The 137,017-nt window shown below is 28.5% G+C and overlaps 10 protein-coding genes and 1 long non-coding RNA gene across 42 annotated transcripts in view; 3 read left to right on the forward strand and 8 right to left on the reverse strand.

The window, feature by feature from the left end:
• Positions 1 to 8,534, reverse strand: part of LOC145191665 (sortilin-related receptor-like) — a 26,767-nt gene extending 18,233 nt beyond the window's left edge. Inside the window, exons 1-10 of the mRNA XM_090074100.1 lie at positions 7,239 to 8,534; positions 6,558 to 6,959; positions 3,668 to 3,735; positions 2,720 to 2,781; positions 2,333 to 2,448; positions 2,006 to 2,092; positions 1,581 to 1,735; positions 1,177 to 1,360; positions 847 to 955; positions 272 to 345 (exon numbers count right to left, since the gene is read on the reverse strand). Of these exons, the coding sequence (XP_089930226.1) occupies positions 272 to 345; positions 847 to 955; positions 1,177 to 1,360; positions 1,581 to 1,735; positions 2,006 to 2,092; positions 2,333 to 2,448; positions 2,720 to 2,781; positions 3,668 to 3,735; positions 6,558 to 6,959; positions 7,239 to 7,523 (1,542 nt within the window). The 5' untranslated portion in view covers positions 7,524 to 8,534. The remainder of the gene's footprint in view (positions 1 to 271; positions 346 to 846; positions 956 to 1,176; positions 1,361 to 1,580; positions 1,736 to 2,005; positions 2,093 to 2,332; positions 2,449 to 2,719; positions 2,782 to 3,667; positions 3,736 to 6,557; positions 6,960 to 7,238) is intronic.
• Positions 8,535 to 13,735: 5,201 nt separating this feature from the next.
• LOC145191498 (DNA-directed RNA polymerase II subunit RPB1-like) lies at positions 13,736 to 25,261 on the reverse strand. The gene is made up of 23 exons (XM_090074094.1): positions 24,981 to 25,261; positions 24,308 to 24,577; positions 23,895 to 24,065; positions 23,531 to 23,812; positions 23,049 to 23,210; positions 22,705 to 22,925; positions 22,295 to 22,427; positions 21,984 to 22,108; positions 21,664 to 21,874; positions 21,249 to 21,458; positions 20,708 to 20,888; positions 20,212 to 20,498; positions 19,875 to 20,097; positions 19,570 to 19,780; positions 19,204 to 19,348; positions 18,666 to 18,977; positions 17,130 to 17,354; positions 16,693 to 17,043; positions 16,407 to 16,581; positions 16,146 to 16,258; positions 15,833 to 16,036; positions 15,530 to 15,719; positions 13,736 to 15,404 (listed from the first exon to the last, which is right to left on the reverse strand). The coding sequence occupies exons 1-23, from the start codon at positions 25,068 to 25,070 to the stop codon at positions 13,915 to 13,917; spliced, it is 5,982 nt and encodes a 1,993-aa protein (XP_089930220.1). The 5' UTR covers positions 25,071 to 25,261; the 3' UTR covers positions 13,736 to 13,914.
• Positions 25,262 to 26,935: 1,674 nt separating this feature from the next.
• On the reverse strand, positions 26,936 to 33,089 carry LOC145194765 (dnaJ homolog subfamily C member 3-like). Of its 2 annotated transcripts, none has more exons than XM_090074127.1 (16): positions 32,877 to 33,089; positions 32,125 to 32,235; positions 31,897 to 32,021; positions 31,611 to 31,685; positions 31,483 to 31,521; positions 31,234 to 31,338; positions 30,804 to 30,892; positions 30,452 to 30,544; positions 30,291 to 30,351; positions 29,910 to 29,968; positions 29,311 to 29,416; positions 28,875 to 28,995; positions 28,628 to 28,677; positions 27,835 to 27,917; positions 27,525 to 27,670; positions 26,936 to 27,402 (listed from the first exon to the last, which is right to left on the reverse strand). In XM_090074127.1, the coding sequence occupies exons 1-16, from the start codon at positions 32,959 to 32,961 to the stop codon at positions 27,266 to 27,268; spliced, it is 1,485 nt and encodes a 494-aa protein (XP_089930253.1). In that variant the 5' UTR covers positions 32,962 to 33,089; the 3' UTR covers positions 26,936 to 27,265. The 2 variants fall into 2 exon arrangements, with proteins under 2 accessions (XP_089930253.1, XP_089930254.1); XM_090074128.1 differs by having other exon boundaries at positions 27,835 to 27,912; positions 28,623 to 28,677.
• Positions 33,090 to 36,526: 3,437 nt separating this feature from the next.
• On the forward strand, positions 36,527 to 38,834 carry LOC149877980 (uncharacterized). Its single transcript, XM_090074137.1, has 3 exons — positions 36,527 to 36,900; positions 37,432 to 37,701; positions 38,473 to 38,834. Exons 1-3 carry the CDS (start codon positions 36,777 to 36,779, stop codon positions 38,778 to 38,780), a joined length of 702 nt encoding a protein of 233 aa, XP_089930263.1. The 5' UTR covers positions 36,527 to 36,776; the 3' UTR covers positions 38,781 to 38,834.
• Positions 38,835 to 39,755: 921 nt separating this feature from the next.
• Positions 39,756 to 43,501, forward strand: LOC149877981 (U6 snRNA-associated Sm-like protein LSm1). Its single transcript, XM_090074144.1, has 4 exons — positions 39,756 to 39,913; positions 40,017 to 40,085; positions 42,853 to 42,968; positions 43,279 to 43,501. Exons 1-4 carry the CDS (start codon positions 39,793 to 39,795, stop codon positions 43,453 to 43,455), a joined length of 483 nt encoding a protein of 160 aa, XP_089930270.1. The 5' UTR covers positions 39,756 to 39,792; the 3' UTR covers positions 43,456 to 43,501.
• A 7,404-nt stretch (positions 43,502 to 50,905) lies between these two features.
• LOC145191114 (transcriptional regulator Erg-like) lies at positions 50,906 to 58,521 on the reverse strand. 4 transcript variants are annotated; one of them, XM_080068074.2, is made up of 7 exons: positions 58,391 to 58,521; positions 53,408 to 53,513; positions 52,874 to 53,114; positions 52,559 to 52,759; positions 52,227 to 52,304; positions 51,902 to 52,141; positions 50,906 to 51,803 (listed from the first exon to the last, which is right to left on the reverse strand). In XM_080068074.2, the coding sequence occupies exons 2-7, from the start codon at positions 53,465 to 53,467 to the stop codon at positions 51,214 to 51,216; spliced, it is 1,410 nt and encodes a 469-aa protein (XP_079924200.2). In that variant the 5' UTR covers positions 53,468 to 53,513; positions 58,391 to 58,521; the 3' UTR covers positions 50,906 to 51,213. The 4 variants fall into 4 exon arrangements, with proteins under 4 accessions (XP_079924200.2, XP_089930255.1, XP_079924201.2 ...); XM_090074129.1 differs by lacking the exon at positions 58,391 to 58,521 and adding an exon at positions 56,121 to 56,140; XM_080068075.2 differs by lacking the exon at positions 58,391 to 58,521 and adding an exon at positions 54,406 to 54,633.
• Positions 58,522 to 58,658: 137 nt separating this feature from the next.
• LOC145191163 (uncharacterized) lies at positions 58,659 to 61,376 on the reverse strand. 2 transcript variants are annotated; one of them, XR_016448012.1, is made up of 3 exons: positions 61,305 to 61,376; positions 60,118 to 60,205; positions 58,659 to 58,941 (listed from the first exon to the last, which is right to left on the reverse strand). It is a non-coding gene; the product is annotated as an uncharacterized LOC145191163 (long non-coding RNA). The 2 variants fall into 2 exon arrangements; XR_016448013.1 differs by lacking the exon at positions 61,305 to 61,376 and adding an exon at positions 60,896 to 61,235.
• Positions 61,377 to 63,275: 1,899 nt separating this feature from the next.
• LOC149877982 (C2 domain-containing protein 5-like) lies at positions 63,276 to 81,597 on the reverse strand. Of its 21 annotated transcripts, none has more exons than XR_016447980.1 (36): positions 81,430 to 81,597; positions 81,208 to 81,290; positions 80,101 to 80,187; positions 79,786 to 79,826; positions 79,074 to 79,119; positions 78,570 to 78,654; positions 77,606 to 77,701; positions 75,746 to 75,831; positions 75,265 to 75,334; positions 74,178 to 74,238; positions 73,932 to 74,069; positions 73,492 to 73,568; positions 73,001 to 73,059; positions 72,743 to 72,848; positions 72,553 to 72,667; positions 72,232 to 72,302; positions 72,097 to 72,154; positions 69,932 to 70,078; positions 69,732 to 69,821; positions 69,486 to 69,543; positions 69,190 to 69,227; positions 67,677 to 67,751; positions 67,507 to 67,572; positions 67,233 to 67,313; positions 66,943 to 67,047; positions 66,689 to 66,749; positions 66,488 to 66,549; positions 66,238 to 66,333; positions 65,879 to 65,968; positions 65,706 to 65,790; positions 65,553 to 65,600; positions 65,418 to 65,444; positions 65,114 to 65,203; positions 64,457 to 64,564; positions 64,025 to 64,171; positions 63,276 to 63,612 (listed from the first exon to the last, which is right to left on the reverse strand). XR_016447980.1 is itself a non-coding variant. In XM_090074109.1 (36 exons), the coding sequence occupies exons 1-36, from the start codon at positions 81,434 to 81,436 to the stop codon at positions 63,421 to 63,423; spliced, it is 2,952 nt and encodes a 983-aa protein (XP_089930235.1). In that variant the 5' UTR covers positions 81,437 to 81,597; the 3' UTR covers positions 63,276 to 63,420. The 21 variants fall into 21 exon arrangements, 11 of the variants coding, with proteins under 11 accessions (XP_089930235.1, XP_089930234.1, XP_089930237.1 ...); XR_016447977.1 differs by having other exon boundaries at positions 64,457 to 64,579; positions 65,413 to 65,444; XR_016447973.1 differs by having other exon boundaries at positions 64,457 to 64,579; positions 69,190 to 69,243.
• Positions 81,598 to 84,700: 3,103 nt separating this feature from the next.
• Positions 84,701 to 101,707, reverse strand: LOC145191418 (multidrug resistance-associated protein 1-like). Its single transcript, XM_090074101.1, has 20 exons — positions 101,597 to 101,707; positions 96,808 to 97,076; positions 96,645 to 96,729; positions 95,140 to 95,201; positions 94,761 to 94,892; positions 94,252 to 94,473; positions 93,445 to 93,622; positions 92,079 to 93,302; positions 91,885 to 91,968; positions 91,640 to 91,781; positions 90,632 to 90,915; positions 88,012 to 88,524; positions 87,636 to 87,835; positions 87,188 to 87,314; positions 86,932 to 87,033; positions 86,379 to 86,525; positions 85,930 to 86,088; positions 85,679 to 85,845; positions 85,404 to 85,598; positions 84,701 to 85,133 (listed from the first exon to the last, which is right to left on the reverse strand). Exons 2-20 carry the CDS (start codon positions 97,074 to 97,076, stop codon positions 85,013 to 85,015), a joined length of 4,413 nt encoding a protein of 1,470 aa, XP_089930227.1. The 5' UTR covers positions 101,597 to 101,707; the 3' UTR covers positions 84,701 to 85,012.
• A 4,056-nt stretch (positions 101,708 to 105,763) lies between these two features.
• LOC145191649 (neuropeptide Y receptor type 6-like) lies at positions 105,764 to 119,759 on the reverse strand. Of its 7 annotated transcripts, XM_090074132.1 has the most exons (3): positions 114,637 to 115,026; positions 113,775 to 114,565; positions 105,764 to 107,092 (listed from the first exon to the last, which is right to left on the reverse strand). In XM_090074132.1, exon 3 carries the CDS (start codon positions 107,052 to 107,054, stop codon positions 105,867 to 105,869), a length of 1,188 nt encoding a protein of 395 aa, XP_089930258.1. In that variant the 5' UTR covers positions 107,055 to 107,092; positions 113,775 to 114,565; positions 114,637 to 115,026; the 3' UTR covers positions 105,764 to 105,866. The 7 variants fall into 7 exon arrangements, with proteins under 7 accessions (XP_089930258.1, XP_089930261.1, XP_089930257.1 ...); XM_090074135.1 differs by lacking the exons at positions 113,775 to 114,565; positions 114,637 to 115,026 and adding an exon at positions 119,700 to 119,759; XM_090074131.1 differs by lacking the exon at positions 114,637 to 115,026 and having other exon boundaries at positions 113,669 to 113,794.
• A 4,636-nt stretch (positions 119,760 to 124,395) lies between these two features.
• The window catches only part of LOC145191495 (laminin subunit alpha-like), a 25,785-nt gene continuing 13,163 nt past the window's right edge, over positions 124,396 to 137,017 (forward strand). The window contains exons 1-22 of the mRNA XM_090074090.1: positions 124,396 to 124,968; positions 126,134 to 126,370; positions 126,576 to 126,641; positions 126,904 to 127,008; positions 127,199 to 127,406; positions 127,545 to 127,754; positions 128,338 to 128,472; positions 128,680 to 128,820; positions 128,933 to 129,073; positions 129,181 to 129,318; positions 129,619 to 129,968; positions 130,156 to 130,255; positions 131,211 to 131,366; positions 131,505 to 131,601; positions 132,745 to 132,901; positions 133,031 to 133,142; positions 133,372 to 133,541; positions 133,723 to 134,497; positions 135,284 to 135,534; positions 135,798 to 136,131; positions 136,447 to 136,787; positions 136,906 to 137,017. The exon at positions 136,906 to 137,017 is cut by the window's right edge and continues 25 nt beyond it. Of these exons, the coding sequence (XP_089930216.1) occupies positions 124,603 to 124,968; positions 126,134 to 126,370; positions 126,576 to 126,641; positions 126,904 to 127,008; positions 127,199 to 127,406; positions 127,545 to 127,754; positions 128,338 to 128,472; positions 128,680 to 128,820; positions 128,933 to 129,073; positions 129,181 to 129,318; positions 129,619 to 129,968; positions 130,156 to 130,255; positions 131,211 to 131,366; positions 131,505 to 131,601; positions 132,745 to 132,901; positions 133,031 to 133,142; positions 133,372 to 133,541; positions 133,723 to 134,497; positions 135,284 to 135,534; positions 135,798 to 136,131; positions 136,447 to 136,787; positions 136,906 to 137,017 (4,702 nt within the window). The 5' untranslated portion in view covers positions 124,396 to 124,602. The remainder of the gene's footprint in view (positions 124,969 to 126,133; positions 126,371 to 126,575; positions 126,642 to 126,903; positions 127,009 to 127,198; positions 127,407 to 127,544; positions 127,755 to 128,337; positions 128,473 to 128,679; positions 128,821 to 128,932; positions 129,074 to 129,180; positions 129,319 to 129,618; positions 129,969 to 130,155; positions 130,256 to 131,210; positions 131,367 to 131,504; positions 131,602 to 132,744; positions 132,902 to 133,030; positions 133,143 to 133,371; positions 133,542 to 133,722; positions 134,498 to 135,283; positions 135,535 to 135,797; positions 136,132 to 136,446; positions 136,788 to 136,905) is intronic.

Here is a 137,017-nt window from a genome sequence, read left to right on the forward strand (position 1 = left end):
TTGGACTTTTTAAAATTAGGGAAATATTTAATAGCTTAAAAATAAAGATTTTTTATTAAATGTAAACTAAGTTTCTATTTTTGTGTTTAGGGTTGTCAAATAATCTGACATTTAAAAATATCAGAGAAGCAAAGCGACATGAAATTATTTTTTTTACTTTAAAAAATGACAGTAATACTTTTTGGTCTTTCTAATTATTTATCAAACTTTTAACAAATTAATCAATTTTAAACAAATCTACTTCAAATGTCTTCAAGAAAAATATATTTACCTTCTTCCAACTGATTCCAGCATTACTTGAAAAGTAAACAGAGGGGGATGAGGTTAGACTGCTACCAACACTTCCTAAAATTATAATGCTTTAAAGTGAAGTGAATTGTGAAAAAATATGAAAGCAAATTCAATTTGCGTGATTTATTAAAAAAGATGATTTATTCAGTTCTTTTTCAATCTCTTAACAATCTTTTAATTCTTCAATCTTACAATTCTTCAATAACTCAATCTTTCAATAATCTTTTAATTCTGGCAAATTATCAAATACGCATGACGTTTTTCATAATAAAACATTACACGTTTTTCTTTTAATTGATTATGACATCTTCAAGTGATGGCAACATGAAAAAACAAAACTTGTTGATAAGCAACTGGATATATGTAGGTTAAAAATATTGAATTAAGGGATATTAGGTGTCTTTATACCAATTTCTCTAAATTTATTTACACCTTGTTTGTACTTATTGTTAAACTAAACCTTATTGCAAAAGAAACCAAATGGCATTGTAGTGTGTCTAAAAATCATTACTCAAGTACTTATCAAGTCTTATAAAGCAGCTAAAAAAATTATACCAGTAGCAATTATGAAACCAGGAGCAGATTTCTTTGAAAAAGCAGGTGTGAATCGAGTGTATGGATTATGATAACCAAACTCTAATGAGATATGCAGTGAGCATCTACTCTGTAAAAAATTAAACTTTAAAAATTATTCAATGCAAAACAAAAACTAATTTTTTAAAATCAAAAAAAAAATTTTTTTAATTCTCTTTGAAGTTTAATCATGTTACTAACCCATAAACATAATTATAATGAAATATTTATAAAAATATAAATATTTATATTTTGTAAATACTTATATTATAATATTTAAATATTTATATTTTGAAAAAAAAAAACACACACTTCTATGCTGCAATTTTCAGAATCCACAGGAGCCCTGATAAGTGACCACTCTCCTCCTTTATCAAAGGTTATATATGATTGAAGATTCCTCCGACCCACTTCTTCACTAGATAATTGTGTAGCAATGTAAATACCAGAGATTCCTTCAACTTTGTATAACTCCACAAAATCATGTTCAAAAAACCTGTAAAAAACAACCACATGTCACAAATAAGCAAAATAAAATTTCATTAATAAAACGTCGTGCCTATCTAATTTATAATAATATATGCTAATTTATGAAATTGGAAAAAAGATTTTAGAAATTTCTTTCAATTCAAATTAAGATGTGAGCAAAAAAATGAAGAAAAGAATAAAGAAGTAATTTGAAGAGAAAAACCTTTAAATAAAAAAAAGCACGCTACCTTTTCCTGCCATCATTTTCATTATAATACAAGATGTTTGTCAACGACAAACTAAACTTAGTTCCATCTCTCCCAGAGATATACAAATTGGCAACTTTTTCATGTGCAACTGCCACCATTACCTCATCTTCAGTTGCATCTGCAATAATGTAGCTCTAGAAAATTTTTTCAAAATAAATGAGGACAAAATCACCAAAACACAAAGCAAAAAGTTAAAAATGCTTCACTCTCTTTTTAAAAAATGCTAGCCCCTAATTTTCTTTTCTTTTTTTCATAAATAGACTAATTCTTACACAATATCTTATTTTTGTCTCATTTTAATTCCTGCAAAATTTTACTTTCTGTTTCGAGTAAAAAAAAAAAAGAAATGTTGAGTTTTTAACAGGTAGAAATTCAAGAAGTACAAAAAAAATAAACTTGTGTACCAATGCATTTTGAATAGGAAATGTAGTATTTTGAAACTCGCCTCTGTTTACAGAAACTTGCAATGTTTTATATGTTGGGTCTGTTCCCTAAATTGAAACAAAAATCAAATTTTTAAGGATTAAAAAAAAACATCTTCAACATAATTAATTTAGGATCAACTGTCACTTTGGATCTCCGTCTCAATGATTTAAAATTAGTTGATCTTCTCCATCTCAATGATTAGAGTATTAGAAGGTGATAAAGCATCTCTCAGATGAAAAAGATTTTACATAGAAAAGATTTATCTTAGTTTTGTTTTTTTAAAGCTACAGTAAACAACAGCTTACATTTTTCACAACAAACATGTATTCCTCAACAAGCTTGAAATCAACAACATCATATGCAATAACACTTGAAGAAAAGAAACCCCACGGAGATGCTTTATGGACCATTCCGCCATAATCTAAACATCAGAATGTTTTCTTATCTTAGCACTAAATTATTATTAATTTATTAATTATTATTAATTATTATTAATTGATAAATTATATATCTATATAATAATTATTATTAATCTATAAAAAACTTTTTTTGATTTGTATTTAAAAGCTCTTAATTTTGAGTGTAAGACTGCTCAAGTTTTTTCAAATTTTTTTTATCTTAATACTGACTTTATGACAAACTTATTAGGACTGATTTATAATAATTTTTGAGTTCACTACAATGAAACTCACCATAATACTTTTCTCTTTGAAAGTAAAGATCAATTCCTAAGTCATAGGGTGGCGCATACCCCCTGTAAAAAAGGTAGATAGATTTTAAAATAAAAAATATTGCCACAACAAAAAAATTTCTTTTACACTTTCAATTTCATTTTATCTTTTCTTTGAGCTGAAACTTAACAGAAGATATGAAACTTTTAATCAAGATTAAAAATAGAGACCAAGAAAAACTTTATAGTAAGATACTTTATAAGATCATAAGATGTTTCAAAAGACACTTTGCTTAAAACATTAAGACACAAAATTATGAAGGTATTTTAAGTTTTCAAAGCCTATTTATTTATTTTATCTTATAACAACGCATAAAATTACTTGCATCAACTTATACAAATTGTTTTTGTTAATGTACACAACTTATTTTTATCAATTTTATTTTAGGTTAGTTAATTTTTCCCATTTGCAAAAATTTATTAAACATTAAAAACCAACATTATAAACTAAAATGATTATTAATAAACTAAGAAAGTTATATTTTTCCCCCTCAAAACTTGCCCCTGGATTCATGAAAAATTAGTTAGATAAGCTATTGCACATAATAGCAGACCAAATTAAGCTACAGCATGTCATATGTGATAAAATATTATGAGTTTTCGAAGATTAACATTTAGTTATTACTTTTATTAAAAAGACTAAGAAAATAAAAGAATGAGATTTCCAGTTCCTTTCTTTTCCAGTCCCCTTTTCAAAACTTCTCAAACTTCAAGGATCACATTTAGTGAAAATCTGCTGTTTTCTGTAAAGTGTTTTTAAATAAATTTTTTGTTATTCCAGAAACAGTATTATTATTATTTATTTATTTTTTTTTTTTGGGGGGGGGGGGGAGGGGGAGGGGCATCTCTGTATAGCATAAAATAAAATTTAGAAAATAATTCAAAAGAATACAACAATTATATTCCTGACCAGAAATAATTGACAACTCTAGAAGCTTTATATTGCCATGATTTGCCATTCCTGGTTGACACATATAACTAAAGTAATTATGAAAATATGTAGTTAACACTATAAATACTATAAATATATAAATATTACACAAAAAAATTATACCTATTAAAAGAGTATGGTTAAAAATACAATTTTGTTAATATTACCATCTTTGTTAATTTTGGCATTACTAACAAAATTGTATTTTAGTATATTCTTAAAGAGGAAATAATGAAGATAATTATGTTAAATAATTACATTACGAATTAACAAAAAAATAATAATAAAAAAATAAAGCAAAAAAAAGTAGAGATGAAAAGAAGAAATGCAACAAAAAAAAATACAAAAATACTATTTATAGAATTTAAAATGGCTCCTAAGTGTTTTAGGCCTGAACTTATGAAATTTAAAGCTAGGTTTAAACTATTTAACAGAAAATGTAAGAATATGCATCAAGAAAGCTTTATAAAAAACCCAGAATCTTTGTAAGAACTTCAATTAAATTTTCAACTGTGTAAGTTCTAAAGGCAGAATTCCTTCTTATTGGAACTGCTACTATTCATTTCAATCAATAAGTATGTCTACTGATAGAATCACATACTTTTTTAATGCCTCTTTGTAGGAGTGTTGCTTGATTTAACCTTCATATATGCTACACAAATCTAGTACATTAAAATTGAAGCCGCCCTAAATACCTTCCAACTTTTCATAAAAAATGTTTTTCATGAAAAATAGAGCTGCTTTTCTTATTTTATACTTTGAAGTTGCTTTCATCGCTAAAATTTACTTGCTTCCCACAGACCAAGCAATTTTCTCCTTGTAATATCTTACTTTTTTTTTGAATCAGCAGCAGTTTTCTGACAGATGTATATACTATAATTGGGAACTAGTAATTTACTTAGTAATTACCAGTTTTTACTGTCTGAAAAATTAAACAAAAGATGTGAAAATTATATTAACTTTTAACAAGAATATATATATATATATTTTCATCTTCTTATTTATTTATATTTAAGAAATAACCTTTAAGAAAGGAAAGACTATCAAGGAATTTAGCACTCGTTATGACCTTCTCTTAGTAGCAAAGCAATCTGCAGGACTAAATGCTCCTTCACTTTCAACAGAATTTAGAAGAATTGTTTCAAGTGCCGACAGTAAAGTCTTTGGACAATGATTTAAACTCTTCACTGTTATCCTTTTCAGTAAGAGACTGAATAATAATCTAATCTAATTCTTCTTCAAGTGACTTTAAAATGACTTCAATCGGTGGGAACTAGGTAATCCTTTCAAGTTTGATCACTGTTTCAAACCACTTGTTCCCAATCTAGACTAAATTTGTCTGGCTTTCTTGAAAGTAACTTTTTAGCCTCTTTAGATGGAAGGCTACTATCTAAATTGTAAAATTTTTCTTCCCAATGGCCATTAACATTTAGTAGCCTTTGAATATTCACACTTGTATTTCAACAGCAGTCAAGCTAAATTTTTTTTCATGTAAATTGTGAGTTTTTTTTCTTTTCTTTTCCACTGTGAAATCACCAATATATTTTGAATTTTTTTTTATGATCATTTGGTGAATTAAGGTGCAGATTGATGAATGATTTTCAAATGAATTGAGAGTTTGCATGATTGCATGAAAACTGAAGCCATCAACTGAAGCCATCAACTGAAGCTATCCTGGCATAGATTGATGCCAGAGTTTCTCTTTCCACAAATTCTGTCATCTCTCTTTGCCTTTTTACAAGTAATAATGTAATTTTTTCTTCAATCCTTTTTCATTTTGTTACGTTGAGATTTTAAGCGAGCACTGAGCCCAGAAGTTCATCCTCCAGCACATTTAACAACTTTTTTACATAAATTACACATGGCAGATTCTTGACCACATTTTGTAAAGTCATCCCAAACTGAGGACTTTTTGGTCTACATATTTCTTTGTTATTAAGTTAAAGATTAATCAGTCAAAAATATTTTAACATACAAGACTGTTAATAAATGTGCAATACTCATATTTCAAATAAATATAATTGTTATAAAAGTTTTAAATTTAGTAATTACTTATTCATTAGTTAAAAATTTAACAATTAATCTTTTAATTATGTAAAATTATGTACATTAGCAATCAAAAAAATGTTGATGATTAAGTTTTTTTGACAAAAATATATTTCTTTTAAGCATATTTCTTTTGATAAACTAAAGCAAATATAACAACCAAAAATATTTGAATAAGGCTAGCCAAAAATATTTCACTTTTCCTGTTAAACAAGTTCATACTGTAACTCCAAGAAAGACCTGAAGTGAAATTGGAAAAATATTTAGTGCCAAAAAGCATTTTCTTTTCTACTGGACTTATTCATGGACCAAAGAAGTCTGGAAGACAAAAAAAAAAAAAAAAATGAAAGAAAGAAAGAGAAAACAAATTGCTTATTCATTTACCAAAAGTTGATCTGCAATTGAACCTAGTCTATTTAACTGCTGATTTTAAGACCAATAATGGTGTAAACTATAGTATTTCAACTAAAAAACATTGTTCGAATACTACAAATCTATTTGGAGGTCCAGCAACATGATTGTCAACTTTTTTTTTTTAGCACTACTGTATTTAAAAAAATATGCCATTGTTTAAGACTTTTCTTAAAATCTATAAAGTATTTTTTATCTTGGCTCTTACATCATAACAAATAAATATATTTGTGCATTTAGTAGTTTTTTGGATCTTTTGAACTCAAATGATGCCATCTGACTTAAATTATTTATCAGAATATTTGTAATGCAATTCTTAGAAAGTGTGAAGTTTTCATAAATGAAAAAAAAAATACTTTTTTTTAAAATAACAACAGAAAAAAAACTTAATTAAACAAAAAGTCACACTGACCATTTTGTTTCCTTCATCTTTTTCATAAGCCATAACATAATAAGCATTTCTTGGATGATATTTTATTTCTATGGGTTTAAAAGGAACAGCAACTCGTTGAAAGGAATTCCACTCATCGTCTGACTGAAAAATATATTGGTGAAATTTTGCTACCAATATATATTTATTATTATCAGCACTACTTGAAAAAAAATCTGTAACTACAGCATGTGTTCTGTTAGGAAGAATTAGGTCATCGGTATAGTTTTTAAAAGTTTTACCATAATCTCGTGATATGTAAAAATAACTTGGCCTTAAACTGCTAAGCATAAAGTCAGGATCAGTCATAAGGATGAGAATTGTTGAGCTGTTGCTTCCTGACCAATGAACTTTAGCAATATAATGAGAATCATTGAACGAAAACTAGATAACAAAATTTAAAAATTTAAAAATTTGCAATTTTTAGATAAATAACATACACATATTTATAATGTAATATAAATAAATATAACAAACAAAATCATATAGTAACTCCAACAACACATATATAATTAGTAACCAAATAAATTGTCACAACATATCAATCTTAATGGACTTGTCATTCGTTTCATTCTTATTCTATATTTCATTATCACCCTAGTCATGTTATTAAAAATAGTTATAGATATATAGAATTGCTTAACATCAAGAAAAGTAACATACTGGTGTACTTTGAGGCAGTTCTGTGGCAGCACTTCGAATGTATCGACGAAAGCTGTTTGCAATGTGATTTTTTGGTATTGAGTTAAATTCCTCATTCACGTTTATTTTTATGTGAAATTTCTCCCGATTACCATCACGCGTTCTTGGTAAGAATGATGGGTTAACAGAAAGGGAACTAGCATTTGATACATTAACAGTTACAAACTGGAATACAGCAATAAAAAGTAAGAAAAAAAGAGAATTATTATGCGAAACTTTATGGATGCGCACGTACGCCATTTTCATGTTTATGTATGAAATAATAATAGTTCACTTTTGCCTTAGTTTCAAATACGTCATTGTTATCTGGGACTCGTGATTTAAATCTCCACCGTTAAGTTGAAAAGCGTGATCTTACATTAAAGTAGTAGATAATTAAGTAAAGCTAAATAATTGTGAAGTGTAGTGATATCTAAGGTAAAAGATACTTTATTGCTTCAAACATTTGCAGACAGAAGAAGGGCATTTGATTTTTAGTAACGGTGAAGTTGAGAATTTTTAAATTATTAATGTGACACTTCTATTTTACTGTTAAATATCTTTTTCGCTACTCAAGCATTTAAAATAGTTAAAATCTTTCAACTTCGGGTTTTTATTTCAAAACGACCAATTGTAGATATCGTAAAAAACGAAACAAAATAAAGTTGTTTGTGCGAATCAACGAGTTGAAAACTTTGTTCATACCAGAGTTTAAAAATGATTCAGACGTCATAAGTTTGAGAATTCGGGAATTTTTCGGCGGTTTCTAAAACAGAATACGAGTTTTTTAAACGAATTTTTAACAATAGAATTTGCATTCTATTTTTAAAAAACCGCCTTAAAATGTTTCACTCGATGTTATTCGTATTTTAACGAGCTTCATTTTTAAGTTTTGTAAAATCATTTTTAAAGTTTTAACACATTTTTATAAAACCAACTGGTTTTATTGAAGTTGAAAGAAAACGATACAAAAAAAAGAAGTCACCTGGTTTATTAACCAGATGACTAATCTTATCGTTTCATTTCAACTTTTTATATTTTGTTTTGTTTTAAGTTTGAAACTGAATTCCAGGGCTCTGATCATTTTACTTGATGTATCATTATTTAATGCGTAACTGTTTTTTTGGACGCCGCAGAGATGTTAAAACTCGATTTTAGATTTTAGTTTAAACCACCCTTTTTGAAAGAAATAAATCCGCCTTCAAAATATCAAAAATTTTAATCCTCTTTGAAATGAAAATTTAGTAAAGACGTATAATAATTAATAGAAACAAGAAAAAAAAGACACGTGGCATGCATGCGGTTAAAAACGATGAAGTCAGCTTTTTATGTTTGAGGAAAATGGAATTTTTTTGTTTGAATATTTCAATAGTCTTTAACATTAAGCATTTTTTATTTGAATATTTCAATAGTCTTTAACATTAAGCATTTTTAAACAACTCGAGATTTTTAAACAGCCTGTTAACGGAGATCGTTTTCTTCGTCAGAAATAATAAATAAGCACTAGTATATCGTCACGATAACAGCACAATCGCCTAAGTCGTTTTTTCTTGTTTTGAGAAAACGAAAAAAAACCGAATAACTTCGGTATTTCTTTTGCTACGTCACATTGGTTTATTTTGTGGCATCTCATAACTTAGATGCTTTCATATATTACGTTAAAAGTGATTTGTGTATTAGGCGGTATGAGTAGTCATGTTGAAGAACACAAGTCGCCTAAGTCGAAATGCGGATCTAGGCAGAAACGAAAAAATTAAAAATAAACTGCTTTCTGATTGGTTTAAGACGTAGGCGATTTGCCACATAATAGAAGACTGTATAAGCTATATATTTCAACTCTTAACATAAAACCCCCAAAAAATGACTTAGGGGAGTGTGATATGATCGTGACGATATGATGAAAAATACGAAAATTTGTAAAATTGGACATCCCGTCTTCTCTTCATTTATTATAAAGACTACAGAAGAGAAAGACTATAGAAGAAAAACTCAAGGTTTTATTTACGGCAGTATATTTTAGTGAAAATTATATTATAACAATAATAATAAAAGTATTAATAATAATAATAATAATAATAATAATAATAATAATAATAATAATAATAATAATAATAATAATAATAATAATAGTAATAATAATAATAATAATAATAATAATAATAATAATAATAATAATAAAGTTTTTATTTTTACATATATACTTTTTTACATATAATTATTTTTCGCCATTTTTTTTAGTTGTTGCTACCTGTTGATGACGAGAAATTTATACGCGAGATTTACCGAGGATTCCGAAATTCTAATTCAAAAGAATAAGAATTTGCAGGTTTCACATTTTAACATCAAAACTGAAAAAAGTATTTTCACACCTGAATTATTATTTTAAAAGAAATTATCGTATAAAATATATTTTGACAGAAGCAATCAAATAAATCATATTCTAACAGAAACGATCACATCACATGTGAATTTTGGCGACAAAACCAGACAACTTGCTTCATTTTATGAAATAGTTGAGTCTAAAGTTTTAATTTTCTTTTTAAGGTCAAAATTAAATCTAAAGTTTTAATTTTGAGAAAAGTTGACTTTTTTAATCTCTCAATTTCGACAGTTTTGCAGAACTCGCTTCTGTTTGCAATTTTGATTTCTTATGGACCTTGCGGAACATCATTAAAAAAATTAACGGGATGAGGGGAACTTTGTTCGGGACACTATCAAAAATTATTCAGTGTTATTGGCTATTAAAAATTAACAAAAATTAAGTTAGTTTAAAAAAATTTAATATACATATAAAGAATTAAAAGATTGTTTTTGACACCCGTATTTTTAAGATTGCTCTGATGATGCGCTCTGACGTCATTAAGCTAGTTTTTTTCTTAAACCATTAAAAAGTAAAAACTGAAAAAGGCGCAAAGAATAGTTTACATAATTTTTTTTTTTTATAAAAAATAGTTAAATTATTTTTCACATAAGTTTTACATTCTTCAATATTGCATATTAGGGTCGTTTTTTAAAGAAAGTTATTTTACTTTAATTATGCAACTCTATTTTTGCCTTAATTATGCAATTCCGTTTTTACCCTAATTATGTAACTCCGTTTACATTTTTAAAACCTTTGCAATTATACATTATATTGAACTATATTGCTTTAAATTGCACTGCCCTGCGTTATGTTACATTACATTTGTTTCACCACTGTCAAGTCTTGCTGGAATATGTATGGTTTGTTCCCACATACACTATTAACCAGGGCAGGTTTTTTTCTAAAACCTTCATGTAAGCGGCAGCATTACCGCAAAGCCCCTGAGATATATTTAGTCTTAATGGAATGTATTTGTTTTGTTTGGTTATGTTAGGGTTTAATTATGTTTGGTTATGTTTTGGGTGTTTGGGTGCTTATGATTGGGTTATTGGGTTGCTCTCAGTGTTGTATGGGGGTGTGTGGTTTGTGTATGGTTTGTGTAATGGTAGACCACACTTTAGACCTAAGTAAAGCAACAAAAGCTTAATACAATCAAGATTGCGATAAAATAATTGCTCAATCGAAATATAAATAAAATGATAATGATACTTGCTAGTGGTCCTTCTCGTTTTATTTAATAAATACTCTCAAATAATTGACTCAACTTTATTTTTTAACATTTACAAATACAGATAACAATATGCAATCAAACTCATGGCCAAGATGGTTTTTTTTTTATATTAGAACTATTGTCATTTTAAAAATCTTTTCTTTTACTTTGAAAATATCTCTTTACTTCTTTTTTTTATTTATCTATGGCCGAAGTGTTTTTCAAAACTTCTTTTCTCTCCTTCCCAAAGCTCTCTTTTTAAAAACCTCCCAAAAATTCTCCTGGGATTTCTCAATCGATCTTTTTCTATGTGTTCGCAGATGTTTCATAAATAGGACTTTGTTCTTGCATAGACAATGGATTTTATCTTCAAATTTGTTTAGTGTTTATGTTTCGACCTCTGAGTCATGGTTCCCTAAAACAGGGAATATATATATATATATATATATATATATATATATATCCTCTCTTTCTGTCTTTCTCTCACACTCTCTCTATTTCTCTCGCGCTCTCTTTCTTTCAAACTCTCTCTTTCTCCCAAACTCAATTATATAACAATTATACGAACAATTGTCACGAACTAACTAAACTATAATCATTTTATCGGTGAAGATGCAAACGAGTAACTACTCTTTATTACTAAAACCATTTTAAAGTTAAAATATGCGACTTTTAAAACGTCAAAGTCTCAAGAGTACATATCCTATTAAGTATATAGACAGTCTTTCATCCAGACATGTATAATGAAAAAAAGCCATACTTTCCCAACCAGACAGACTATCTGGTTAGGAACCTGGATCTAACTAAGTTTAATGTGGAGCTTCTGACATCTAGACTCAAACAGTAGAACTAATTCGATGAAACTGTCCAAATCACAGTTCAGAGAAAGCGTCACCGAAACTTCTCAAATTTAATAAAATGGACTTTTGCAATAGCGTAACTGGTCTATTCAAGGCTATAGGAATCTAGTCCAATCAAAACCAAGGTGGTTTCTATGAATAACATTGATTTGAAGATAACTTTTATTTTAAAAAGCTTCTTTGAGCTGTTGCGGTTGTAAAAACCATGCAAAAAACGGCTTTAACAAAATCAAATCTTATGATTTTGTTTGCTTTGCGCATCTAGCAAAATTATTATTGAGCGTCTTTTAACAAAATAAAAACGTATAAATTTTTATGATTGCTTGAAAATATGCGATGAATTTCCGTCAATTGACCAATCTTATCAAGTTATTAAACTGTGCGATCCGATGGTGATCAAAAAATATTTGAAGATTTTACCGTTCACACTTACACTTTGTTGATTCATATTTTATATTAACAAGCAACTCTGTTTATGCTAAGTTTGTAAAGATAATAAAATTAAGATTTCTTAGGACGATGAAGTCGTTCTTTAAACAAGTGCACTTTGTCATTTCAAAAGTTGTTGCGACGTCAGTAATTGTGATGCTTTCAGCGCGCACATACCGCAAGTGACATCCATAATTGTGATGCGTTCAGCGCGAATCACTATTTGGAAATAAAAATGGGTGTTTCTAGTTTTATTGCTCATAGCGGAGTTGCATATAAAATAATTTGTTCTATTTTAGACAACATAATTTTTTTTTATGGGCTCAAATTTTACAGAAACGGAGATGACTTTTTGCCATACTTTTCCTTAACGTGAGAGAATGTTCGTCAGAATTAATCTTAAGTCAGTATATTGGCTACCAATTCTACATATGCAATTAAAAGGGTCAACGAGACAAAAATAATTGCTCATCAAATTTCTATACATAGAGAATGAAAAGTAAAAGACCGGATTTCAATCCTAAGTTTACAAACGATTTCATTTGTAAAAAAACTTTTAAATGGTTCTAAATGTACACCAATATTAATTATGCAATATAGTGTTAATTCATGTCAATCGCTGGAAGTCTGTAAATTAAAAAACGCACTAAAAAATTGTTAGGAAAAGTACAAAGATTATTGAAGGTGTTCATGCAAGATAGGCTTCCATGTCATATCGTTAAGTTCATACTTTTTTTTGAGTCGGCAGTTACTTTATCTCATCTCATTTCAACGGAGAATGCAGGAATCGCTTTAAAAAAAATCACCAGGAGTTGATAGAAAAAATTAGTTAAGTATTCAAAACCACCAAATATGTGAAAAAAATAAACATTTACATTCTTATTTGAGTTGTACTCCCAAACGACCACTACAGCGAGTGGTCACTTGGGAGTACAACATATATATGTTAATGTTTACTTTTTTCAACTCTTATATTGTTAAGAAATTACTTCTCCATTTTTTATGTTCTTTACAAGGATTTTATGACCGTTGTTGATATCGGCCGGAGTGTTAATATATAAACGCTTATAAAGTCTTTGTTCACGAAATGTAAATAGAAAATCGAAATTTAAACGTTCTACATAATTTGCATTTTTAGTCTAAATATTTTTGGTCCAGTCCTCGTTCACTTGTGAAGCAGTAACTGGCTGTCATCAAGTTTTCTTTAAAGCCAGGGAAGTGTGTGTGGGGGGGGGGGGGAGGGGGGAGGGGGGGGAGAGATGTTTTATTGAAGAGAAGTTTAAGATCTTAAACCAAAATTATTTTGTTGCACAAATTTTTTTTATCTCCAACTTATAGGTATCGCTTTGTATATAAACATAGAACGTGAAACTTTTTTTTCAGCTCCAACGATAAAATTTAAGGAGGGAGATTTTAGTCAAAATCTTTATAAAAAAATATAAAAGTTTGGCAAGAGGTATTATCAAACTTAAAGTCAACAAAAAAATGCTATCAATAAAAAGATTTTGGAGAAGTTTATTATTACCTTTATTAAATCTTCTGTTTTTTATATTAACTACTCAGCAGATTATGTAGTGTGAGATAAGCGAATTAAAAAAAAATTATAACGTCTCTTAAGTAAGGTTTTTTCAAAAACTATATTTTAAATGAAACGAAGTTTAAAAAAAATGCAGTAAATAACCGCCTCATATAAGTTTTTATATTATTTTACAAAGAAAGCATATTTTAAAAATAATTTTTAAAATAATTTTTTTTCCTCCTGCTTCTATAGTTTAAACAAGAAAAAAAATGTTTACTTTATCTCTTCTTAAACTTTGATGGTTCTTGAGGACTACCGGGACCTGATGGAGAGCTTGGCGAATAATCCAAAGGTTTATTTTTAGGTGCCGAATAGCCGCGACCCTCAAGAGAATAAGTTGGAGTCCCATCCGGTGAGTAAGTAGGTGTACCAGGACTGTAATCAGGTTCTAGAGGGCTGTAGTTTATAGAACCAAGTGACTTATCTGTAGGCGTACTAGGAGAATAAGTTGGTGACGCAGGGCTGTATTTTGGACTTGTAGGAGAATATTGGGGAGATGTAGGACTGTATTTTGGACTTGTAGGAGAATACTCAGGTGATGTTGGACTGTATCTTGGTGAAGTTGGAGAATATGCTGGACTTGTTGGTGAATAAATGGGTGATGTTGGGCTATATTTAGGAGATGTTGGGCTGTAGGCTGGACTTGTTGGTGAGTACGTTGGACTTGTAGGTGAATAGTTCGGAGATGATGGAGAGTATGATGGCGATGAGGGGCTATAAATTGGTGAGGTTGGACTATATTTGGGAGAGGTAGGAGAATACTTAGGAGATGTAGGACTATACTTAGGTGAAGTAGGCGAGTAACTTGGAGAGGAGGGTGAATAAGAAGGTGATTGAGGCGAATATGATGGACTGGTCGGAGAATATTGAGGAGAAGAAGGGCTGTAGGAAGGAGATGTTGGACTGTAACTGGGTGACGTAGGAGAGTACTTTGGACTGGTCGGAGAATACGATGGACTTGTTGGAGAATAAGAAGGTGAGGTCGGTGAATAACTTGGAGACGTAGGACTATAACTAGGTGAGGTCGGGCTATAACTTGGACTGGTTGGACTGTAACTTGGTGACGTAGGACTATAACTTGGGCTTGTTGGACTATACGAGGGTGAAGTTGGCGAATATGAGGGAGATGTAGGTGAATAACTTGGTGACGTGGGACTATAGCTCGGAGAAGTAGGCGAATAGCTCGGACTCGTTGGACTATAGCTTGGTGATGTTGGTGAATAGGATGGAGAAGTAGGGGAATAACTCGGTGAAGTTGGGCTATAACCAGGAGAAGTAGGACTGTAGCTCGGACTTGTTGGGCTATATCCTGGAGAAGTCGGACTATAAGAAGGAGATGTAGGTGAATACCCTGGCGATGCAGGTGACATTGCTGGTGATGTTGGATTAAACGCGGGAGAATTCGGAGAATAACTTGGACTCATAGAATTTCTTGCTGGGCTTGGGATATACGGCGACGAGTCAGGAGATCCTAAAGACATAGGATCTTGTGGGCTCCAAGCAGGGCTAAACCCACCAGCAGGACTGAATCCACTTGCGTCTGAAAGTGCAGAAGGTGAGAAAGCAGCAGCTCCAGGTGTCATTCCAGAGCCTAGGGCTGGAGACCATACATCTCCATAGCCAGGTGTATGACCTTGATTCCAAGGAGTCATCAGGGGTGACATAGCATTTGATGGAGATGCGGATGAGCCAAAAAAAACACCACCACCTATTTAAAAAAATGATTTTGACTTTTTTTTAGATGCTTTTTAATTCTACTTATAAACTTTAAACATCTGCATGTAAAAATTATAATACAACCCCTTTTTTTAAAGCATCATTTAAAATAGATACCTGGCATCATTCCGTGTCCTTCCCCTATATTTAAAGGTATTTCCATTCCCTCTTTACATTTTTCAGCATCAAGCATCAAATTAAAGCAACCAGTACCAACTGGTGGAAGCTGTCCAAGAATAATATTCTCACTGACGCCACGTAAATGATCAGCTTCTGCATGGAATGCTGCTTCAACCAAGACATCGACCTTAAGACAAATGTAAATTTATAAAGTCAGCACGCAATCCGTAATCAAATAAGTTAATGTGAAGTATGTAGAAAAAAAGAACTCATTTTAAAAAGTATTTCAATAAGACTTACAGTTTCTTCAAACGAGCATCTCATGAGACAACCAACTTCTTGCCTATTAATACCATGACGTGTAATAGCCATCAAATGACCTTTTGATGTCATTATATCACACAATAATGACAAATGCCTGTAGTTGACATAAGAACCATCAAATGAAATAACATGATCCATTTCTTTTTCAACAGATTTTCTTACAGCTTCAATGCCCAAGATCTACGCCATTAAAAAAAATAAAGGTAGACAATTAATCCAAAGGAATAAAAGTCCTAATATAGTAAAAGTAAACAAATTTCTCAGAAAAAAATCAATGTAAAATTCTTACCGTGAAGACCTCGCATATATCATTGGAGGTTGTTCTTACTGGATCAATATCTTTCTGACTAAGGACTTTCATTAATCCATTACCATCTGTCTCCAAAATCCATTCTTGCAAATCTGAAAAAAAAAAACATTAAAACACTATATTTTTCAGAAACATTTTTTTTTTTTTTCATATTGTGATATAGATTTTTTTTTTTTTCATATTGTGATATAGATCCACAATTTTTGCATGAAAAATTAAAAATAAAACAAAAACACTAACGCTTGAACTCTCCATCAGCATTAAATACAACACGCTTTTTTGATTCTTCACTTGGTAAATGCATGTACACTTTAGCAATAGATTCTATTCCTTGTAAGGTCATGTCTGTCAACATATTGGCTTCAATGCATCTTAGAAATACATCATCTTCCATCTTGTCTAACTGCTCTTCTTCCTAATAAAAAAAATATTAGAAAAATGTTATTTTAACTTCATTTTTACTTCATCTTTTTAACTCAAAAAAAAGTTGGAAAAGATGATTTTTTTAATTAACAATTTTAATCACCTCCATATTTTTGCTATCATCACCACTACTCATAATTCGGATTCTGAGCACTAGTTTCTCAGCATTATCATCATTAAAAATGCAGTTCAAATCATCTCCAAATCCCTGATTAATTTTATCAGCAATTTGTTCCATGCTTAACTTGCTGTCTGTCATTCTTTTACGATCTAGTTCTATACGCAATAACCATGGAGACATGCGTGCTGGATCAAAATCAGGCATTTCATAGTAAACATTAACAAAGTCTTGATCTTCTGAGATAACTGTATTTTGTGGATCAGGATCGTAGTATATAGCTGTATTAGCTGTGACTTTTCGAAGAGTCGTATGCTCCAAGCGACAGAGAACATCCTATAAAATAAAACTTAAAAACTTCTAAAAACCAAATAAAACAAAACAGGATTAGTAAAAGTAAATAAAATGGGTAAATAAACTACCTTAGCATGTTCAGCATCTCTAGCAGCTTGACCAAGTAAGAAAACTGTCAGGGAAGGAGTTTTTGGTTTCTTAGAAACATTTATAATTTCTTTTAACCTTGGGACACCGAGAGTTACATTTTTTGCAGATACACCAGCATAATGAAATGTATTCAATGTCATCTGTGTTGCAGGTTCACCAAGTGATTGAGCAGCTAAGGCACCAACCATTTCACCAGGCTGTGCCTAAGAAACAAATATTTTATTTCATTTTTCAAAAAAAAGACCATTTATTACATATGAGAAACCTTTGAATGACTGAAGGTGACACTTGACAAAAGAAAGTTAAAAATAACAGATTTAAATCAGAACTTAATTCTACTGATGTCATTAGTTACAAGCAATCAGAGAGATGATCATTATCACATTCAATCCGATAACACGAGTTGTTACTATGAAATAACAACTGTTACAATCCAATATAACACAAATGTTACTATGAAGTAACAATCTATTGGATGGAGATTGTACACAACTTGTTAGTAGCTAGTCTTAAATTTATTTTATGAATAGATAGATGCTAAAGGAGAGGACTGGAGCTAGTTGAAACATCTTTAGTTTTAGAAAAATTGAGCCTAAAGTGAAAATAGTCAACAAGCATAAAGAAAGAGTGAAATACTCACAAAGAGAGACAAAAGAAAATCTATAAAAAATTTTAATAAATGACACATCCTTAACAAATGAAAGTTTTTCTCTTTAAAAAAGAATTAAGAAAAGGATCTGTTGTTACATTTCTTTAAAACAAGACCAAATCAGAAACTAAATATAATATAAATTAAATATAATATAATACTAATATAATGTATAAAAAATGTAAGTATTACCCAAATTTAAACAGCCTTGACTTGAATTTTTTTTTAAGTAAAAAAAAATTATTATGCCAAAAGCCAGATATGATTTACATTAGGCAATAACAATACTTAACAAGTTAAGTTGATATACAAAAGCCAGATATGATTTACATTAGGCAATAACAATACTTAACAAGTTAAGTTGATATACAAAAGCCAGATATGATTTACATTAGGCAATAATAATACTTAACAAGTTGATATACAAAAATATTGGTTAATCTTCTTTTTAAACTTATGAAAATATAAAAAATGTTCAACTCTTCAACACAAAGTGTCCCACTCATTTGTTTCAATTACAAATAAACTTTAAAATAGAAATCAGTATCCTACTGGTTTTCATTTCAAAACACCATTGTACTTGAAATAAGTGTAAACAAGATAAAAATGATATAATTATAAAACTTTTCCAAATCAAAGTGAAATAATCAAAGTAAAACCACATTTATGGGTTTAAACTAATAAAAAAAATTAGGAAATATGCAACATAAGCAATACCAAAACTTATATTAGAACTTGCTTAACATTAACTAATGAACTTGAAGCATGTCCAAAGTTGCCAGAGAATATTAAACTCATGGTTTAAACCCTACTATTCCTTGTGGATTTGTAAACTTTTTAGTGAAAAAAAAAACTAAAAAAATACCTGTGCAAGATTAAAGCGTGCTTCTACTTCACCTAACAGCCAATCAAAAGCCTCTGAAGTTAATCTAAATTCTTCAATAACACGTTTTGAACACAATGTTGAACGAAGGTGAATTTGGAACAACATGGTTGCATTTAGCTGTGCTTCTTTACTTAATTTATCGTCACCTTTAACAACTAGCAAACGCTTGGTTAAATCTTTCACCTCACTGATCACTTTTAGCGGTGAAAGATCAGTTGGTGCTCTGAGGTTAACTTTAAACATTTTTTGTGAATTCCATATCAATCTGGAAAGTTTGACTGGCAAGTTGACCTATAAAAAAAAGATTAACATAAAATAAGGACATTGAAACTCCTTGAACAAAAAATGGTCTTGAAAAGCTTTTTTATAAAATGGTCTTGCAAATGAAAAATTTTTTTAAAAAATATAATCCATTAACTAGCCAATTAGTAACACTCAAAAGTGCAATGAAACTAATTATAATCAGTTACACACTTATGAGTTATGCACAAAAGTGAAACTATAACTAACACATTACCTTTTTATTACCATTTGGGAAGATTCGCCTAAGCATTTCTCGATCATCTTTCAGTTGGCGAAATTCTTCTTCTATTGCATGAGCAGTTGTGGAATCTGAGTGCATATTTCTCACAACATCTTCATTTAAAATATTCTTTAGTCGTCTAAAAAAATTTTTTTTTTAAAATATAAAATTTCACTTTAAACTTTTAAAGAAAACTTTATTAATTTATACAACAATAACAAAAAACAGACAAACTTAGACTATTAAGTCAAAAAAAAACAAAAAAAAACAAGCAAGTCAAAATAATCCAAGAGCATGTTATCAATAGAAACAAGAAATGAACAAATTATAGGCATGGTATTAATCTTCAAAGTATTTCACCTCTCATTGCTGATATCAAAGTAAAACATTCGATTAAACATTGCATTTGATGGCTTAATTGATGCCAGTTCTTGACCTTCAATGTGCTCACCTGCCATTCCATCTTCACCGTAACAGAGTTGAATGACATATCGATTTGAATTTCGAACTGTGCCATCGTAAGCTACCATAACACTCTCCATAGCTTTAATCAACCTTCTCTGGATGTATCCTTAATAAAACATAAAACAATAAAAAATAAGTTCCATAGAAAAAATCAAACTTAGTAACAAAAAAAAAATAATATAAAAGCTGTATCAGTTTACCTGTTTCAGAGGTTTTTACAGCTGTATCAATTAATCCTTCTCTACCTCCCATGGCATGGAAGAAAAACTCAGTTGGAGTAAGACCAGCAAGATAGGAATTTTCAACAAAACCACGTGATTCAGGACCATAATCATCTTTGTTAAAATGAGGGAGCGTTCTATGTCTAAATCCAAATGGTATTCGCTTGCCTTCAACATTTTGTTGACCAACAACTGCAATGATCTAAAGAGCAACTTAAGGTTTATTTTTACTTAATTTATTCTTCATCAAAATAATCTATAATATAACAAGCCCAGACAATCAGAAATATTAAAAAACACAAAAAATATAAAATACCTGTGAAATATTAATCTTTGAACCTTTGGAACCAGCAACCACCATGGACTTGAAGTTATTAAACTCAGATAAACTTTTTTGAGCACTTGCTCCAGTTTTATCACGACACTCGTTCAAGATTCTGTTTACTTTATTTTCAAAAGTTTGACGAAGGGAGTTACCAGGTGTAGGTTCAAGTTGATTAGTATGTGCCTGTTCTATAACTTCATTTACCTCTTGCTTTGACTTTTTGATAGTATTTTGAATGTCTGAATATGTTTCTTGGTCAGCAATGCAATCTCCAATACCTAGAGAAGTTATAAAAACATCAAATGTAATATAAAAGTGTACAACACTATTAAGAGGAAGTAATAAAGAGTAGCACTAAGACAAAATAAGGAACACAACACAAAACAATTCCAGAGAATTGATCAATATTCTTGATCTCTTTTTAAATAAGAAACTCTAATATAATAATAAAAGATTGAAAGTAAAAATAAAAATATTCTCCTAATACCTATACTATGTCCTTCAACAAGGAACCAATTATTTGTAACTTTTTGTATATCTCCATAGAACTCCTTCGCTATCTCAGGTCCTTCTTCAGCCATAATAATATGAACTAAAGAGTTTCCTGAAGTCCCAACAGTCTTTTTACATACAATTCCTGATATTAACTCACCATCTTCAATCAATACCTGAAAAAGAATTTATAAATAGTTTTTAATGGAATAATTTGGACTATTATTTCTTTTTTTAAATCCAATCCAATCCAATCCAATCCAATCCAATCCAATCCAATCCAATCCAATCCAATCCAAACCAAAACAACAACATTCTATAAAAATATTCTAAATACTCTACAAAAAAATATATTTCCTTTCAGCTATTATTTCTTACAAACAAATCAATATTAACTTGACTAGAACATAATTTTTAAGTTAAAAACAAATTAAATCATAATTGAATTTTTTTTCCTCCATATCCACCTCTAAAAAGATTACATCTAAAAGATAAATATAAAAAAAACAAGTATTTAAAATGACTTAAAGTAACACCTTTGTATCTCCAGGAGATATGTGACTATAAGGACCACTTGATTCATCATCAGGATGTGTGCTGTGCTCACCAGAATGATTAATTCCTGGTGGAATCAATAAAGAAAATATCTGTTTTCCAGTCCATAATGGCTTAGGTTTTAGTATAGCCGGAATTGGCAACTTTCCATCCCATTTTCTAATCCACAATAGGAGATTCATTACAACATCCTAAATAATAAGTTACTAATTATTGCTAATACTTATACACTTAATAAGTTGGTTACTCATTATTACTAATACTTATACACTTGAGAACTTCAAGTTGTTACAAAATTGTAACAACTTCTACTTAGAAACTAGAAGTAAAGTAAATAAAATTTTAAAAAGCATGAAGCATCCCAAACTTAAGACACTGCATTATAGAATTATTTACCTTCTCTAAGAAAACATCTCTTTTAGTGAACTTGTGAACAGCACACAAAGAATCCTGCACAATACCCATACATGGCTTGTTTGATTGTGGTGTTATAATTTGGCGAGGTACCATCAAAATTTCAGTTATCTCTGCTCGTGTTTCCATTGATTGAGGAACATGCATGTTCATCTCATCTCCATCAAAATCAGCATTATAAGGAGTAGTCACACTAAATTATAAACGAGCTGTTCAATATCTTTATTTTTGTTTAATGCGAGTATATTAAAGATTGATAAATATACAATGAAAAGCTAAAGAACTTTAATGATGTTATTTACCTTAAATTTAATCGAAAAGTAGACCATGGTAGTACTTTAACTCTATGACCCATCATGCTCATCTTGTGGAGAGTAGGTTGTCGATTAAATACAACTACATCATTATCAATAATATGCCTTTCAACCTTAAGATTTGAAATATAAGAATTACAAAAGTATAGATATAAGAGTTACAAAATTTAAAGGTATTATAGTTAATGCAAAATGTAAAAATATGGTATAAACATAACAGGATGTCATTCAAACAATCTAAAAGCCAAATTTCTTACCATATACAATCATGAAAAGATGCAGAGCAGAAATTTATTCACCTTATATCCAAACTGCAAATGAAGATCACTTGTTTTTGGGTGAAAACGTAAGTCTATTCTTTCACCATTATCACGAATGATGTATTTAGCTCCAGGATAATGAGTTGGACCACGTCGTACAAGCTCTTGTAATCTTTAGATAAAATAACAAATATCAAACTATTTTTTTGATATTTTTTATTTTATTATTGTTATTTTTAACATAAAGTTTGATATTTAATAGAAGTTTAACAAAAACCAATTTACATAACAAAATATTATAATGATAACTGACTTATTTTTCTTTATTCAACTATCCAATAATTAATCAAACTACAATTCCAGATGGTTGAAAATCCTGTTTTAAGCTCATGTGTTAAGAACATTAAGAAACAATAAATATATTTGAATTGAAATTAGAATAAATTTACCTGTCAATATTAAAGGGTGTCACAATTTCAGGATATGTAAGATTCATTGCAATTGTTTTTGGTGTTCCAACCTGATCTATATCTAAGTTAGGATCTGGAGTAATAACAGCACGAGCTGAAAAATCAACACGCTTTCCCATCAAATTACCTCTTAGACGACCTTCCTTACTCTTCAATCTTTGTTTGATTGATTTCAAAGGTCTCCCTGATTTTTGCTGAGCCTACAAAAGTAATTTATAGACAATTCCCCATAACCAACTCTTAGTTATAGTTACTTATAGCAATAAATCTCAAAAAAAAAAAATTAACAATTTTGATTAAATTAACTCATAAACTATAGTTACCCTTGGAAGTCCAGGAAGCTCATTATCAGTAAGTGTTGCAACATGGAACTGCAACATCATCATGTCTTGTGCAATAACATGAGCGGCTGCCCCATTCATTTCATTGCGTTTTAACTGGTTGTTTGCTTTAATAATGTCTGCAAGTTTGTGAGTCAGATCATCCTAAAATCAAAAAATGAAAGTTCTGTTCTTTATTCAAATATATCAACTATGAGTAACTTCTTGAAAAAAAAATTACCATCTAAAGAAGACTAGTATTGAAAATTGGGATTGTAAAATAAATATGCAACAAAAAACTAAACTTTATGCCAAGATGGTTATGCCTAATCTTCTTGGCATAATGTTTAATGCCTTACAGTAAGGAAATCTTTGGCAGGTTAGTCATATGCTTATAACTTAATGAAAAGGTTTACAACTAAACATCAGTAATCTAGTGCTTAGTCACAAATTATGTCAGCTAATAAATACCCATTTCGACTCACCTGGTTCCTTGCACTTCCATTCATCACAACAGCTGGTCTTACAGATAAAGGAGGTACTGGAAGAACAGTTACTATAAGCCAGTCAGGCCTACAAAATTTTGCATCCATGCCCAAAATATCACATTCATCATCGGAAATACGTTTAAAAATTTCATACACTCGCTCAGCAGTTAAAGAAATTTTTTTCTCTTGAGAATCCTCATTAACATTTTTCCATTCAGCAGTTAAATCCAAACCTTGTCTTCGAATTTGGGGTTGATATCGCCCGCAACCACCATGACCCTTAAAGAAAATTTCTTGTCATTTTTATTTTCATTTAAAATTCACTGCAAAAGAAATCAACATATGTTTAAGTTATCATTACTTTTTTCTCAGCTTGTTCTTCGTTGTTAACCAGATTTGCATCAAATTGTTGATCCATTACATCACCACCTTCACAAATGCTTTTACCTTTACACAAATCATAAACATGCTGAAATCTTTTCTTTGGTTGTGACTTGGTTTTAGATAGGATTTCTAAAAGCTTTGGGTGATTCTAAACCAAAAAAAACAACTAATTTTAAAAAATATGGTAAAATACCAAATTGTTTTTAAAAGTTAATTTTTTTTTACTCTTTAATGGAACCATTTTTAATTATTATCAAAATCTCTATAAAGTGTTAAGTAATCATTTTTACAAACTAATAAACTAAAAAAAGCCTTTTTATGCTTTTGTTGTTTAACAGTGTGACTTAAAAACACATACAATTAAAACAATATCAAAATATATATACATACTTTATCGACCAATAACTTTGAGCAGTAGAAACAAAAGCATCTCATTATCTTAATTGTCATTGTCAAGAAACCTATATGAAACACAGGCTTTGAGAGTTCAATATGCCCAAAGTGACCAGGACATTCAGTCATGTTTCCAGCACATGTTTGACATCGAGTCATCCGGTCAGTTGTACCTTGACGAGGGTCCATTAAACCACATAACTTTGGTTTACCAGCTTCCATAGTTTCTGCATAACGAATTCCACCATCAGTAACAGACATGCGTCTCTTTATAGAAAGATAAAATACAGATGTCTCTTTATGAAAGATAAATTGTCATCATGATCACAACAGATTTTGGTGTGAGGATAACCAAAATCTATTGTGGTCAGGATTCAATAAGGCTTTCAATAAACTATTCACATATTAATTAAAGACTCCCTTTCATTAGGTATAGATCCCACTTGTAAAGTACTTTTGTAGTTGTTTTTAATTTTTCTTTGCTAAGAGTATGAATAACTTGTATATCAGAGATCTGACATAGCATCCATGAATTTTTATCAGCCCTTAGTGTGAAAGGTTATTTTAAAATAAGGAACAAAGGTTTTTCAGATATTGGATTCTTAAAATTTATTACTGCTATAAATGGCTACAACCTTTTTTATGGAGAAGTATTTTATTATTTACTCACAATTTCATCAGGACTGAGTACACCGAATTGAACTTTTTTCACCAATCTCAGTGGTGCACTTGAATGTAGTTGGGTTGTGGGACCTGGCATTTTTACTTTTAATATCTAAATAGGGGTATTGTTATAAGGTACACTGCAGCAAGTTTATTGTATACTTTCAACCACGTGGTGGTTTTCACACACTGCGCAACTGAATAATAATACAATAAGTATCTAACAAAGTTAACTCTAGACAGCTACTCCTACAGATCAGCATTGCGCTTTACTGAAAGCGCGTTACAGAGAACGTTTTTTACAGAATTTATAGAAAATTTCTCTTTGCGGGAGGTCTATGGCCGATTTTACAGGTAATAAGTGGCCAGTCAAACTATTGTATAATTTTTTTAGTGCGCCGATATCATGATTTATGTGATTTGAAACAAAAGCAAAGTAAAATGTTGTTTTCGTACTGTTTCAAAATTTTAAAGTAAACTATGAAACTTGAATCTCCAAATTATAGAGTTTAGATGGCTTCTCTTTTATTTTAGATCAAATTGCTTGCATACATGATATTTTACAAAAGCTTCTCGATTATCTTTCTTTTAAATATAAAAAACATTTTTCGTCAAATCATTTTTCGTCAAATGAAGCGGATAATTTTTTAATGTAATAAACATTTTTAATTAAAACATTAGATGTCCTCTAGCTTAAATCAATATGTCATTTGCAATTTCTTAGTTAAAGTTTTGTGTTAAAGTTTAATAAATTGATTTGTGAAATTCGGCCGATCAGTAGATATAAGACGTAGAAAAAAAGGTACGTTAAACCATAGTTTCTACTATTTAAAATTGCACGGGTCGTTCTAGATGACACGGCGTTAACATTCTTTCAGTGGAAATATCAAACTTATTTTGAATTTTACATTTTCCTATTAAGCTATTCGAAGTTTCCACCTTTAAAACTATTCTACTTGTGCACTCGAACTTGCTCCGCATTTCACCCCTAACTGTTAAGTCATTTGTTGATCCGCTTAATACTGAATGCAGCCTCGTAGAATTGTAAAAACTGTTTTGATAATTAGCAGCACAATCATGCGACTGACAAGCAAAGATTAAAACGACCATGTAAAGATCAAACTCTTACAGGCGAGACAATCCTTAAGTGATTTCTTGAACAAATCAAATCAGTTTGTTAAAAAGTTTTTATATCTAGAAAGAGCCGATCTTTAAGTACCTCCATGTACACTATTTAAAAAAATATTTTAAGTGTTTTTAATCCCAAAGAGGTCGCTGTAGCGCTAGTGTGTGCTGATCACTTATTTTTAACTGAAGACTTAAATTTTCCAAAGTTTACTCTTGGAATTGTTATGGCAACCCAACTCATAAGTCATGCTCTAGACGAGCACTTATGCTCACCTTACACAGATCCCGAAAAAAGGAGACAGCTGAACATTTTTTATGTTGACATAGAACTGATCTTGATCTTTTTTAAATAACCTAATACAACCTACGTACAACTATTGTGTAAAATAAAATACAACTTAAACGTTAACTTTAATTTAAACGGAAGTTTGTTAAAGGGAAGGGTGGTTGGAGATTTTTTACGTACTTTAAAGAAGTGGGAGGGCTGGGGAAAAGCATTATGATTTACTTCAAGGGGGAGGAGAGAGAGCAAATATGATCAAAATAACGTGACATAATGCAAGGAAGGCCCCTAACTAAGATACTTATTCGTCCAACCATATTGTTTTTCATATTCCTTGTTAGTACAGTCATTGGATTCAGAAGCATTTTAAAATTTTCTGCCCATACCAATATCTTGAGATGAATATATTTCACATTTTATCCTTAAGATTTATTACTTATAACAGCAAAACGTCGGATTGTAAAATTCCAAAATTCCCTTTCATTCTAAATTATGTTTAGTAGTTTAAAGAATTCTTTTAAAAACGTTCGTTGGCTGCATAAAACAAACCATTTTGTTTGCGTAAATTTCACTTTTGGCAGTTTCTATTAAACATTTTATAAATTAATGCATTCTCGTTTTAGATCAAACCCACACAACAAAGCATAAAAAAAAGTAACAAGTAAACAGAAAAGTTTGTAAGTCTTTATCTGTATGCCTATAAACATAAATATAATGTTTTGAAGGTATAAACGATGTCACATGCACATTGTATATTTTTCAAGTCGTCAAGCTTCCTACAATCTACCAGCTGTCAGTAGAAAGTACTCTGAAGACAACTTAAAAATCAGGAAAAGGTCTTTGAAATCAACTTTCTGAGACCAAAACACTGTTCGTGTCCATTAGTTAAAGTGAAACTTGAAGTTAAATCCTTCACCAAACCCGCCATGAAATCCACTGAAGGGGTTATGTCCGCCACCACCTTGTTGGGCTTCTGGGTCAAGAGGATCTTCACCTTGATCGTATTTTGCGCGTTTTTCTAAACAAAAGATTTATTGAAGCGTAATGGTGTAGCATGAAAAACACATCTGAAGCTTTTGTTTCTTGTCACTAAAAAATTAAGTACAAATTTGCAATCTTAATCTTAAGTAAAGTATGAACCTGGGTCGGATAAAACTTCTTTAGCATGAGCTAAATCTATAAATTTTTTGGCAGCCTTTTCTTTGTCAGGGCCGTCATACTTGTCTGGGTGCCATTTCGATGCTAATTTACGGAATTTTTTAAGAACTTCTGCTTTACTTGCAGACCTACAAAAGACAAAAGAGAAAAAAAAAATGTAAAGGCCGATTTGTATTGAAAAACTGATCAATCAAAATAATCAGATCAATCATTTGAAAATTTATTTCACGCCATTGATGAGCTATTTGGTACAAACTTGCTAATTATGAAAGCTTATTCAATAGAAATTTACCTGCTAACGCCTAAAATTTTATAGTAATCTCTTTTCTTTGACTGTTTTATGAGTTTGTTAACTTTATCGATACCTTCTCTAGCCTAAAGGGGGTAGCAAATATATAATGAGTATGTTGAATGAGCAATTCATTTTAATAATGTTGTACATTTAACTGAGTTTTTTAACCTGTCTAATATTTTTACTTATATTTTTGTCTTATTTAATGCAGTTTTAATTTATCTTTTAAAAAAATGCAATTAATGCAAAGGTGGAAACAGTAACACTGAAACTACTAATGAAGTGTAAAAGCTACTTAAAGTCTTTTTAATAATAAAGTCTGAAAATTGAAGTGCTACTTAAAGCCTGAAGTTTGAAGTACAAAACTACTTTACACTTCATTAATAGCTAACAAATCTGTTATAAACACTTCAGCTTAGTTGCTTAGTTACTTGAGATTAGTTGCTTAACTAAACCCTGTGAAGAGCAGACCAAACTTGACATTATCTTTTCCACTGTGAGATCTGATTGTTAAAAGAGCAGTGGAGTTTATTAAACAGTAAACTCATCATAATCAATGTTATGAGCATGACACGTAGAGTTTAGAAATCATCTGAGAATAAGTTTTTATAACTACTTCAGTCATTTTATTATGACTTCAAGCAAACACTCATGTGTAAATGATCGATATCAAAAGACAGGTTCCGTATCTTTTAATTAGGATTGGATGCCTGTTTAACATTGTAAATGTCTAACAGAATTATTATAACATTACATTTAGAAAAAAAGAAACTATATTCAAAGAAAACCTTACTCTATTTAGATCATTATTTATTTCTTTTGCATTTTGGAAATCTTTCAATGCTATGAAATAATAAATTCAATATTTAGTTACTAATTATCTACTATTCAAAATATTTAAAATATTTAAAATACTTAAATATTTTATTAAATACACAAAAATTTTGTTAAAATCAATTAAAATAAAATTTGAAAAAATTCAGAAAAAAAATATTAACAAATTTATAATTGATGAAAGGAAACAATTCAGATTAAATTACCATCTTCCAGTTTGTCTTCCAGTAAATAAGCTTCAGCTCTATCACACATAGCATTTGCATTTTGCGGTTCAATTTCTAATGTTTCAGTACAAACTCTAATTGCATCTTTGGCATTTTTAATCTATCCAGTTAAAGAAACATAAATTAAGACATACAAAAAAAAAAATAAAGATTTATATAAACATATAAACCATTCTTATTTTTAACATCTGAATCATTCCTATTTTTAAACACAATATAAAGGATACGTTTTTGTAAATTTAAATAATCGTTAATTTAAATTGAAACGCAACATGATTTAGAAATGAGTAAAAACTAATAAACATGATTTATTAAAAACAAACAAAATAAACTCATAGAACTGCAAGTGATTTAGTATCAAGACTTAATCTTTTACATAATTTACAAAAACATTTGGATAACAATAACTTTCTACCTTAACATATGAATGACACATTTTTTCTTTTGCATTAACAATGAATTTACTATTTGAACTTTCCATTTTGAGAGCAGCCATCAACTTTAGTAGAGCATCATTATAACTAAAAAAAAAAAAAATCTTTCTAAATGCTTTTAAATTGTTTTGTGACTCAACCATTCAAATCAGAATTTGTACATGGAATTAACTATCCAAAAAATTTATTTTTTGTTTCCTTTTGAATCAAATTTATAAAACTAAAAAATATATATATAAATAAAATACGAGAACAAAATACAAAAATAAAATACAAAAATAAAATTACAAAAATATAAAAATAAAATGTAAACAATTTAAGGTCTCAATGATCAGTAAAAAAAAATTTTAATTTTTCTAACTCTTATTGAAGCCCAAAATTTAAGAAAATTTAATATTCAAGAAAATTTAATATTTAAGAAAAATTAATATTTGAGAAAATTTAATATTTAAGAAAAAGTAACTTAACAAAGTAGATAAATCTTTTTCTGAAAAAAAAAAAAAAAAAAAAAAAAAAAAAAAAAAAAAAAAAAAAAAAAAAAAAGAAAATTAATAAAAGACCCCCCCTCCCTGTAACTTACTTTCCTTCATCCATATATTTTTGAGCATCTTGAAAAAACTTCACCAGTTTCTTAACTTTCTACAAATAACAGAAAATTAAAATTAATAACAGAAACTAAGTGATTGACTTAAACCTTCAAAAGTATTGGAAGTTTTTTAAAAGAAATTCTCAGTTGTGAACATTTTTTTTTTTTCTTTTTCATTTTACATTTTCTTTTTATTAAAATTATCAAACAACCAAACTTTGATGGATTGAGTTACAAAACTTTTTTCATTTAAATTTAAAGATCTTTGCTGCACTGTTGGTGCTTGTACAACTTTATAATCGACAAAATGGCTGACAAAAGAGTTAATAACAGGAGATTCTTTTCACAAAAATCTTCCTTACAATCAAAATTTACCTTATAATGTTGGTGACATTTTTTATGGTCTTGATCAAGTTTAAGGCATTCTCTGCTTTCTCTAAAATGATTTTTTTAAAAACAAATTTTGATAAGAATTTCATAAAGAAGTTTTTTTTTGTTAAAACTTTCAAAAAAAAAAAAACATTTTTAAAACTTACTTTAAAGAATCTTCACCTTCTCCAATTAAATAGTACAGCTCTGCAACTTTTAGATGTCCATCAGTGTGGTCACTCTTTAATTTTGTTGTAATACTAAAACAAAACGATAAATTAAATACATAAAAATTAAAAAAAAAAGTGAACATTAATTAAATACAAAAAATTTCAACAGAAGGTATGATATATTTTTAAAATATTCTTAAAACCCCTTTAAAAACTCTGATAGGAACATCAAAATCAAGCAGTATGGTAAGTGTGACCAAGGTTAAACTTTGTTACAAATTATTTAACTTTTAATATTATTTAAAAAAAAGAAAGAAGAAATTTAGAAAGTTACTGATGTAAGTTTTACCGATAATCTTGGATGGCTTTTAAATAATCTCCTATATGTTCATTGCTTATGGCTCGCATTTCTCTTAAATGAAAATCCCAAGGACATACCTAACTCATAAAAGCAATAATAATAAAAACTTTTAAAAACTTACCAAACAACATAAATTTTTATTTTTTTAACAAAACTAAAGTTGTTGCAAAAAGTAGATTCTGGTTGCTATTATTTCAACTACTGCCACTTTCTCTCAAGCCAATCACTGCCAGTTTGGTATTGCTAACAATTCAATCACAGTCTAATAAATTACTTGAACAACTATCACTGCCACAGTGATTAAGTGTTTGTATAAATTTGACAGTGGTTAAATTAGTACGAATTGCTAAAGCAGCTTAATTGGTTTTAAGATAATTGCAACAAACAATTAAAAGTTTCAAAGTAAAAATGCCTATACCTCTATAGGATTTTCAAGATAGCTTAAAACACTATGCCATTGATGGTGTTTGAATAACTCCTCTGCCATCTTTACTTTCTCATGAACTGGCTCAATAACTGATAACTAAAAAACAACAGCAGAAAATTTGAAAAAATCTTTTTTCTCTCTCTCTATAAAAATTTTTTTTTTTTTTTTTTTTTTTTTTAAGATATTAATTTTTTTTAAAAAATACAAAACAAAAACAAACAAAAAAACAGTTTTACTTACACCTTGTGTAGCTTCTGTATTTGAAGGGTCTTGTCCTACCTAAGAAATTTTAAAAGGTATATAAGCTTGTACATAGCATTAACAACATAATATATAAAAGTAAAATTAAGGGTAAACTAAGAACTAACCACATATAGGTAGTCATTCTTTGCTTCATCAAACTTGCCATGCTTTAAAAGAATACTTGCTCTTTGTAATCGAGCCTTGGTAAAAATAATAAAGCAAAAATTAACATTTTATAATACTTCAATGAGATAGTTAGATAGCACCTCTTTCAAATATTTTCACTGAGAAAACCATGCAGCTTAAAAAAGCATACTTAAAATTAAACTAAATCACTATGATATATTATATATAACAACAGTCAAATTTCAAGTTTATTAAACAAGCAAAGAAGATAAGTGGAATATATACACTAAGAAAATCTGGTCTAAGTTCAATTGTTTTATCCAAATCAGGAAGAGCAGATTTTGATCTTCCTAAAGCCAAAAGAACTGCAGCACGTTTAAAGTAAGTCATGTAGTTTGATGGATCACCCTCTAAAGTAATGTAATAGTTTAATCTTAATGTTGAAAAAATAATATTTAAGTCTGAAAAAAAAACTCCATTAATATTGTTAAAATGTAAAAGCATTTTTCATACCTATTGCTGAATGATAATGTGACAAAGCTTCAGTTAATTGACCTGCTGCTAACAATTTTTTACCCATTTCAAGATGATGGTCAACACTTGCTGAAGCATCACCCTTAGCACCTAATAAAGGTTGTAACAAATGTTAAATCAAATATAGCTTTATAGAAACACACACAAATAGTAGAAACACACACAAATACATACATACATACATACATACATACATACATACATACATACATACATACATACATACATACATACATACATACATACATACATACATACATACATACATACATACATACATACATACATACATACATACATGTATACATACATACATGTATACATACATTCATACATGTATACATACATTCATACATGCATGCATGCATGCATACAAACACACACACACAAACACAATAGCAAAATGGTTAACTTTTTCTACACTTTTTACCATGTTATAAAGTGTATGAAAGGTTGATCCATTCAATTTTTTTATATATATTTCTCGTAAATGTAAAAGAATTTCTGTAATTAACTGTTACAAGATAATTAAACTGGCAAATGAATTCCTTATCAAAACCAATGTGTGTGAAAGAAATTGCAAAAGGCTTTTTTCTTTATTTTTGTACAACTACAGAGTTAATGATTAACAAAATCAAGGATTTATAAAGCTACGACGGTATTGCAATAGAACTACAAAAAGGTAGGCAAGACTACAATTGCAGAACTAAAACCTTACAACATTTCATTACCTTGCAAGCCATCTGTATCTAAAGTCATGAAAAGGACAGAAAGACATGAGAATATTCTATAAAAACTTGAATTTTCAGTCCACATTACTGGAACCTTTTATAAATAATATTCTCTTAGGATCAGTTTAGCTAAAAGGGAAATGAGATTTCTCCCCCAACAACATGTAGTATATTCTAGATGCTTGTGTGGATTTCAATACATGGCAAAAAGTGAAACTTTGTTTTGGTAAATTTTTTAACCAATAAAAATGTTTTAAAAATGCCTACTCAGCTAAATAGTTAGCTCTAAAAATTGCAAATTTTCGTGGTCTACGCTGATTGGACAATGCCTCGGCATTCAGTTCAAACTTTCAAATCAAACTTACAATAAAAAAGGAAAGGGACGCAGTGCAAACCCCATTTATCTATGCAATAATGAAGTTCTAAGGTTTAGAAATCAATAGTCACTATTTATGGAGCAGTTTAATTGAAACTCCTCGGTCATTTGGTTTGCTATATCTATTCTAGTTACAATTAAGCGAAAAGGTTTGGTCGTTCCGTCCGTTTACAAACCATCCGTTCATAGTTTTAACCGGATTTCCAGTAAATTATTTTATTGCTTCCTAAAAATTAAGATTGAAGCTTTTCTGAGGTAAAAAGATGTCTTATCCACTTCTTGGTAAAATTTAAGTTGGCAAAAATGGTAATTTTCTTGGATATCTGAAATTGATTGTCTGACTTGAACCCTTTCGAGCAACCTTATTAACGATCCATTTTAACTTCGACCAATGACGTTGCCGGAGTTGAAGTCCCACCATCCTAGTCGTTCCTAACTGATGCCCCAAAACATTTTTTATTATTCATATTTTTTTTTTTTAAGTGTAAGTAATAATATCTATAATGTGCCGTAAGTACACCTAAGCGTCTGATCAATATTATTCGATTCTGCTTAAGAAGTTGTGAAGTTATACAAAACTGATTAAATCTTTTTTTATAGCAGAACAAGAAGGCTCAGTAGATATCATGATTACAAAGCTATTATCGAATTGGATCGTTTTTACTCCCCTGAGACAACCTGAAAAATAACACCTTGATATCAAAGCTTTATATCAAATTTGAATATCGGTTTTTCAGAAAAAATAAATTTTCTGAAAATTTGGTCAATTTGCAACGTACATTTTTTGAATTTTTATTTTAGTAATTTAAAAAATGTACGCCGTTCCAATCAATAACTTACAGACCAACATACTTAACATAGTTACAGTAACTGACCTTCCTAATTACGATTCGAGCAATTACTGTAATAACCTGTAAATAATAACTATTAGAGTTTATAACTATTTTTGCTTAAATCGTTTTTTTTTTGTAGAATAATCATTAATCAATGAGGCGTTAAAACTTGTTAAATAGTGCGGCAGATTATTTTGCTTTGTTACGTTTTGGTGAAAATGTTTCGTTTTAATTTTGTTTTCACGTTACATTTTACACATAAATACAATATAACTAATATCTGTACAAATGAAATGATCAACGAAAAATAAATAATGAATTAATAATAGTTTGAATAATGAATGGGTATTTGAATAGTTCAAATTTATAAGTCTATAATAATTTACAAAAAGGTCTGTGAGTATTTATTAAATGGATTGTAAGAATGCTATGAGCTTGGACAAACCAGCTATTTACTGCAACTTTAAAGTCCTCCAGGTTTAACCAATGTAAGATGACCATTTTTTAAATAGTAGACAAAAAGTGCTGTTATTTTAAGTAAGTCAGATGAGAGAATTTTCATATGAAATGATAGATCTCCAAGCAATCTCAAAAGGACGTCTCAGGACAAATCAGAAGAGCTGGCCACACCCTAGCCTGATCATGGTGGTTGTGCTGGTAACATATAATGAAGCAAAAACGTCTTTTACGCTTAAGCAAGTTTTGTCAATATCTTGGAAACCAAAGCTCTCGCTTAATTCAAGGCTAATTATTTTTCCAAAATTGTTTTTAGTCAACATGAAGCTCCTTGCCATTGTTTAAAGAAGATCTTTACATGGCTGAAAGTAATCTTTCTAACTCCTTGCTTCACAGACCTTAACTCACTAGATTTCTCAGAGTGAGCTAAAGTTGATTGAGAAGACCACATTCAAGTCTGATTTCCATAAAAAAGACAGTTTCCAAGGTCTGGACTGAACTCTCTGAGGACTATACCCTCAAAACCTGTTCTAGGTTAAGACAAATAGTAGAAGCTGTTTAAAAACAAACTTTATTTCCAGCAATACTGGTGAAATTATGGTCTTTAGTTGAAATCTTTCCAAAATTCCGCGCTTACATGACATATCTGGTGGATTCGATGCAGCAGACACTAATTAGATTTATTTATATATGCAATGTAATTAATAATTTTCTTCTTAAGCTATGATTTTTATTAGTACTGAGGATTTTATGGACTGCACAGCAGCAGTTTTTGCTCAATATTGAGTTGCAGGTTTCATTTCAGTCTCACAACTAAAAGATCCACAGTGAATCATTTTACAGGGAAAAATGATTCACTGTGCTTACAACCACCAATTTTCGTACAAGTAAGCAAGACAAAAGTATTTTCGTACAAGTAAGCAAGACAAAAGTATTTTCATAACTTTTTTGTTTTTTTTTTGGAGTTTTTTGGGGCTGATAATCAAAACATGTTGTTAATAAACACTTTTCAACATTTTACTTCCTAATTTTCAAAAAGTTTTACCTTTTTGCTGATTTAAAAGAAATGATATTATCTTGAAAATGATTACAGCAAGAATCATGACTCCAAAGATTAAAATCTTGATAATAATTTGAACTTTATAACAAAAAAATAAAAAAATAAAAAAAACTGAATTTGTTTCAGCGGGTGATCCATATAAAATGAATTAAAAAATATTTTTTTAAGTTTATTCATTTTTATTATGCAATTTTTTGGTATGTTTGTTTAAACAATGCTTCTATAAATAGAAATTGTAAATTTAATCAAAACTTAATAGGAATAGGTAAATTAACTGCAGGTAACAAAAAATCTCATTAATATAATTATGTTATCCTTATTTAATTATATTATCATAATTAATATAACTATATAGTTCATGTAATTGAATAATACAAAAACATGCTTAACACTTGTATAGCATAAGTAATGAATTACTTAAAAGCAAACAGGAGAAAAATTTTTAAAAAGAATCTTAGAATTTCGATATATTAAAAAAGTGAATATTAAAAAAGAAGGACCAAAAATTTTCAATTCGTAGTTTTTTCAAATGGCGCAAATTGGCGCCGGATTATGCTTCGGAATTTGTTTGTATAGACACCCTAAACATGACTTAAAAGCTAAAATTTAAAAAAGGAATTGCGAGTAAAAAAAGTTGCTGATCAACAAAGTGGAGATTTTTTATGTCCGTTTTCAAATTTGACATCCAGTACCTCAGAAAGTACACATGCTAAAGTTTTTTGGATATCATCTAAGAGAAATGTTTACTATTGATGCAAAATCATAAAATAAGGATAGTCGGTTTTTCGATTTCTCTACGCCTAATCGTCCAATTCAACCTTCTCGGCTCTTCAAAAATATATATTCTTACTATTAAACCCTAATCCCCCCCCCCCCCCCCCTTCCCCTGGGATTTCTTAATCAACCATTTGTAATTTTCTACTTAGTTGGTTTTAAGTTTCTGTTTCAAAGCATAATTTTTAGATTTGTTGCATGATTACATATTTATGTTTTTTTATGTGATATAATGGTTAGATAGAGTTTATTTTATGAATTTTTTAATTACACAAGCAGTGAACAAAGAGTAGAATGTAATTTTACATAGATTTAACAGCGTGGCTCTCTCAGTGATCTGTCGGTCTTTGATAAATTTGTATATCAAGAAAGAGGGCACGAAAGAGATTACTTATCAAACAATGAGTAAATTAGGATCTTCTAAAAGAAAATCAAAAAATTTACAAAGTGATGTAAATCTTGAGAAACAAAACTCATCAGGAACAAAAAAACAGAAAAAAGAAGAAGTTAGTCGAAATAAGAATGGTACGTTCACATACTTTAAAAAAAAATCAAATCATAAAAAGATAATTTATCTAATACAAATGATTTCAGTTGTAAGAATGTGTGTGTGTGTGTGTGTGTGTGTGTGTGTGTGTGTGTGTGTGTGTGTGTGTGTGTGTGTGTGTGTGTGTGTGTGTGTGTGTGTGTGTGTGTGTGTGTGTGTGTGTGTGTGTGTGTGTGTGTGTGTGTAATAAAGAACATGCTTTTTTTTCAGAAAAAGTTACTAATATTTGTTGTTTTATTTCAACAATAAAAGAGGCTAACATTTTATTGTTATAACAAATATAAGAAAGAACTTTTTGTTGTAAAAAGAAGAGAATCTATTTATTCCAGTTTCTAAACTGCAAACGATGATACAGATTTTTTAGATAGAAAAAGTTAAAATTTGTTCTTTGTCAAATTAGATTTTCATTTTCTTTCCCAAAGTACTAAAATTTTTTCTAGAATTTTAAAAACTTATACTCAAACATGATGTTGCTAAATGATTGACATAAACTGTTAAAATTTCTTTAGGTGAATTGTGTTTTCCTGATCATGAAGATTTCTTACCTAATTGTACTCCAAAAGAGGTTTTACAAGCAGGTGCTTTTGGTGGTGGATATTTTCGACCAATAAGGTCTGGTGTTACAAATCAATCCTATACAGATGTGTGGAAAGAATTTCCAGAAGACTGGTTTGAAGGTTTGAAACCAAGTTTGCATGTTGCAAACCCTACTTATGACAAAATAGCAAATAAATATAAAGTTAAATGTGGTTTATCTCTTGAAGAGTGGGAGGCTTCAGGTTTATTTTATAATATTATGTTATATTATATTATATATTTGTTTTAAAGTTATATAGTTTCAGTTATAGGTACATAAGCGTGGAAGTACATGTAAAGGATATAAAGACATTATCAATTTTTAATAAGTGACTGTATAAGACATTATCGATTACATAGAAGGTTTTGATTACATGTAAAAATTACATGTAAAAATCGATCACATGTAAAAATTGATAATTTCTTATACAGTCACTTATTTAATCCTATTGCGATCCCTTATACTTTAAAAGTTTAGCAGCATAGCTGCACCATATTGCCCCTGAGTCATAATTCACTATATGTAGATATAGCTGTTAAAATTTGGTGCTTAAACATTTTAAAGCTTTGGCAACTTGTTAAAACATCAAAAAGCTCACCTTTTGATACTAATAACAATGATGAAGTCATTCATGCCTCATCAACACATAAAATGGTACCCGTACTTTTATTTCTTAGCCTATTGGTTTGCCTATTGGTTCACTGGTTATCCATTCTTGATCATGGATTTTTATTTGTAGTTATCTGAAAAAAACAATTTTTAAAATGATCCTATTTAATTCAAATGGAAAGTCAAATGTTGTATTACATTTAAATACAAATATATAGTCAGAAATTCTTTAAACTGTATGAAAATTGTTATGTTTCTTTTACAATATCAGCATATATAATAAAGATAATATATGACTTCATCAAAGTTATTTTAAAGTTTGAGTTGTATCACACTATATTCTTTTTTTTGGTTTTCTTGGTAGGCTGGATAAAAAGTCAAGATCCTTATGGGTGGTTCCAATGGTATTGTAGGTTCTATCTTGGTCGTAGAACAGATGATGATCTGCGCCAAATTGGTCGTTGGAAACGATTTTTGGCAAGATTTAAAGTTAACCTGGTTAATAAAATAAATCGTAATAACACAGTTTTTAATGATTATACAATATCTCCAGTAATTAGGCAAGCATTGCTACACTGGGGTTATGAAGTTACTCAAAAAGATGTTGAACAAGGAAAGAATTCAAAGTTGTCAGCTGAAGCAAAGAAAAAACTTGATGTACCTTTAATATAGTTTTAATATAGTGACCAATAAAGCAATATCCTAAATAGATCTTTTTTCAGTTTATGTTTATAGTTTTGTGTTTTCATTTTACTGTTAATGTTTGGATTTGAATCCTTGTTCTTTCATTAGAAGAAATAGTTTACAAATTTTATGTGTTTTGTAATGAATCAAAACTTCATTCGTAGAAAAAAAATGAGAACTCGTAGTAGAAAAAGCAAAACTCCTCAAAAGGTTAACTCCTTGGATATAAAAGAAGAAAAGGTTCGTTTTGAAGAGAAAAACGTTAATTTGGATGATAAAACTTTAAAAGACTGTAAAAGTGTTTCTGATGAAACACTGAGTTCAGATGATGAGGCTCCGCTTGATATCAGCCTTAAGGTAAGTAAAAAACAATCTGAAGAAGCAAGGCAAAAGCAAAGTGAATTACTTAATCAAATTAAAGAGAAGAAAAAAAGTGTTCAATTGATGCGAGAACTAAGAAACAAGCAACAAAAAATAACTAAAACGAAGACGTTGGTTCCTGTAAAGCTTGATGAAGAATTGCTACAGCAGGTTGATAGGGAAGTTTCTGTTGATAAAATCATTTTGGGTGAAATGAATAAATCTGCAGAACCAGTTTTACTTAATAAGAAAACTACCTTTTCTGATGACTCTGACACTTTATCAAATGATGGTAGTGAACATTCTGATTGTAAAATTAAGCCTTGTGTTATTGGAGATGTTTTTAAGAATGATACAAACAATCCAGCACAAGTATTTCTTCAAGATCATTTCTTTAACAATTCACGTATTAAAAGAAAGAAGTACAATGATAATCCTTGCAGTAAAGCTATTTTAAAGAGTAACGTACGTAAAAAACCAAAAGTTGTATAGATATTTTTTTGGATTTAAAAAAAAAGTTGAAAAAAATTTGTTTTTTTTTTTGTTGTTACCAAATATTTCACCATAAAATTTTGAAACTTATAAAGATTTTTTATAGTTTTTTCTATAGTAATTCTTCTTGCTTAGTGCTACTACCCAAATGTATTATTTTAATTTTATCAGCAGAGTGAAGTTACCATTAATTAAACAAAATTTGAAAATGGAAATGTTTATGCATTATCTAAAGACACGTACTGCCAGCTTATTGACAGAACTTGACAGTTAGTGAAAATTTGAGTTTTAAATTTAAAAAAAAAAAAAAAAAAAATTAAAAAAGATTTGTTTTTTTGCTTCTTTGCATAAATTGTTCAGTTTAAAATTTAGAGAGACTTTTGGTGGTACTCAGAGATGGGCGTACTTTAATTGGAGAGTTGCGTTGTGTTGATCAGTTTGGTGAGTAATTTTACATTTTTTTATATCAAAGTTTTTACAAAGGTTTTCATTTATTTCATTTAATGCCAAGTATGACATAAAAAGAATTAACAATACTTATATAAAAATTAACATTATATTTATATATCGAAGTATCTTCGTAGAGCACAATGCGCACTACATAGCCATAAGCTGCTCAGAGCGCAATATTGTACACGCATGCACAATTATTTTATTATAACAGTGCGATTTATATTTCACAATAAAGCTGGTTAGATAGGCGATTAGGGTAAGGGTTAGGGATGGGGATAGGGATAGGGTTAACATCAACAAGAATTTAAAACAAAAAAAAACAAAAATTTAGCGAATGTGTAAAAAGTATTGCGCTCCGAGTAGCATATGGCTGCATAGAGCGCATTGCGCTCTAAGTAGCAATGGCCTATATATATATCGTAGCCGTTCATAAAAATTTTTTTTTGAAAGTTGCAACTCCAGTGATTTCATGTGAAGCACAAAAATATTAAATCCAAAAAAAACTGAAATCAGATAATACCTAAACCATGCAGATTTTGCTGGACTGGTCTTTGTCTTTATCACTAAGTTTTTTTCCAGGTTTATCATCATCATAATTGCTTTCTGGTATTAATGAAAGTGCAGTAACTCTTTTCTTCTCATGAGCTGCTCTTGCCTCATCTTTATCATTTGTGGAAGTTATTGCCATGCATCTCTCAGAACATTGATCTTCAAGGAATTTCACTTCAAGTTTAAGAATGTTCTTATCGTCTGCAACTTCAAAGAGAAAGAAAAAATCTTTAATCAACCCTATCTTTTCTGAGTAAAGAATGGACTTGGTGTCTTTGGAGATGCATCCATGAATTATTTTTTAGATGGTATTTTTTACAGCATTAGGCGTTTCATGTACACTTTAGTAACACGGCCCTTAAATCTTTGCAAATTGTATGGATGCCTGCTAGCTTTTATTGTTGTTGTACTTTCTTCAAAACAATTTCTGCAATAACATTCTTATCAGGTTCCTTTTCAGTCAGATTTTCAATCATCCATTGCTACTTTTGAAACATAAAGCACTTTCCAACATCCAGCTCAGTTGGCAGGGGTGATCAGAGGTAGATCCACTGGCCAAAAATCATATTTTCAGTAGCCCTCCTTGTAGCCATTTTTGCACAAATGATTATTATTCAGTTATCACATAGTTAAAGCAGCTCATAAAATTAATGAACAATTAAAGATTCAATTCAGTCCAGTGTTGAGGTTGATAAATGAGCAATAGAAAATGTCTAAACTTGCTATTACTGTGAAATGAAATTCAGTTCTAGAAAAGGCAGCATTTTAGTTTCTGAAAAGAAAAAAAAAAAAAGAAATTAGTTACTTAGGATTCTGATTCATCCCAAATAAGTTGTATTAAATAGTTTAAGCATATTTAAAAACAATTTAATTGATTATTGTTGGATATAGGTGGTAAGTAACAATATTTCTGTGCAGGACTGAGGACCAGGGTTTAGGTATTTTTTAATTAAAATTTTTTTTGGGTTTCATACTTTGGTACTATTCTGCTTCACATAAAATCACTGGAGTTGCAACACACACACACACACACACACACACACACACACATATATCACTATTGCATGAAAGATTAATTAATGTTAAACCTTACTATTTATTTTTTATTATGTGAAAAACTCAAGGTAAGTAAAGCTCAAAAACCAAAAGGATATTACAAATAAACTGCTAACATCATTCAAACCAAATGTTCCTTTAAATGTGCGCTATGATGGAAGTTTATTAGCATTTCAGAGGAACTAGAGAATTCAAGGCTTAAGCAGTAAATGGCTCAATTCTAAAGTAGAATATTGCAAAAAGAATTAATCTTATTTGATACAATATCAAAGATTACTGGTAACCAGAATGGAGTCTGCACAATATTGCAAAAAAAAAAAAAAAAAAAAAAAGTGGAAGAGATTACCCTAATATATCTGTAGAATTACAAAACAACAGCACAGAGTTGTGTTTATTTATTTACTATTATTTCAACCAGGTATTACAAAGAATTGTTTAACTTGTCATTAACTCAACATGGAAGGTTTTAGAAGCAAAAAAAAGGGCAAATTCTTTCACCAGGAGCAAAAATAATGGCTAAATTAAGTAGCTGTTTGAAATTTTATATTTTTAAGCCTGATTCAAGCTCACCAAAGGAGAACTTTCTGAAAATTAGCAACTAAATTTTTAACATTAAGCATGATTTACTTGCCTGACTGTAGTGTCTGAGTTTAATCATTTATAAAAATCATTTAGAGAAATCATCTCTCTAAATGGTTTTTATAAATGATTTAACTCTGAACAAACAATTAGCACTATATCCAAATGAAGAACTTAGAAAAGCAACAAGCAAAATTTTATCAAGTGTTTGGTATATATCTGTTACAGAGGAACAGAAAATGATCACAGCTCTAGAAAAAGCAGGGAAGTGTGACAAAGGAAAAGACAGGATAATCTCGAATAGTGATGGCATTGGATAAATCAATAACTTCATTTTTAAAGCTATGGCTTTATTGTAAGTAGGCCTAATTTAATGCGTTCAGTGCAACTGGATCTCCTTAATACATGAGAGAATCGCGGTTGATTCATTTGAATGGAAAACTTAAATCAAATAGAGCAAGAGCAAGGGATAGATTAATACAAGATTTTATTGGAGTAATTACTAAACAGGAAAACTGCTAGTACTCTTGCAAAATCTCCACTCTTAATGTTGACAATCTTTTTTTTATAGCCAATCTCGTCCTTGAGAACACGATAGAGAGAATACACGTTGGAAACAAGTATGGCGATATATCGCGTGGTGTTTTTATCGTCCGTGGAGACAATATCGTGTTGTTGGGAGAATTGGTTTGCTTTTTTTTTTTTGTTTTTGTAAAATTCAAGTGTTGTGATGTAAGTCCTTAACACGAACGTTAGAGTTTGAGTTAGTTTTATATATGTATATCACACTATACTATATACATAATCTCGTTAATGTTTACATAAGTTCCTTCGTGTAAAGGCTTGATAATATATAGTATTCTTATAATATTTTAATAATAGCTGATTTAAAACTTTATATCGGAAAATGGGTTCCTTTATTTATTATTTTTTTTTTTTACACTCTTTGAAGTTTAAAAAAAATATTTTGTATTTTTTTAATATATTTCTTGTAAAGGACTCATTTAAAGAGAAAACCAGTGGCTTAAAAGAGGTTACTGTTGACGAAATTTTAGAAGCTCAACGAGTTGAACTTGTGCAAAAAGAACAATTAGAGAAGCGGCATAATTTTTTACGCCAAGAAAGAGGTTTACCGCCTTTCATGCCTGATATGGGTCTCGATGATTATGCGTAAGAATCATCTTCGTAACTTCCTACTCGTGTTAAAAAATTATTTGGTTGCTTTATATTTATATATATATATATATATATATATATATATATATATATATATATATATATATATATATATATATATATATATATATATATATATATAATGAGTAAGCTTGATGTGTATGTTGAAGTGCCCAATTTTCGCTTAATTTATATGTGTTGTAGTTCTTTAAAACGTACGCCATTATTTATGTACGATAAATTGATATATTATTGTCACCACGTGACTGGTGTTTATTAGAATTTTATTGAAAAAAATGTTTTTTCAATTTTGTATTGTGTGTGCGTGTTGAAAATCGTTTGTTTTTTTTCAGTGCTCGTGGTTCCTTTGAATTTTTAGAAAAGTTTTTTCAAAACTTTGAATTTTTTCTACAATACTTTGAACACCAAAAAAAAAATTGTTGTTTTTTTTTTAATGTTAAGTTTTTTAGCTGAAAAATGTTTAATTCTAGACCTCGGTAAAACAAAAAAAAAAATTATTATTTAAAAATGTTAAACACGAAGTTCTTACAGAAATTTAAAGGAAAGAAAATTTAAAGGAAGAGATAAATTGAAATGATACTTAACAAAGTTCTTACTACGTAATATAAAAAAACATTCCGACTCATTTACATTTGTAAGAACTTTTTTTTATCTTGTTTAATTTTACACTTATCATTGAACTAAGCTTAATGACGTTTGAATACGAAATTATCTTTTTGTTTACATCACATAGTATTCTATTTGTACTGTTTTTTGCTCCGTTCCAGTCTCTCGGATGCTGAAGTTTAAATAATAAAGAGCTGAAGTCTTAAGTAAAATCTTTTTCCAAGGTTTGTCGAGGAAATTGAGACATTTGCAGATTCCGGTCTTCCAAGTTTTAAAAGTAATAACTGCTCTTAATTAAATTTTTGTAATTCTAATTATCGAAGCTATTTTTAAATCAAGAAAAATATTACAAAATACTTAGAAAAAAATCATTTGTTTAAAGTAAATCGTTAATGCTGTTTTGGTTTCGTTTTCAACCTTTAACTGCTTAATTTTTGATCTCCATTTAACAGATTAAAAAAAACTTGATAAATTTCCGAAAGTTTCAATCCTTTCTGTTTTGCTCTAAATGGGAATAAAACATTTTTCAGATTTGCGATTTTCTTTTTTTTTTAATTTTATAATCACTAATTATCATTCCCCAAATTTATTTAAAATTTCTATTCGGTCAGTTTAAATATAACATTTATTTAAAATTTCTACTAGGTCAGTTTAAATATAACAAGTTATCTAAGAAGAATCTGAGAAGAAGCACTCTAGTGCATTATTTAAACGGTTTCATATCAAAGGATTTCATGTATTACGTAACTTAACGCGTCTTGATCTCAGCGCATCATAAGAATAATTGGAAATAGCTCATTCTCATTTTACTCGTATCATTTTTTCAAAGGAAATGAGTGTTTTATGGACTAGTTATCATTAAGACGAGATTGTACTTCTGTAAGATTAGGGTCAAATGTAAGGACTTGTGCAAAATATTTTTCTTCGTCAAACTTCACTCAAAACTAACTTAACTGTCATTAAAAAATAATTGAAAAACAAAATAATCAGAAGTTGTATGTTACTATAGAAACAGTAAATAAAAAATGGATACTTAAGTGAAAATAAAAAAAACTTTACTATAGAAACAGTAACGTGAAAATAAAAAATGGACATCAAAACAAATTTATTTTTATATTAATAGTTCTTAATACTTTATAAAATATTTTTTCTTCAACTTCTTCTTGATATTTATCTGTGACATTTCCACGGTGTTCAATATTACTTTATTTTTCTTAATTAGATATTGACTCATTTCACACCAAGTCATCATTTTTTTTTTAAAAAAAACCTTTGAAAAAATCTTCCTTTTTGTACTAATTATAAGTTAACTAAAAATATGAAAAAGCAACAAAATTTTTCCTTTTAAATCTTCGTGGTTCCGTGGTCTACCTGGTTAAAGTTAATTTCCGAACATACGCCATTATGATTGTTGTTGTTGTTTTTTTTTAGCCTTACATTGGAACAAAAACAAATTGATTTTTTATTGAATATAGATCAATATAGATACAAGCGACTCGAAATTTAAAGAATTTTATGTGATGTATTTTTTTAGTCTCACAAATTTTAACATAAATAGATGACGATCGAAGCTTACAACATTTTAAAATCGTTAAGTTATTTTTTAGTGGCCATTTTTATTTTGAGATTCAGAGAAAAATATTAAACAGAAATATTTTTTCATAAAATATTCTTAGAAATAATGACGTATAGAAAAGATAATACATGGAAATTCTTCTCATAAGTTGCATTGGGAGATTTAATGTATGCATATCAATGCAATGTATTTATTTTTAGTCCAGTTACAACTTTGTATCATGTTTTGAATTATAAATTCGTACAAACCCTCTTTCTATAGTAACAACGCCATTTTTTCTGGACATCAACATTAAGTATTCAATGTCTTAGATATAGTTATTGCTTTAAAAGATTTACCAATTCGTCAGGTTAGAATTATTTTGTTCTATCTCCCATTTTAAACGTTGAAAGAAAGTTTTAGATTTTTTTCTATAAGTAAAGATTACTTAAAATTTTACAATTACTTTTTTAAAAAGTAACTTATTTTTAAAATAATTTATGTTTAAAGAAACTATTTAGAAAAAAAAAAAATTTAAAAATAAAATGTATTTTAAAAGTGATCATTGCTTAGTAAAATTAAAAATTCATTTTCTCCCAACGTTTAAAATGGGAGATAGAACAGAATAATTCTAACCTAACGAATTGTGTTTGAAGGGATTGATTTCTTGTTCCACTTTTTCTTCGCCAGCCTTATTTATTAAGTACTTCAAAATATAAAAAAAACTTTTTTCGATCAACAGTGTCAAAGTTAGAATCTGCACCTTTGTTCTAAATTAGGAAAAATTCTTCTTTCCTTTAGTAAAAATTTCAGTTTATCAAAAATAGTTTCATTTTAGCTGTTGCTCTTGAGTTGAACTTTTTTTCTTGTGCCATTAAAATTCCTTAAACTTGTATTGCAGGTTTCGAAAAAAAAAAAACGAGACAAATCTCATAATTAATGATTTATTGCTTTGCATTTAAAACTCTCGACAAGTTTTTCTTGAAACAAGTTTTATCGAAATTTTTAAGTTTAACTTTCAGCGAAATTAAATTCTGGTCTGTGAATTCTGTTACATTCTGATCTGCAAAAAATTGCATGTATAGTGATGTCACAGATGTTAAATGTTTCAAAAACCTTTGAAATAAAATATTTTCAATCATTTGAATTGTTTTGTAAATACGTCATAGAATTTGTCAAACTTTTGCTCAATTCTTTCAAAAATCAATAGTTGACAATTACACGTTTTGATGAGATATTAATTCGCCAGTTTTGTAATCCTGCACGTCGTGAGAAAATGTCTTGTTAACATTACAAGTCACAAATATTCATCTTTAAAAACTTCTTTTAATGTTGCAAGTACTGCTTAATATGCATCTTACCAATTATTAATACATGGTATGAAGCTATAGTGTTAAAATATCTTTTTTTAAAAAGATAAAAAAAAAAAAGAGAGATTTGCTTACAACTATGGTATCCTGAATTTAAATCTGAAACAATGAAGAAAAGATCACTTTCTTAAACATCGTCATAAAGTCAATGAAAACAGAGTTTCCTCAAACCCGTATATGGTAGCTTGCTCCAATAAATACACCCTTTAAAATTACCAACAAAAGAGAAAAAAAACTTAGATTTCTTACTTAGATTTGCATTTAACTTTTAATGAGATTTTTGTAAACTATCTTCCATAAGAACAAGATCTGAGAGAGAAGTGTTCAATCCATAGTGGCTTTTTTTAGGCCACTTCGGTAAAATTTTTTAATCACAGTGAGTTTAAAGCTTAAACTTTGGAAAACTTTTCAAACTTTTCTACCATTTAAAAGTAAAACGAAGCCATGAATAATTGTTTAGGAATCGGTTTGCGGTATGCATGATCCGATTTGACATAGAATGAGTAGAAAAAACGCAGAAAAAAAGGAAAGGGAAGAGAACTCAATTTCCTAATGCAACCAAATACAAAAAAAAGACGGTTTATTTCAGCTTTCTAAAAAAATCTTTCCTCAGAGATTGTTTAGATAATAAAAGATTTTCTATGTTTTCAATGAAATTTTTAATAAAAGTAAACTTTGATTAAATGATGGACCATTAAATTGAAATTATAGAATCAAAGAGCATATAAGTGTGGTAAACAAAACTCAATTGCTCCTCAAATTTTTTTCTTTTCATTTTTTCTTTTTACATGGATGCATATATATTATACATACATTGGAATTATAAACATAATCCCCCGTCGTTTCCTCATTAACGACGTTTTTTCCCGTTGTTTCCTTACTATATCATAGCCCCCCACCGTCTTCATTAGTCAAAATGATCGTTTTTAAAGCGATCGACAGACACTCTTTTTCAAATGAAAAAAGAAACTTTGATAATTTGTAACATAAAACATTCAAAGTTAAAAAATTCAAGGAAAAACAGGTTTATAACAGGTTTATAAGAAGAATTTTTTGAGAGTTCCTTTCTAACCATTTAAATTTTGTGAACTTTCCTATGACCTTTGAAACTATGCACGTTATTAAATTAATCCACGAATTTTGTTTTTTTAAAGACAACTTAGAAGAAATTATTTAAGTTCTTATTAAATTAATCCACGAATTTTATTTTTTAAAAGACAACTTAGAAGAAATTATTTAAGTTCTTGTGCAAACTTAAAAAAAGTTTTATTTGTTGAATTTTAAAGTGTTATTATGCTCATGGGAATTTTTCTCCATATATTACAATTCTTGTCAGATTATTCTTTTTAAAGAGAGCATGATTAAAAAAATTTTTCTCAGAGGGATATCATTTTGAAAGGAGTACAAATCATCGAAAAGAACCATATAAACGGATTAATCTTAAGTTTGTTTGAATGACATTTGAGTTTTTGTTGATCCATTTCGTGTTTGCTTACAATTTTTATTATATATTTCTAATTTTCGTGTTAATCCAAATTTTAAAAAAATTAGTTAAGGATGAAGAAATTATAACAATGACCACGTTCATTAGTAACAGGGAGTTGCAAGTCCTTTTTTAAAAGGTTGAATTTATCAAAGGATGGAGCAGCCATCTTAAAGACCTTTCTTAAAGGTCAAACATGAGAAATAAAAGTAAGATAAAAATCACAACTTAACCCTAATCAATTGAGTTTTTTTTACTATCTTTAACCTTTCTTAATAACCCTGATCGATTGAGTTAAAACACTTTTTTCTTTTCGTTAACTTATCCTAAATATTGTGGAATCTTTAAGAAATCTGCTGAAAATTATTCTCCTGAACACTTCGTGTTGTATCTGAATGCTTCCAGGGTACAAATACAAAGGATATTTCCAGGTTTCGTGATAATGTCGGAGAAAGTTATAAATTAAGCATAGCAAATTTCATGATAAAACTCCGAAAAGATCTTTTAAGAATTTTGTAAAGTTACAGATTGGTTTTTTTTTGAAACTCTTATTTGTCAACATGCTTCTTGTTTATGTCTTATGTTACGTACTATTATTGGTAAAATTACGCGTGTTCTTTATAGCATGTGTTTATTGGTGTACATGTTGTATTTGATGTTCGATAAGCGTCTTTGAGCATAATTTTATGTTTTCAAGTTTTTTCCTAAACAAATCTCTTCAAGATGTGCGTTTGAAACAAATCTCTTCAAGATGTGCGTTTGGGAATCCTTTGTATTATGAGTAACTTCATTAAAGTAACTGGTATAAAAAGTCGCTCCTTTATCATTTATGATTTCATCACTTTGGAAGTTCACTCATCTAAAGTGTTGCGGGTGTACAATCACAAACCAATTTAATGTTGTTACATTAATTTAAAAAAAAGTAAAATGATACGGCAGGTTTTGATTATTTGCCTTAATTCCGCTTATATTTACATTGAAATAAATATTACAATTACGTAAGAGAATTTCTATTTTTGATTATATTTTTTCGAAGTTTCTAGTGATCATAAATTTTATATGCATATTTAATGTGATCTTTTTTTTTTTTTTCTAGAAAATTTTGCTGCTGCTCTTTTGTTTAATAAGTGACAAATCAAAATCTTTTTTCAAATTTTCTGTATTTTAATTTAAATAAAGTTTATTAGTTTCCCGCCATAAGTTTATAAACTTCCTTGACCTAATCTTTCCAAAAGGTTGTTTATGTCAAGACATCTCAAAACCGACGTCTTGAAGTCGGCCAATCTATAAAAATCCTAGCTCAATACGCTGTGCAAACTATTTTAAGAGTGCTTGTTTGCCTGAGTTTTTAAAGCAAATGCATAAATATTGTTTAATTGACTTAGATTATTGCTAAAATTGTAACTGTTTAAAAGTTTAATAACCATAATTTAAAAGTTTGTGTTTTAATTGTCTGTTACCAGTAAGAGTTACGTAACAAAACGAAGAAAGATTATTGTTTAATGTTACTGTAGTTATTGCATAACGTTTTTTTAAGATAAAAAATAAGTCCCATCCTGACCAGAAGTGAATTCAATATTAACAAAAACATGGGAAAAAAAAAAAAAAGTTTCTGCCCAGTGCAACCTTCTACTTCTTCAAAATATATTTCTTGAGCTCAATGATTTTTCAGTTCCACAATTTGTTATGAGAAAATTATGAGAAATAAATGTAACAATTACGATTTATTATAATTTATGAAAAATTATGATAAATTGTTCAACTTTAAGTTTAAATCACATTAACACTTAGTGGAAAAACAAAACGGGGGATTCCTGTTATAGATTTTTAAAACTGCTAACTGGAACTTTCTTTTTTTAAAGCTTATTTTCCTTTAAAAAAAAAATACGATAAGTAAACACTTTACAAGGCTTTTTAGCTTTAGCCATCAGTCCCGTCAACAAAGACGGACTTACATCAAGACATCTCAAAACCAATAGCCATAATGTCAGCGTATTAGACTAAAAATACTTTTACAAGATTTGCTTAACACAAAACCATTCATATTATAAACCATGAACGCAAACGTTTTCTTTACATTATAAAAGGACTACCATCACCGTACCAAAATGGAGCAACACTTAAACATGTCTCTGACAAAGTCAGTTTTCGTTTTTAAATTCGTTCAAAGTAAAGTAAAAGGGTTCGTTTCTTGAGAATGGTGTTGAGATTTTTAATTTACAAAGTAAAAAAATAATTTTTGCTCCTCCTTCCGTCGACGCCCTCGTAAAAACCGACGGGTGAGGAGAAATGACGGGGTTTTTTTCTGTAGCCTTTAGAAAAAATTTAAAACCAGAAATTTTGAAAATTGTTGAAACCCAAAAAAATCTTTAAGCCCAAAAAACTTTTTGCAGATCGAGGTAAAAAAATTAAATGGTGTTTTCAAAATGTCTTTTACTATTTATAAAAGTACAAATGTTTTCATTTTTCCAGGTCACATATATTTATGAAAAATTATTTCATAAAAAAATATTATAAACACAAAAATGAGTTCAAATAATTATTTATATAAAAAATACTGTGTGCTATATATAAAACTGTTGAAAATAAATATTCCGTCCAAATTGTTGTCAAAAGTATTTGTTTATTTACCTCAAAAAACGAAGTGATAAATATTTTATGTTAAACCAACAAACCATGTAAAAAGTCACTAAAACCATTTTAATCTACAAAAGAAAATTATTAGAAATACTGAACTGAGGACTGTCTATACATGCTTGGTGGGTAAGTTCGACCCCAACTGGGGTATGTTGATCCATATGTATTAGGGGGTGGTTGTACAGCAGAGTAGCAAGGTGGGTAATTAGAAGGAGGATATCCGTACGGTGAACTACTAGGTCCTGGGCCGTAGGGGCTGTAGAAAGGATATTCGCCTCTGTATGCAGCAGCAGCCGCTTGTGCAGCGTGTAACTGAGCGTCGGAAGTAATTGGTTGATTTAGTTGAGCAAGACCTTGAAAATCGAATTTGTATGCATATCGTTTGCCGTGAATTTTGGTCATTATATTTTTATCGTAGTAATATCTTAAAGCACGACTTAATTTGTCGTAGTTCATGTTTGGCTTATTTTTTCGTTCTCCCCACCTTCGTGCAACTTCATCAGGGTCGGTGAGCTTAAACTCGCCATTGTTCCCTTCCCAAGCAACAAAAGTTGCGTTTGCTGGATCAGCAAGTAATTCAAGAAGAAATTGCCATAGCTGAATCTGTCCCGTGCCGCCATGCGAAGGAGTCGGAGGAAGAACGCCAGGTTTTGGCGAGTTGCAAGAAGAAAACTCTAATTAGAGTTAAATTTATAATTATAAATAAGTTAATAATTTGAATTAGTTGAAATAATATCTTTAACTAAACTTTTAACTGAAATAATATCCTTACCTAATTTCCCTCCATGAGAGGATGGTGGAGAGTTTTCGAATTTATTTGGCACAACAGAATCCCGGCTGCACTGATAAGTTTCAGATGCAGAGGATGGAGGAGGAGGCGTGTTTTGATAAGCGCAGCTTGCTAAAAACTCGCTTCCATCAGCGCGAGCAACAGGTACACTACGATTGTAACCTCCCACAGTTGATGATGGTCGTTTTTCCACATCGGTGCTTGTACGAGGATATGTAGATACTATAAAAATTCGAAAAGAAGTTTCAAAATGCGAAGAAAAAAGTTATTAAATTTTTGGAACTTTAGTTAAACGAGTGTCTTTTACCTGGCGTTTTTGCGTGATGGCTTAAGGGAGGTGCAAGAGCTTTGTCGACATCTTCGGATGTTAAATTCGGAAGAGGAGCTGGAAGAAAAATCAGATTAAAAGTTGCTTTTACTTTATCTCAATATATTACGTCACATGATCAACATTTGCGTCATTAAAACTCATCTCAAATTGCAAAATATTTTATTTAAAAACAAATATGTAACTTGACTCACACTTCTGCAAATAGATTATTTAAAAACATTAAAGCGAAGAAAAATATAATAAGTTTGCAGCAGTTTATTTAAAGTGACAATTTAAAAAGTAATTACTTATTCTCAAAAAATATTTACCTTTTCTTAGCACACAAAGATGCGCCATTAGTATATCTCCGTTATATGCTGGAGCTAACCGAAGAAATTCTTCTCTCGTAAATTTGCACAAATGCTGGCCAGTCATTGTAAATGCCTCGATGTTCACTTCTTTCAGGCTAAACTCTTTAATAGCCCATTGAACCCATTGTCTCACATGCTCGTTCGTCCAACACATCGGATCTTTTTGGAAAACATTGAATAATGATAACGGTGATAATATTTAGAGATTTAAAAACAAACAAAATAAATAAAAATAAAAAAAACAGCAACAACTTAAAAAGGAAAAAAACTTACCAGCTGGCACTATGACTCTCTTGTCATCATCTTGATGAATATCTGGTTTTGTATCTTCATTCATCAAGGGTCGTTTTGTCGGAGGAATATGAAAATCATCTAATTCAGCATCAAACGGTCTTTTTTTAGATGCCCATAATTCATTATTGTTCATTTTATTGGATTTACAAGACGGAACTTTTTGGTTATCGTAAGAGTCAAACAATGATTGCTCATCCATGGAACCCATTGATAAGGCTTCCTATACGGTAATTTAAAAGAAAAGTTTGTTAATTGATGCGTGATGAGGGGCCATCGATATAAGTTAATGTTTTTACGTTTGTACAAACATTCTCTTCAAACAGTAAATCAAACTTAAAAGCTCTTAAAGAAAATTTGTTAAATTATTTTGTTTTCATAATCTTTAGCAAATCTTTAAAAAACAAAATTGCTTTATGTTGAACAAAAACTCATTAAACGCGTTCTTATTGTGACTACGATATGCCATACTTGTAAGAAATACTCAAAGTTAAATATCTGTAAACATATATTTACCTGGGCATAAACACTTGGATCTGGAACTACGTTTGTACTTAAGTCAGAATTCAAAAACATTTTGCTTTACACTGATAATGATTGTTCAACTTTGAGTCGCAACTTACTAAAGAAAATTTTAAGTTAAAATATTGCTCCAACACTAAACAACAATGCTGAACGTAAATTTTAATAACGATATTTTGTTAGTACAGATTATCGGAAACGTTGTTCGTCGCAGGAAGCCATAGAATTTCCGAGTAGTAATTGATAATAACGAGGTTTTGTAACATATAAAAAACGAATGAATGAACATCTACATATAGATTAGATTTTTATAAAACCAAAGGACATTTCAACTCACTTTGCCGTCTAGATTTTATGTCAGTTTAGTATATACAACTTTGTCTAATGTCTTGTCATCTCGTCAAAAATTAAACGAGTGATTCTTTTTTTCTTTCTCTTATAACGTAGTTCAAAGCAATTATTTTTTATAATAACACTAACAATTCATTCAAAAACAAAAAGCGCGTAATCAAAACAATTTAAAGAGGCGTTTGATCAATTAAAGCATTCAAAAGTTGTAACCAATCAAAGTTGAAGATGACATTTGATTTGCAATCGTTTGCGTTGATGTCATTTTCAAAAGACCAATCGTGTTTTGTTATAGAAATACATGACTTGTGAAAAAGCGGCTTTTAAAACTTGCAGATTTTGTTGACAAAAGAAACCTCGAGATACTTAAAGGAGATTTTCTTAACAAAAAAAAAAAAAAAAAAAAAAAAAAAACCACTTTAAAAACCGTAATTAAGAAATTTTCATGTTAAAAGTTGTTAGTACTCTTACCTGTAAACAAAATATTTTTGCATTGACGAGGGTTGGCCCGTTACAAAAACTTAATTTTGAATTTTCGTTTTTGTTCATTGAATAAAAAATTTAATAAAAAGTGCATTTAATCTTAGGAGAAATTTTTTCATATCTTTTTTTTTTGACTTTAATTTTAAAATTAAAAGCCTCACCCATGATTTTGTGATCCATTATTACGATCGCTTTAAAAAAAGAGCTGCGGCAGTAACTCGAACAGAATTAAACTGATAGAAAACTGCGATCTAAAATGCTTGCTGGGAAGTTGAGATTTTATTTCAATATTACCTTAAGTTATAAAAACACTTTAAAACGATAGTTTTAATAAAAATTGCTGATCTATTTCGAAATTCACCGTTCCAAAACCATTGATGCTAAATTTCAAAACGCATATAACCCTGATCTGAGGATTAGCCAGGCAGATTTTATCTTTTAATTCGTCTCATATAGCGATTACAACCTATCGCATATATCAAGCTACTTCCAATTCAAATTTGAAAAGATCCTTTTTGAAATATTGACCAATCAACTAAAAATTAGTAAAAATGCAAACTTAAATTGCATAAAATTCCACCAAACCCTATATTTTAACCAAACCACCAATTATTCTTAAAATAAACTAATTACATTTGTTAACATGAAAATGAAATATCCATTACAAGCAAACCAGTTTATGGTGTACCTCTATTACGGTGGTAAGATTTTTAAATGTGTTTTTTTTTCTATAGAGAATTTGACCATCATGTTAAGAAGTTTAAAAGACTGATTTGCAAATGAAAATTTATATTTTTAACAAAACATTTAACAAAAACTGTTTATGATGTAAATAAAGTTACTGCATTAATATTTCATAACCATGAAAATATAAAAAAAACGTCTTTCTATTGGATTGTTATTTTAAAACTCAAACTCGGGTAAAAATATCAACGCGCTCAGATGACGCACTCAAAATAATTGCCTAATTAAAAATTGCCCAAAACAGCTAATCATTAATGTAATGCTAAATTTGTAATTGACCAGCAAAGATTGCAGAAACGAAGAAAAAAAATTAGAAGGGATGAAAAAATGTCCCTCTGTTAGAATAATCCCCCATTGTTAAAAAAAGAAAATTTCGTTTTAATTTTTAATTCAAATAGACTACATTTTTATTCAGTTTGAAAATACGAAAATTCTTAATACCAGAAACTGAACAAAATCCTCAAAAAGTGTTTTTTTAACATCTAAAAGTTTAGGATCTTTTTAAAGTGAAGCTTGTTTTTTTTTTTGTTTTTTTTCCCAGCAGAACGCAAGTATATTTGAAACTTCTATTAACATTAAATATACTTTTTTTTTATTTAAGAGATTCATTTAGCTTGATAAGCTTCATTTAGACTCGACGTTATTGCTTGCAACTGTCGTGGTTTAATTGATTTTAGCATTTAAATCTCCCCTTTGCACCAGTTTTTAAAAAGTACACACTTTCGATTTAAGTGTGAATACGTGTGCACCCATTGATGAATTTACTTTAACATTTTTTTTTGTTAAGAGCAAGGAAGAAAGTTGTTGAAAGTTGTCTGGTGGAACATCATAGAATTACAACTGATTCCTCGGATTTCCGGTTGGCGTTGGTTTTTTACTGTCATCCAGCAACAAATTTTATAGTAACATTTTTAGAGGTAAACCAACCCCCAGTGTAAAAACCAACCCCCAGTGTAAAAACCAACCCCCAGTGTAAAAACGCAGGGATAAAGTAAAAAAATAAGAACTGTTGCGCGTATATATTTCTAAATATTAGCGCGGAAAGTTTATCATTGTTAAGATGAGTTGACTAAAAAGGTAGAAATTGTACTGGACGTAAATACTTTCGAAAATGTGAAAATGAAAAACTTACTGTGTATTATTTCTTTTTTTTGTTTGTATGATGAAAGTCACTACAATATCTCGAGACAAACTCTTTTTGGAGTCAAAATATAAGCGGCAACTAATGGTCAACTTTGAATGAACAAAATGCCTTTAGCAAACAAAAGAAAACGTTATGTTTTCTTTAAATTTCTTAATTTCGTTGCTTTAAGTCAATATCAAACAAGTCCTTTGAGAGTTAGAAATAAACGAATGGCGGTAAAAATAGATTTTTGCCAATTACGTGACACTGGGAGAAAAAAAGGATTTAAAGCGGCGCTTAGAATAAGGCGAGACTTTTGGCGTCCAATCGTTAATTAGAGTATTTTCTTAATGTGCCTTTAAAGACAAGGCTTAATGACGTAGGCAATAAATTGGACGTTCAATATCACACACATAGAAAAACCCAACTCAATGATTCGACCTGGAAAAAAATTGGAGATTAAAAATACACCATAGAGTTGTAATTCAAAAAATTTACCAAAATTTTACCGAGATTGAAAAAAAAAATGGTTAAAAAACAAGACCAACTTGAAACACAATAGTTTATTTTCAAAGATGTAGAATCTCAAATCATATTTTGTGGAATTTACAATGACAACTGAAACATCTTTTGCAAAGTCCTAATTTTACATGATACACAAACATGCTTTTTCTTATGTCATTTTTTCATTCTTTAATCAAGCCTCTGTATTTAATTTCATACTTTAATATTCGCTTCTATTCTTCAAGCTTTAAACCTCAGAACGAAATTTTCTAAAAATTGAGTGCGATTGTTTTATTTGACAACTTTACAAATTCAGCTCAGGAGAAATTTTTTTTGGAACGATTTTGTATATTGAATATTTTGGAACCAGCTGTTGTATAAATAGAATGCCCAATACTACCATCCATACAAGCATTACAAGCATTCTTTAACAGTAACAAGCTTGAAAAGTCGTAACGCCTTTGAATTTATTATTAATACTAAAATTGACGGCAAAACTAAAAAAAAAACAACGTAACAATGCTGTTTTTTTTTTTGTTTTTTTTTCGCATATTGTTCTACTAATTCGAGAAAAATTTTTATTTTTATCATAGGTAACAACTAAAACACGATTTAATTTTAAGTTCAGATTTTAGATCTTGAGTTATATATCTAAAACTATTTTTCAAGTAGATTTTTTTTTTTTGTAAATCTGAAACCATAACCATCGAGAGCACATGACATAAGGGAGTAAGAGGAGGGTAGGAAAAATATGAAATTGTTATTTTCTCAACTGATTCACTTTTAATTAACTTGGCTGTTTAAGTTTGAAAATAAAAAGAAATGAAAACACTTTAATCTTTCTAAAAGATTAAAAAAATGTCAAAAATTCCTTTACGTGTGTAAAAATGTTGATTTTTTCAAAGGTTTTCAAAGACTCGGTGTGCATTACTTGTTGCCTGTGTAGATGTTAAATAATAGAGGGATGGGGTCACAGTGTGAAGCATAGATTAGTAATTTCATTTAAAAATAGATCTTTTAAAGATTTTTAAAATTACGTAAACACCATTATAATACTAGTACGCATTATATGGGCCATTATTGTTAAAATACTAATAATTAATGTAGGGCATTATTATACTAATGTCACTTATAGATTATTCTTTTCGCACTTCTGGAACTTCGAGTTTATATAATCGACAGTTTTGATTTTTTAATAATTTGAAAGTTTCGTAGCTTTTATCACGTGGATTGCATTAATATCTTATTTTGCATAAGCTATTTTGTACCAACAGGAAAATTTTTAATGAAAAATCGATTAATTTATTCAGTAAGAAGCAAAAATAACTAATAATTATGGTTTATATATATATATATATTTGTAGATAATTTTTCCAACTATCTTTTGCGCATGCGCAAACTCTTTTTTTGCTCTTAATCTTTACTCGTTATTTTATTTTTTTTTTAAAAAAAAAACATTCTCACAAAATTTTTTGTTTTCTTCATAATAATTTGAAGATGCTTTGTTCGGAGGATCTACTGAAGTGCATAGGAGGGCAACTGCAATATTTTAAAACCGTGCAAAAAATTTTTTACAAAATTTTTAAACAGCAGCGGAACAAATTGTCGCAATTAACAGCAATTAACTTTATTTTTATTGCGAAATTTGAGAAACTTAAAATTTACGAAACTTGTTTCGTAAAGATTTGAATAGTGTTTCAAAAATGAAGGATGAATTTAAAAATTTGTAAATTATCGACTATAAAAATATACTCAGTAACAAGATTAAGCATTACCTGTCATCTCCATTATTTTCATGTTTCCTTCCGTGTACCATAGAATCATCTAATTTATTTACTCGCTAACGAACCGACTATGCTCAAACAGGAAATATCATATGGAGCGTTACCATTTAGCATTTCAATAGATAGGTTAAATTTCTTATGGTAACAAACCTTATGCGAGCTTTAGCTGATAAAAATAAATTTTGCATAAAAGCAATTGTTTTTATGCAAAAAATTATTCCGGACGTTTTTAAATTTATAAGAAAAAAAAAAGTTACGAAAATACAAATGTATTACTACATCTATAATACGTCATAATCAACGCAATAGACACATATCCAACCCCTTTCACCCATTTCGGAAAAATAATTTTATCTTTAATTATTAAAGTCGATAAAATTTATTTAATTCTCTAATCTCTTGTTCCCAAAACTTCGCTTCCTCGCTTCGTTTGGCACTAATAACTTGCATTCGAAGCATCATGTCTTGATGAAAGTTCTCGTTAGGTGCTTGAGAGCTTTTTGAAAAATCTTTTTCGTTTGATTGTTCAGAACAATTGTTATCTAAATGTATATATACATGTATATATACATGTATATATATATATATATATATATATATATATATATATATATATATATATATATATATATATATATTCTTATAATTATTCTTATACTATCATCATCATTATCATCATCTTAATCTCATCGTTGTTTTCATCTACACTTATATACATTGTCATCATCATTTATCATCATTTTGTTTTCTTTTTCTTTTTATTCTTCAAGGCCTTGATGCAATCCAACTCGTTTTAATGCAACGGTGATTGAATGTGGACCAAATGCGGTTCCTTAAAGTTAGTATATCAAGCCTATTAGCTACTTCAATAGCTGTTCGGATTTTGACCTGCCCACCACCATCCTACAACGGAAAATCTTGCAATCGACTGCTTCTAAATTAAAACCTATGGTTGGTAAAGTGTAGACAAGCTCTCCACTGAGCTTCAAGTAACATAGTTGTTATAGCAACTGCATCTAACCCTCCCATGAGAATACGGCATTCTAATTTGCCACAGAATTTTTTTAAAATCTTAAACAAATTTCCCATTGTATTTACTGATCTAAAAGTAAAAAAACTTGCGATTTTGAATGTTTATTTCTTTTTGAATACTGAAAAATACAGAGAATAAATTGTCTTATGCATCATATTTTTGAAGGATAATTACAAAGTACAAAATAAATAAAAATTGCAGCAATTAAATACTCTATAGGACTTTTTAAATGATGATAAAAAAAATCAATCAGCCAAATTTTTCGGTAAAAAAAAAAAAAATCAAAACACTTGAGAAACACAAAAATGATCATCCTTCTGCATTTTTTTCAATCCATGCACGCTAGAGCCGAGTCCTTTTTAAAGTAGTACAAAATCTCACAGCAAAAATATTTGTTTGTTAAGAGGAAGAATTTATTTTAAAACTATTTTTTCTTTTCTTAAACCGTTTAAGTTCGTTGGCTTAATTTTTTAATTTTATAGAATTAGATTCAGTGGGTGTTTTAAAATATGGAAAAACAATACCGAGAAAGCTGTAGCCACCTTCAGACTGACAATATTAAAATTAAAAAAAAAAAAAATTTGCCTGATATCTATAAATTAGTTCTACCTCATATACACAAAAAGAAAATATTTGGTTTCAGAAGTTTTAAAAACAGTTATGGTACGGGAATGTAAAATCTTACCGCTGCATAACGGTTTGCAAATTGTTTCAATCAACAACGGAGCAACAATGATTGCGCATAAACACAATCGAACCAAATTTCTGTTGAGCTGAAAGGAAACGTTTTTTAAAAAGAAAAATAACATTTATAATGAAAAATGATGTTAAAAAAGTATATATACATATATAAAAAGAAAAATATTGAATTGCACCCCCTAAAAATAACGTTTTATTTAAAAGATAAACAAAATTTTATTCAGCTTCTTAATCCTGATGAAATTACTCGATAAGTTGTTTCATTCAGGTCATAGTTACTCAATGTTGTCGTGGATACTGAGAAAAATTATAATTAAAATTAAGTAATAAAAAATTATCATGATAAATAATAATAATAATAATAAAAGTAATAATAATAATAATAGTAGTAATAATAATAATAATAGTAATAATAATAATAATAATAATAATAATAATAATAATAATAATAATAATAATAATAATAATAATAATAATAATAATAATAATAATAATAATAATAATAATAAAAATAATAATAATAATAATAATAATAATAATAATTGTTACATTGACTATTATACTTATTTATATGTAAATATATATGTATATATATACATATATATATATATATATATATATATATATATATATATATATATATATATATATATATATGTATATATTAGTATAAATGTGTGTGATATATATATATATATATATATATATATATATATATATATATATATATATATATATATATGTAAAGGTGTTTCAACTTTTACCTTCTTGTTCGCCAAGACTAAAATAAGAAGTTTTAAAATATGAAGTTTTGCAGGTGTCTTGTAGTTGCCACTCGGATATTCGTTACATAGACGAAATTTGTTGAATGACACCTAGTTTTGTTAAACCCCTTGAAAGATAAAACTATTTCCTGCTTAATTGACAACCTGATCAAAAAGTCCTGGTTTCGTGATATCGAAAAAACTGTATTGTTGCATTTGAATTTAGATTCTTTAAATTTATAAACTTTATATAAAGAAGCCAAATTAGAACTAACAGTTTCAAAATTTAAATACGACACTATTTTCCATCAATTCAGCAGAAGTTTTGGGTTAGATAAAAAAAAAAACACCCAACCAAGGTATGCAACATAATTCAATCAATTTAATTCAAAAAGTTTAAAAACCTTACCATTCTAATTTTATTAGCATAATATTGATTGTTTTTAAAAGCGCGTTGAACTTACATCAGTTTTCTTACAGTAACCATAACAACACCAAAGTTGATGTTGATTATTGAAAATTTGTTTGATGAAAAGAACGTTGCTTCGCGCAGTATACAAACTAAATACTAGCAACCTAAATGAGACTTAAACTCAAGTGAGTAACCGAAATTAAGGCTAATTATTTACTTTGGTATTCCCAAGGTATTTTTCTCACTCGCTTTTAAAATTAAGAACTAATAATTTAAAGAGAGCAAAAGAAAATTTTTAAGTTGGAAAAGTTCTAAGTTTACTCACAAAAACGTTTAAAAAATTAATTATACTTCTGTAAAAGATTACACAAGAATTATTATTAAACACAATTAAAGTTTGCAAACGCATAAAATGTTACACGCCCACGCGAAAGTTTATACTAATTATGGATCACTAGCGATAAAAGTTCATACACATAAAAAGGTTTTCACTTAATAAAAACTTACACTCACGCATAAAAAAAAACGACTCAAACGTTCTCTTATCGCACACGCGCATAATTCTTATTGCACTCCACATAAAACGCACATGCAAAATCGCACATGCTCATAAAAATTTTTTGAGCACGCTTATGAAAAATAAGTTATGTTCTGAATCTCGTTTGTATTAAAAAGCTTCTCATTAAAAGGAATTTGTTAAATAAGAAGAAACTAAGGTATTAAATTTTTCTTGAAAATAAAAGAATCTACTAAAGTTATCTAGAGGTTCGGTTTTTCCAAGCAAAAAATCTCTAAATTTCCCCTTATGAAACACCGAAGAATTGTGCTGCGAAGATTTTTAAAATTTCTACTTTAGTCATTATTATTCGAAAAACCGAACGCCGATGTTTACGTACTAAAATGGTAATTACGACGAAGCAAATTTTTAATGCAAGAGAACATCAAACAAAATAGTAACCTTCAAGTCATTTTTTAATACTTTGAGTGAAATGAGAATAATTGTATTATGTATTCTGTGCAGTATCTTCACAGTTTTGACAACTTCCGTAGAAAGGTATGAAAATAAATGACATATTGGTGACATTTTGAAAAATTCTCACAGTATCAAACGCGATAAAAATTTGGTATCACGTGTACGTAAAGACTTAAAAAAACCCGTACAACCGAGTTGATCCAATAAAACTTAATTTCACTCGCCTTCTTGGATTGATGATTATCTAATGGTTAAACATTTAATAGTTAAATAACTGTCAGCATTATGAACAATTATATCCAAATTAACGAAATTTTATTAAGCCTGTTTATTTCATTACATTTTTATGCAATAATTATGAAATAATTATCTAGCAATTGACAATGCCAAACGACAAAACCTTTTTCTATTAAGGATGCGAATCAATGATAAAAAACATTTAGTACATAAATTCAATTTTAACAAAGGTTAATACCAAGTCTCACTGTACCAATATCTGGTGTCTCGCATTAATTTTTAGTTGCCCCCCTTTGATAGATATTCAAATACATAGAAACCACACCTTGGAGACGGGGGAAAATGTAAACTCATTGCAGCCCGATGCGGGAAAGTTTATGGGAAAATAATAATAAAAAGTGGTATTTATTAACTGTATCAAATGTACAGACCAGCTAAAACTATTTATTTGGACAATTTCTGAGGATGTAAATTATAAAAACTGTTTTAACTACATCTAGGTATAACCCCCCTTCCCTTTCTATTTTTTTTTTTTTTTTCGAAATTTTGGAATTTATGAGCTAAAAGAAATGCCGGGGTGAAAGTTAAGGGGGACCTAAAAAAATCAGAACACTGTGAATTTAATGAACTGTTTTCTATTAATAATGATATATTAAATTTTCATAAAAATTCAATGGATTTAAATAAATTCATAAATTTATTTAAATAAAACTTTTAGTTTTACAAAATAATTTTTCATTCTATCTTCCGTTCACTTCTTTCTTTTTAAGGTTGATTCAAAGTCTTGCCAATTTTTAAAGCTTTGTATTTTTTTTCTAAAACAATGCAAGCAAACCAATATTTTTTTAAAAATCGGTTACCGTTTGTTTGACGACGATTCGCTTTTACAAAAATCGCATTTATTTACACGTTTGTCCCATAAACAGCGCGATCTAACTTGTATTTTATTTCTTCTATTATCTCAGGGGCACTTGGGGTGGTGGGGGAGGAGCTTATGTCAGACGAGGGCGAGTAACTGTTCATATGAAGAATTTCTGAGGGATCGACTTGCTTTACGCAAGCTGCATCCCCAGTTACATTGACAAGGACTTGAGCCTGTTAAAGATAATATAACAATAAGAGTTAAAACCAAAACAAAAAACCGAGATGCAAAATGAGATTATACTGCTGAGCTTAAAACTGCTTCAATTTAATTTTTTAATATCATCTTGAGATTATCCTTTTTATTTCTATTTATTTAAAAATTGTTATCGAAATAAGAATTTAACTATTTTCCGAAAAATTATGGAAACTTACGAGTAACAAATTGTTCCTACATACATACATACAACATACATACATACATACATACACACAGATATATATATATATATATATATATATATATATATATATATATATATATATATATATATATATATATATATATATATATATAATGTACATAGACATACACACATGCACGCACACACGCACAAAAATCACTTTTAAACACCTAAATAACTACCTGGTTTTTTGCTGGATTGAATGACAACATTATTTCATTTACTTTGAATGACATGATAGCATTTCCGTTCAACGAAAAAACGTGTGCACGCACGATGGTGTGAATTTCATTCATAAACTGTTGCATAAAAACACCCAATCCACCCTCCTGTGTAAACAAACACACTTAGCAATATCAACAGTTGCACCCTAATTTGTAAGCAACTGCACCCTTCTTTATAAGTAAATGTATGACAACTCTTAATTAAATTACATCACTCATGAATCAATATAGGTAGATTATGTGTTGAAACATCAAACATGCCGAAATTGTGCGTCACAAATCTTTACTTTCTCTTTTTAAAAAATAGACGAAGATAATTTTAAAAAAATATATAAAAAGACAAGTAGACGTCTAATAAAAAAGTACACACATAAAATTAGCAAAAAATACCTCTTTCACGCTTGTACTTTCTCTTATCAAGAACATATTAATGTTCCCAAGGTAAGAAGTGACTCCCATGTTTGGGATGTAGTCGAGAGTGCACACTGTTACTTGAGGCTGGAAATTAGTTTTCTAAGAGTTAAAAATGTCAGACAAATTTCTTTCCATTTTGCAAAGCGTTTAATGTTTTTATGACACATATTATTAATAATATATATTAATATATTAATATTATCAATATATTATTAACATATTATTGGTTAGTGTTTAAGATATTTGCTTAAGTCTCGGAACGATTAGAATGATTACATTTTATCTTTTTTTTTTTAAAAAATTTTAAAGTGATAAAATAAAAATTGACACTTCTTTCTTCAAGAAATGCTCTAAACTTATCAGATAAATTACTTATTGCAGACACTGTTGAATTCAAACAGACATTCCTAACGTTTGACATTCAAATACTTTCAATAATTCATCATAATGATTATGCCTTTTGACATTCAAACGACGTTAGAATTTTAACGACGTTAGAATTTTGACGACGTTTGACGCTCAACATTCAAATACTCTCGATACTATAATTAGTATAGACAATGTGTGAATTTTGAAAAGTCAACGATTTTTTTTCCACAATTTATGAATTAAAGATCTCTGGTCCCAGTTTACCTTGAATGAGTATTAACATACTTTAAAAGCATCGTTCAGAAGAAGACTAAAATGTCCACGGGGCCATGACGATGAAAGCTTTAATGAAAACTAAACGAAGTCAGAAATTAATCCTGATTTATTAGTGTAACAACGAATTAGTTAATAAAAATTAGTTATTTAACAATTAACCAATAAAAGAAATAAGAAAATAAATTGACAAAGTTATAAGCAAAAAAGAAGATTAAGTTGAAGGGTTAACTATGATAATTTAGTTAAATTAGAACGATTATGCGATGATGTAAAAAAGAAACTTTTACCATACGCGATGTGTTGTTTTCACTTGGTACGGCTAAAAAAAAATATGTATATAAACAAATGGACAAAAAAAAAACAAACAAACTTCAACTTAAATAACAGAAGCAAACAAAACAAAAAAAAAAAACGAAATAGTATTTACCTTCTTTATTAAATTCCTCACATATGCCTTCTTCCATCGATTGATGACCTAACAAGACAATGTTTGCGGGAAAATTTAACCAAAAAAGGTAAGAGATTGTTGAATGAATTTTGTACTTTAAAAAAAATAAATAAATAAAAAAAACAAACTTGCCAGCATCAAAGATTTGTTTTGCTTCAATTACTTTAGATTTGCTTTCATTTTCAACGTTTCCAACCACAAAAGTTGTTAACATGATCTATTTTATTAGAACGACCAAACATTAAAAAAATAAAACTCATATACATAAATTCATGTATGAGAGCTATTAATCGTGTCATTCTTACATGAAAATACTCGTCATCATCGATTCCCAAATAAAACGAAGTATTAATTAAACAGCAAGGTGTATGCGACCTCATCTTCAAACATACACCCTAAAAAATATCCCATAAAAATACCAGAATAAATTTAAACAGCAGTTTGTCATAAAAGCTTTTGTTATAAATAGAAAAAAATATTTTTTAACTATATATTTTATTATGACAATTATTATAAATTAAAGTAATAAATGTTGCCAGAGTTTTTTTTTTTTTTTGTTTGAAATATATTTTTCCATTATTTGAAAATCAACTCATCAGAATTGAATGTTGCCAAACAAAAAAAAGGTAAAATTATCAATAAAAAATAACCCATTGCTACAAACCACAATTAAATTATCACAAGTTGATCCTAGCCATTGACTGAGTTTAAAACTTTCTTCTTGTTGTGGAATTTTGACGCGTTTGAAAACAGATAAAAGCTGAAATAAAAAAAAAAAATCATTTCAGATTTAGTCAATCGATTTTAACAGTTAAAAAGTTCGTTCGTTCAGTAAAAAATGGACAATTTAATTGAAAACAGATAAACAGTTAGGACAAACAAAATAAGCTCTAAAAAACTGCTCTTTGACTTGCCTGTCTATAGTTGTTGAATAAAGATTGACCAGGAGTTGTCTGTGTGTTGAATATACTAAAACCTGAAAAGAAAGCCAAGAGATTTTAACAAGATATTTTTTTGAACAAAATCACATGATGTCAAAATTTAAATTAAGAAAATGAATTTCAAAATAATTTATTGAACAAAAGAAATAAAAAGTTGACGATATGATAACTAACCTTCCTGAGGCACGGGATCAGAAAGTAAGGGTAACAAATCCATATCACTAAGGTCATCTAGCTAATAAACAAAATAAATGAAATCATACATTTCAATTTTTAGGCTTGAAAACTTACATACATACATACATACATACATACATACATACATACATACATACATAAATACATACATACATACATACAAAAGGATAGATAACAAATCTCTTCTTGAAAATTTGAAAGGTGTATAAAAACAATATCTAAATATAAACCTCCATAAAACTAATTTCTTTTCCATCACCAGATATTGTTGGCTTTCCACTTTTAATACTTTGGGCTAAATTACCTGACTGATCAGACTGAGTGATGTTAAGATGCTAATAGACATAAGTAAAAACAATTTAACAAAATATTTTAAGAAAATAATAACAGTAAAAATGTCAGAGAAATTGTAAGGTTTTTGTTTTTGAGAAAATTGTAAGGAAATATGAATCTAAATTTGATATCGTGTAAAAAATATTCCGTAATTAAAAAAACCAATTCTGAAAATAATAAAATGTACATTTGAACTTAGTTCTTTGAAACTGTGATGCTGTTGATATTTTAAGTCAGGTTTCCTTTTAATCTCACTTTTTTCATTTATCTAGATAAATGGAAAATGTAAGCATTTAAAAAAATAATTGGAAAATAGTAAAATAATAGTTAAACTAAAAAAAAAAACATTTTCCACAGTAAAATTTTACATATGCACAAAAAAATATTTACTTTTGACAAAAATATATTTATTACATAAACTAAAAACTAAAAGCAAATATTTAGGCCTAAAAAATGTTTACCTTCGAATCAGAATGGGAAAACATTTTTGGTGTAGGCAAAGCAGAGATACAAACAGCAGTTCCAGTCTGTTCAAATAAAAAATACACTTAGGAACCCATAACTACTATAATGCTTTAAGGTCAGAAATCTTTTGAACTTCAAATAAATGTTACTATATTTAATATCTCACCATAATACCAATGATTGTCTGTTCTGCCATTGTTAAGCATGTTGTCAATCCAAATAAAGCATTCATTCCTTTCAGCTAAAAATATTTGATGGTGTAAATATTACTTAATAGAATGTATTTAAAAGCTAATACAATCTTGGACTTTTTCTGTTTTTGCAGATGAAAGTGACCTGCAGATGACAGTGACTGTATACTCTTTTTAAAAAAAGATTACCTAGCATCATCACAGTAAATTTCACATTGTTTTGCTCTGATACAAGCTTACATGTAGTAATAATAATAATAATAACAATAATAATAATATTAATAGTAATAATAGAAATAATAATAATAATAATAATAATAATAATAATAATAATAATAATAATAATAATAATAATAATAATAATAATAATAATAATAATAATAATAAAAATAGCAAAATGATAATACAAGATAAAATGAATATTTAATTGATATATTTCTTTCCATTTAACAAAGAAATAATTAATGTCAAAGTAAAGTGCAAAGTATGTAGTCTCTTGCTCTAAAAAGACTACATCAAATTTGGTTAAACGTTTAGAGGTATCATATTCCGAATTTCTGATATGTTGTTGCTATTTTATTTGAAAATTCTTTTTCAAGGAACTTTTATTCACAAATGTTTGGTTTGCAGTTGAAATAAATGATTGAAATAAATCCCCATGATCAGCCCCTGAGACTTGTCAAATGAATATAGTACTTGAAAATTATTAATTTGTGGTTTATTAGCGTGACAGCTGTGAATATTTGAACATGTTGCCAATATCCAAGGCCTTTAACAAGAGTACTTTTTAAATGAAAATATGATTTTATGTTTTAGCCAAACTCTATGGTCTTCATGTTCCAACTGCCATATGTATTGCTTCAACACTTGATATTAGTAGTGGTGTGTACTTTCTCCAGCTTGTTCAGCATATATACTATGACTATATTGACTGTCAGAGAAAATTAAAAAGATTTCATATAGTTCTCCAGACAATATTGAAAATACATTTAAAAAGGCTCTGCCTTGCATCTAGTGGAAACCTAGCTATACTAGTGTAAGAAAGCTCTGCCTTGCACCTAGAAATCCTAGCTATACTAGTATAAGAAAGCAAACTTGTTTCTTGTATCATATGCTTAATGAGATCTGAGGTATTCTTCACAAACACTGCAACTTATTTCTTCATCTCTTGACATAATTGTTTTAATTCAGACATCATAAAATTTTGCTAACAAACCATTTTATCAATTGCTTATGTTAGAGTCTATATAAAAATATATATTTTTTGTCCTTTTTCATTTTAGCATTTAAGAATTTCTATGACCCTATATTTACTATTTTAAATTTCCCTGGCACAAATTTTCTGTTTTCAAAGAAAGTGGAAACATTTATTTGTAGTGTTTATATTATAGTAGTTGAATGCTTAAAAGTTATAAGTGATATATATAATGTATTAGAACTTCAAATTATAAATTATGAGATTTTAAAATAATTCAACACATTTTTTACCTTTAGCTTGTTGATCATTTGCTGGTGTAAGTCGAACTCTATAAATGGAAGAATCTAAAAGATGATAGGTTCAATTTAATGTTCTATTTATTAAAAAAATCAAAGAGCAGTCAAAAAAAATAATACTTATAATGATTAAAATCTAATAAGTGCTTCCTTTTCATTCTGGCCTCCATTTCAAGTTTAATGGTTTATTAAGTTCTGATAAAATAATAATAAATCTTTGTCAAAGAATCATAAAACATTGTAGTCACTTTATAAAACTATAGCATTTATATTTATGAATCGAAACACACCTGTCCAACATTCTCAGCATTGGATTCCTCCTTATCTTTCTTCTTACAACGTATTACACTATAATTCATTAAAAAAAAAAAAAATGAATTGCATACTATAAGTGAATTAGGCATTTGCAAGAGTTTAATTTAGTAGATTTTTCTTGTGAACTTCGCAAAACTTGGTTTTATCAAAAAGTTTTATTATTTTATGTTATCACTAAGTTTTATCATTAAATTAAATAGAAAAAACTAAATTAGACAGACCGTGCTTGAACCATACACCCAGATCCTATAATTGGTAAATCTTCTGGAAGTTCAATGGTTGAAAAAATGACATCTGGAACCTTTTCTTGTCTAAGAATTAATTTTTTTTTTAAATTAAATGTAAATTTGAAGCACAAAGGTTTTTTTGACTGAAAAAGTCTGAATACCAAATTTAAAAATAAGAGAGCTAAAAAACACACTTGCAAATTAAACACCGTGAAAGTGTTATAGGTAAAGAGAGGTCAGTATCACCATATGGAACATGACAAACATGGCAGCTTGGAAGACTTGCATGTGAGTTTGATGTCACTGAAGACGAATCAAACTCAGTTTGTCTTTGTACTTTTCTGTAAAAAAAAAAAAAAAAAAAAAAAAAAAAAAAAAAAAAAAAAAAAAAAAAAAAAAAAAAATCAAATTTTTTATTTATGTTATATGATAATTATAAAGTTATTTACTTCACTAGATATTTATGAAAGTATTTACATTACGAGCATAATTATGAAAATATTTACATAATTATGAAAATATTTACATCTCTAACATAATTATGAAAGCATTTACACATCATAAATGAATACAGTAAAGAGTTTTTAAAAAAATTAAAAATAATAAAAAAATTTTGGAAAGAAGAATGCCAAATTTTTTAACTTAGTTTTGCAAAAACTTTCACTTTGATATTTATTATGTTTTTTATTTTACAGCGCTCAAAATACCAAATGTGCATGGGGGTACCTTCATGCTACAAGTGGATGCATACAACTGGCATTCTCTTGTTTGAGAATAAACTACCATCTAACAATTTGAAAACATGAGTCATAAACTTAATTCTGCTTAACTTTGCCTAAAATATTTAAAGCTCAAAAATTTTTAAAAATATTTAAAGCTCAAAAACTCTTGATATATGAGTGTGAAAATTTTTTTAAGGTTCTTAAGAATATTTATTAAATACATAATACAAATATTGTTTGTTTTTTTTTTTAATCTCTTTTTTTTAATCGTTTCTCTCACCAAAGTAATTAAAAAAAGCCATTAGAGGTTTGAACACCATTTTTTCTATTTTAACATAATATATTATTTAACATAATATAAAATATATTCATTAAAACTACAAGAACTTTTTTCCACACCAATAACAATAATAATAATAATAATAATAATAATAATAATAATAATAATAATAATAATAATAATAATAATAATAATAATAATAATAATAACAATAATAATAACAATAATAATAATAATAATAATAATAATAATAATAATAATAATAATAATAATAATAATAATAATAATAATAATAACAATAATAATAATAATAACAATAACAATAATAATAATAACAATAATAATAACAATAATAATAATAATAATAACAATAATAATAATAATAATAATAATAATAATAATAATAATAATAATAATAATAATAATAATAATAATAATAACAATATTAATAACAATAATAATAATAATAATAATAATAATAATAATAATAATAATAATAATAATAATAATAATAATAATAATAATAATAATAATAATAATAACAATAATAATAATAATAACTATAATAAAACTTAATGACAATAAAAAATAAAAAAATAAAATTATATGTACTTAAGTTAAATAAATGCATTTCTTAAATTTTTGAATTTAAAAAAAATATATAAAGTAAAAATATAGGGAAAAAAAGATATTGCTAATAAATTCTCAGAGTAAGTGTTTACATTCAAAAAATGAATTTTACAAATTTTAAACATTTACTCACTCAACTATGTGTGTTTGGTAACTTCCAAAGATACCAATTAATAAGTTTGTTTTTAATATTTATGTTATTATTTGCATTAGGGCATCAAATTTTAAAAAATGGTCAACAAAATTGCAACTTTTAATAAATTTATACAGATTAAATGTATATACAAATGCAAACATGTTGTCAATCCAAATAAAGCATTCATTCCTTTCAGCTCAATATAAAGCAAATTTTACTAATTTATAAGTATGTAGAAAAACTTCTGTATTACAGCTGTGAGACTTATTAAAGAACTATTATCAATATCTGAACTTCTGGTTTATCTCAATCTTAAGTTCATCTCAATCAGGATTCCGCTGGAGATCACATTTATGAAAAGCATGTCTATTAGGTTATGATAAAAAAAAAAAAAAAAAACTCAATAATTTTAAACTATGACAAAATTTATTTTTGCAAAATTTATTTATTAAAGTTTATTGACTTAACAACAATCTTGGTTTCTTCTTAGAAGATGATATCCAATAAAACTTCATCTCAGAAGATGGCATCCAATAATAAACTCAGGGAGCAAGAAAAAAAAAAAAAAAAATGCAAAAAAAAAAAAATCACCTGTGTGAATTTTCTTCATCCAGTAGCTCCACACTGTTAGAAACATCGGAAGCTAAAACTAAAATTTTTATGCCAGTATTAAGTTATTATAACTATGTTAATTTTCCAGGATAAATACATTTAGGTTAAACTAACCATCAGACCGTTCATCTGCTAACTGTATTGTAGCTGCTGTTCCATATGCAGTCAGAACTACCAAATCATCACTAAAAAGAATTAAAAAAAAAAAAAAATTATAATTTTAAAAATGTTTAACAAATTTAAAACTGAATAAACATTTTACGGCTAAATTTTTTGCAGATAAACTTCCCCCTCCAACATTTACTCTCAAAATCAAAACAAGTTAGAGAAAAGCAGTTTTATTTTTCTAGCTTTTTTCAAATCATCAAAATCATCTTGTAAAATGAAATGTTGTAAAAAAGATAAAATTCTATAAATATTCAAAAAACCACAAACCATATTGTAGAATACTCTGAATAACCAATCACGGCATGGCACCCAAATGCTTTCGCATGCAAACGAATCTCAGTGCGCAGCTCCCTCCACCAACTGTCTCTAGTATCTACTTCCTCTAAAGGGGACTTTAAACTTTGTATATACTGAAAACTATACTTCCAATCAAAATCTATAAAAACAAATTTTATACCTAAAGTAACTTTGTTTAGTAGTTTGACTGAGCGAGATGAAACCATTCCCCCAATGCGCAGTATAAACCCAGGGGGTGCCTTTTTTATTGTGTAAAAAGGAAATACCTGCATAACAAGTAATAAAACATAACAAGTAACATAACAAGTAACAAAACAACAAAATTTAAAAAAATTTGTTAGAAGAATTTAAAAAAGGCTGAGAGAAGCTGGTGAAGAAAGATAATAAAAGCTGGATGATGTAAAAATAACAAAAATACCAGTTCATCCATAGAAGACTTCGCCTTTTGTAGAATTGCTTTAAGGTCAGAACTTTCAGCTTTAAAAATACAAAAGTTTTAGGTTGACAAAAACTGCAAAGACTACCAATCCATTAAAACTTAATGTTTTTTGTGCAGCAATAAATGTATACTTTTTAACTATGAAAACACATCTTAAGTTAATTTAAATTGAGATTTGATAATTTTTTTTCCACTAATTTTTCTACCTTTTTTACATTTGCATGTAAATCTTTTATTTGATTATATATCTTTCTTTTTGTTTTGTTTTTTTTTCAAATTTTAATTATGAACTTTTTTGTAAAATTTTTTGTTATTTTGTATTTTTTAGTATAATTTATACAGTGCTACTACAATTGAAAAATTCTTGGAAAATTCTTAAATCTTAAATATTAATTTTCTTTTAATAATAAACTTTACCACAAACAAGCCAAAAGTATTTTTATGATTTTTTAACGAAAAAAGGAATTTACCAACGATTTCATGTTCTGAAGATATGGAAACCTGACGACTCCGAAAAAAATCAACATGACAAATATCTCTTGACATCCTAATAGATAAAATTATTATTAAATTACTAACCAAAAGTTTAGGTAATAAATCCTAAATTGTATAACTTCACAATTGTTATTAATTGAAAAAATAAGTTTAAAATACAAATTAAAATACTATTACAATTGAAGTGTTACAAGCTTTAATATTCTTAAACATGTCATATGATGCATTTATAATTTTAAAACTAACTTATTCATCATCAATTACACAGCACAATATTTTTTCTAATTTTTGTAAATTTTATGTAAAATTTTATAAAATTTCCAAACAGTTGGTTTTTATGCAAAATGAACATTTTTGGTTTTGGTTGTTTGATGTTATTTGCTGTTTAAACTTTACTAATCAATCAAATGAAAACCTTGACTCAGGATCGATTGACTTTTGATATATAAGACGGCGAGATGTATCATTTAGTTCACGGACCAAAGTGACTGATGTTCCGATAGCACGAATAACTACACCCATTTCACCTTCCAAGTCAATATGTTGCAAATACCTATAAATAACTACCTTTAAAATTGATGCCTCAATAAATAAAGCATATTTTTTTAACTTTTAATTACCGAGTAATAAATGTACTATAATTGCCTTAAAATTTTTTTACCCAATAACTGCATTGCCACCAGCCTCAAGTACTTTTAACCCAATTTTACGCTTTATCTCACCTAAAAAATTTGTTTATATACAGATCAGAAAAAAAAAATAAAAATATGCTCCTGCTTTTATAAAAACTCTGACCAGAAAAAACTTAACCAGAAACTCTAAGACTAATTTGCATTTAAGATACGATATTCATCAAATGATATTCAGCACCAATATATTAAACACTGAAAATAATAAAAAGTATTTACAGCAAATTTAAAAAAAAAAAAAATCGTTTCTATCCAGAACATAGAAAAAGATATTTGTCAATGTTTTCTACCTAAACATAATTTTTATGTAACAACAACAAAAAAAAAGTGAATGAGATTTCTGAAAAGCTGAAATCAAAAGCAGGAAGAGTCTTTTTCTCTAACTTTTGTATTTAAATGTCTTCGCTATGTAATTAGTAACAGAAATTCATTCTGGATGTTGCAGTCAAGATCATTTTCAAGATGTACTTGCTGTAATTGATAATTAGTATGATAGAGGATAGGGAAGAAATAATGGTCTACAAAATCCTAAAAATCTAATTTACAAAAATAACAAACAAAAATAACAAAAAATTTAAAAAAATTTTTTCCTAAAGTCCAGTGTCACTCAGCAACGTCAGCTGCGTTGGACTTAATAAGAATTTTTAAGCTCTGTATTAAGTCTAATGTTGCATTACATATGAGATAATATCAAGTAAAAAAAGGAAAGAGTTTTGATATTTCTGAAGACAAATGAACAACATTTTCAAAAAAAATGCAGAACACTTAAAAAAAATTTGACAGTAAAAAAAAAAGGATTTAAAATCTATTTGAATACTGAACTGAATGGGACTTCAGAATGTTTTAATGTTTTTTTATGAAACTTTTTTATAAAAGGTCCTATTTTACAAAAATTTTAATTAAAAAAATAAAAGCACATTATTTTTTGTTAATTAAGTTAACTAATTTACTACTTTAATTATAAAAAAAAAAAAAAAAAAGAAAAAATAACAAAAAAAAAAGTTTTAATGATTAATCATTTAAACTTTTAAAGTACAAAAATAGAATAAAATAAAGAACCTGACAAATTGGTGAAAAGCCGAATTCGTGCCTCATTGGATGCCCTAGGTGTACGTATTTTATCAATCCACTATTTTTAAAAAAAAAAAGTTTAAAAAGAACTATTTGAAACATATTTCATAAAGAAATTTATTCAAATGCAAAAAGAACCTTTTTCCAGCAACAATAAAAAGGGAATTCTAAAACATCAACAAACTTTTAGCATAAAAGAGCTTAATTTCTGTTTACTTTAGTTTTACTTCAGTTGTTATTTTTTTAGGTGGTTATTTTTTCAAGCAGCATAAATCAAAAAAAAATGTGTTTAGGAAATGCAAGCTGCTAGCTTAAACTAAAGTTTTTTAAAAAGGAAATTCTAAGCTATAACAAGAATGGTTTTTGATGCTTCAGAACTAGTTTCCCTACGGCAACAACAACATAAAAGTAATTTCAAATTTAGACAAAAAAAAAAAAAAAAAAAAAGAACCAGAAATAGGCAGCTTACTTGATACTCAGGGTCATTATTGACAATCAACTCATCAACAAAACCTTGAATACTTGTCATTACATAACCAGACGGGACACAATGAGCTGAAAAGAATTTCATTTTGTAACTTGAAAAATTGAAATTAGTTTTTGTAAGCGTGTACTCCATCCCTTTAAATGAATTGAAACAAAACCTTTAAAGATTTAAGTAATTTTGCAGTAAATTTAAAAAATTGATTATTGGTCTAAACAAAATTTTATGAAGCTAATAAACTTTTGGGGAAAATGATTTGAAAAATGTTTGAAAAAACATTGACATCATTATGGTAAATAAAAGCAAGAAACGCACACAGACATTTAATGGGTAATAGAATATTAAAAAACTATAAAGAACAATTGGGCAAGAAAAAAGTTAATGTTAGAAGATCACATTAGCAACATATTTGAAACACTACGGTAAAAATCCAAGTCTATTAAGAATGACGAGACATTCAGTTTGCCTAATGAAACTGAAAATGAAATTTCAATAAGAATGATGGGACATGAAAATGAAATTTTAACAAGAAACGGAGCTTTAAAATAAAAAATTAGTGAAAGTAACTTTTATATTAAAAAATAAATTTTGGTTTTAAATCCAACTCATAGAACAACTGCTCTATGAGTTGTTTTATGGTAGGATTTAAACAAAGAAGCAAAAACTCAAAAATAAAAAATGCAGGAAATTGTAAGAAAAAATTTTTTTTATAGACGATGACACCCATAATGTCCAAGATCCATCAAACATTTCTGGTCAACAATATTACCAATGCAAGAAAAACTTGGAGTATTTTGACACAGGCTCAAAATAAAAAGAAAGTGTTTTAAGAAGTGCCTTGTCTAACGGTGCTTGAATGAATTTGGGAAAATTTCAATACCCATGTTTGTGATCCATGTGTGATAAAGCATACCTAAGTGAATGTTTAAAGAGATAATAACAAATTTAAATATTCTATTATTACCATTCATCTGCTGTCATCACAATATTGATGATGTACTTTTTTTTATATGCAACAACATTACAAGAGGAGTGTAACTGAGTTGTTAAAAGAGAAAGGTATTTATTTTGTGGAGTAGAAAAAAAAAAAAAAAAGCTCCGAATGTGCCCATTGTAAACCACATTAAAAAAATACAGGCTCTCCTGAAAGGATAATACAAAACTAAAGAGAAGAACCAACAAACTTCATAAAATACAGGTTATCTAAGAAAGTTGGCAGAGTAAGTGCCATAATTTAATGAAAGGAGCAAATAGAGACCTCTGCTTTGTTGTATATCAAGGGGTACTCACACCTATCAATTGTAATAGTTATTCTCAACTGTCCATTTAACAAGATTACGTGTACTTTTTGTAACAAATGTTACTTTACAAACAAATCAATCATAAGCATGTGTTTAATAAAATCAGTAGCTTAGCACACAAAAAAAGCACTAGTAAAATTTTATTAAGCTTTTAAGCTCTTAAAAAGCTTTACTTAAATGTTATGTTGATAAGATCAGGCTAAACTTTTTGCAGATAAACTTCCCCCTCCAACATTTAAAATGAAATGTTGTAAAAAAGATAATGTGACTTTTAGTGTCGCATTATTTGTTTTAAACACTTTATGTGATAATTAGTGGATTATTACTTTACAAACATTTCCATATATCTAATTTAAGAATTTTTGACCTTTCATAGAAGCTCATTACATATGCACTATACATCAAAAAATATAATACTCGATTATTAGAAATTAAAAGTGGAATATGATAATAAAAAAAGATCAAATAAGCAAATAAAAAGAAACAGCAAATTAAAAATAAAATCAAGAATAATTATTTAAAATAAAAAGAATTCAAACAGTACCTGAGAAAAATTGTATACCACAAGAAGTCTGTCTATATTTGTTTGCATCAGAAAACAACTGAATACGGACCTTCAAACGAATGTAGCCTCGAATACCTAAACCCACAAGAGTTCTTAAAACAAATATATGGAAATATATAAATAAGTATATAAATATATTTGGTCTTCAGAACATTAAAAGAATTTTGTTAGGTTCTTTATAATAAATATTTTAAAAATAAACTGTAGGTAGTACAGAATCAAACTTAAATAAAATTGTTGCTGCATTATTTGATTCTGTTAATTGACATGAAAGGATTTTTCATATTTAGAAAAATGAACAAACAAAAAAAAAAAAACATGTTTTATTTAAGTAAACCTGTTTTAATTGTTACATAAATATTTATAAATAACTTATATTATTGTTATAAATAACTTATATATTGTTATAAATGTTACATAAGTATTGAATGATAAGGTCACTTTCACCACTTGTTGCCTTCAAGACAACTTACTTGTTGTCAAACAATTAACTGTTATCAATAAGTTAGTTAATTGAATTATAAATAAAAAAAAAACGTTTAAAAAAGATTTTTTCCAACTTTGTAAAAAATGTTAAATTTAGATGCAAAAAAGACAAGTTTTCCTCTACTTAATCTTACTAAGATAAAATGCCTCCAAAGTTGTGGCTCTCGTGCAATTTAAAACACAATCAAAAACAGTTTCTGATTATGGAGCATCATAACGTAAAATGTGTTTTAAAAGTTACAAAATAAAAACTTGAAATTTATTCTTAAAATTTAAAAAAACTAAAAAAAAAAATAAACATAATGAGATGAGAATTTTTATCAGGAAAAAAAAAACTTAAAACATAAATCTTTATATTCTTAAAACTAAAAAGCTTGAAGAATCATGAAGTGTCAAAAAACAAAAAAAAAACTGAAAGAAAAGTTTTAAAGCTAATTGTATTTAGTTATAAACGAACCATGTAAAGTATCATAGATAGGAAAGAGTCCATGCAATCCATTGGAGCCATCTTGTCGAATAAGCAAATTTAAACTAATGTTAACCTAAAAAAAAAACTCAAAGACCAATAAAAGTTTTAAGTTTTTGAATTTACAGAAAAAAATTTAAACTTAAAAAATAATACCAAATAAAAACTCTCATAGATACCAAGATAATAAGATACTAAGATAATAAGATATTAAGATACTAAGATAATAAGATACTAAGATAATAAGATACTATGATAATAAGATACTAAGATAATAAGATACTAAGATACTAAGATAATAAGATACTAAGATAGTAAGATACTAAGATAATAAGATACTAAGGTAGTAAGAACTCCCATAGAGTCTCATAGATATAATAGATTGTAAAAAATTTCATGAATTTTTTTGCCGCAAAATACAAAAAATTTCACAATAAATAAAAAGAGTAAAAATGTTTTTAGGCAAATACTAAATAATTATATTGCTTAACTGACTTTTCCAATTGCATCATGGGAAGAATACACATCGTAGTCTAAGACTCTAAATCATTAAAAAATGTTTTATTAAATTTAGGAAGAAGCAAAACAGTGTAAGAAAACCTTTAAAATTGTTCGATTGAAGTCGTAGCAAACTTAAAAATCAAAGAAATTTTTTCTTCTTGAAAACTTTAACCTGATAAAATATTTAAAAAAAAAAAAGACGAACTGAACATTTATACATTTGTACTTTTTTGATGAAATTTATGTTTTAACTTTCTTTATGTTAAATTCATCAAATCTCCTACCTTTGAAATTGTGAAAACAAGGTTTGAAACTTTGTTTTCACGATTTTATTAAATTCACGAGATTTCATTAAAATTAAGAAAATATCAACTCGCCAACACTTATGAAGTTAAAACAATTTAGAAAGATGATGCATCATTGGTTTACATGAAGAGGGGGCTACAGTCAAATTAAATTAAAATAGCCAAACGTGTGAATTGTTCGCGAGCGTTAAGTTCAAAAAATAGTTAAAAAATATAATGAAACTAGTAATGTAGTGGATAAAAAGATGTCTGGTCATCCCAAAAAGTATACAACATATTTACATAAAGCTACTTAGAACTTAATTTATCAAAGAGTCTTTTTGTTGTACACTAATCATTCAGCATAGGTCTATATAATGTTACATTTATTAAATTGTTAAATACTAAAAAACACTGCTTACTTGACTTGTAAGTATTCTTCTTGTAATTCCTCATCATCAACCTTTTCATAAAAACCAAATAAACAATCTCCAAGGAAAAGCGTTTTTATAAGTGTCATATTTTTATTGCTATTTTTATTACTATAAATGTTTATAGTTTATAATGGCTGCAATTAGTATTTGCACATTTTTACAAACTTTAAACGTTGATAAAAATAAAAGCATAAAATGAAAAATGAAAACAGAATTCTAGATTTTAATAAAGCATGAACAACAGCTTAGTTACAAAAAAGGGATGAATATTGTAAGTAAATAAGTATTGAATTAAATCATTACCTCAAATTTAAACCATTCAGAATCCCATTGAGGATTGAGTGATTTTCTGTAAACATCAGTTTTGTAAACAACATTACCAATTCGAAGCTAAATTTTAGTAAAAAACAAATTTAAATTTTTTAAAAATACATTTTTAAAAAGATCTTTAAATGTTCATTAAAATGTTGAAGATTTGTAAATCTAACAATAAAACCAGCCAAAAAGACTTATGTATATGTGATATTAAGGTTTTGTATGAGATGATTTAAATATGATAATTAACTTAATTATGATAACTATGATAATTATGATTTAATGATAACTATGATTTATTTATTAATAAAAACCAAAACTCAAACAATACAGTACTATAAAAAGAAATAAACAAAACAAATATAAAAAGAAAAAAATAATTACAATAAAGCAAAATAAAAAATCATTATAAACCAGGATAACCACAAAGATTAGTGTAAAATTAGTATTTTAAAAAAGTCCAACATTTTTCTGCAAGCTTTTAATTTCTTTTGTGAATTTTACTAAATTGTAGGCATTTGCAAATATTTGAAGGAAGATCCTGACACACTAAAACTTTGTTTTGTAAAAAAAAATTGTTTATATATATATATATATATATATATATATATATATATATATATATATATATATATATATATATATAAAGAATTGTAAATTTTTTTTGAAAAATTATTTTAAATTTTTTTTTTTTACAAACAAATAATACACAGTAAAATACAGAGAGGTCATAATTGCTTTAGATAGTATAAATTTCTAACTAAAGAAACTCATTTAAACCCATAGTTTAAACCCATAGAATATTATAAGCATTAAGAGTTTTTAAGCAGCTACTGATTCATTAATCAATCTTGACTATAAATGAGTTTTTTTTTACTTTGGATGTTCTAGTAGAAAATTAAAGTTCTTTTGTATAATCATGTTTCTCAACAAATTTCATTCAAATATTTTTGAAACTAACATTTGTACTAAACATTAGGCTTGTTAATAAAATATTAATTGAAGTTCGTTAATAAAACATTAATTAGAGAACATTAATTTTAATTACTTAAAGGTTTTGTTTATTATCAAAAACCAAAATAAAACAAAACGAACTTCAACAAATGCATCTGTAAGTTCACTTGCTCTATCCATCACAGGGAGATCTTGGCACTCAATCACCTTTACTTTAACTATACCTACAAAAATATTTTAATATTTTAAATATTTAAAAATTTAGTTATTAGAAATTCATAAAATTTATTAAAAACGAGAATGAAAGGCCCCACAAAAATATTTAACTATTTTGATCAATAAACTCGAACGATTCAAAATAACCTGGCATATTTGGTAACCAAAATGCTTCAAGTATTTATATACAGTTGGTGATGAAAATTTATACTTTAATGGTCAAGTTGGTTTCTCTCTAAAAGATAAACATGTTTTTTAAATTAATTTAGCAATACATCCGCGAAAAAACGAGCTACGACGAGTGAATACGAAAATACGAATATCAATTATGCTTACGTAATAAATTACGACGACGAAACTTCCAAACTTGAATTAAATGTTTGCAAATGCGTAATTTCTGAATAAAAATATGTGGCAATAAAATTGTCCGCTTTGAAATTTTTTCATTTAACCACACAAGTTGAATTATTTTTCCATTTTAGTGTTTAGTAAATAGTAAAAGTTCTTGTTCATTTTATGTCTGTGGAAGGTTGTTGAAGAACAAGAAATTTCAAAATGATCATGGCGGAAAACGTTGCAACCTCTTGGCTGAAAAACTACATACAAAAACCCTACTGTATTTCCAAGGTAACAACTTTGGAACGAGGTATGCCAAACTCTTAGAACTTCAAGTATCCGAGAGTTTTTCAAAACATCACTCACCACAGTTTTTAAAAAAACCCACTCATCAAACAAGTCATCAAATCTTTTGGGACCTTTCTTGCCAAAACCAATTCAGTAGGAGATAGAGTAACCAGGATACCAAGAAACTGAAGCATATTTTTTTGCGGTAAAAAACGTAAATGAAAGGAATGAAACAGACTTCAGAACTTGCCACCATATTTCAGGCCACCATATCATAACCAGCACAGAGGTCCAGAACAGAGAGATTGCTAAAGAATATTAAATATCATAGACAACAATATCCTGATTTAGGCAAAAGAAAGCTCTGAGCCAAAAAGACAAAAATAACATCATTCAGTCTATTTTAAGGTTTTAAGGTTCCTGCCCCGACATTTTATCCAATGTTTAATAAAAAACGCAGAACTACTTAATATATTAGCAAATATCTGCAAGCTACCTTTGTTTAGATTGATTTCTTTGGTTTAATTTCAGAATATCGGCGCAAACCTCTCTCATTATTTTTATTTATTTCTTATTTTTCTTATTTCTCGGTGTTTCAACTGAAAAAGGATGTTGTTCATAAATTTGGGGGTTTGAGGGGGCCAAAAATTATGAAAATCAAATCTTTACACAAGAAAGGGGAAAGGAATCGAATTCTTTAGTTTTAAAAAAAGGTTTGCATAGTGAATTCTGGCGTGTATACTACAGGGATAGGGCTAGCCGATGATGAGGGGTGAAAAGGCTTTCACTCCCTAGCTTTCTATAATCAAAAAATTAACACAGATAACATTACAAATCATTTTTATGAGAAATGCATTCATTCAACCAAATCGTTCGGTACCCAGCTAACACAAAACGTTCAAGAAACGTTCTTAGAACGTTAGAAACGGTCGGGCACGTTCTAAGAACGTTCTAAGAACGTTTCCAACGTTCATCGAACGTACTTGAACGTTTTGTGTTAGCTGGGTAGTGACAATCAGACTTTGACTTGAGCAAAAAATGTTTTGTTTAATTCATATAGCTTGACAAGGTTTTACAGGAAACTTTAAACTGTAATTAAAACAATTGGGCCCGTAATATTGTTTGGACTTACTTGCTAGCTCCGCCACTGGCTAAACACTAAAGGGTTTAAAAATAGGCGACTGTATAGAATTTTGTTTTGAGAGGGAAGGGCCGAAACAGATGCGAAACTAAGTCATTTTAACTGTGAGTGCTCTAAAGCCATAGTAACAAAAAAAAACAACTTACTTCAACTAAATTGAACCCCTCCTCCTTGATTCTAATAGTTTGCTTTAGAGAGTGGGGCGCTATGTGCGAGACTTAAGGGCGCGGGGCGCTACGCGAGAGACTGAGTTTGTTGAAGCCAAAACTAATTTCAAAGTAAATAAACCAGGACTTTTCATCATTAAACTCAAGTGATTTTGTTGAAGACGTAGATTTACTTCCTGTTGAAATCTGCTTCAAGGATGGAAGTGAAATGCATCATTTCTTAAAGCTTCACCATTCATGTTTTGAGTATGTTATTCAGGATTAGATGTCAAGACGCTTCTACTGCATATTTCGTTAACATATAGTTTTTCAATGGTGCAGCAAGGTATAAAAATTCCATAAAACTTTTCAAACTTTTATTATCACAATGATGAGTTCGACAATAACAAAAACGAGTTTGATGACGCACAATGGGTCATGGAAATTGACGCTTGCGATGATAGACAAAACAGTTTAAAGACTTATGATGGTTTAAACTAATAATAGTTTTTCAAACTTTAACGTAAGTTTAAAAAGTAATAATAGTTTGAAGAGTGCTTACGCACAGCCTGTTCTTAGTGTAGACTTGATAATTACGCACAACCTATTCTTAGTGTAGACTTGATGTTTAGATTTTATAAAGAGAACTTTATGCTCTCTTTTCATCTAAGTTCAAACTGAAAAAGAAAGTTTTAAGTTGACACGAGCTTTCGTAAAATATTTCTCAAAAACTTCTACTTTTCCTAGTACAGGATTGGTCCATCATTTGCGACCAAATAGTCATTTATTAATGTTAAACGCATTTTAATGGTGATGAGAACTCCACTCTGATATCCAGTTAAAACGAAAGCTTGTATACTCGTCAGTTATAACGAAATTTTGTCCCAAAACCTCATAAAAAGGGAGTAAGATAAGAAAACTAAACTTTTTCACCCACGTGATTTATGCAAGTCATTTTACTGGTCTAATTAAGAAAACTATACCGTTTAAATGAATTTAACTTCTGATTTATAAGAATAAGTTATAAAGCGAGCCTTTAATAAGTTTTTTTGGGTTTTAGTTCTCACGTTAGCTTCATTTACAATTTGATATATAATTTGACATAAGTGAACTGGCTATTATAATAGAGAGGAACCATTTCAATAGATAGCGATCGTGTTTTTTTAGCATATTTGATTTTAAGGATTGATCTAAAACAAAACAGTTTAAAACATGCGAATATGTTGAATGTGAAGCATGAACTTTTAAAAACAGCCCTAAAAAATTTGCTTTAAACAACTTATAGTATGATTAACATGTAGTGTTCAAACCGAACCCACTATATTTATGATTTTTATGCAGTAGTAACAGAACACGGGTGATACGTAGAGAACAACTTTTAAGCCTTATTTATTATCGAAAATACAAAAAGGAAGGAAAGTTTAAAACAAATAAAACAAAAAATTTTCTAATAAAACTTTATAAAACTTTTTATTCTTTACTTGTCATAAAAAATCCGAAATTTTTTTAAAAAAAAGCAACAAAATGAGCTGTAAAATGATAAATATTTAAAATAAAAATAAAGTCTATCTAAATTTAAAATCATTTCGAGAAACAGCACCAAAAAACAAGCTCATAAATATTGACAATTAAAAATTTCCTTCAGAGAGTTGAATAAATTTGAAAAATCTTTTAGTTTTTATATATATATATATTGTTTTATATTTTAAAAATCTATCTTTCTTGAAATACAATGATAAACATATTGTCGAAAAAAACATCGCTCAAACTTTTAAAAAATAAATTAAAAAACAACCAACAGAAACAGAAAGGTTATAAATTATTCTGTAGAAATACTCAAACCTGCATCTCTTAGCATTTTGTAAAACTCACCTTGCTGTCGGGCTAAGGCTTTTGGAGAGTCGTACTCCAAGATTTCACCATGACTTAGAACAATAATTCTAAAAAAAAAAAAAAAAAAAAGTTACAAAAAACAAATTCATCGTTATTCAACGGCGCATTTTTTATTGAAATGTAAAAAAAGTTTTCCGGAATCACTACGGTAAACATGTCAGCTGGTATCTTAGTCTCTCAACAAAGAACTCTGCATCTTATCAAATATTGTTAGAGTGAAATTTTGACATTCAATATTTAGAAATTTCTAGAACTTTTCGCGTTGAAATTGGCGGTACATAAGAAATAATTAAATAGCAAGCAAACATTACACATACTTATCATAATCCAAAATTGTGTTTAACCGATGGGCAATGCACAACACCGTGCTTGACTTAAATTCTTTTCGAATAACATCCTGAATGAATGCATCTGTCTCGAGATCCACAGATGATGTAGCTTCATCAAGAATCAGAATTTTGCTTTTTCTAAGGACTGCACGAGCAAGACACACCAGCTGACGTTGCCCAACACTAAGAAAAGAAGACAGGATTTCCTTTCATGGCTTTAAAAACTGCTTACATATATTTGTTCAAAGATGTAAAGACATTACCTTAGGTTTTCTCCTCCTTCGAGAATTTCATGCAACAGAGCACCCTCCAGACCAGAAACATGTGTCTTTAGATTTGATATCTCTAAAACTTTCCAGATATCAGCATCATCAAACTGATCAAATGGATCAATATTAAAGCGCAATGTCCCAGAGAAAAGAACTGGGTCCTTAAAGTAAACAAAAGACCTTATTAATAATGGAATAAAAAAGGAGAAAGTGTTAAGAACTTTACAAATATGAAAAAGACTTACTTGAGGTATAATGGTTATTCGAGACCTGAGATCCTGCAGCCCAATAGTCGAAATATCAACATTATCTATTAGAATGCTTCCTGAAGCTGGTTCTATAATGCGGAATAGAGCATTTGCAATTGAAGATTTACCAGCACCAGTTCGACCAACCAAACCAACCTGTATGAGAAAAATTATCTTCTGACTCAAATATTATTAGACAACTTTCAACAGGACTTCTCTCAAGAAATTTTATTTCCCTAAATAGAATCAGCTAAGAAACAAATCGAGTAATGAAACTACTTATTACACCATCCTTTTGAATATCTAATTAGGCATCCCAAGTATTGAAATTTGTATAATTTTAAATTCAACTTTTTTAAATTTAGCACACTATTGCACAAATATTTTACTCTTTCCATCTTGCAGCTGTCTGAACTAAAAAGTTTAAACAAAAAAAAACTACAAACCTTTGCTGTTGGCTCCACACTAAAGGATATATTGTTTAGTACCAAGTCCAAATCCTTACGATATCTTAAGCAATAATTATGAAACACAATTGCACCAAAACTGGGCCATTCTTTCTGAGGTCGATTACTTTCAATAACTGCTGCAGCCTAAAATTGAAAATGAGAAAAAGAAAAAAAAAAAAAATAGCAAAAACACAACAAACAAAACTAATTCATGATAGAAAACATGCAAAGCTATATAGAAGAAATTAAAATTACAATATAAATAAAATATTTCATATATAATATTCTCATACTTTATGGTTAAAAAAAGTCACTAAGAAATCATATATAATAAATCAAAAATCATAAAGTTTTAAGTATAAAGGTTTGTTGCCATTTGAGTATTATTAGCTTTTAGCAAGCACATACACTATTATTTTTAAAATCATATTTACATATTCATTTGATTGTTGAATATTATGGGAAATACAAAATAAAATAAAATTTACTATTGCTTGAAATGCACTTTTCTCAATCAAATTAAATGATAGATATGTTTTTATTATATTACCTCAGTTGGAAGATCAATATACTCCTTTACTCTTTCTACAGAAATAATGTTAGTTTCAAGTTCACTTGACATTCGTACCAGCCAATTTAATGATTGAGTCACCTAAAAATAAAAAAAAAGTACTGTACATTAAACCTAGGCTACTTATTACTCTTTCAAAATTAGCTTTTATTAAATTCTGAAGTAACAACATAGCTTTTTAGTTTTAATTTATGCTAAGAGAGTGTAAAAAATTACATATCAATTCTGCTCTAACCTGAAGTGCATAAGATATTGATAATCCAACCATTCCGGGAGATAATTTATCTCGTTGAATAATGCACAACAAAGCTGCAAAAAAGGTTATGAGATGACCACAAGTCTCCAAGCGCATTGCTAACCACCTGAATGCAAATAACAATATAATAATATAATAATATTATTATACTAACTTTGAAGATTTTATTCTTATCAATACAGCACAACTGTTAAAATGGAAAACATTCTTTGTAGTACTGTCATTCTGTAGTGGTTGCTTAGTGATAAAAGTACTCACTTTTACATTATTATGTTAGTTAATGTTCATCGTCCAAGTTTTTTGTCAATGTATGTTGAACCTGCTCAGTCATCTTATGATCTGAGTTTCACTTGTCATTTCTGATGACTGCTCCAAGATTGTCTCTGCAATTTTTGTATATTTCATGCTAATTGTGGTAAAATCTCACCTGTTCGAACATATTATCGGAAAACTGGCTTCTTGGCTAAAATCAATTCTAGATTCATTCTCAGATATAAACTCATCATTTAAATGATAAGCACGTATTGTAGATGCACCATTGATACTTTCAAAGAAATGATTGTAGATAGGAGAACGCCTAACAGACTCAATGCGTTGAAGCTGTCGAGAAGACGCTACATAAAAGCGCTAAAAAATCAAAATTATTTTATAATCTCGTAGATCAAGTAGAATATACTTTTTATCTAAAACATAAATTTCTTAGTTACCCTAATAGTTCTACATTTAATTTTTTTTCTATTTATTTTTGAGTAACCTTTACATGAATACATAATATATTAGAATCTAATATACTTATGACAAACCTGAGTTAGAAAATAACCCACTCCGATCGGAAAAAAAGCAGCAAGGAAGATTGGAGTTGTAAAGCTTATGACAAATATAGTACCACATAATGTAAAAAAACAGGACACAAAAGATTTCAAACTTTTTGGAATCGACTCATCAATTAAGTTGATGTCTTTTGAAAATCGATTGACTATTCTTCCCATAGGGGTGGTCTCAAAGAACATCATTGGACATCGTAGAACATTCTTTAAAAGGTTATTATGAAGTGCTTTTGAAGCCCTAATTACTCCTAAACAAATAATGCATGCTTGGAACCAAGCAGATAGAGCTTGTGATGCACCCAGTGCTCCATAAATACCTAGATACAAATCCCGTTTCTTCTCAGAGACACCTTTGTCGGAGCTCCACCACGCTAACCAAATGCGAGAAAAAAGTGAAAATCCTTCAGTTATTAGACCAAAAAAGAGAAAAAGGAGAGTCAAAAAAACGCCAATAGACTTCGAGTAGGTCAAGTATACTGATCGCTTCACCTATAAAAAAAAACATTAGGGAATGTTAATAAGCCTTTTAATCTAAAAAAGAATATTTTAAGAATGAAGTAATAAAAATGATCTGCATGATGTAGCAACCTTTGTTAAGTAGCTACAAAATTTTATCTATATTAAAGATAAAATAATCTTTCATATCAATATTTTCATAAATTTAGTTCTTATTTACTAACTATAAATTGCAAAAATTAATATAACATAAAGTAATAATAACTATTGTGATTTGATTGCTTATCCCATTAACTTACATCCTTAAGACACAGATTTTATCAAATCATGTGAACTAAACACAGCAAGAATCTTTAAAGTAAGGCTTTACTGTTTATCATGACAACAGCAACATTCTTTTAATAGAACAATTCTGATGTTGATATTTTATTTTACTTAAAAAAGACATAAAAAAATTTTCTATTACTTATGCGTTATTGTTTATAGTAATTTGATGCATGGATTTAATTTTAAATTTAGATAAAAAAGAAATGATTTCAATAAAACTTTTTGTTATTTTGAAATAAATATATTAAGTACAAACATTTAAAATACAAACATTAAAAAAAAAAAAAAAAAACCAGATAAACTGAGGAAATTTTATCTTTTTAACATTTGCATTCATAAAAACTTTGAGTTGAAAAAAATGTTGTCATAAAAACATAAAAGTATTTAATAACTTTTGACTTTTGAGGAAACAAATCAAGGAATTGAGGAACAATTGAGGAACATCTTCAACAAAAATCAAATGTGCTGCAAAGAATGACAACTTTGTACCCAAAGTTTCATACTGCTGTACTATAAGGCAAGTTTTTTTACAGAATGTTGAAAAATAAAAACCTTTCATAAAAAAAATTACTCTCATTTTCTTAACAATTCTATAAATGAGGCAAATAAGGCAAAAAAGGCAAATGAGGCAAGTACACTTGCTCATCTGTGGATTCTTATCAATTCCTGTTCTTTTTATTTTTTTCTTTCTTTAAAGAAGAAATGTTCAAAAACAACAGATTAAATATCACCATGCTCCTTTAACCCTTAAATTTGCCTGACTGAAAACACTTTTTAAAAAAGGAGCTTTTCTTCTAACCTTCCAAGTTGTGTAAGCAAAGTGCCCCCTGCAAAAATGCCCTGAGTAACCTACTGACTAGAGATGAGTAACTTTTGATAAAAAATTCTGCCATTTTAAATCGGATCAAAATTTATAAAAAGATTTCAAACATCAGAATTTCAAAAAAATTTCAACGCTCAAAAGAAACAACCATTTAAAGTTTAAGACCCCCCTCATTTTTTAAAATTTTTTTAATTTTATAGAAAAAAGCATAAAAAAACAAACAAATAGAACAATGGTTTTGAATTTATTTTTAATGGTATTTATCTCATGTTAACCTAATTTTATTTTTTCTTATCTCATGTTAACCTAATTTTATTTTTTCTTATCTCATGTTAACCTAATTTTATTTTTTCTTATCTCATGTTAACCTACTTAAAAGAGTGGTTTAACAAAATTTGAGGTAAAAATAACTTTAGTCCGCTAAAAAAGACCAGTGTAATACAATGTAAAAATTCTTGCAAAGTTTGATGAGATTTTTTGTTTTTACTCTGTTTTTTACATGTAAATGCTTTAATTATAATAATTATAATAATTATATCTGCCTAATTAAAATGATGTTTATTTTTCCAGATTGATTCATTTAAAGAAGGTCCTGAGACTTCTAAACAGCAGAGTTTGCTACCCAATCTTACAATCTAGTTTTGATGGTTGTGCAATGCCTAATTGCAACCCAATGTGTTGAGAGAGAATGATCTTTTTGGATAAATTCAATTGGTTACTTTATGAGGGAAAAATTTTGAGTTTTCTACTTTTAGACTTAAATTTAAAGTGAACTAAAAATAAAAATTTTTCTTGAACTAAAAATAAAAGTTATAACAAAAAATAAAAGAGAGGAGAATTTTACAAAATTAAGGAGAAGAAGAAAAGAAGAAGAGAAGAAGAAAAGAAGAAGAGAAGAAGAGAAGAAGAGAAGAAGAGAAGAAGAGAAGAAGAAAAGAAGAAGAGAAGAAGAGAAGAAGAAAAGAAGAAGAGAAGAAGAAAATTAATTACCCTTCCAGTGTCAGAAACTTCCTGAGAAATTAAAACTTCTGCTTGATTGGAATCTTTTGCCAAAACTACTTTTTCGTGCTGCGCAAGTATTTGTTGAGCTTCTTTTTTGTATATTTCATTTTTGTCAACTTCATCATTTTTGTCACTGTTTTTTAGATCTTCAAATACTGATACACAGCTGTTTGATGTGGCATAAGCTAAGTTTGTAAAGCTTAGAGCATGCTCTGAGAGCTCGCTCAGTGTATTGTCTTTGCCAACAATATCAACATGAAGATTTTCTAGATCTATAAACAAAACATGATCTAAATTTTTTTCAAATCTAAATTTTTGAAAACCAGTAACATATGATTGGTAAAAAAAATTTGATTGAACTTAACATTAATAGTTTAGTTTTAAGTCTGTATTTTGGTAACATGAAGTTTTTTTTATTTTTTTATTTTGGTTTAAATTTGGCCAATAAAGTAAAGATAACAATATTTTTAATGAAGTCTGATTCTATATTGATCAAAAACTAAAGGGCACTTTTGATGTTGACACTGTTAAGGAATGAATAACAGATTCAAAGATTTTATGTGGGTGTCCAACTTCATTTGATGATAATATGGATGAAGGTTGAAAGTTGAAACAGATTTTATGTAGGTGTCCAACTTTAGTTGATAACAACCATATGAAGGCTGAAAGTTGAAAGTTGAAACAGAATTATACACCACACAACTTGAGAATTTACATAAAATTTACTCAAGAGGAATCCAACATCATCATCCATCCAACAGATCTTTAACAGATCTAACAGTGGATCTATAAGGCTTTAACAGCATCCTGATTTTGAAAGTGTATTTTAACTTCAGAAATCAAGAAACTTGCACAAGAATAAATAAATTTGAAGCTAAGTGACAAATGTTTTAATAGATCAGTTAAGCATTGCCACAAAAGTATTTTACTTATGTTTCATGGTCATTAATAGTTATTTTTTTCTACCGACTAAAAATATCTGTAGATCATATTTACCAGCAATTTCTTTGATCTCATCCTCCTCCTTTTCTAACGAACTTGATTTAGCTTCATCTTCATTTACTGCTTGGTAATGAAATGTTCTTAAAAATTCAGCAAATGCTCCACCACTGTTTTTCAGTTCTTCATAACTCCCACACTGAAATAAAACAGCTAAATCCTTAATTTACATTCCAAATAATTATTTAAATAATATACTAAACATTTTTTTAAAATTTTTTAATAATTATGATAATTTATACCTCAGATACTTTATTGTCATTTAAAACAATAATATGATCAACAAAGGGTAAATATGTAAGGTTATGAGTAACCAATAGGCGAGTCTAAATGAAAAACAATAAAACAAGCAAAAGTGATATATTTAATAAGAACCAACCTTTCTTAAATTTTGCATAAAATTTTTGTAATAAAAATCAATTTTCTTTCTTTTTACCTTGTTTTTTAATAACCCTTTACTTCCAATAACATGATCAAAGATATGCTTTCCAACATGAGCATCAACTGCAGACAAAGGGTCATCCATAATATAAAGTTCTGATTTATGATAAACAGCCCGAGCAATTGAGACACGTTGCTTTTGCCCACCACTCAAATTGATACCTTTCTCACCAATTTCAGTTCTATCTCCTCCGACTAATGAGTCAATGTCAGGCTTCAATGCGCAAGCATCAACAACCTTATTATACCATTTACTTTCGTAATCACTCACAAAAACAATATTGTCACGCAAACTTTTATTTTGGATCCATGGCTGCTGTGAAACATATGAAATACTATCTTTTACAAAAACATCTCCACTCACTTTCTTTATTTCACCAAGTATTGCAGAAACTAGAGATGATTTCCCTGAACCAACTTGACCAACAATTGCTGTTAAGCTTCCGAAAGGAACTTTAAGATTAATGTTCTGCAAAATGGGTTCTCCATGATCACTCCATTTAAATGTACCGTTGCGTATTTCAATAGCATTTTCATTATCTGTATAATCTGTTTGAGAGACTGGATCTAACTCTTCACTCTTTAAGAACTTTGATAGCCGTTTAGCTGAAACTCTAAACTGAGCAATATTTGCAATGACCATAGGCAAAAGGAACAATGGAAATCTAAGTATGTTAAAAAGGGAAATGGCCACAAAAGCCTTTTCAGCTGTTAGATTGTTCCCCAACAAAACATAAACTGAAAATGTTGAAAATGAAACCAAAAAAGGAGCAAGATTCAGTGAAAAACTGTGGTTTGCTTGCAATAACATTGCTTTTTTAATAAGCTTTAACTCGTCATTCCTAAAGTTCATTATTTTTGCAATAAAACTATCTTCCCAAGAGTACAACTTTATAACATTGATACCAGCAAGAATCTCATTCATTAATTTAGATCTGCGATCTTTATGAACCATTTGCCTAGCTTGGTATTTCTTTTCAAATGTTGAAAAACAACTAGTCAATGGTATAAACAAAAGCAACACACCCATACCAGCTAGAACAGACCATCCCATTAAAAGATAAAGGTATACTAAAGATACAATTATTTGAAATGGACCTGACCAGACTATATTGAGATATGTTAAAAGATCATGGCATTTCTGAGTATCAACTGTCATCAAGTTAACCATTTCCCCAACAGTGAAATCAACTCTACCAAAGTTATTCAATCGAAACATCTACACAAAGAAAAAAACAAATCGATAAATAAGTGTGCAAATGTGTGTCAAGAAATATACCAAAAATGAAAAATAATATCATTCAAAACTTAAAAAAATGCAACACTGTTTAGAAAAACATAAATAGTAAAAACCCGTCTACCTTTTTATAAACTGCTGTTAACAATGATGATCTCACTCTCAAACTGGTCACAAAAGCAATTTGGAAATATTGATGCAGAATTATAGAACCCACTAAGCCTGTTACAAACAACATAGATGCATACAGGTAACCCCAAGAACTACCAATTCCTCTGTTTTCTATTACCTCGATAGATTTCCTAAGAAAATAAACTCTTTCCTTTAAGGGTGATTAATGTTAAATTAACTACCAAATAAATATTGCAACAAATTTTTCCTAACAATTGCTAACAAGTATTTCTGTTTTTTTTTTGTTTAAATTTTTATTATTACTTTTGTTAAATTTTGCTATAATTCAATTTAAAATATTTTATGTTAAGCATTCTAACTAATCTAATTTTAAAAAATAATAAAACATTATTTAAATCACTGATTATTAATTTTATTACTTAGGACATGTTAATCAGGAGGTCAAGTTATTTTTTGCTAACTCATTTGATCTTTTTTTAGATTCAGACAACTTGTTTCAATTTGCTTTTCTTTATCTTTTTTCGTTTAAAATTTTTTTGTTCAATCTTTTTCAAATAAGACTGTGTTTAATCAGAGTTTGTGCACACTTTACATTCAAGCAAATAAGAATATATATAAGAATATAGTAAGAATATTAAAAGGTTCAATAAGAAGATTTCAATGCTCATGATCAGCATAAATTTTTAAAACTTAAATTGAACATTTGTTTTTTGTTTTGATTTCGATAGGTTGGTTTTTATTCATAAAATATTTTGTACTACCCACCCTCTCTACACCTTTTAAATGGTATTTTACCTACCCTAACAACCATGGTTGCACAAACAATGAACAATCATAAACCAGCTTTAACAAGGCTGCAATCAAATAAGGCTTTCCACACGTATAAAACAATGCTTTTGAAACTGATGGTTTGTATTTATAGGATTTAACAGATTTTGGAGTTTCAGAATTTTTTTCTTGCAATAAATCTTGACCCTTTACCTTTTTTTTCTCTTGACAAACCTCTTCTATTAATGGACTACTAAAAAAAGATTAATCAATAGTTAACCAAAAAATGCATTTAATCTCACATGCCACTAATGACATAAAATTCATTAAAAAAAAAGACATAAAATTACATAAAATTCATTAAAAAATAACTATTTAAAAAAGGCTTATCAGTACAGAGAAGCATGGTTAGTTGCAGCTTGCTCCTGAAAAAGTACTTTCATTTAAAATACTCAGTCTAGTAACAATGAAAAAAAATTTCATTTGTTAGACCATCACCAAAACCAAAAAACAACATCAAACAAAAACACTATCACTCACTTTTTTTGCTTTTCCATTTCCCTGGCCCAATACTTTTCAAATCTTTGACCAACATATTGTGCCGTATTCTTTTCTTGAAGTTGCCAAAGATCATTATCTTCTAATGGTCTCTTGAATCCATCAAACACCAATCTAAAACAAAAATATTACACATTTTCAAACTTTTAAAACAATACACAAATTTAAAAAAGCATATTTAAGCAACATATCCATTTTAAAAAACTAATTTAAATTTAAAAGATTTTTGATTTGAGAAAAACAGAACTTTATATGGTGTAAACAGCACTTTATATGGTGTAAACTTAGATGATAAAAAGTTCCGAAGAAAAAGTTTTTATTAGAAAAAACAAAGTGAAGAAAAACTTTCAATAAAGTTTACCTTGTAACCCATCCAAAAAAAAAGCGAGACAAGATGTTTGCTTTGTCAGCAGGACAAACTGGCTATGAGAAAAATTGATTAATTCTTCATTTCAATAAGGAGATGATGAAAAAAAATTAATGACCACAAAAAGTATAATTAGAAATGAAATTTGAAATAAAAACAAATGCAAAAAAAAAAAAAAAAAAAAAACACTTTAAGTTCCAAAATCCTTTCCCTTTTTAGTCTTGACCTTGGAACTGAAACTCCTTGGTCTTGACCTAGACAGGCTCTTGGTCTTGGATATTAAATTATTTTGGCCTTGACCTTGGAGGTAAAGTATTTGACTTCAGCATTTTTCTGGTGCTGCATGAGTGTGGGCATTAAGCTAATTTCATGTTTAACATAAAATAAGTAGATTTATATATAGGTAGCCAGTACACCATCATATCAGAATATATAGATATATATCCTGGTATGATGGTATACTGACGGTATACTTGATTGGTATACTGGTATCAACTTTACATATATTAAAACAATATATATTAAAACAATATATATTTATATTGGGTTGGAAACTTAAAACCTCAATATAAATGCTGTATCAAGTTGTTATTTGTTACCATATTGTAGTAAAAAATTGTTATTTGTAACTTTAGCATTCTTTCTTTTTTTAATATGAAAAAATTTTTTATTTCTGGACAAAACTAGAAGAACTGATTTACTAATTTTTGTCATTTTACTAAATATCAATATGATGAGAAAAAACAACACATTAACTAAAAAAAGGGATATCTAGGATTTTTTAAAGCACTCAATGTTTAAGTTGTTTTTTGTTTGGTTATATGATAATTTAAAGAGTATTTCATATAACAACAAAAAACCTATGGCATGCAGGTTGGAAGTAGTTTGAATTACCCAGAATTTCTCAGATGATGAGACTTTTTCCAAAATTGAGAAAGGTTACTGATGGTTTCTGTAGAATTAATTATACATCAAAAGAGTCAGAAAAAATTGTCTTCCTTACTTTTTATATTATACTTAATACAATTTTACAAAAGGGGCTGATGTTACAAAAATGGTGATAATGGTTATTGTAGGGTTTATTGCAGTAGGAATTTTTATGTTTACTTTATCAACAATCATTGAACTAAAAAAACCTCTGTACCTATTTACTGATGGAAATTTTACATATAATCAATAAACAAAATGATTTAATATCTAAAATACTAATGGCCATAAAAGTATGAAATTTTCAAAACTGAGTGAAATCAAAATGAAAAATCTTTATGGAAGTCTAATAAAAGATTATTGCTTGGTAATGAAACAGTTGCTTGGTAATGAAATCATTGCTTAGTAATTAGATGCTCATTGTTTGATTTGCGATGCTTTTTAATAGAAAAATGTCAGATTGTTTTTTTTTTTATACAATTTTTATTGTAACCAAAAAGTGCATATGTATACTTTTACCACTCAAACACAATATATACTAAATATATACTTAATATAAATAAAAAACTGACCTTTGGTTTTGTTAATGGAACGTTTGGGAAATAAACCATATGTCTCTTTTTCTCTTTTTTACTCTTTTTAACATAACGGACACCACTAAAATGGAAGAAGTGTGTCATTTCTCAAAAGAAAAAACTCAAGACTTGTTGAATTTTAAGTGAGAATACAAAGTACCTGACTCCATCACCAGTTAACGGGGCAAGTAGTGATGTCATTACATAACCTTGCTCTCCAGTTTCGGTAGATTTGCATAGAATCCAATGGTCTAATACATCACTTATCATAGACATAGTTTCACCCCGTTTAAATGATAACTGTGTTGATAACTCCGGAGTAACAAAGGGCTGCTCATGATTGCTACTTTCATTGTTGAGTGGATCATAATCATATAAAGCCACAAACAAAGATGGGACATTTTTAATTAGACGTTTTTTCTTGACCATCTTTTCAAAGTAAAGCAATATTAATTTAAATAAAAATCAGATAAATACATAAAAATGTAAGCACTAAAAAACTTAAACTTAAAAAGTTAATTAAATGCCATAGTAGCAAACTTTATTGATAAAATATTTATACCTAATAATATACTTTAAATTTACAGTAGTTAACATAAAGTTTACTCATTACTTAAATTCTGAACAAAAGTTTTTTACATTACATAAGTTTTTTACTCAATCTGTTCTTAAAACATTTTTTGTTGTTGTTGATAAAAGGGGTGGAACTGAAGCTGTATAGATTACTCTTTACAAAAAGCTCATATAACTTATGAGTTGTTTTTTTTTTTTTTTTTTTTTTTTTGCAAAAAAATACGACCTTATCTAAATGAAAAAGGAAAGGTTTTGCCATTACATAACAATAAGTGCACAGTTAAAAGTTTATTTGAACTCGATACACGATTTCCTTTGGTTGTCGATAAAAAAAATTGGATTTTGAAAATATTTAGACTCATCGGATATAGTTTTATTTCCATATTATTTGAATGGGAAAACGAATAATCATTTTATCTAGCAGATTCAATGAACGTCTAGTACCTCAAGTCGTTTTTTTTAATAGTAGGATTGTTTGATTTCGTTTTTCACAAGTCTGATCCTAGGCTTTGGCACCCTTTAGAAAGCCTGAATGAGTACGCATAATTTATTCTTCGTCTAGCCATATAATTAAACAGATCTACAATAATTACTTATTTCGTAACTATTATTAAGCCTGGCGATTACACCGCAAAATCCTTTAAATCCTTTTTTTAAAACGGTTCTTCGGAACTGTTGAATGCGCTTCATGGAATATTTTCGATAATAATATTCACCCAATCAACTTTTGACTTTGTCATTGTTGCTGTCGTCTAAAAGTCAATTTTTGCTTTCACAGAAAAAAAAAAAAAATCACATCTAAACTCAACTTGTACTTTTTTGTTTATTGAGAAATTCTTTATACACTGAGGGTTTTTAAAGAGCCCTCTCTAATCGTTAAGAAGTCATCTGTACTTCGTTTATATATTCAAGGGTTCCTTGAGTCCTTAAAAATAGCCATAGATAATCCCTAATAGCTGACTTGTATGATATACACATAATGATAACGTGAACTGAATGCGGGGAAAAAAGTTTTTTCAAAGTTCAAAGATTATTTAAGTTCCAATATTTAAAGAGATAAGCAGAGATAATCCCATCGATGGTCGAAGAAATTGCCTTAGTAATTCAAAGACGATTTGTCGGCAGTTTCATTCTCCACTCTTTTTATCCTTGGACGTTTTGGTAAATTTGCTGTTTAGTATTCGTAATTATTTTTGTTTTATAAACGATGTAGATAGCTTAAACGTTTTTCATTGCATGACGGCAATGAAAAACATCTAAATCGTCACTTTATCGTTTATCGTTACATTTCAGCGAAATTAAACCAAGACTAGAAATAAACCACTTTTTTCCGAAAATTAATTTCCGTCGCTGAACGTTGGCAATTCATACCAAATTAAAACATCCAATTACAGTAGCAAACGAATTACACACGCCAACAAAAGAACGCTTTTTCCGTTGCATGAGATGTTTAAACTGAATTTTATGTACTTTTAAATGCTGATTTCAAATCTTAGCTTTTGAAAAAAAACTAATCATTTAGTAAAACTAGCATATAAATCATATTTCAATATTCAACTTGGTGATCAAAACAAAAATTGGAATCGCTATTTTAGTCTTGTTAATACAGGCTAAAAATAGCTTATCCCAACATCCCTTCTGCTATTAGACATTCAACATTCTGATTGATACTGTTGATAGGGTTGTTCGATAGTTCAAATCGAAGCCTAAAACGCATCCTTTGCATAATGGCGATATTTTTGGTCCTGTCCAAATGGTCATTCTGTTTATTTGCAAGAAACCATGACAACGAAAATGGTGCTTAACTTGAATAAATATCCGGAACACAACTGGATTATTTATGTAGATCTAAAATGGAAAGCTTTCTCCTTGGTCAGTAGAAGGTTTTGCTAAACCTTCATGTTATCTCTGCATGTGGGACATTTGAGCAAGAAATCAACGCTGTATACAAAAGGAACGGTTCATTTGCAACCCAAACCAAGTGGGAATGTCAAATAATGCAAATGAACTGACTTTTAGTAGAGAAAAAAAGGCATTCCCCACCACTCCATCTTAAACTTTATGAAACAATTTGTTTCATAAAATCAAGTTTAAAGCGCTGAAAACCGATATGGTTTGCTTTCAGCACATAGTTACAGACAGGTCAGGTTTGCCATTGGAGAAAAAAAAAGGAAGCAGTTTTTGATGGGCCACAAACTCGCTATTTTATAAATGATAAAACAAATTGCTAAAACAAGATAGCAAGGAGAAGACGGTTTGGTTGTTGTTTGTGTTGTAAAAAACTTTCTTTGAAGTAAAAAAAAAATTAGAAAATTCTTTAGATTCAGTTGTTATACTGTTGACAGCATTTTGTGATTTAGGGTGCAAAATAAATATAAAACTTCATTTTATAAATAGTCATTTTGACCGGTTTTCTAAAAATCTCCTAAAAAAGATGTGTGTGAATACAATAAAAAGCGGTTTTACCGAGATCTTAAGACAATTGAAGATCATTACCAAGGATGTTGGAGCAAATGGCAGACTCCTGTTGGAGTATTGATTAAGATGATTGAGATGACTCTGGAAAAGTCCCAGCAAGCACACAACGTTGAAACAACGTTGAAATAACGTTGATCAACGTTGATCAACGTTATTTCAACGTTTTTTCAATGTTGTGTGCTTGCTGGGAAAGGACGTTGGAAAAACTGAAGTTTAAATTCTTTTTTTATAAATCTATAAAAATGTTGAGACTTTGATATTTATGCTTTAAAATCTATAAAAAATGTCGAGACTTTGACAAGATGACATTCATGCTTTAAAATGTTCATTTTCATCGGTGATTTATTTTTCTTTTACTATTGTATAAAATAAAAACTTTCAAAGTATACCCAAGCAATTCCAAATGAGTTTTATACCTGCTATTCAGAAATACCTTGGGAAAATGTGTTAATTACCTAGGTTTTGCAAGATAAAAAAAATCATTGCAAATAATCTGTAACTTGCCATGATAAATCTGATGTCCGATTTGAATTCAGTGTATCAAAGTAGAGTAAGAACAAATGTCAAAACTAATGCAAAAAATTTTTTGTTGGCCTGTGTTTCAAATTGCAATATTTTCGTTAAATGCAAAAAAAAAATTAACAATAAAAAGTTTTAATTACTTTGAATTCAAAGTTTACTTTCATTAAATCTATTTGTATTACAAAGAACAAAAAATACATATAATATACAATATATATATAAAAATAATATGCAATATATAAATATAAAAATAATATGCAATATATAAATATATAAATATAAAAATAATATGGAAATTTAAAAAATTATGATAAGTTTTTGGTTTCTAATCTTTAAATGAGGTGTAAAAATGTTCTTTGTTACTTTTTTGGATGAACTATTTTTCTATAAATAAAATGATATGGTACTTTAAAGCTTCAAAGCAAAGCATTATGGTTCTTTAAAGCTTGTTTTACAAAAAATCTTAACTAGCAATATTTTTTGTTTAATTTTTTGATGATTTTTAAAAATAAATTTGACTCTTATGGTTTGGGGTGGCACCTCCAATTCCCGCCTTTCTCTTCGCTTACAGCTGTTTGTTTTCTTATTGTCAATTTAATTTCAATTTCCAGCTTTTTACACACATACTCTAAATATGGCTAATCGTGGTTGTAAAAACATTCCTATGTGATTACATGGTTTAATCGTATTTTAATATTTTAATTCCAATCTGTCATTCATAAAAATTGGCTTAAAATATTAAGTTTAATGATTATATTTTGCTTTTTTTACAAGCTTTTTAGTTTTGAACACAATTTTTGAATATTAATTTTGTTTGGTCGCCGTTGCTGAATCAAAAATCATTTTTAAGCATATGACAATTCATTTCAAAGTTGTTCTGGTTGATAAACTTTGGCCTTTAAATGATTAAAGCTCAAGAATTTTTGGGTCAAACACGCGTGAAAAGTCGCGCACCTCGTGCACGCAAAATTAATAAAGTATTCAACAATCTTCATTTAATTGCAATAATGAGCATAAGTAACAAGCAGCGAAAAAAACTGAAAAACGGAAGTCACAGTCTTGCGTTTTTTATTGCATCTAAAAGAAGCATGCTGGAGAAATTAGAAGCTAACACGATATAATCTAAATAAAGTTGATCAAAAACTTTTGAGATATTCTGAAATATTTGAAGCACTGCTGATTATTTTTTATGAATTTTTACTGTTTTTGCATTGAAATCTTAAAAGTTAAAAACTCAAAACCACATTTTAGATTTATAAGTAGGACTTTCGCATTTTAGTTACCAGAATGAAAAATAAACTTTGGGTTATATAAAAGGTGTTTTATTAACGAACAATTCTTAGACGGTATTAATTTAAACAAATCAACTTACTTACATTAGGAATTAAGCAGACGATAAAGTAGTTTATGACATTTTCAACGCTTTCTTTTTTTTTTAGGGAACTATTTTAGAAACTGATCACGTATTTCTTTGTTAAATTTTTTCGTTATTAAATTTTTTCGGGAAGTTTTCCAATTTTCACTCCTTCATCGGCTGTAACTACGGAAACTGTAACTATGGAAACTGAAATAAATAAAAAAGTTAATTGTAAAAAAATAATATTTTTCTAAGCATTTTCTACAAATGTTTTATTACAAAAATAAAGTTTTTAAAAAATATTTACAAAAATAAAGTTTTTAAAAAATAGGATTAATAGGAAATGCATGCATATATAATGCAATAGCATTAATAGGAAATGCAAGATATTAATAAAACCATCAATAAAACATTAAAACTTAGGTAAAAAAATTTTTTGTTTAATTTATTAAAATTCATTTACAATAAAAATCCTTTAGATTCAGTTTTAAATTGTTCAAAATGTTAGTTGTACAACTTACATTTCCAACATACTTTAAAACCTCTTTTTAGTTTTGTTTGATTCGTACCCAGGTTTTTAGTCTAATAGAAGTGTTAATGACTATGAAATTTTGTAGCTTTAGAGGTCAACTTTAGTAGGTTTAAAGAATAAGCTGTATCTATGTGAATGTGTATTAGTCATTTGATATTCATAATATTTTGATAATGGATCGATAGTAAGATATTGCACCTCGATGAGCAGCTTAGAACAATACTTAATTTACGATCCGCAAAGATCCAAATGGTTTTTTTATTCGAAATTTTTTTACGTTCATTTATATATAAAAATGAAACAGCATTGTGTTAGTTTCATTAAAGTATAGTTTTCAAAATCTGATGTAAAAATCATTCAAGATACATAGTTTTATTTATTTTAAATGATTTTTCATTGTTCCTTTACAAATTTCAGTTTAAAAGTAAAACTCATATGAAAGCTGGGTGTTTTTTTCTTCAAAAAAATTGGATCAGAGTTTAAAACCCAATTACTTTACAACAACTTGACTTTTTTGACCTGAAATTTTTTGTTTGCATTAGTTACAAAAAAAGAAGTTGAACCATCAAACTAAGTTATGGTTTAATGCTTTGGGTGATTTGGTCTGAAATTTTTTGGTGATTTGCCCATACATTAAAACATCACTTATCCATTTCATTTTTTGAGTTCAGTCTACTTGGAAGATAATCGTCATTTAAAATACCACTTTAACTTGCACATGTAAACTAAAGTAATACAGTGCAAGATCGAGTAAAATATCATTAATTAAATGCTGCATGAACGCAAAAATGAATTAGGACTATGTATACATAAACTAAAATATACACAGTTTGACCAAATGTTGTTTAATGCGCTCTTACACGAAGTCAAAACATTTCAACCACCAAAATGTTTCCGTTAACGAAACGCTGACAAATAAGTTCTAGACATAATTAACTATTATGTTAGTAACAAATAATTGCACGTTTAAACAAATAGAAATTATAAAACCCAGATCTTAATGCGCATTTTTAAACACGCTCCTATTAACATATGAAAATTTCATTGGAGAAACCAACGGCAACAACATTTCTCAATTTTTTTTATTTTTTCATATTTTTCAATTATCAGGGTGTAATTCATGTTTCTTAGATTACATAATTAAAAAACATATTAGAGAATAAAATGAAATCCAAGGAAAAATAAGCGAAGCAAAACCGGTGTTTAAAATATGTTACATTTTCATTATTGTTCAAAAAATTTGTATCTTAAATTGTTCCCTAAGGAAAAACCGAAAATTTATATATCGTGTCGTTGTTCATATATTTATTTACTGAAAAAACAACATCAACAAAAATCTTTTTTTTTTTTTTTGTTTAATGAAATAATAGTTGAAACATCAGTAATCATTTGAGCGTGGAATTTAAATATTGCGAGGCGTTTTAAAAACTTCCTCTGTGGTCTTTGTATACAAACAAATGTTTGCGCACGAGAGTGTTACGCACGCAAAGTTTTGTGCGTACAATATTTTGCAATTATTTACTTTACTAGAGTTTTGGGAAGGAAACATATTTTTTTCTAATATATTCTTGAAACTGAGGAAAAGTATTTCCTTAAGTGTCTGCGTATCGTTATCGAAATATCGAAACTAAACAATAATTTTTTCGGTATGATTTGATACGTTTCAATATGAAATCGATAAGATATCGTTTGGGCTTCTTATACTAGCGATATCATTATTATATCGTATCGTTATTAACGATAATATCGATTAAATTATCGTTAAATGTATAACTTTTTTTTTTTCCCGTTTAAAAATACATGACAATATTTGTCGGGGCTTTTCGATATATTATAATAGCTTGTATTAAATATAACTAAAATTTAAGTTAAAAATATTATTTTTACCTATTTTGCAAAACATTTTCTTAATCTATTGATTAAAATATTGATAAAAATTAAAAATCGCCTATTTTTTAATGCCATATGTAACATGAAGTTGTTAAAAATGGCGAAGCCCGTTAGGAGGACATATCAACTACCTTTTTTCTTTTTTAAAAAAAAAAAACAAAAGCAAAAACACTCAAAAAATTATCCATTTTTTAAAAAAAAAGAAACTCTTTTTTAAAAATAATTAAAAGTGTGGTTAATTCAATTAAAATTCAGGTAAGACCATATTTTAAACTTATAATAAATACCTGTTACGTAGTCAAAATGTTTTCATGTTGAAATGTCGCTGCAAATTGTAATTAAAGCATTTTTAAAAACGTTTTCTGGGATAAAGCAAGTTTTTGGATTCTCTTCAAAATACTTAGACGTTCGTAATTAACCTCTTAAAAAAAAAAATTTTTTTTTTTTTTAAAAAAAAGATATTCAAAGTTAATTGGTATTAAATTTGTAATTGAACAACATTTTGAAGGATGCCAAGGCAAAGGATCGAAATTTGGAAAAAACTTTGAGGAAGAAGCCTACACATGATGGAGACCGAGTTGTCATAGGAAAATGCAAGTATTGTTCTATAATTTCTAAGTTGGCAGACAACAAAATGAGATCATCTGGCATGAGATCACATGATCCTTTCCATAATGTTGGAATGGAAGAAGCTTCTGCATCTATGAATACCTATTCTGGTCTGGCTCACATCCAAAGACAGATATCATAACTGAGTGGGGTTAAAAAAACCCCTATGGTTTTTGGTGTGGACACGCTGAATTTTTAGAGAGCAAAAAAATGCAAATTTCCTCTCCTTGCTCAGGCTGCTTACAAATGGTTATGTTTGCATGCTTCCTCAGCATCTTCCGAAAGAGCCTTGAGTGGCTCTTTCTGAAGATGCTGAGGAAGATGTTGGATCATTGGGGTTACTTCACTGCTTAATGCTTATAAAATTTGCCATTTGGTGATTTAGTGATTTCAATAAACAGTCTTTGAGATTAATTTTTAATCTTTAATCTCTTTCTTAAATTAAGTCACAAACCTTAAACATGTTCAACATCAAATGAAACATTTTTTTTTTGTTTTTTGCTTCAGATTAAGTTTAAAATCTTGAATAAATTAAAAAATCAAAATTACACACAATAAAGTTTTTTTTATTTCTTTTTTAGTTAAAAAGTGCATTTGTCAGTAATTTTACAACAGTTAATTAGGTTTTTAAAAAAAATTAATTTTTTGGTCGGAAAAAGTAAAAAATATTGTTTAATAACGTTATGTATCAATACGTATATTGTTATTTGTTGTAATTACGATATCGTTATTTGTTGTAATTATAATATGAATTACAAATGTTATCGTAAGTCAACGATAAATATCGTAACTTTACGAAACTTTATCATAAGTATTTTTTTTGAAACGATATTATTGTTGTATATCGAAACAAACGATACGCACAACCCAATATCCTATTCCAATAAAAAAGTTTTGATACGCAGATGCTTAGTATTTACTACATAGTTCCAGATTAGTGTTAAGTGATAAAGGCTTAATAATTTATTAAGCTTGGCTGACTTCTTATGAGCATCGACTAACTTTTATGGCTCAAACTTTCATAAAAGCTTTTTGGAGTTTTAACCTTCCAGCTGCCACGAAAACCGCCCCTCACAGTTTAAAATGATTAAATGGTTTACTTTGTCAGTCAAAGCTCAAGAACTTCGTATATATTTTTTATAGGTAAAAAAAAAATTTACGCAAGCGATAAAATCCTTATTTTGATAAAATTCAAATACTAAATACAAGAAAGCACAAAGTTTTCACAAAAGATTCGTTTGTATTAAAAATTTTTTGCTCATAGAAAAGCTGAATCGAAAAGATCTTTTTTTTGTTTCCACTGCTGAGCTCTTCGAAAAAATACATTCTCATTTGAACTCGTTGAATCTTCCTCCTGTATTAAAAGGACTTTTTTGCAATCTTGATTATTGTTGCGTAACGAAAGAAGTCTTTTTTCCCCCATTGAGGACATTTGGGTGACAGAAAATTTTCTACGCGAAAGCGCTTTTTTACAACACCCAAAGTATAACAAAATACGGAAAATTTGTTTACGGTATATAGTTTGCATGTGTGAATATATAAACACATTAGCGCAACTGTTTGCTGTATGAGCAACTTTTAACCACGAGTTTATTTCTAACGACGTCTGAGAAAACTTGATGCCATTATGGCTGACTATCCACGATAAATTATAAACCAAATAGAACAATTCTCTTGGGAAAACGAGCAAAGTAAATACCACGCCCATTGTTAACAGTACAAGCGTGATTCTTTTTGACTGCTTAAGACGCGATACTCGAATTTCTCTAGTCGTCGAATTCAAACTGCACTTTTTTAGCGTTTTGAAAATTCTTATATTTGTAAAACCAAAAACCGTAGCAAACACGCATAAGCGTAAAATTACAAACGTGCAATTTGGTATTCCGTATTTAAAATCCGCTACATCTGGTATATAGCAATATTTAAATTTTGGGTGAATGCTTAGTGCAAGAATGTAATGAAGGTAAGCACCGATTGATAAAATAATATCTATAAAAAATGCTATAGTTACGGTTCGATGCGATAATTCCCCACGGAAAGGGGCCACTATGGCTAAGTATCGATCGATTGCAAATATAAGAAGCACACCAGAAGAAACAGATGTCATTATTGGGCCAAGGGACGGGAGAATGTGGCACCCTAAATCACCAAAATCCCATCGCCTATAATGTGTTAACGTCCAATAGATATATAAGGGCGGGTTCAGAAACGAAGACAAAAGATCAATAATACCGAGATAAAGAATTAACCAATCGCTCGTTGACCGGTAATTAGATTTTCGTTTGTAACCGAACACGTAAATAACAAAGGCATTTCCAACCACTCCCGTGCACATTATTATTATAAATGCAACTACAAGACACCACTCTGAGAAAGTCATATATTTGACTGAAAGTTGCATTGAGTTTGATGAGTTGGCGATCGTAGTAGTCAAATTGGACAACATGATGATCGTCACATAACACTTTGAAGTTATTATTAGTTCTAAAAAAACAAGATTTTGAACACTTAAATAACAACAAATTTATAAAACTTAAAGAGGAAAAAAGGTAGTCTCGAATCAAAATAATAAAACTTCAAACAGAAAACGGTGGAAAAACTAAAAAACAGTTTGTTTTTTTTTGTCAACTGACCACATAAGGTTCGACCTCATAAGCTCCGAACTTCTGGTTGTTAACTTCGGTCAAATAGAATATTTTTTTTAACTGACGTAATTTTACTGTCTTTAAAAAGGTTTTCTTTTTATCGCGCAAAATTTGAATGAAAGAAATAGATTTTGATTAACTTTGAAGTTTTGCTGAATTGACCTCCTCCAGAAGGGGGTAATTAAAAATCTCTGCATCTCACTTTTGATATTTTCGCATAATCAAACACATCACAAAGGCAAGTACATCTATACTTGAATCGTCTCATAGCATGGAATCTTAGCGTAAAAGTTATCACAACGGGTGTTAAATTTCATATTGTTCACTAAAAATCTTTTTTGTTTTCATATTTTGTTTTCTCACACCACCGCCAGCACCAACATTTATCTCAAACTGAACCTCAGCCATCTTATCACAGCATTTTGTTTTATGTTTTTTAAATATTAAAGAAATTTGTTAAAATTATAAAAATTATATAAATGTAGATAAAATGTAAATCAAAGTTATATATTTATATAAACTCCAAGGTCTTCCATATATGTCTAAGACTTGATCATCTTTTGATCATTGATTTTTAATAATCATGCGCAGAAAGATAAACAGTTTGCTCTTAGTTAGAGATTGGAACAAACATGCCAACATATGAAGTTATCAACGAGTATGTTTCTTCTGGTAAAAAACTCTCACGGCATGCATTTTAGTTTCTTGCGATGCCGTAGAGACTGGAACTACTTTAAGTACAATTTGCCTAACTTTTTCAAATGTAAACGTTAAACGCCGGAAATATTTACAATAACTTACCGAGTGTTAATTTTTTGTCATTTTTTCTTGCTTTAAAGAAAAATGAGTAAAAAGTTCTGACAAAACTGAGGTTTCCCCAATTTTAACACCATACCCGCATAATTCAACTTTTATTGTAAAAATCGTTTTTTAAAAAATAATAAAAACCCTCAAATCTTATTTAAAATCTAGAAATGAAGGAAGGAACTAACGAAAGAACAGATTAAATCAAGTTCTGGAAAATCTGTGCGTCACGATGCTCCAATTACGTATTTGCTCTTCAGCAAATAATTGCTTACTGCTGGGGGAAAAATGTAATATATTATGTATCGTTCTATTTTAAACATTGTGACATCTATCACTCCATATTTATTTAGCTAATCTTTGGAAATAGGGAATTGCTTAGAAAGCAGGGAGTTTTTTCTGAAATAACAAAAATTTCTGGCGCCAAAATGTTAAACTTGACTTATATAACTATGAAAAAAAAAAACACGCTCCTTGTTAAAGCTCAATGCTCCTGTAATTAAGGACTTAAAAAACTTTTCGTTTCCAACATGGTTGACATTCCAATAGGTGTACGCTGCATAATACGAAGAGATTTTTTGCAGCTCTGTATGTTTGCAATTTTAGGTGGCATTTTTTTTTTTTTTTTTTAATGATGAACAATTTTTGCTTCAAAAACAAAATTTAAAGCGTTTTTTAGATTACCGTCAAAATAAATGCTCACTTTCGATTGGTATTGAAGTTTTTCAAATTTGCATAACACATCTCTTTGTAGTTCTTTAACAATATCTTGGTTATGTGGGTTCTTGGTCCTCACATAACGTAACAACAACAACCAAGTTGGTATGTTAGTTGACATGTTAGTTTGTACGCCAGTTGGACATTAGCTTTAAAATGTATCCGATTACTGAAAACTTACAAATACATCTCGTATGTCCTAAGTTTTCGTTTTAATAAAACACGTTGTTTCCATAAAATTTCGATTCTCTTTTAATCTCATTTTATCAGAATTATCTGTGCAAACTAAACTGCTTCGTAATTTGCCCCGTTCCTGTTAACCAGAATACTAAATACCACGATAATTAGGTACTGTTTTGAACATGAGGTAATCTGATATTTTGAAAAGCAAATATTTAAGAACTTGCATATATTTAGGGACGTGCTTGACTTTGCTTTAGTATTTGAATATAGATTATAAAGAAATAGTTAATCCTGTAAAAAATGTCACAGATAAAAGCTGCTAAGCGTATATTATATTTATAATCACTTTAAACATGTTTAGAGATAGGCAAAAAAACATGGTGAAAAACCAAATTTCTGTAAAGGTACAGTTGATGTTTGTTTTAAAAAGTTAGAACGCTTTTTATATTGCCTTAGTAGTAAGGTATTTTGATGCTATATTTTTTACGTGTTTTTACTGTGTTTTTTGTGATGCTTATTAAGGGTAGTTTTTTTTCACCGTGATATTTGTCTGCCATCAATGTTTTCGCAAGACTTACGTACGCAAATAAGAGCACAGTAATTGCAGGAACATTCTCATATGCGCATAGAAAACAATCCAAACTCGTCTTTGTTCTAGCTGGTAAGTAATAGTGCGATACATATGCGCCTGGTAAATTATTTATCATATTTATCGTATCATATTATTTATCATCTTCATTTATCATATTATTAACTGAACAAAAATCGTTCAGTTAGAATCAGGTTAATTTTTATAAGAATTATACAAATAAATAGTAAATTCAGTAAATAGACGATGAAATTTGTTGTTTATTAAAATAAAGGAAACGGATTTAGAAATAGTTAAACAATTAGCGAACTTCATTTATCATTTTTAATCGAACATCAATAAGATTACAACCTAATTAAGATTCTATTTAAAAAAGATCAATGATTAGAGTGAAGTGGAGATCAGTGATTGATAAAGAGGTAATTTAAAAGAGTATTTAATTGTTAGAAATGGTAATAAATAAATACATCATGCAAATTATTTGTTAACTTAAAAAGTGACCTTTGATATAAATCTCAGGAAAAAAACAAAATGCCAACATGACTCTGTCCGTCGCCATATTTTTAGTTATGGAAACACTTTAAAACAACAATGTTGAAAATGACACCAAAATATTGACACCAAAATATTGACACCAAAAGGCCAAACTATTACACAAATTATGGGACCTTTATAATTCCATTGTATCCGAAAACTTGAACTTTCCATGCAAGTAAATCATATTTTAAAAATTATATTTAAAAAAAAGCTCTATCTTTCTTTTAAAAGGTGCGAAAAGTAGATTTTAAAAAATCTACTTTTCGCACCTTTTAATAAACGAGGATAAGAAACTAGAAAAATCACTGTTCGGTGCAATTCTTAAACTAACTTAAGCCTCGAAGTTTTTTCAAATGCACTTCACAAAAAAAAAAAGTGCTTTGCAAACCTTTGTTCAATTGTTTTATTTATAATTCACTTTTTTCAATTTTTCGTGATTCGTTTAAGCAAAAGGATAATGCTTTGCAAAACATTATGCAATTTACCTACTTCCCCCACTTTCCTAAAAATTGAAAGGCCTAATTTCACTTTCTTTAAAAAAAAAAGAAAAGAAAAAAAATTAAAAAGAAACTTCGCAAAAGAACGAATTTTTGACACATTTAAAGCAATGATTTCATATTTCAAACTCAACTCACTGTTACCCACTTTTTAACTGTTGATTTTACCAAGAGACAAGCAAAACACAAAAACACAGGATAACAACAACCATCACAGTCAACTGAAAATACATAACGAACAATCTGGTACGACCTTTGTATGCGTCTATATCGATTCATGAAATGACAATTTCTTCCTTTGCGTCAACAAAATTGAGTTAAAATAAAAGTTGTTATTATTTGTTCCCATTTTCCTACGAAAATACGTAACTCGCACACGTTAATATCCTGTAATATTCAATTAACCAGTGCACTCAAATGATATGAAAGACTTGGAGTAATAAATTATTAATAAATGCTAATGATTTTTTTTTGGGGTGCAAATTTTAAAAAACAACATTCATTTTTATGCTTAATATATAGTAGTGTAAAAATGAAATAAAGGTAACACAGTGACTCATCTAGTGAGCTAGAGGGCTCATCTAGTGAGCTTGGTAAGGCACAGAATTGACATATTAACACAGAATTGATGGTGTATGGTACATTACTAAAACGCTAAGCAAAAATATTTTTTATTCAAGCGAGGTTATTTTTATATTGTTCAACCAAATATCTTAAATATTTTTCAACCAAACTTTTATTTATTTGATCTTTAAAAGCACATCTTGTGTAAAAGAATGCCAAAAATAAGGCATTACTGAGTTTATTTTACCTAATTTTATCTCATATCGCACAAAAAAAATCTTTACAAATTATAGAGATAAGGTTATTAGCATGATACTTTAATTTGAACGATAAGATGGTGTAAAAATAGCCAAATATTTTTGTATCAAGATAAACAGAATCACGCATTATCAAATTTAATTTAAAATCTTACTGCAAGATCAACCAAAGTCAACAAATCATTTCATGCTAACGCGTAGCGCACGAGCTTTCAAGAACAACTTGAGTTGCATTTTAAGCATCGTTGCTTCATTGTAAATCGTTAAATAAGTTCTAATGATGCATTTAAAAATTTTAATAAATTTCGTGGTGTATTAAAAAATTTTAAAACAGGATATTATGGTTTTTTTTATTATCACAAGCCATCATTACAATTAGAAGCTCAAGAAAAAATGCCTAAGCAATATATAAACATTTAATAAATAGTCCTATTCAGTTTTAAATTTTTTTTTTTTTTTTTTCGGATTAACGTTTTGCGAAAAAAAAAAAAAAAAAAAAAAAAAAAAAAAAAAATTAGAGAGATTTACGCCTCTAATTAATTACTTCAACGCGTTTAGATTTTCATACAAATAGTGATTTTCTTTAAGATGTCTGTAAAAAGAAATTTGGTATCAATCGTAAAAAAAGCATGTTTTAAAATTTTGAAATACGTCATAAAATTTTTTTAAAATCTTTATAAGTTACACGTTGTTCTTGAACGTCGTCTCAACGTTACCATAAAAGTAAAAAACCAAAACAACTTATTGCAGCGTAAGTAACGAGGGAGTATAACAAAGCGTCACGCTGGCCGTAAGTATTAAAATAAATATTTGAAATGCGTGTCAGCAATATATCTCGAACATAAAATAGAGCATAATAAACGAAGAACCTGTGATGTGGAATGAATTTATGAAAAATACCGAAAGATTAACATCAACAATGGTTGCACAACTATATGCCACTCAACGACCGGAATTTCTATTTATTGATAAAAAAAAAAAAAAAATTTAACCCAGAGTTAATCTTGTAGGACAAAAATTTCCGTTTACTTCGAATAAAAAATGGTGGGCATTTGCATTTATTTATAGAATATTGTCTACTTAGTGTTGTTACCAATCGTTGTCAGTTATTTGTGAGGATTACATACAAAGAGATTATTTGAGAGGATTGCACACAAAGAGATCATAAAAAATTTAAAAAAGTGTTTGTTGATTAATTTTTTATTGATTTATTTTAGTAGACGGAAATAAGATCTTCCTAAGTACATCCAAACTACAACAACTACGTCGTATAAAGGTTAAAGTTTGCGGTTTGCATTAACAATAATGACAGATTTGTAATAATCTTCCTTTAAAGATATATTGATTATGAGCAGATTAATCGGAAACTGCAAGGATGCAGTGGTTTCAGCGGTTAACTTTGAAGAGTATGGTGTCTTATTACCGGAATATGAATGATCTAGTTTAACAGATGGAATATACTGTTAAAGTTAAGGCGCCAAAGGTATGAAAGAAAACCGAGCTATGACGTAACAGTCATATCCTTCCCCAGAGCTGTAAGTTTGGCTGAACTCAGACAGCAGTTTCATTGGAAGAATTTTGCTGTTTCCTTAAGTTCTCGCCCTGAATATACTTATTTTTGAACCAGAAAGTCCGGTTTATCTTGTTACATGATTATCTTGTATGAGATCACAAGTTAATATTCCGTCTGATCTTTTTATTACATCACACAATGTTCCGTTTGATCTCGTTACCGCATCTCACGTTGCTATTCGTTTCGCTAACTGAACGGAATGAGTACTAAATATCGTTTTATGATAATTTTTTGATAACCTTTTACCATATACTTTTTTCTATATACAAACATCTGATGTTTTGTAATTTTTTTAATATTTGGTCATATTTCATTGCTTCTCTGTGAGCAAAAAAAGCTGGGTACAGTAGCTTTCATACACTCTTTTTTTACTCATGTTCTTTAAAAAAAAAACTCCTTGTAGTGCGCAAATAACGAAACAATGTTTAGAAAAATTTTGAAACACTAAAGGTTCTGTTTTTGTAAGATTTCGACCTTAGGTTACTAATAATAACAAAAATGTCGCTCGCTGTCCATGTAAGCATTCCGCTGACACAGGTAAAAAAGAAAAATGTTTGCAATTTTAATAATATGGCACCGTATATTACTGCATCTAACTGATAGAAAAAAAATTAAAAAGACGAATCGAAATGGAAAATTTCTGAAAAAACTGAATAAACTTAGTAAACCACCGAAGAAAAAAACAGACGCATACCAGAACCCCTTTGAATATTACTGCGGCTCACTATCTTCTTGTTATCATGATTTAACAAGATATGATAAATTACTCTGAGAATATACAAAAAAAAAAATCAACTAACATTAAAACGAACACTCCGACTAAAGTGTAAAGTTTGACGTCTCGAAAACATCGTAAATGCCTTTATACTTTTAACTATCCAAACAGTTAAACAGTTTCAAAACGTTCGATAAGTCAACATCATTTATAATTCTGTTGTTTTAACTTAGTGTACTAATTTGGGTAGTCGGAGAAAAAGCAGATCTCGAACAGGACGATAGTAAACAAATAGACATGAATGACTTTTAGTAAAATGCAAAATAATAGCGTCTTCATTTTTTTTCAAGGATGTAACCTATTGAATAGAGGAAGTAGTTTATTATTTCAAAGATTTTTGTTACAAGAGCTGTTGCTACGGCTACGGAGATCGTTGTTTCATAGACCATTCTTTTTAGTGCGCAAGGTCATTTTTATCAAAAACCTGACAAAAAATACTTAAGACGTAAGAAATATTTTCAAGAAACGTTTCTCATAAGATTTATCTCATTGAAAAACTCATTACAATATTCGTTATTGCTAAAAAGGTTTTTTAAGAGAATGCAGTGAACGTGATTGTCGATTTAATAAAGACAAATATACAGATATATGAAACAAATCCTTTAAACAAAGCATTTTTATAACAATGCTTCCAAATACTTCAATCATTTAAGACATCTAAGACATTTGTTAACATTTGTTCGACATTTTTATGACATCGAATAATCTTAGAAAAAGAAACTTAAGCGTGTCATCCGCCAATTGCGCAACATTTTCCACGTAATTTATCTCAAGACAACTCCCGTTGGATAATATTTTAGATATTTTTACGTGTTTCTGCATACTGGTTTCGTGTTAATAAAAAGTTGTACTGCAGTGAATAGTCAGCAAAAATGTTGACTATTCACTGCAGTACAATTTCCGATCCGTATCTCTCTAAACCGCAGATGGAATTGAAAATAATTATGGCTGCTGAATGACTCATTAAAAATGTTCCGTCTAATAAACTTCTCCGGATGACGTTTTGAAATTGATAACATTTTACTCATAATGACGTCAAAACGGAACTGCAATCAAATTTGGACATAAAATAAAGCGACATTTTTTTTTCAGCTTCAATAGTGAAATACAAAATGGCTGTGTTGATAACCAAAAAATACAATTGATCAAGACATTTTCATGGGAAGATGCCAAGAAATAAGTAATGAGTTGAATAAAAAAAATGCGTCTGATTTTTAACTGGACCAAAAGTTTGAGAAGATTTTACATTTGCTGAAAAATAAAGAAAAGAAATAAAATTAACAGCTGACAATTGAAATCAATCACTATATAAAAAAGTAATTACTTTTATAATCAAACAGAGAAGGAAATAGAAAGGTGCCTAGTGAAAAGAGGAAACCAATATGAAGGTTGAAGGCAGGGCCGGATATGGACTTTTAGAGGCCCTATTGATTGTAAGATTTTCGAGCCCTCATTTGAATGTAGTTAAAAGTATAAACAATAATATACCAGAAACTTTTACAAAATTTTAAAAAATGATTTTAAAAAGTTAAACAAAATTTTATACATTTAATACTTCAATATGAGCAAACAAATTTATATTAAAAAAAATTTGGTCCTAAAATTTAAAAAATTTTAGGAAAAAATTTTAATACGAGACACCGTGATCCAAAAAATTAAATCTTAAAACTCAGTCAGCAAAAAAAGAGAAAGCATTTAAAAGAAATGCTAAGTGCATTAAAACGTTTGTCGAACTCTTTAACCCAGAGTTCAACACCTAATGTTCTACACTAAGATCAAATTTCACAGTGTAAAAATAGTTTTAAATCGAGAAAATATTTCAGTTGCGCAAATTTTGCAAAACTCTATAAACAAATTACTGCCGTATTGCACAACAGAAAATTGCGTTTCAAAATTTGTGATTATGAAAGTTTGGAAAAAAATAAAAAAACGACGTGTCGATGACGTCAATGTAATAAACTTTTAGAATAAAATGATTACTCTTCTTTTACTTAAAACCCAATTGTTGGAAGAACATCGAAGCATCGTTTAAAGTACGTCCACCCATAGCAGCCGAGAGAAATTTCGGGCCCCGGGGAAGTTCTCTTAAGGGGCCCTCATTATGATCAATTATATACCCAGGACCAAAAGACGTGTGCTCTGGTCATTGAAAGTTAAAAATAAAAGTTAATTAACTCTTTTAAAAGTCAAAACTATTTAAATCTTTTGAAAATTACTTTAAAAAATTGTTTGTACCTACACGGGGCCCCGGGAATCTTCCCCGTCCACCCACTCCCCTCCCCCTCTCGGCGGCCATGCGTCCACCTACTTAAAGCGGAGCAAATACAAACATAAAAAAGAAGATGAATCGAACCAAACCACGCAATTAATTTTAAAGGCAAATATTTCAATTTTTCTACGAGACACAACAAGACAAATTACTCAAAAGTATTTTTTTAAGCAGAAATTTATGTAGATTTTTCCAAAAAAGATTCATAATTGAAGTGCAAATCCACCCTGTAGTTTATAGTTTTTTCAGCTTTGAACTCAAGAACAGAATATATCTCTTGCTTATATATATAATAAAATATTCGGCCAACTGTGACTTTATGAGGGTTGTTGCTCAATTTAAGATTAAAGAATAAAAATGGAAAAAATAAGTTTTAAATATCTTTTAGATTTCCTTTCGTTTCATGGTGGTTCACTGGTTTCATGGTGGTTCACTGGTTTCATTGTGTTTCACTGGATTATGATTTGCAAGTCATCCAGTTGAAAGATGCCTCCTGACAACCTTTAATTCGATTCAATGTTCAATTGTTTAATAACAACTCGTTTTCAAGCAGCCATTCAAAGCAGCTCCATACCCCATGTCACCCCCTCCATCTTTAACTGTTTTCTTTATGTTTTTTGGCTTCAATGCTGTGGCTGACTTACTTTACACTTTGACTCAATGTTTTGAAGAAAAAGTTTGCTCACATTTGACCAAATTAATTTGTTCCATTTTATTCAAAGCAATTGTGGTTTATTTGCATGAATTTTAGTTTAAAGACTTTTAATTCAATCGCATAACTTTATCGATATTTTTAACCAAGGACTTTTTCCGCGCATTTTCGCCGCCATAATAACTTTTTTCAGAACATTTCAAACAGTTTGCGAAATTAGTCTACAATTTCCTTCGCAGATACTTTTGGATTAACTTCAGCTTCTCAAACTAAGGCGTCTTTTAATCATTGATCGTTGATGGCTCGCCTAACTTATTTCATTGAGTACTGAGTCAGTTAAATCAAAGCGTTTAATGATAAAATTAATTGTTAAGCGCGGTTTGGAAAAACTCTGCTCTCAACAATTGATTCTATTGATTTGAATCTCTACTGCAATTCATTTGTTATCAATACGTCATCAACTTGGTGGAAAACCAATAGCAGGACGTCATAAAATGACAGCTGCCCCAATACTTTTTTGCATTATATTGGCGCATTACAGATATCATAGTGATTACAGCAGTAATTACACATAATATTTGCCAATATCATTTGTAATTGCTGTTGTAATCGCTGTGACATTTTCCTCTACTCAATAAGTTATAATTTAGTCTAAACTAATCACTCAGAACTTGAGAGAGAAGACAATTTTTAGAATGATTACTGAGAAGCATGATAGCTCCTAATTGTTTACGGTTCCGTAAAAAAAATGCACCAACAAAGATTAACAAACTATTTGCAAATTCCTCGGCAAAATTATAGTTATAACTTTATTCTATTGTTTTTTGTTTTTTTTCATATTTGAATAAGACTTTATTTGCATATATTTGACAACTTTGATGCCAAAGTTCTAAGACCGAATATCAACACGCGATTAAATTTGCGAAAAATTTCAATTATATTAATTACGTTAATTATATTAATTATGTTAGTTACGTTAATTATATTAATTATGTTAATTACGTTAATTTGAGCATTATGTCACAAAATTGGACATCAACAAGTATTTCTCAATCCTTTGTCTAGGATTCTGGTGATTAAAATTTGAATCTTCTCTTTCAATATATGAATAAAAACGAGCAATTGCTTTTATTATTATTATTTAGTTTCTATTCACATAAAGTTGTTTTCGTAATCAAGAGCTCAAGATTTTTAACTAAAAAGTTATTAAGTAAAAGCAATTGCTCATTTTTATTCACCCAGCCTATTAGCTTATCAAATCGACTAAAATGATAAGTAGTTTTAGCACGCTAAGAATAAATGGGAGCGTAAAATAAAAACGCAATTAAATTGTAATTAAAATAAAAACGCAATTAAATTGTAATTAAAATAAAAACGCAATTAAGTTGTAATTAAAATAAAAACGCAATTAAATTGTAATTAAAATAAAAACGCCATTAAATTGTAATTAGTCTGATCAAAATTATTCAAGACAGTAATTTACTTTTGCTATAAAACAAAAAATTAAGATAACATAATGAAAATTTTTTTGAGAAATCTGACCCCCGTCCAATTTGATAAATAAGGTCCTGAGAAATCTTTTGTGATGCTGATTATGTCCATCTAAAGTAAGTCATAAGAACTTCTAAGCAATAGTATTAAATTTTTCGTACGAAAAAACTTTTTATTAAAAATCTTGAGCTCTTTATTACGAAAACAACTAAAAAGAAAAAACAAATTTATCGGCGAAATCAGTGATGACGGTTTTAAGAAAATCTAAGTCACCAATCTTTGCAAAAGTAAACACCATCTTTGATGCTAAGGGGCCCATACAGATTGCTTACCAAACATTCTGTTGAATAGTTGCAGTATTCTATTACCATATGAAAAACTTTTGAAGAAAACATTTGTCTCTTGTCCCTTTACAAATGATTTGTATCTTGTCCCTTTTTGTAAATCTTTATATTCAATCATTATTTTGAATTTATGTGAAAGGCAATGATAGCCCCACATGTATATTATTGCATTTGGATTTTTTCCAATTTTGTAGAAAGGGAATATTCATATAATTAAAAATATTCGAAATTTTTCGAAAGAATTCAAACAGCCAAACAAAAGATTCTATAATCTATTCCTAATGATTCTTTTAGTCATTGATTGTAAAAACTGTAAAAATTGAAAAAATTAAAATTTCGATTGTAAATATGTCCAGTTCTACGCTGTGACAAAACATTCAAAAGATGATTTGTAGGGGTAAGAGGCAACGTCCGGAGGATAAATAAAAGGCACGCTACATTTTTAGGTTTCAAATCTTTTGATGTCACTCCTTTAACAAAAATGAGTCACTCCTTTAACAAAAATGCCCTGGGAACAAGCTTGAGTTCTAAACCTTGACAGTTTAAGTCAAACGAGAAATCGCTTTAAACTCGTTTTACTTCTGAAAGATATTTACATTGTTTTTAGATAGTTGAGTAAAAGACGCGAAGTTCCCTATTTTAATCCCAAAACAAAATATTGAAATTTCTATAACTTGTCGTGATCATGAGACTAAATTTCATGGATTATTTATAATATGAGTTTATAATGTGAATTCGAATATACATATAGTCTGCACAGGTAACAAAGTATGTAAAAACACGTTTTAAACTAAAATAACTTTGCTCTTTATTTCTTTCCATTTTCCATGGTCTTTATAAATCAAAACCTTGTTGGAAATTTATTTACGGGCACAAATGGATCCTTGATTTAACTTTCAAGCAAAGCCAAGCTTGAACAATTTATGTTATATATTAGCATATAAAATATAAGTATAATAAATATTAGTATATAAGTAGTATATACAGAGGTTTTTGATGATAATACGATATAGTCTTCGTAGAGTTTCCCGCGTTTTTATGGCATCTCCTTCTCTTTGCTAATCTTACCAGAGTTTATTATTATGTATCAATTGGGATTAATTCGGCTTACATAGAAATTATTATTTAAAAGAAGATGATTTTTTATTTTGTAAAACCATAAAATTGTGATACTAAAAGAAAAAAAAAACCTACTTGCATCCCAGAAGCAGCATCTCTTCAAATATTTGTTGTAAAAATATGTCGCTCACTAAATATCAGTGCTCTAAGTGGATTAAATTCAAAATTTAGTTTAATTGCCAAATCAACGTGTTGTTTTTTTCAACTCAATTGAATTTTTTATTATTTGATATTTGCTTTATTTCACGTAAAAGTTTTTATTCATCATTTTACACGTCTAAAAATTTAAACCTTTACTTTTTTTTAGGTTATTTCGTGCCCAGTTTCCTTGTTAAACCGGAAGATTGGGTTTGAATAAAAATAATATTATATATCCGAAAGTAAATAATTTTTAACTAACTTTATATTAAATCAATTTTCAGACAATTTAATTTATTTTATTTCATTTAAAACAAAAAGTTATCTTTAGAGTTCAAAGCGACCGAAGCTAAAGTAAAACAGCTTATTAGTTTGGTTAACCGATATGAGGCTCAGGGCGAAGTTCCGAAAACTACCGAAAGTTACCGGGAATGCAGCCGGCAAATTAATTGGCTGTGCGCAATACAGATTTTGTAGACACAAACGAGGAATACACACCAGCCAAAGACGAGTCAGTAATATGCCGGTTTAATCTTTCTTGTGAAAACGCTTTCACAATAAACCTGGGTGTAAATAAACGAAATTATGTTATTTAAAATTGACAAGGGATCAAGAAATTTTTAATCAAGCTTTCAAATATCTTATCGTAACATCGAACTGAAAGTAAACCACAAGAAGTGTTTAAAAAGTTTATTACAGCGATTAAACACAGGAAGTTCAAAAAAAATCTCATGGGAGCAAGTTCAAAAAAAATCTCATGTTGTCAAGAGAAACTCATGAAGACAAAAGTTGCGTCATGAGCTTCTCTTAAAATAAATGAGCATTGAGTACATTTGTTGATTATTACAAATATTTATTCTACAAAGCCAGAAATATTTCCTTTTAAACCTATTTAAAACTTCAAGAAACAGTAAACCTTGAGTAAGAACGCTAGAAAAAGAAGGGTCTATTAGATCCAGTTTCTTATAAAGAATGGGCATCACTATTTCGATATTCGCAATTGTGCCTAAACCTGATGGGGAAGAAGAAACTGGTATGGATTTAAAAAAAGATTAATCCTTACATTAAGGCTGATACCCACTTCCAACTGCTGAGGTATTGTTCAACAAAACGAATAAGGGAAATCGTTTTTAAAAATCGATTCAAAAGCAGCATACTTGCAAACAGAATTTTACACCCAGAAAGCAGAAGATATTTACTCATTAAGAAATAAAACATTTAATAGGATGCCGTTGTTGGCGTTACACCAGCGGGTATTTTTTTTTAAAAATATTTAGGCTCTTGGGTTTATATCTTGGGTTGATTCTCGAACAGGCAGATAACCATAGAAAATAAACACAATAGTCTAATAACATCTACAAAGAAATAAAGCAAAGCTACATAGTTTTCTTAAAGGTGGGAGGGAGGGGGAGGAGGTAAAGCTGTCAATAAATAAAATTTATGCTAAATATGGGAGACTTAGTAAACCTTATATAAAAACTATTAGGAAAGGAAAGTGAGTAGAAAAAGACGGAAGAGCAAAAAACTGCATCTAGGAATGAATAAACAAGGAATGAATATCATTAGGAAATTAAACGCATTAAATAAATAAATCATAAAAAAAAATAAATAAAATAAAAGCATAAATGGTCAAACACCAGTAACCTCAACAGTGCTTATTTTAACTGAACTTTTTTTGGGAAGGCGCATCCACACAGGAGTCGAAATCAAGCCAAGGTTTTAAAAAAAGATGATGATCTACGAAACAAAAACGAAATATACACAACAAGTTCGACGTCAAATGGTGCATCAATTCCACATCGAAAATAAAAAGTGTTTGTTTAAAAACTACCCAAACAAACTTGTACAATTAAGTCCGGGACTGTAATCAAAAAAACTTTTTATACAACAGTTTATGCTTGCTGAGTAATGCATAGTCACAGTATCACATTTTCGAGTAGCCGTAATCTCTTTCTTCTATATTCATCATAACTTATGAAGTCAGAATAGTATCCTCTTTAAGCATATCAACTATGACTACAATATTTAACATGGTAACATCTTAATTTTCTTCTGAAGAATTAACTTTACCTTGAGATAATCTTCAGTATTTTGTATCTTAATCTATATATAATCTTAATGTATCTTTGATAATCTTAAGTATTTTCTGAAGTATCTTTTGAGATAATCATCAAAATGTAAATAAATTTGCAACAGATTCAAAACTAACGAGTCTTGGTCTTATTTTAAGAAATAAGTTGAATTTAAAAAAAAATTGTTATCACAACATAATAAAACGGGTTAAAAGTGTTTAATTGAAAAGTTTTAAACTGCCGAATTTTTTCTCAAAAAGAAGAACTTTTAACATTTTTAATAAAAGTTGTTTAGCCTCGCTCACGTCGTTCTTACATTTTTCCTAATCGAACACAGAAAAAAGAGATAAGGCAAACAGCAATATTTTTAGACTTTTTGATAGAAAACGGATGTTAGAACAGTTTAAAGTTCAATTCAAAGTTCAACGACTCTTTGTTCTCTTTCATTAACAACTCATTTCACGCGGAACCAATTCGTCCTCATTATTTCATGTCATTTCGTGTTGTCATTTTATGTTTTTCACGTATAAAAATTCTTCTAAGTAGTTTTTTTAAATTTATAAAAGAAAGGGTTATTTTATCTGAATTATATGAAATTACCTGATAATTGTTTAAAGTGGGACTCTCACATTAAGGCTTTGTCCGCATAAAAGAAGAGTTTTTATATTTCATTTTGGTAGAGGATTTTTTTTTAAACTCAATTTTGTTTGCTAAGTATAAAAGCAAGTAAAAATTGCTAGAATATATAAAACGATCAGAGAAACTATTTAACAACTTTGAAACTTATGTACATAACATTTATTTAAATAAACCTATACATATAAACTTCATTCAATGTTGTTAAGTAGAGTGTAACTGCGTATATCAACACAGTGATGTAAATATTTTATCAAATCGTCTTGGTTTTATAATGGTGGAGAAAACCGTATTCCGGTCCAAAAAAAAAAGGCACTTTTTTCAACCTGATGAGTGATAAAGTTGACAATTTTTTTTTTTTTCAAAAAGTTTTTACTTTCTCATTAATTAAATTAGTTAAATTAACTAAATAAATAAAAACTTAATTAAAATAAAAAGATTTACATTTTTGCTCTTATCTTGTTGCCACTTACATCAATTGATTGTACTTCTGGTACAGAACTTGTAAATTATTTTAACAATTTTGAAGTTTTTTTATCCAATTGACAACCATGATAAAGTTAAAATGAAATAAAGATTACAAAACAAAAATTGAATAAATATAATACAAATTAAAGTAGGAAAAAATGGGTAGGTGGAAAGGAAAGGAGGAGACAAATCAAAAATTGAAAATTGAAAATTTGTAAAATGAACGATCACTGCAAAAATTGAATTTTGCTCATCAAAAAAGATTCTCTGCCTTCTGACGCATTGATTGTCCAAGATATTTTCGTAGAGTTTTTTTTTTGTAAGCCTTTTTCCATGACTCTTTCATAAAATTAAATTATTGCAATCTTCAACGCTTTTCACAAACTACACAAGCTGTATCCTTTGATTTTCTGAATAAAATTTTTAAAATTTTTATTAATAAAAAAATTGAATAGTTTTATGAATGTACCATACACATTTTAATTTTTAAGGGAATATATACTCATCATATGATTGGGCTGCTAACCCTCGTTAAAAGATTTTGTGTCGCCACCACCAAGATACAGTGAGTAACGTAAATAAAATTTTTATCAGCCGTTTTTAAAGTCAAAGTTTACCGGAAGACTCCTTTAATCACCGGAAAAGACTCCATAGTAACAAGCATCAGTTAATCTTATTTAACTTTTTTTACAAATAATTACAACAAAAGTAACAATGATGAATAATATTCATAATTTTTTTGCAATTGATTTTATTGTTGTAATTAATAATTGTTGTAGTTGTTGCTGTTGTTGTTATTATTGTTATTATTACTATTATTATTATTATTATTATTATTATTATTATTATTATTATTATTATTATTATTATAATTATTATTATTATTATTATTATTATTATTATTATTATTATTATTATTATTATTATTATTATTATTATTATTATTATTATTATTATTATTATTATTATTATTATTATTATTATTAATAATATGTTTTAAAGGTAAGATCAGTGGAGACAAAATCTCTATTCTCCCTCCCTCCAACAATAACCTTTGCGAAGATTTTTTTGCCGCCTGTTGATTGCTTGTAACTTATTTAAATAAACTTTCTCGATCATCCGCATGGAACATTAAAGAGTTCGAACACCGCTTTATCAATCAAGAAGCCAAATAAAACATAAAATTTTGAAAAGACAAGTTTGACGGAATATTTAAATAAAAGAAGAGTTTTTTTAAAAATAATTGTGAATCACTATGATTATTGTTGACTGTGTCATCTAAATATTTGTCCGGAAAAAAAAGTTAGTCAACAGCTTCAAATAATGTCTTTTGATCGTATTTACATAATTCCCTTTTTGGGGAGCGGTTTTGTTATTGCGATAACTTCATTCCTTTGTGCTTCTTTCTTACGTCCATTGTCCGCTTTTTAAAAATCCATTACTTCACTATGTCAACTGTTTATAATAACATGAGCAAAATACAAGGCTGTCAGAAATTTGACACCGAAGAATTTACTAAATAACGCAATTTTATTATTTCTGTTTCATTTATTAGCTAGTAAACTGGAAGTGGGAGAAATTAAAAGTGGCATAAAATTTTAATGATTGGAAAATTTAAATTACAAGAAAAATTTTTATGCTAATTTAGAAACTTATGTATTAAAATGCTACTGCTTTTCGTTCTGCTAGAGGTGGTTTCTACACAAACTGTTTTGGAACCTGCCTATTTTGACATTGCTAAGGGGAAATCAATTACAGCATCCGCAACGTGTGGTGAAGACTATATTCCACCTAGAGGAGAACCAGGTGAGCTCTACTGTACTTTGGCAGGAATACCTGGCAAGTTTGGAATAAAAGGATTGAGCTGCAGTCATTGCGTACCCGGCGATTTTGGAGATTCTGATGGAAAGGATGCCAAGGATCATAATATCAGGAATGCTAACGATGGATCAAATAGATGGTGGCAGTCACCTCCTTTATCTAGATCGTTAAAGTATAAACAAGTGAATGTAACCATCGATTTAGGACAGGTTTGCGAATTTTTTTAAAATCTACAACATGATTAACCTACACCATGATTAAAAATAAGCTTTTTGTTTATCAAAACTTTTCCAAAGCAAATTTATAAATGAGCTTCATTACATCTTTATTTCTAAGATTCCCCCTCCGCCCTCCGCCCTCCTCTATACAATAAGTAAAGACAAAAAAACCTTAAAACAAATGTATTTAATACATTTGACAGCTTTGTTAAAACAAAGGGCTGTATTAGCATACATTATTGGAAATACAAAGACCCAAGGCAAGTATCAACAATCTTGGGGTTTTATCAAAAATTTTACCCAAATAGTTTTTACCAAACGTGTGAAAAAAAAAAAAAAAAAAAAAAAAAAATTACGATTAAAAATTAAATGGTTTAACCGAGACGTTGCACTTTGTAAATCCATTAAATTTGCCATGGCGATGTTTTAGTCACCAGCTAAATAACGCATTTTCTTAAAATATTTTGTTTTATATTGACGTCTGAAGGTTTGAGAGGCCCTTGCCCCTTTTCTATAGGAGCTGCTGTATACTTGTATCAAAACATAACAAGCATACAGCATCGCTTTTCATAACATGCGTTAAACCTAAAATTTTAGTTAAACGAAAAAAAGCAAAATTAAAATTCTTTATTTTTCAGCTATAAAAATGTTCAAAGATGTTCGTTTAAGAAAAAGATGTTCGTTTTGTTCGATGTTCGTTTTGTTCGATGTTCGTTTTATAAACGGGAAAAAAACTTGATATATTAAAAGAGTATTTTTTCATGGTGTATCAAACTTTTTACTTTTTAAAATTTTGCAATTATAACTACTGTTATAGATACTTATAACCATATGCAGTGTAAAAAGAATTGTAAGACTGTTAAACTTATTTGAGAAGGACAAACTTAGAATTGGATACCATAAATTTTAGAATGAACAATCACGTTTGCTGCTCAAAAAATCTCGTAAAGCGAGAAAAAATAAATAAATAAAAATAAACAAAATAATGAGACGCATTTACAGTTTATTTAGCAAGAAAAAAATTTCTTTTTGAAGAATTCCTTTTATTAGGAACAATTTTTTTAAAAGGATTAGCCCTATTTCAGTTCTACTTGAAATAATAATAGAGAAATATATTTTTTTACATATATTTCGGATCAGGGATATCTTTTTTTAGTTGTTCCATGTTGCATATGTTATTATCAAATCGGCGAATTCACCAAGACCTGGTGTTTGGTCCCTTGAAAGGTCTAATGATGGAGGAAAAACTTACACTCCATGGCACCATTTTGCATCAAGTTCTTCAGAATGTAAAAGTTATTTTGGGATCGATCCATATTTACCTATTGTACGTGATGATACAGTGATTTGTTCCACTGAATATTCATCGATTCCCCCATTTGAGAATGGAGAGGTACATGTTACACCTTTTACATCTCTGTTAATTAAATATGTTATATATGGGATGAAAATTTATTTATAAAACATGGTTTATATAAGCATAGAACCTGTATATGTTAACTTAAAGCTAACTTGCTTCTGAGTTTAATTTATTTAAAAAATGTTTGAATTTATATTGGGGTTTTATATACATGTACTTATCATTGCTCTTTGAACAGATTCATATATCACTAATTAATGGCAGGCCTGGTGCATCAAATTTCTCTTACAGTAAAACACTCCAGGTATTAACTAACTCTTGCTATTAGAGAATGTATATGTAAATAAATAAATACTTGTACATACATACATGCATGCATGCATGCATGCATGCATACATAAATACATACATGCATACATACATACATACATACATACATACATACATACATACATACATACATACATACATACATACATACATACATACATACATACATACATACATACATATATACATGCATACAAGTATATTGTCAAATTCTGTTTATACCATTTTCTGTTAAGGAATGGACTAGTGCATCTAATATCCGACTTCGTTTCATGGATATTAAAACACTACTTGATGATTTACTGCCACTCTCTTTACAAGATCCTACTGTCACCAGAAGGGTATGAATATATATATATATATATATATATATATATATATATATATATATATATATATATATATATATATATATATATATATATATATATATATATGTATGTATATATATATAAATAAATAAATTTTTTTGATGTACATATAAGTTTTTTTTATGGAGAACCTTTTTTATGGGGAGCCTTTTTGCCTTAGTATTACTACTCAATCAAAGATATTTCTATTGGTGGAAGATGTATGTGTAATGGTTTCAGTGATGAATGTCGTCCAACTGATGTAGTTGGTCAGTATAAATGTGATTGTCAATATAATTCATATGGGCCTCGCTGTGAGGAATGTAAACCTGGCTTTGTTCAGAAAAAATGGCGTCCACGCAGAGACAAAGATGATTTTGTTTGTGAAAGTTAGTTTATAGTTATAAAGACTTTGTTTAACAAAAGTTTTAAAATCTACTTAATCTCAAATCTTTATAAAATAAGTCAGTACTTTTCTAAAATTTAATAACTTGAAAAAATATATTTAATAAGAAATTTATCTCTAGAATGTAACTGTCATGATCATACAAATGAATGTGAGTACAATGATGAGGTAGAGCAACGAAAGCTTAGTCTTGATGTTAATGGAATTTATTCTGGTGGTGGTGTATGTAAAAATTGTAAACATAATACAGATGGCATTAATTGTGAAAAATGCAAACCATTCTTCTATCGTCCATCTGGTGTTAAATTAACTGATGTGAATACTTGTCAAGGTTGATTTTGTTAAATTCCTAAATGGCACCTGTTAATCTTATATAATCTTTCCTTATTTTGACTTTTTCTTTTTAGAAGTAATATAAATAATAATAATAATAATAATAATAATAATAATAATAATAATAATAATAATAATAATAATAATAATAATAATAATAATAATAATAATAATAATAATAATAATAATAATAATAATAATAATAATAATAATAATAATAATAATAATAATAATAATAATAATAATAATAATAATAATAATAATAATAATAATAATAATAATAATAATAATAATAATAATAATAATAATAATAATAATAATAATAATAAAAATAGTGATAATGATAAATATTTTTATTGTTGTTGTTATTATTGTTATTATTATTTTTTTATAATTATCTTTATTACTATACTATTATATTAAAAAAATTTATAGTAGTAGTAATATATAATTTTGTTAATAGCAATCAATATAGATTGATAGTAATTATAATTTAAAATTTGTTATTTTAGTTATAATAATTGTATCAGTTTACTCTGTTTGTTAAATCATTTACTTAACTAGACTATTATTTTTAACAGCTTGCAACTGTGACACTCAGTTTTCGACAGGGTTCTGTGCAGAAGGAACTGGACAATGTGAATGCAAGCCTCAGTATATTGGGAGATATTGCAATGAATGTAACAAAGGCTTTCACACATACCCACAATGCTTCCGTAAGATAATTAAATAATGCTCTTCTGCTTCTGTTTGTTAAACAGTTTTAAAGATAAATTTAACAAAATTTTTCATGAAATAATTTTACAGTTATTCAAAAGCATAAAAGCTTAAATAAATATAAACAGCAAAATAAATACAAACAAGAAAATATACAAAACAAAGAAAAAAGCATTTTACATATTATAATCTGATTTTGCATTTAGCTTGTGAGTGCAATGTGAAAGGGTCTGTTGATGGCCAATGTTCTTTACTTACTGACACTGGATGCCAATGTAAGCGTGGATATGGTGGAAAGTTCTGTGACGAGTGCTTGCCTGGTTACTTTGGTTTCCCAGACTGTCAGCGTAAGTTAAAAGCTTGAAATAAAAAAACATTGAATAGAAATTTATGTAGAAAATAAAAATTATATTATATGGAAAAAGGAATTTAGTTTTGTTAACTTTTTGTTTTTTTTAGCCTGCAATTGCATTACAAGGTTTGGAGCAACAGATGACAATTGCAATCGCACAAATGGTCAATGCAAATGCAAGTCTGGTTTTTCTGGGCGAACATGTGAAAAATGTGGATCTGGTTTTTACTTATTTCCATTTTGTAAAGGTTATTTAATAGTCATTAATTTCTTTCTAGACTCATTTTTTTTAGACTCATTTTAGAGTGATAAATAAAAGAAGTATTTGCAGCAACCTTGTAGTTTTTAATTTTAGAATGTGGTTGTGATGCTGAAAAGACCCTTGATACAATTTGTGCACCTGGTAATGGAAAATGTGACTGTAAGCTTGGTTATGATGGTGAAAAGTGTGAAAAATGCGCCCCTATGTTCTATGGCCATCCAGCTTGTTTCAGTAAGTTCTGTATTTAAGGAAAAAAATTTTTTTTTTGAAAAACCCTTTAAGTTTCTATTTATTAATTGATTTACAAAAAAACTGACCAAGCTAAAATGTTAAAAGATGGCTGAAACCTTAATATAAGGTTTCAGCCATCTTTTTACATTTTAGTGATTGTTTTTTTTGCATTTTATTATGAACATGAAAATGGAAAATTTGAAATTTTAATCCTAAAATCATAAGGAATCTTATGTTTTTACAAAAACCTTTTCTTATTTTCATTTTTTAATGTTAGGCTGTATTTTTCCTTTTCCTAAGATTGTGAGTGCTCTGTTGCTGGCTCTCAAACACCAGTTTGCAACACTGACAGTGGTGAGTGTGATTGCAGACCAAACTATGCTGGGTTAAAGTGTGATCGCTGTGCAACTGGATTCTATGGTTACCCTTCATGTGCACCATGTAACTGTAGTAGTGAAGGCTCTCGTTCACTTGCTTGCAATGAAAGAACAGGAGATTGCAACTGTAAACCAACCTATTCTAGCCGTCAATGTAACAAATGTTCAAGAGGTTTCTATGGATTTCCTAATTGCCAGCGATGCAATTGTAATCCAGCTGGAACTGATTCTGGGCATGAAGGTTGGTCTGGAGATTGCAGTACCAATAATGATGTAAGGCAATAATTTTTTTTTAAATACAAATCAGTGTACAATATGAGTTTTGAAATGTTTTCAGAAGTCTTATGATATTTTGCAATATTGCAAAAAGTAAAGTAAAATTTTGATAAATTAAAAAAAAAAAATTTTTCATAACTTCTTTTTCTGTATTTACTTTTGAAAAAAATGTTTGTCATTTTAGGGACAATGTGTCTGCAAGGTAAATGTGCAAGGCTTAGAATGCTCAGAATGTAAACCAGGCTTTTTTAATTTGGATGAGTCAAATGATGTTGGTTGTGAATGTAAGTCGCCTCTCAAAGTTTGAAACGGTGAAAGCTTTTCAAGATATAATTAGTGTTGTTGTGAATTTGAAATTATTCAACTGTCAACTAAATCAATTACTGTATCTTTCAAAGTCGACCAAAATTGGCTAATACACTTTTAAAATCAACTAAGTTGACTAAAAGTCGATTTAGTCAAAATATTTTAACAAATTTTATTATAATCGTATACTTTAATGTTGCTTGACAATTTATTTTTTAGATGCTAAGAAAAAAATAGAAGTTTAAAAAAGTAAACAAAAAAACTAGGTGGCATGTAGTAATGTTACAATAGCACATGCTGTTGTAATATCAAGAGGATTTTCTTTGTTTGATTGAATAAAAAAACAAAATAAAATGGAAGTTACAATCATAATGTAAAGAAAAACAAAAAAAAATACAGATGGACATTTTATATCATTTTTCACAACAATTAAAGCAAAAAATTAACCAAAAAGTTTATCAATAAAAAACATTGGTGTCGATAGGTTGGGGCAGATTTATAAAATTTTTTTGCATACTTAACTGAGTACCATAACACATTACTTAAAATTTTGTTTTAAAAACCATCAACTGGTACTATAATGAGAAAAAGGAAACATACTAATGAAGTGGTGCTACATGCAGCGAGCTAAGAGTTAAGTCAACTAATTTAGACTTTCAACTATTTCTTTCAACTGTTTGACTTTAAGTGGATTTAGTTGAAGTCGATAACAACACTAGATATAATAATAATTAAAAAAAAAAATCAAAAGTAATTAAAAAAATATAAACAAATACTTTATACTATATGTTAAATATATTAAATATTAAATATATTATGTTATATACTAAATATTAGATATAAATACTTTTATTCATAATAACAAAGTTGTTGCTTTCAATAAAATTATAATTTTTATGACTTTTTTTATATTGAACTGTTTCTTATTTAAAGCTTGTGGATGTTTCCAACCTGGTACAAACAATGGTATAACATCTTGCTCAGCTAGTGGCAAATGTGGTTGCAAGGTGTTTGTTGATGGCGATAAATGCAAACAATGTTCCCCTGGTTTCTACAAACTCGAAGAAAAGAACATGTTTGGGTGTGAAGGTATTATTTTTTTTAAATTTACAAATTATGACATGATTTTTTGTTTTTTTCAAACTAATTATTGTAGTTTATTATTTGTTTTCTTAATTTTTAAAAGAAGTACTAGATAAAGAATAAATATCCAAATTTTTCCCTTAGGCTGTGATTGTGACATTGGAGGTTCTTTGAATTCAAATTGTCAAACTGATGGCCAATGTTTTTGTAAACCAAATATTGTTGGACAAAAATGTGACCAGTAAGTTTTGTTTTTTCATTTTTAGTTTTTTTTTTGTTTTATTATTTTTAAGATTAGTTTAGCTTGTTTATTATTAAATAAAAATTGTTGTAAAATTTTATTCGACAGAGATAGAAAAGTGTTTTATTTTCTGTATTAATAAATAAGCATTGCTTCATTGATTGATTCAAGTTTAAAAAACCTTTCTTATGTCTTATGTTCTTAAATCTTTTTACTATTGTTTGTTAATCAACTCCAACCTAGGGCTCTGTTCAAAGATTTGATATATGAACAATAATGTGTGTGTGTGTCTATATATATATATATATATATATATATATATATATATATATATATATATATATATATATATATATATATATATATATACAGAGTGTTACCCAGGAATAAAATTTATACAGCGCTATCATAATATTGGGAATTTTCTTTCGGCTGACAAGTTAAAAAAAAAAAAAAAAGGTCGTTCATTGCAAAAGTTTTTTAGTTTAAACAATTATTTACAATAACCGTATATGGCTGTAAATACAAAATTCTTTCTAATTCTTTTAAAAATTTTTTAGTGAAAATAAAAAGTGAAATGAAAAATCTAAAGAACAACTGACGTCAATTAAAAAATAACGCATTTTCTTATTTTTGAATAAATTGCTACGCTTTTTAAATGGCTTTGAATTGAATGATTTGCTACGCTTTTTCTTTTGTAAAGAAAGTAATTGTTTTCGATCAACTAAATTATTTTCTTCGTTTACTAAGTATTTCTACGTTTCTTGCGTAACACTTAAAATCTAAGTCTGTTAATTAAAAGTCGTTTTTTTTAAATGATTTTATGTACTTTTGGGAAATTTTGAAAAATTGGGAATTCCGCGTTATACGCGGTGCCATCAGGCTAGTTAACACCCTGATATATATATATATATATGTATGTATGTATGTATGTATGTATGTATGTATGTATGTATGTATGTATGTATGTATGTATGTATGTATGTATGTATGTATGTATGTATATATGTATGTATGTATGTATGTATGTATGTATGTATACACATTTATGTGTTATATAAAAATAATTTTATTTTTTACAATATTTTTAAAATTTTTATATATTGTTCAGTTATTAAATTTGTTCTTAAAATATACTTTTAGACCAGCTGCCAATTTTTATTTTTCTACTCTTTGGCATATTAAATCAGAAGCTGAGGAGGGTAAAACCAAAGATGGCGATGCTGTAAGATTCGATTATCAAGAATCAAGTTTTCCTGGGTACTCATGGAGAGGATATGTTTCAATCAACGACATGCAGGTTCTTGTTTCATTTTTTTAAACTTTCTTTATATAATAACATATAATAATTCTTTAGAAATTTTTGTTAACTTTCAAAGTTTTTTTTTTACTCATTATTTTTCTTTTTCTTTTTTTTTTTTCCTTTTAGCCAACAATAATTATTGATGTAAATGTTACAAAAGAATCAAAATATCAAATTTTGTTCAAATACAGACTAAATCAAATTCAACCAATTGCTGCTAATATCAGAGTTTTTAAAGGTTAAGCTTTGTTTTATGTTTTATATTTCTATAAAAAACCTTTTTTTTTAATAAGTTTTTATCTACTCTCAAATATTTTATATAAATTTACATTTTATATAAAGATGAATGTATATATATATATATATATATATATATATATATATATATATATATATATATACATATATATATTGTTTATGTAAAAATGGTGGGAGTTTTTAGAATGACAACAATTTTATAATTTTAGGCAGTCAAGAGTATCAAGGGTTAGTTAATTTCCCATCAACCCAAGGAAGCACAAGTGCCACAACCTCAATGGCTATAGTCAAAGAATCATCCGGCCCAGCAAAATATTTTACATTGCCACCTGGTAAATGGAAGGTTGAATTCACATCGCCAAATTCTGCCCTACTTTTGGTAAATTAAACTTATTAAATCAACACACAAACATATACAAAAACGTTAAATAAATAAAATGATAAACTAAAATAAATAAACTTACATACAAGTTTACTCACTCTTGCAATAGCACACACGCAATAAAATGTAAATAAAAACTTTTCCAAAAAATTTAAGTTTTTTTATGTGATTACTTTAGGACTATTTAGTTCTGGTACCTCAAGAATATATTCAACCAAAAACCCTTAGCAAGCGAGTCCAGAATCCATGTGATGTTACAAAAATTGAGCCTTTTTGCAACATATATCAATATGTTCCATTAGAGAAACCTGGATATACTACCATTCAAGCTGAAGATCCAGCTTTCTTAGCTAAGCAAGCTCCAATTCCTTTCTTTAATGATACCAAAATTCTTGAAAAATTAGATTATCAAGCCATGGTCCAGTTCTCTCCAGATTTTAAACAGCTTGATATTGTTTTTCAATTTAAGCGCCTTGGTAAATATGTAGTCTTGCTACAATATTTTCACGATGCTGAATCAACAAAGTATGTGGATATTTACATTCGTAGTCGTACTAGCATTCAACAAGGCAAAGGTTGGCTGTATAAATGTCCATACAGCTTTGGTTGTCGTCAAGTTGTACTTGATCGAGATTACAAAGATGTGTATGCATTTGAAATTTCAGACTCCAGAACTCATATGTTGACATTAATTCCACGACAAGGTGCTGTTTTTGGTTTGGACTCAATAACATTTATCCCATTTGATGAATGGAATTTAGATATTGTCACTCCCCAACTTTATTGCACTGCAAAAAATGGAAAGTGCATACCTACTAAGTTTGATATTCCCAAAGATAGCAGAATTATATCTCCAGAATCAAAAGTTGGAGATCCTCGTCCTAGTTACATCATTGATCCTGATGTTAAAGTCAAATATCTGGCATCAGGAACAAATTCTTTTGACATAACTGGTATTTTTCAAAATTTTGATATAATTAAATATAAAGTAAAAGTTTTTATGTTATATGTTTATATGTTATTGATGTTAATGTTGTTGATCTTTTTCTTCTTCTTCTTATTGTTGTTATTATTATTATTATTATTATTATTATTATTATTATTATTATTATTATTATTATTATTATTATTATTATTATTATTATTATTATTATTATTATTATTATTATTATTATTATTATTATTATTATTATTATTATTATTATTATTATTATTATTATTATTATTAGTATTAGTATTAGTATTACTATTATTGTTATTACTATTATTATTATTATTATTATTATTATTATTATTATTATTATTATTATTATTATTATTATTATTATTATTATTATTATTATTATTATTATTATTATTATTATTATTATTTATTATTATCATTGTTATAATTGCTGTTTTATTATTATTCTTTTGAATTTATAAGTTATGATTTATAAAATTAAACATATTATAAATACAGTATTATTTAGAAAATAGGTAAAGATCTTTTGTAAAGTTACAATTATACTAAATTTTCTATCAAAATTTATTTTTCTAATAGCTCTCTGTAAATAGTTGTTTAACTTGTGTTACCTTTGTAAGTCTTAATGTTCGTGGTTTTAATTTTAATTTGATTATAGTTAAAACCAGGATTAAGCTTACAAAGGTAATTCATCTTTATTGTTAAATTGAGTTGTTAAATTTTTTGTGTAATTTCTGTTTAAACTTTAGATATAAAATTTAGATATAAACTTTAGATATAAAGGCTGGTCGATATAATCTCATTGTTCATTACTATCAACCAAATCATCAATCATTTGAAGTTTCCACTGGAATTTATTCAGGCAGAGATTCTATACAACCTGGAAAGTTAAACATGAATCACTGTCCAAATTTAAATGGTTGTCGTGAAATGGTTAAACAGACTGACACCAAAGATGTATATTTATTCGAAGCTGACAGAGCTAGGCTACGTTTTGATATGCCTGATGGAAAGAATGGGTGGATAGTGAGTTTTAAATCATATTTATTTATATTTAATGGAATTTACATGATTTTAAATAATTTGAAACTTATATAGAGGTAGATGTATTTTAAATACGCAATTAAAGTTAATATCAAAATTAAAGACCAGAACTGCATTTATAGCTTTAATTGCAAAACTCAAGAAAGCATGTTTGTAAAACTTGTGTAAGGAAAGAAAAAAAACTTTATTTAATATTTTCAGAATATTTTATAAGTTATAGAAAATGATTAATATTTTTATTTTAGGAGAAAGTTTATTTGATCCCTGAAAATTCTGGATCACTTAATGACCCTGAGCTGTACCAAGGCCAACCTATGAAACTTTCTGATGAATTTGCTGATCTTTGCTCAAAGAATTTTTATGAAATTAATGAAAAAAGCACAGAGTTTTGCAAAAAAGCAGTATTTACGTTAACTAGTGACTTTAATAACGGTGCACTAAGTTGTGAATGTGATGAAAGAGGATCAAACAGTTCTCAATGTGCAACATTAGGAGGACAATGTCCATGTAAAAAGAATGTAATTGGAAGAACTTGCTCAAGATGCAAAATGGGGTTTTATGGATTTCCAAACTGTAAACGTAAGTCATTTGATGTAAAGATAGTTTATCTAGCATTTCTGTATATAGCCTAAATAATAATTTGAGTTTATAAAAACTCTTTTTGAAAATAAAAATTACTTTTGTGGAATTGAGTATTTAAAAAAGATTTTAAAAATAAATAGTGGAAGAAAAATTCAGTTGCAATGATTGTTAATTTCTTAACAGCAGAAAGTTTTATAAAAAAAAAAAAAAAAGTTGATCTCATTAATCAAGATTTTTTTTGAGTAAGTATAAATATATAATTTGCTTTTGCAGTAAAATTGAAAAAATGAAACTTTTATTGAAATTTTGCAGCTTGTAATTGCTCGAATTGTGATCCTGTTACTGGTCGCTGCTCATGTCCTGCTGGCGTTGAAGGTGATAATTGTGATAGATGCATCAAAGGAACTTTTGGTTTTGATCCAGTCATAGGATGTCAGCCTTGCAATTGTGATTCTATTGGTACAACTGATAACAAAACAGTGTGCGATTCCATAACAGGACAATGCCAGTGTCAAAAAAATTTTGGTTCTAGAAAGTGTTCTGAATGTGAAAAAGGTTTTTTTAACTATCCTTTATGTCAGAAATGTGATTGTCACATGGGAGGTGTAAATGAAGAAAAATGTGATGCAAGGACTGGAGAGTGCTTTTGTCAGGTAAGATATTTAATTTTAGGTTTAAACTTTATTTTCTATTTTTTAGACATGAATTTCATATAAATTGTAATAATTATTATCTTGCCATTGATAGCTGCATTGTAATGTTCTTGTTTAGGATGCAGCTATTGGTAAAAGATGTGATGAATGCTCAAAAGGATATTTTAAAACAGAGTCAGAAAAAGGAGAACAGCTCTGCTTAAAATGCTGGTGTTCTGGGCAAACAACTG

Source organism: Hydra viridissima, unplaced genomic scaffold (assembly GCF_058129835.1).
Source record: "Hydra viridissima isolate aposymbiotic clone 2 unplaced genomic scaffold, HvirCarnegie_v1 scaffold_16, whole genome shotgun sequence".
NCBI lineage: Eukaryota > Metazoa > Cnidaria > Hydrozoa > Anthoathecata > Hydridae > Hydra > Hydra viridissima.

What these genes read in the sequence shown, in the direction of transcription:
- LOC149877982 (XM_090074108.1), bottom strand. An exon ending in GGGTGTATGGTTCAAGCACG is followed by an intron (nt 69,544 to 69,731) that starts GTCTGTCTAATT and finishes AATGAATTATAG; the next exon opens with TGTAATACGTTGTAAGAAGA. An exon ending in ATGCTGAGAATGTTGGACAG is followed by an intron (nt 69,244 to 69,485) that starts GTGTGTTTCGAT and finishes ATCATCTTTTAG; the next exon opens with ATTCTTCCATTTATAGAGTT.
- LOC145194765 (XM_090074127.1), bottom strand. Translation starts at nt 32,961, where the DNA reads ATGTGGACTGAAAATTCAAGTTTTTATAGAATATTCTCATGTCTTTCT. An exon ending in AAATATATGGATGAAGGAAA is followed by an intron (nt 29,417 to 29,909) that starts GTAAGTTACAGG and finishes TTTTTTTTTTAG; the next exon opens with TTATAATGATGCTCTACTAA. An exon ending in GGAAGACAAACTGGAAGATG is followed by an intron (nt 28,678 to 28,874) that starts GTAATTTAATCT and finishes ATTATTTCATAG; the next exon opens with CATTGAAAGATTTCCAAAAT.
- LOC145191418 (XM_090074101.1), bottom strand. Translation starts at nt 97,076, where the DNA reads ATGGTCAAGAAAAAACGTCTAATTAAAAATGTCCCATCTTTGTTTGTG. An exon ending in CAATATCTTATGCACTTCAG is followed by an intron (nt 87,034 to 87,187) that starts GTTAGAGCAGAA and finishes TTTTATTTTTAG; the next exon opens with GTGACTCAATCATTAAATTG. An exon ending in ATATTGATCTTCCAACTGAG is followed by an intron (nt 86,526 to 86,931) that starts GTAATATAATAA and finishes TTTCAATTTTAG; the next exon opens with GCTGCAGCAGTTATTGAAAG.
- LOC145191114 (XM_080068074.2), bottom strand. Translation starts at nt 53,467, where the DNA reads ATGTTTTTGAATTCTGACTTAAGTACAAACGTAGTTCCAGATCCAAGT. An exon ending in GAGAGTCATAGTGCCAGCTG is followed by an intron (nt 52,760 to 52,873) that starts GTAAGTTTTTTT and finishes TTTTCCAAAAAG; the next exon opens with ATCCGATGTGTTGGACGAAC. An exon ending in CCATCACGCAAAAACGCCAG is followed by an intron (nt 52,142 to 52,226) that starts GTAAAAGACACT and finishes GAATTTTTATAG; the next exon opens with TATCTACATATCCTCGTACA.
- LOC145191649 (XM_090074135.1), bottom strand. Translation starts at nt 107,054, where the DNA reads ATGTTGTCCAATTTGACTACTACGATCGCCAACTCATCAAACTCAATG.
- LOC149877981 (XM_090074144.1), top strand. Translation starts at nt 39,793, where the DNA reads ATGTATTATTTTAATTTTATCAGCAGAGTGAAGTTACCATTAATTAAA. An exon ending in CTTATTGACAGAACTTGACA is followed by an intron (nt 39,914 to 40,016) that starts GTTAGTGAAAAT and finishes TTTAAAATTTAG; the next exon opens with AGAGACTTTTGGTGGTACTC. An exon ending in GCGTTGTGTTGATCAGTTTG is followed by an intron (nt 40,086 to 42,852) that starts GTGAGTAATTTT and finishes TTTTTTTTATAG; the next exon opens with CCAATCTCGTCCTTGAGAAC.
- LOC149877980 (XM_090074137.1), top strand. Translation starts at nt 36,777, where the DNA reads ATGAGTAAATTAGGATCTTCTAAAAGAAAATCAAAAAATTTACAAAGT. An exon ending in AGTTAGTCGAAATAAGAATG is followed by an intron (nt 36,901 to 37,431) that starts GTACGTTCACAT and finishes AAATTTCTTTAG; the next exon opens with GTGAATTGTGTTTTCCTGAT. An exon ending in TGAAGAGTGGGAGGCTTCAG is followed by an intron (nt 37,702 to 38,472) that starts GTTTATTTTATA and finishes TTTTCTTGGTAG; the next exon opens with GCTGGATAAAAAGTCAAGAT.
- LOC145191498 (XM_090074094.1), bottom strand. Translation starts at nt 25,070, where the DNA reads ATGCCAGGTCCCACAACCCAACTACATTCAAGTGCACCACTGAGATTG. An exon ending in TACTCAGTCCTGATGAAATT is followed by an intron (nt 24,578 to 24,980) that starts GTGAGTAAATAA and finishes CTTTCTATAAAG; the next exon opens with AGACGCATGTCTGTTACTGA. An exon ending in TGTAAAAACCTCTGAAACAG is followed by an intron (nt 19,781 to 19,874) that starts GTAAACTGATAC and finishes TGTTTTATTAAG; the next exon opens with GATACATCCAGAGAAGGTTG.